Below are 119019 nucleotides of genomic sequence, written 5' to 3'. Positions count from 1 at the left end.
GTTGTGAAAGAAAACTTTACAAATTTCAACAAGCATCCAACCTGTGGGTGTGCATCGACTTGAGATGACACAGTTTCGCAGCCCTGTCCGAACACAGCAAGGCACTTTCAGGATGATTCAGAACACAACACACACTTAGCATTCGCACAACTCCTAAATAAATCTGCTGTTAACACACAGTTATGCCACTAAAAGGACTAATTAACAGGTGCGCAACTTCAAAAAATCCCATTTAAAGTGTGTCTACATGTATGCGTGCGCCAGCAACAATCCCCTGGCAGAAGTGAAGGTGATCACTTACCTGCTTTGGCAAACCACATCCAGCCCGGACGCCCGACAGCACATTTTCTCCTCCGTGACTCGTCCTGATTTTCTTCTTCTTCTTCTTCTTTTTTTCCCCCGTCCCCCCCTCCTTCTTTCTCTCTCGTGGCTCTTGTTTGATTCTATTTCAGTGTAGACAGAACAGCCCACTGTGACAGTGGCATGGTCTCTCGCAGTTTTGGCAGAAGGTCACATCATCTTCCGCGAGGGGAGGGTGGGACGGATGGAGAGAGAGGGGGGGGGAGAGGAAAAGAGGAGGTGGCGTGGAGAGATGGAGGGAGAGCGGATGCCAGAGGAGAAATGAGAGGCAGGAGACGGCTGTCCACAAGTGTCCTGGTGCAGATGCGCATAGAGCTCCTCGTCCAGGACAGTCACTGGTTAGGTGGACACATGTGTCTCAGCTTTCATTGGACAGGTCCAAGTCTGTCAGCATCTCATCTGCATCCAAATGAAATGGAAAGAACATAAGGTTTACAGATCAGTCAAATCACAGATCAAGTGTTTTTTTTCTTTTAGAACTTCAAATAGAATTTTGAATTTCCTGTTGTTCCATGTGAACATGAACAAAAGGGGAAAGGAATATTCCATGTATTCAGGGTCTCCTTTCAATCCAAAAGAATAAATTGTAACCTTTCGTTTACCTTGTTAACTTGTTTCCGCCTCGTTTTTCCAGTGCAGTCCTCATTCCAGTATAAAGACAGCATGGATTACTCCAAAAACTGGCAGTTGGAGGAGCACACAGGTGGCACGGGCCGACAGGTGGAGCTTCTTGTTTTAGCAGGCTGTTGATTGCTCGCCAACAGATATTTTAGCTTCTTATTCCCTTGGGTTTGTATTTATTTTCTCGCCTCCTGTAGTTGAAGGTGCCTCATTTCCCCTGACCCCTGATGTTTTGTTGGAGTTGATGTGCTCGTCCGTGGCTGTAGAGAGCAGTTGCGGTTCTCAGATTACTGTAGTTGTAATCCCGGCTCCTTCTGCACTCCATTTCAGAGGCAGGACTTGTGAGCCGTAATCATTATGTGGTAAGGATTTATTCTAACTCTCTCTCTCTCTCTCTCTCTTTATAACCCTCCTCCCTCCGTTCTCCCTTCCTCTAAACCATCTTCTCTCTCTCTCTTTTTAAATAACTCTTAAACAGATGGCTTCCATGATTTTGAGCCATTTCTACTCTTATTCTTTGAAGTCCAGACATAATATTGGTTGCAATTTCATACTCTGAGAATGCAATACTTTCAGTAATCGCAACAAATTTTACTTCATAATCTTGTTTATAACCGTATACTTCAGTGTACAGCATCTAGTTTGGGTTTTACGACCAATAGCTGCTGGTTTTAATGGTTTCTCTCTCTGTGCTGAAGCTCAGGAGGTGGATTTATCTCACTGGACTCACTTTTTAATATGGTGAAAAGCAGAATTAAGCAGTTTGAGAGGCATTCGAGAAATTCTGTTTGAATTATGCAAATACATATTCACACACATGCAAGCAAACATCATGCTGTACATTCGGTTCAAAAGTTTGGGGTAAGTAAAAAAAGAAAATAATACTTTCATTCAGAAAGCACACATTGATTAAAAGTGACAGTAAAGACTGAAATAAATGCTGTTTTCTATTAAAAATTTATCATCAGGGTTTTTGCCCATATTATGAAAGTCAACAGGGTCTAAGCTCCAAAAAAAATAAAGCATGAAATTAATCCACTGAAATAAGTCTCCTTAAGTGACACAATAATTTTGTATGATCAGATCGAAACAGTCTTTATCGAATCAAAAACATTGATCAATGTTCGCATATGCAGACTACATAAAATATGGTGACAAACCACAAATGTGAATTAACATCAAACCTAACTTTTCTTGCACGTCACATGAGGTTTGGTCTAAACGGTTTGAACATGTGCAAAGGACGCTGTGACATATAAACATCTGCTGTAAGTACAGTTTGAGCCAATGATAAAACTTGGGATGTGGGAGTTGAAACTTGTTATTGTTGGTTGTTGTGGAAAGAAATGTGAATATAGTGATGGCTAAAAGGCCAATGCACATTGTGCATTAACATGTCTATCAAGACCCTGTGACTTTTTTTCACTATAAGTATAAAAAAACAGTGCTTTATTAGGCTACTTCTTCAGAAATAACATCTACTGGACAGTAGCTACAAAATTAGACAAATAAAAAATGTACATGGTGATCCAAGTCCGAGGCCTGGGTAATGATCTCGCTGAATTTTTTGTTGGGTTGTTGAAAGAAATCCTTACTTTCATTCAGCAAGGATGCATTAAATTTATCAAAAGTGACTTTCATTATTTGTGCAAAAATGCTAAGCAGCTACACTGTTTTTAACACTGATAATAATAATAAACGTTTTCATATTAGAATGATTTCTAAAGGATCATGTGACACTGAAGACTGGAGTAATGATGCTGAAAATTCAACTTTGTCATTACATTTTAAAGTATACATTTTAAAATAAGAAAAAGAAAACGGTTATTTTAAATTGTGACAATACTTCGCAATATTACTGTTTTTACTGATCAACCAAATGCAGACTTGGTAAGCATAAGAGACTTCTTTCAAAAACATAAAAAATCTTACCAACCCCAAACTTTGAATGGCAGTGTAGGTTTGCATTTGCATTTCAAACGTCTTACTCATAATGATTTGCTTTTGTTTCAGCCTGAAATTAGCTAGTTTTGCCTGTGGATAACAATAAAAGAGTGAATAGCCTCTCAGTAAAGCCCTAACAAGTCATAGAACATCTTAGATACTAAGCAACGCCTTAGAAACCAACAAGCGCTTTTTTAACGGCCACAACTTTTACATTTTCTTCAGAAAAAGAAGAAAAGTTTTCTAAGTATAATTATTTATATATAAAAATAACATAATTCGCCTTTGGCTAAGCCACGCCCTAGAATGTAGATTGACCAATCACAGCGCAGCCAAGAACGAGCTCCCACAGAGGCTCCGACACTTTTTCACGGCGCTCCATTGACTTCAACGCAGGAGGCTCATATTTTTGGTCTCGGCAGGCTATTACGTCGTCGTTTTATAAAAAATATGGTTAAACGTTGTGCCTGGGGCATTTGTAACACAGATACGCGTTTCCCAGAGAGGTTTGAGGGGGGTGACCGTTTTTTCCCCTTCCCAAAACCGAAGTTAAATACTGACAAGTGTCGTCTTTGGATTAAACTGTGTGGACGTCCTCACAGTCAGCGAAACCCCTCAAGATCAACAACACACTTTTGCTCTAAGATACATTTAGCTTTTAACCTTACTGTGAAGATATACTAGTTAGACAGTTTTATGCTGTTTAGGTTATGATTTCGGTTCTCTGCCCTAATTGTTGATACGCTAGCACACGCTGCTAATAAATACAACTTTATACTCGCGTAGTCCGTTTGCTTTGTCAATAATAACGATTATAGAAGTGAATAGAGACCTACCCAGCTTTGCATGAACAGTGTTTCTCCTGATATTGTTAGTCCCAGGCTCCCAGCCTCCGTCTCGATTAGGATATGCTGTGTTCATTGTTTGACTGTGACCGTAATGCTTTAATTTGCCTCTATTTGGATGCCTTGTTGTTGCTTGCGTTTCACCGTTGGTCTTGAATAAAGCCTTCAAACGCACACTGCAGACACTTTTGCCTACTTCTATCGGACACTTTATTTGCTGCTTTATAAAAGTTTGATAAAATTTCAGCAGGAAGAGCTGTCACAGCATAAGCCATGTTGATACCAAACCAGAGCCCAGATGAAGTTGTCGGAGGTAGCAACAGTAACTAAGGGGGGCGGGGCTTAGCCAAAGGTGAATTGCCTGGAGCAATCCTTAAAGTCCCTGTAAAGTCAAAATTAAGTATGTGTTCTGAGTTTGTCATATCACAGAAAAATGTGTTATTAGCCACCCAGCCAAATTTGAATGATAAAAAAAGCCGGCAAGAACATAAAATAAGCTATCAAAATCTTGAAAAAATGAGCAGTGGTCTCTGCTCTCAAACGCTGGGGGCGTGTCCGCTGGCTGCGCTGAAACCACGCCCACTCGCGGGGAAGCTGCCGTCGCCACACTCAACTGTCACAGCTACAGCCGGAATGGATGCTCCTAGCAGCTTATTAGGTTTATAATTATAACATAAGCACACAAGGCAGCTTACCCTCATTGGTGGGCACGCACTGCCGAGGATGGCACCAGGTGTCGGCGCGACGGGAGGATGAAGGCCGAGGCGGGAGATAGTCGGTTCGGCCACATTCACCAGTAACAGCGGATTATCAGAGCATCCCAGTTGTCTCCGACGAAAGTTTATAAAACTATCCCGTGTAAAATTATTACTACAGAGGCTGGTTTTGGTGGTGATCCTCATCTCTCCATCAAGGTGGCTCTTCACAAAATTAATCCACCTCTTCTTGATGTGATCGTTTATAGGACATTTTAATAAGGACACCGATCTGTTTCGTACATGATCGCATCCAGGTAGTACGCATTTCTGTGACGAAGGCATAGCTAACTAGCAAACTGTGTAGGCTGTAGTAACTAATAATAGTACTGACTGACAGTAACTCGCGATTGAGCGGCAAACTGATGCGAATGTGCTATATTTATATTGTTATGGAGCGCCGCGGCCAGCATCAGGGGCTCCAGTGCGTCATCAAGTAGGGGCGTGTCCAGTAGCTCAGGGGCTCCAGTGCGTCATCGAGCCCCCGTTTTAGCCCCGCCCAAAAAATCCGGAAAATAGCAATGGTGAAAAACTGTTTAACGGTCTAACTCCACAATTCAGTACTTCGCAGTTCACAGTCTTTGTAATATGTTTTAGCAATACATTTCTAACATGTATAATGTGTTTAGAATTTTTTTTTAGAATTACCTTTACAGGGACTTTAAGCAGTAGCTGCGGTCGGACGTCGGCGCTGATTGTGGCCGTTAGCACGTCGGCATTAGCCGTTGGCAAGGAGTTCAATATTAGCTCAAAAACGTTTGCGGAGCAACGGCAGAAGGGACACAGGAAGACTCACAGGTGGCCGCAGGGCGGAGGAGGACACACATGTCAGGATGAGAGAGAGTGAGAGAGGCATAGATGGGCATATGCTCTCTCTCCAAGACTTGGCTGCAACGTTTCACACTCTACGCCGTGCGAGCAACAGGAACAACAGGAGAGAGATATAAAAGAGGTAGACGAGTAGAACGGCAGCGCTGGCACGTGTGTTCCAAATCCTGACACGAAAAGAACGCGTTCTTCCTCGTCATGTGGAATAGTTGGTATAGTCATGGTCGTGACGGAAAACGGTAAAAAGGAGGAGAAAGGGGCAACTTGGCACGGGCCAGATCTCAGGGGAGACGTCCAAATATAGCCAGACGTCTCAGAGTATTGAACAGCAGCTCAGCTTACGTCCTCTCAAACCTGCTCCAAATGCCCTCTCGCTCTCTATTCTGAAATTTGTCGTTTTCTCTCGCCATATAGAGGAAAGCTCAAGATAAAAGTGACATTTATGAAAACAGCTGTGGTTTGCCAGAACTTTACCAAAATAAATAGCCTGCATGCAGCAAACAACTTTGGTTTAGTAAAACAAAACAAAAACATATTTCGTTAACTTGTGCCTGTGCCAACCTACTGAAGTTCTTAAATATGTTTTGTTCCTTTATAGCCTAGGCTACTAATATGCTGACAAGTTCAACCACCAAAACACACAGGGGGTAATAAGTAAAATGTCTAAGTTCATCACAAATAGCTTTTCCACAAGCTGAGGTAAATACGGATAAATAAAAAGTGCAAACAGTGTACAAAATGCACATAAATACAAAGCACTATCATGGTAACACACAACACTAAAATAACTTGTAATTCTGACTTTATTTCTTGCAATTCTGAGGGGAAAAAAGTTATAAACTCGAAATTGCGAGAATTAAAGTCAGAATTATTGCGAGTTATAAACTCGGAATTGCGAGAAAAGTCATAATTCAGAGTTTATACCTCGTAATTCTGACTTTCTCGCAATTTAGGCAAGGCAAGTTTATTTATATGGCACATTTCATACACAGTGGTAATTCAAAGTGCTTTACATAAAAAGGGTTTAAAAAAAAGAGTCCTAAAATAATCACCAACAACAAGTGCATATAGGAAATAAGAAAACCATAAAATAAGACATTGATTTCAAATGTATTAAATCCGTTATAAAAAGAATGAGAAGAGGAAACCTATAAAGTGCAATCAGTCGGACGTGGCACAGTGCTCATTCAGTAAATGCACAGCTAAACAGATGTGTTTTGAGTCTTGAATGTGGAGCTGTTGGAGCACATCTGATCTCTTCTATAATAGCTAAAAGCGGACTTGCCTTGCTTTGAGTGAACCCATGGTACTTCTGACTTGATCCGAGTGATCTGTTGTATCTGCGATGTACCAAGGTCCTAGACCATTGAATGATTTATAAACAAGTAATATACTTTAAAGTCTATTCTAAATGCACCTGGAAGCCAGTGTAAAGACCCGGGGACTGGTTTGATGGGTTCAGATTTTCTGGATCTGCTCAGGGTCCTGGGCTGCAGCTGCAGCTGTCTTATGGTCTTTTTGTGAAGGCCAGTGAGGATATGTCCAATAGTCCACCCTGCTGGTGATGAAAGCATGAACAAGTTTATCTAAGTCTTGACTTGAAACAAAACATCTAATTCTTGCAATATTTTTTAGATAAGATGCTGATTTAGTTGTTGCTTTTACATGACTACTGAAACTAAGGTCCGACTCCAAAATCACACCAAGATTCCTGACTTTATTTTTATTTTTTGGACCCCTAGAGTATTCACCTTGAGAATTTCATCTTTGTTTCCATATGCAATGACTTCAGTTTTGTCTTTGTTTAACTGAAGAAAGTTTTGGCACATCTAACTGTTAACTTAATTTATGCATTGGCACAGAATGGGGCTGTCGTCGTTAGGCGATAGGGCTAAGGAGATTGCATCGCTGTGGTGAGCAATTTGGTTCTTTTTCATTATTTGGGTCAGTGGGACCATATACAAGTTAAACAGGAGTGTAGCAAGAATTGAGCCTTGTGGGATGTCCAGGATGTCAAGGATGTCCACTTAGACTTATGGTCACCTATGTTCACAGTAACTCCTCCCTTATTATAAGAATAAGAATGACCTGCTGAGTAGAATGAAATTATTATGACCTGAACCATTTGAGGGCTATCCCAGAAAAACCTAGTTTATAACTCGCAGTTCTGACTTTATTTCTCATAACTCGCAGTTCTGACTTTATTTCTCGCTATTTGGTTTATATCTTGCAATTCTGACTTTATTTCTCGCTATTTGGTTTATATCTCGCAATTCTGACTTTATTTCTCGCTATTTGGTTTATATCTTGCAATTCTGACTTTATTTCTCACCATTCAGTTTATAACTCGCAATTCTGACTTAATTTCTCGCTATTCGGTATATATCTCGCAATTCTGACTTTATTTCTCGCTATTTGGTATATATCTCGCAATTCTTACTTTATTTCTCGCTATTCAGTTTATAACTCGCAATTCTGACTTAATTTCTTGCTATTCTGTATATATCTTGCAATTCTGACTTTATTTCTCGCTATTTGGTTTATATCTCAAAATTCTGACTTAATTTCTCGCTATTCTGTATATATCTCACAATTCTGACTTTATTTCTCGCTATTCAGTTTATAACTCGCAATTCTGACTTTATTTCTCGCTATTCAGTTTATAACTCGCAATTCTGACTTAATTTCTTGCTATTCTGTATATATCTTGCAATTCTGACTTTATTTCTCGCTATTCGGTATATATCTCGCAATTCTGACTTTATTTCTCGCTATTTGGTTTATATCTCAAAATTCTGACTTAATTTCTCACCATTCTGTTTATATTTTGCAATTCTGACTTTATTTCTCACTATTCCGTTTATAACTTGCAATTCTGACTTTATTTCTCACTATTCCGTTTATAACTTGCAATTCTGACTTTATTTCTCGCTATTCGGTATTTTGCAGTTCTGACTTTATTTCTCGCTATTTGGTTTATATCTCGCAATTCTGACCTTATTTCTCACCATTCTGTTTATATTTTGCAATTCTGACTTTATTTCTCGCTATTTGGTTTATATCTCGCAATTCTGACCTTATTTCTCACCATTCTGTTTATATTTTGCAATTCTGACTTTATTTCTCGCTATTTGGTTTATATCTCGCAATTCTGACTTTATTTCTCACCATTCAGTTTATAACTCGCAATTCTGACTTTATTTCTCGCTATTCTGTATATTCTGACTTAATTTCTCGCTATTCTGTATATTCTGACTTAATTTCTCGCTATTCTGTATATATCTCACAATTCTGACTTTATTTCTCGCTATTCAGTTTATATTTTGCAATTCTGACTTTATTTCTCACTATTCCGTTTATAACTTGCAATTCTGACTTTATTTCTCGCTATTCGGTATTTTGCAGTTCTGACTTTATTTCTCGCTATTTGGTTTATATCTCAAAATTCTGACTTAATTTCTCACCATTCTGTTTATATTTTGCAATTCTGACTTTATTTCTCACTATTCCGTTTATAACTTGCAATTCTGACTTTATTTCTCGCTATTCGGTATTTTGCAGTTCTGACTTTATTTCTCGCTATTTGGTTTATATCTCGCAATTCTGACTTTATTTCTCACTATTCCGTTTATAACTTGCAATTCTGACTTTATTTCTCGCTATTCGGTATTTTGCAGTTCTGACTTTATTTCTCGCTATTTGGTTTATATCTCGCAATTCTGACCTTATTTCTCACCATTCTGTTTATATTTTGCAGTTCTGACTTTATTTCTCGCTATTTGGTTTATATCTCGCAATTCTGACCTTATTTCTCACCATTCTGTTTATATTTTGCAATTCTGACTTTATTTCTCGCTATTTGGTTTATATCTCGCAATTCTGACTTTATTTCTCACCATTCAGTTTATAACTCGCAATTCTGACTTTATTTCTCGCTATTCTGTATATTCTGACTTAATTTCTCGCTATTCTGTATATTCTGACTTAATTTCTCGCTATTCTGTATATATCTCACAATTCTGACTTTATTTCTCGCTATTCAGTTTATATTTTGCAATTCTGACTTTATTTCTCACTATTCCGTTTATAACTTGCAATTCTGACTTTATTTCTCGCTATTCGGTATTTTGCAGTTCTGACTTTATTTCTCGCTATTTGGTTTATATCTCAAAATTCTGACTTAATTTCTCACCATTCTGTTTATATTTTGCAATTCTGACTTTATTTCTCACTATTCCGTTTATAACTTGCAATTCTGACTTTATTTCTCGCTATTCGGTATTTTGCAGTTCTGACTTTATTTCTCGCTATTTGGTTTATATCTCGCAATTCTGACTTTATTTCTCACTATTCCGTTTATAACTTGCAATTCTGACTTTATTTCTCGCTATTCGGTATTTTGCAGTTCTGACTTTATTTCTCGCTATTTGGTGTATATCTCGCAATTCTGACCTTATTTCTCACCATTCTGTTTATATTTTGCAATTCTGACTTTATTTCTCGCTATTCTGTATATCTCGCAATTCTGACTTTATTTCTCACTATTCGGTATATATCTTGCAATTCTGACTTTATTTCTCGCTATTTGGTTTATAACTCGCAATTCTGACTTTATTTCTCACCATTCAGTTTATAACTCGCAATTCTGACTTAATTTCTCGCTATTCTGTATATTCTGACTTAATTTCTCGCTATTTGGTTTATATCTCGCAATTCTGACTTTATTTCTCGCTATTCTGTATATCTCGCAATTCTGACTTTATTTCTCACTATTCGGTATATATCTCGCAATTCTGACTTTTTTTCTTGCTATTCTGTATATCTCGCAATTCTGACTTTATTTCTCACTATTCGGTATATATCTCGCAATTCTGACTTTATTTCTCGCTATTTGGTTTATATCTCGCAATTCTGACTTTATTTCTCACCATTCAGTTTATAACTCGCAATTCTGACTTAATTTCTCGCTATTCTGTATATTCTGACTTAATTTCTCGCTATTCTGTATATATCTCACAATTCTGACTTTATTTCTCGCTATTTGGTTTATATCTCGCAATTCTGACTTTATTTCTTGCTATTCTGTTTATAACTCATTCTGGCTTTATTTTTCACTATTCCGTTTATAACTCTCAATTATGACTTTATTTCTCTCTATTCGGTATCTTGCAATTCTGACTATATTTCTCGCTATTCCGTTTATAACTCTCAATTCTGACTTTATTTCTTGCTATTCTGTTTATAACTCATTCTGACTTATCGCAATTCAGAGTTCATATCTCACAATTCTGACTTTTTTCACGCAATTCCGAGTTTATAAGAATTGTAACATATAAACACGGAATTGCAAGAAAGATGTTGTAAACCCAGAAGAAACAGAATCCTGAGCTTTCTTGCTTCACGTTTCACACAGCTGATTTACACGGGTTAACAATTAGTCCATTGATTGACGAACACAGCCCTCGACCCGTTTATACAAAGACTCTAACGTGGATTCTCATTTTATATAATTGTAAATCGACTGTACTATTACGTTTTTTTTATTTTCCTGAATGGACTTTTTGCACAAAAACTAAGAATGCTTGCAAATTACAAGGGTGAAACGTTCCTCTACCTGGGGTTAAAATGAGGTTTAGAACGATGATAAGGGCAGTGTGAAAAGCCCCAAGTGTGTTTAGTCACATCAGTTCAGTTTCAAAACATCCCCTCTGCATCTGCAATAACACTTTTGTCGGTTAAACAGACATGTAGCACATGGCACCAAAAGACTGAATAAAAAAGTGTTCATTAAGGAACATTTAGAAAGAAAAGCATTTACTCTCTAACTTCAAAAGCACAGTGATAATTAAAGACACTATGGTCAAGAAGCTGTCATGCTGTACTGATGCTTAGCATCTACTAACTGCAGCTGTTGTGAGAAGGCCTGTTGGTCAGTGACATTTCTCCAGTCCAAAAAACTCATCCAGTCCTGAGCAATCGAAAACAGTTTTGTCATTAAGCATCTGTTCACACAGCTGCAGCCAAGTTCTGGAGTTGTTTGATATTGCCAAAACAAATACAATTCAATTGGGCTCTTCTTTACACTAGATGAACACAAAAATTAAAGCCTTTTTTTTTTTTTTTCAGCAATGCCATAGATTAACCATTTGGGGGTTATAAAGGAACCTTTAAGAGTTAAATTTTTTCTTAGTTTGAAGAACATAATCCAAGGAAATATTTTCCACTATAAAACAAAATTGCAGTTTTAGGGATGTTAAAAGGTCTTCATTAAACCATGAATACTAATAAATAAATGTTATTTTTGAAGAGTGTAAACGTAAAGTGAATACACCAGGTTTGATTATCTACCAGCTTTCTGCATTGTCTAATGTCTAATTATAATGTCTCTCTTGTCCTGTGATGTGTGTGCCAGCATTAATGAAAAAAAAAAAAAAATCTTTCTTCCAACACATTTTGTCTTACTTCAACCACAAGCAATGTTATACTGCCCCCTATTGATGGTCCAACATGGAACCTCCCCTAAATAGTTGCCTGTGCTATGCCTGTGTATGGATATGGAAAAATAATTGACTGCATTTGTACCACACTGTAGTTCTTTGGGAAAGAAACTCAAAATGACACAAGTGGACCGGTCTGGGAAATCTATAGGTGAGCGGACAGCAAAGGAAAGCACTAATTCCAGTCAGAATATTTGAAAGACTGAAAGACAGCTCTGGGGTCTGACTGAAAATTTCCACCTGACCTTCTGAACGTCTGTCTAATGTGAACACTCCCATAGTGCTAACCACAAAGGTGTGTGTGTGTGTGTGTAATGTTTTTGAAAGTAGTCTCTTAATCTTACCAAGGCTGCATTTATTTGATCTAAAAACAGTAATAGTGTGAAATATTACATTTTAAATTAACTGGTTTCTGTTGTAATATATTTTAAAATGTAATTTATTCCTGTTATGGCAACGCTGAATTTTCAGCATCATTACTCCAGTCTTCAGTGTCACATGATCCGCATTCAGAAATCATTCTGAATTCATATGGATTCAGAAATCCGGATTCAGAAATCACATGCTCAAGAATCTTTTCTTCTTATTATAATTATAATTTCTTATTATTATCATTTATATTTTTGTGGAAACTGATTTTTTTCAGGATTCTTTGATGAATAGAAAATTCAAAAGAACCGCTTTCATAAAAATATTTTTTTGTAATATTTATTATTTTTCACAAATGTCTTTACTGTCTTTTTTTGATCAATTTAATGTGCCTTTGCTAAATAAAATTATTATTATTATTATTATTATTTTTTAAATCTTACTTACTCCAAGATTTTGAATGGCAGGGTATTATAATTTCCCCAAAAAAGTAATAAATAATAATAAAAATTATTTAAAAGAAAACATTCATAATAATACGAAATTCTGAATGATTTCTGAAGAATCATGTGACACTGGTAAAAATTCAGTTGCTTCTTTGTACCACCCAGAGTTTCTGGCTTTGCCTTTTTTTTTTTCTCGATATTGATTAGTTGCTTTTCTCAGAAATGTCAGACACACATAACGTGACAGTCTGATAGGAAAGTACCTTGGCAAGTAAATGCATGAACCCGCTCTCATTACCACATGTGATGTTTCTTTGTCACGTTTGCTTTTTTTTTGGACAGGATATCACACTTAGAAACTGCAGTTCGGTTGTTAGCAAGACACCTACAACAACGTAGATGTGAAACTGCATGTTTTAAGAGTACTTGAGAGAAAAAAACCTTGATATAACTACATATTTGAAACAATTCACAATTTTAGAAATGATTAATTTATTCATATCTTAAATTAAAAACATCTGGATTCAATTTGATAACGGCAAAGGCACATCCATTCTCATGGTTCAGATTACTCAAAACACTGCCACACTTTTTTGTGTTTTTTTTTTTTTTTTAAGCAAGAAATGGAAACAACTTGAAATTCTTTTGGAAATTCATTTTGTTATGGCTGTCATACAGAGAAGATCTACAGAGCTTGTGATATGTTTCCTGTGGTTCTATCAAGAAGAATCAGAGAGAAAGAAAAGCATTATATGCTGGTTTGAGATCAGTCAGCGTCTTGTGCGCTGCTCAATACTCCCATCAGATATACAGCAGCAATAATCATTGTTTACATATGTTGAATGATATGGGATATAGTTTTAATGTACTTTAGGTCTCTCAAATTGATCAATAAATAATCATTAACGCCACAACACAAGAAAAGGATTAAATTAATGAGTCTTGAGAAGGACAGGGCAGAAAGATCTTTTCGCTCTCTACTTTTTACATTTCCTAGCTATATGGGCAGTGGTGTCAAGTTAGTTTGAAGGGTTTCTAGTAAAATATCTTGACCCGAATCTCAAATACACAGCAAACCATCAAATATGCACTAAACAGTGTTAGACAATGCTGTACACATCAAGATTGTCACCATGTGACCATATTTAAAAAAAGAAAAAGGACAGAAACATCTAATGTCTTGTACCAAGCTCAAGAGGAAAAAGTGCAACAAAAAAGGCCCAAAAATGTTACATAAATAAATAAACAAACAAGGGGAGGAAAAAAGAAGAGAGGAAAGGCATACTGGGAACAAATCTTCCTCTCGTTTCTGGCAAACTGCTGTCATTTGCAGAGGTATGTATACTAGCCCTAGATTTTTTTTTATTTTTTTTTCTGAATCACGTACACCTAGTAGACTCATGGGAAATCGAGCTTTTAAAGAGCTGGGCTATAATATGCTTTAAACATTTAAATGACATGGCAGTCACTGAAGGCATCAAGAACTAAAAAAAATGGTACCACTGACCAAAACAACTATCAACACTTCTTGAAATCCACGAACGGTCATTCGCACATGCACAAAAACACACGCATTCGCGCTAGCCATAAGCCAATAAAACGATAAGGTCCCGGGTCACTCACCATCACACAAACAACACACGGATAGGCAGAAAGTATACATCAACACACAACACGCACACTTACAGTCCATCTTTTCTCCCTACACAACACTTATAGGTTCAAAAAGCTTGACTGACAGTTTCATTCAAGGTCTCAGTAGCCAATCAGAGTTCAGTCCGTCACGAACGACTCTTAGGATCCAGTTGCAGCAGTTTTCATTTGTGTCTTGACAGCTATAGACACCGAATCAGGTTTAGATTCGAGGGCTATTCTTAGTGAGCGATACACCCGGTCTAAGATCTCGATATGATACGTTTATCGACGATCGCGTTCATGTTATGTATGAGCGTGTGCGTCTCTGTGTTTCAGTGAATGCTTGTGTATATGTGCATTTGAGACATCGACAGGCATGGAAATGTACATACGAACATCTGAAATGTTGTGTAAATATGTAAGCTGCAGCATTTTTTTTTTTAGATGCATGTGTTGGTTTAAGTGCACAAATGAGGGGTGATTATCATGTGTGTGTTTAAGTTCTCAGTTATCCATGCTTCCTGTGGTGAACAGCACCCTCTGGTCGGTTCGAGCCAGCTTGGCAGGCGGTTCCAGAGATTCGTCCCCGATAGCGCCCATATCAGACTGCAGAGACAACTCCTGACACTCATCCTCACTGTCTTCCTCCTCCTCCTCTTCCTCTTCTGAGGCACACAGACATACAGAGAAAGTCAATTACAAAAATACATGTATTTTATTCAGTACTAAAAATCATTCATAATCCATGTCATTTTTTTAATAATTTTAAAAGTACAATACAACTTTATTATAAATTAAGAATGACTTATTATTAATGCCTATTATTATAAATACCTATAAATTTTTATTATTACATATTTTTCTTTTTTTATATATATTTTCAAAACTAAAAAAAAAAAAAAAAAAAAAAATCTGATTCATAAAACAAGGCATTGTAAAGTTTGTAAGTACATCAGCAGTTTATTGAAATAACAATTGCCTGATGGCGTATGCTACCGCTAAACCGGACGTCGAGGTCACTTACGTGATTTAGGAAAAGCCCGTAAAAGGTTGCGCGATCAAAAAGTTGCTGAAAACGTTTTTGTGTATATCCCGACATTTTTATACTTTTTCCAGAAGTGTTGACAGCTTAGGCCGTGTGTCCACCAAAGCGTTTTTAGCCAGCTGAAAACGCTAGGCGCTCTGCTGAAAACGGTATTAGTCCCGCCCCTCCTCCACTGTGATTGGACGGCTGGGTAAAAAGTGACAGTGATGAGCGCTGCGTTTTACCCGAAGTTGAACATTCTTCAACTCTCGGTGAGCTGTAAAAAACTCAGAAAGCTCAGCGCCTCAGCGTGAAAAACACGCTCAGCGCCTCGTTACGCTCATGGCGTTTTAAAAACGCGGCGCTCCCATTGAAAACAATTGAAAAAACATGCCAGCCGCGTGAAAAAAAACGCTTTTGGTGGACACACGACCTTAAGGCCATTGCACATATGTCCGAAATTCGCATCCGAAATTTTCGCACGTTAAAAAATAAATACGACCTCACGTTATGTCAATCACGCTTGCACACTGCCTCCGAAACTTTCGTCCGTCATAAAAAAAAATCGAAACGGGTTCGATTTTCTGCGTTTTTCGCATCCGTAACAAGCAGTTTGAATGGTGCTTTGACAATTCAGAGCCACCGAATCACGAATACAAAAAAAACGCATACGAAAATTTCGGACTCAGTGTGCAATGGCCTTTAGTGTTAACTAATAATTGTTGCAAACTGGTACTATCAACAAAATATTAGTGCATTCCTAGAATTGTGCATCGTTACACTACATCCTTATGCATCGCTTTCTGCCAGGACTTTTACGGGCTTTTCCCAAAGCCTTTATCCAAGCCTGCCTGAGTCCCATCGGATTGCTTTCCATCGGCTGTGGAGGTGAACAACTCCCGACAACTCCCATGATTCCACGCCGTCAAGCTACGCCTTTGTTATTGTTTTGAATAAGAGGCCTTTAGTTGGTGAAACTTACATACTGTGCCTTTAAAAATACACTAAATGGTGAGTGGTGCAGACTTCCTCAAGCCACTGCCATGATGCAAGGGTGTTTTGGTTGGTTGCTAGGGTGTTGCAATTTGGCTGCTAAGGTGTTCTGGGAAGCTGATGCGATTTTTTCACAAAACCCGAATTTTGTAAATGAAGGAGAAACAATTACTTTTTTTTAAAGATTAGTAAGTGTTTGGTTTTTGTGCGTAAAACTACTAACCTTTATCAGGATCGAGTGGGTTCAGACTTCGACCAAGACTTGCAAACTTAAAGAGCAAAAGAGAGAATTAGGACATTTAAACCACTCTTTTCAATTAAGAATCAGTCATTCACAGTTCCTCAGTCTTATATCCTGTTATGAGTAGCATGACGCAATTTTGTTTTGTATTACTCACATTGAAATGAGAAGTGTGTCTGAGATTAATATTAGTTTCTGAGTGCGTGTGTTTGTACCTCTCCCATGACCGCGATGGGAGTTTCACCCTTGGCCTGGGCAACTCTGTGCTCGATCAGATAGTACATGTACTCATCATAGAGCAGACGGATTAGGTGAAATGAGCCAAAGCTTGCAGCACTGCGGAGAGTCAGGTCTCTGATTACCATCGAGCTAAAGAGAGAACAAAGAAAGAATACAGGAAGTGTGAGAAAGAAGAGAGTTGTTGGGTGGGGAAGACGCATAAGATGAGTAAGAGGGAAACTTGACGTTACTGTTAGTGGCTTCATCAGCTCTGTTCTAAAACCTACCACGCAATATGAGAACTGCTCCAAACAGCAAAATTGTGTTGCCTTTAAGGATTTATTGTTTTAGAAAAATCTAAGGGAGCGTTGCATACATCTGTCATAGATACAGTAGTCCCACAATGAATTGGAAAAAAAACTCTAAGAACTTTTTCAAGAAGACTAACAGAGTTGAAGGAAATTAGATATAGGTATATTTATATTGGCATGTTTTATTAAAAATGAAAAAATATTGCTTAAGAAATAGTGATAAGGAAAAATAGACAATCTTTCTCAATAATTCATTTATTTTTAATATATATATATATAAATATATATATAATAATAATAATAATATACATGTATACTGTATTTTTCTTTTTAATTATAAATGTATAACTAATTTTAAAAATAACTTTATATTAGTAACTTAAATTTATGTTTTATTATAAATTTTAATGTATTTTTTATATTTGTGTTTTAATTTTCGTTAGTTATTTCATTATATACTTACGGAGCCCCGCACATGACATGCGGACAAAAATATTAATATTGTGGCCACAAAATAAGAATTTGTTCCCACTTGTTCCCATTTGTTCATAGCCACACTTTCCCTCAATTTGATTTAACTAAAACAAGGTAATGAATTACAATGTAGCGACGGTTTAGTAAAGCGAGGGAACAAATGATCATATTGTGCGCAGACTGCAACAAATGCTGTTGTTCTGAGCTTTCTATTCATCAAAGAATCCTGAAATAAATGTATCACAGTTTCCACAACAGTGACAATAATAAGAAAGCGAATCATAATATTAGAATGGTTTCTGAAGGATCATGTGACATTGAAGACTGGAGTAATGATGCTGAAAATTCAGCTTTAAAAATTCAGTTGTGATTCACATTCAAATTCTTTTGTAATTTTCATTACACATAGAGGAAAAAAAATTTACCTTGCCATCACAGGAATCCATTTCATTTTAAAATATATTCAAATGGAAAACAGTTCTCAGTAGGTTTTTGAACAGGTTAATCAATGTGTCACTTCATGTTCTTGTCCACCCCAGAGAACAAATCCCTTGTGATGAGCACAAGCCTAATGTTAGTACGACCTTCTGGAGCTCACCTGTAAAAACTCCACTTCAGCAGGAAGAGTTTAGCTGCTTTTGGAAAGGCAGAGCTGGACTGGTACGGCTTTAAGACCTGCGAGACCACACCATCCAGCCAGGCTGCCCACTGCTCCAGAGAGTTCTGCTGCTGAAGGGTCAGTTTAAAGTCCTGCTCCAGCCGCTGCACCACCCGGTCCTCACACCGGCACACCCAAGAGGCCTGTTCCTACAGGAGGAAGCACATGGGGAGTCAAAAACCCAGACTAAACGAAATATCTATTAATGATCCTTCAGAAATCATTCTGATATGCTGATTCACTGCTCAAGAAGCATTTATTATTATTATCAATGTTGAAAACAGTCGTGCTGCTTCATATTTTTGAGGAAACCATGAAGTATAAAAATAAAATAAATAAATAATTCTATTCAGCAAGGGAACATTAAATTGATTAGAAGTGACAGTAAAGACATATATAATGTTACAAAAAAAATAATTTCAAATAAATGCTGTTATTTTAGCTTCTTATTTTTCAAAGAATCCAGGGGAAAATGTATCAGGGTTTCCACAAAAAATTGTTTTTTGTTTTTTTACTGTCTGTCTGTCTGTCTCTCTGTCTGTCTATCAACCTGTCTGTCTCTCTTTCTGTCTGTCTGTCTGTCTGTCTGTCTGTCTATCTATCTATCAACCTGTCTGTCTGTCTATCTATCTATCTATCGGTCTGTCTGTCTGTCTGTCTGTCTATCTATCTATTGGTCTGTCTGTCTGTCTGTCTGTCTGTCTGTCTGTCTGTCTATCTATCTATCTATCTATCAACCTGTCTGTCTCTCTGTCTGTCTGTCTGTCTATCTATCTATCTATCAACCTGTCTGTATGTCTGTCTGTCTGTCTGTCTGTCTGTCTATCTATCTATCTATCTATCTATCTATCTATCTATCTATCTATCTATCTATCTATCTATCTATCTATCTATCTATCAACCTGTCTGTATGTCTGTCTGTCTGTCTGTCTGTCTGTCTGTCTATCTATCTATCTATCTATCTATCTATCTATCTATCTATCTATCTATCTATCTATCTATCTATCTATCTATCTATCTATCTATCAACCTGTCTGTATGTCTGTCTGTCTGTCTATCTATCTATCTATCTATCTATCTATCTATCAACCTGTCTGTATGTCTGTCTGTCTGTCTGTCTGTCTGTCTGTCTATCTATCTATCTATCTATCTATCTATCTATCTATCTATCTATCTATCAACCTGTCTGTATGTCTGTCTGTCTGTCTGTCTGTCTGTCTGTCTGTCTATCTATCTATCTATCTATCTATCTATCTATCTATCTATCTATCTATCTATCTATCTATCTATCGGTCTGTCTGTCTGTCTGTCTGTCTATCTATCTATTGGTCTGTCTGTCTGTCTGTCTGTCTGTCTGTCTGTCTGTCTGTCTGTCTGTCTATCTATCTATCTATCTATCAACCTGTCTGTCTGTCTGTCTGTCTGTCTGTCTGTCTGTCTGTCTGTCTGTCTATCTATCTATCTATCTATCAACCTGTCTGTATGTCTGTCTGTCTGTCTGTCTGTATGTCTGTCTGTCTGTCTGTCTGTCTGTCTGTCTATCTATCTATCTATCTATCTATCTATCTATCTATCTATCTATCTATCTATCTATCAACCTGTCTGTATGTCTGTCTGTCTGTCTATCTATCTATCTATCTATCTATCTATCGGTCTGTCTGTCTGTCTGTCTGTCTGTCTATCTATCTATTGGTCTGTCTGTCTGTCTGTCTGTCTGTCTGTCTGTCTATCTATCTATCTATCTATCTATCAACCTGTCTGTCTGTCTATCTATCTATCTATCTATCTATCTATCTATCTATCTATCTATCTATCTGTCTGTCTGTCTGTCTATCTATCTATCTGACTGTCTGTCTGTCTGTCTGTCTGTCTGTCTGTCTGTCTATCTATCAACCTGTCTGTCTGTCTGTCTGTCTGTCTGTCTGTCTGTCTGTCTGTCTATCTATCTATCTATCGGTATGTCTGTCTGTCTGTCTGTCTGTCTGTCTGTCTGTCTGTCTGTCTGTCTGTCTATCTATCTATCTATCTATCTATCTATCTGTATGTCAATCTGTCTGTCTGTCTGTCTGTCTGTCTGTCTGTCTGTCTGTCTGTCTGTCTGTCTGTCTATCTATCTATCTATCTATCTATCTGTCTGTCTGTCTGTAAAATGAACTATATATTTACATTCATTTCCATATATTAGTCAGCATTTCCCTTTTTGGAATGGTCTAGCAGTTAAAGCTATGACCAAAATGTTACCAAAAATGTTTTTCATTCCACAAGGGTTGATCCACAAACGATCACCATTGTGCTCTTAAGTAAGACACCTTATTAATATGTGTAGTGCAAGTCATTTTGGATAAAATAATCAGCTAAATGATGGCTGACACTCAGCAAAACCACTATTTAAAATCACTTTCAAGGAAACAAACTGTATGTTATGCTAAACACTCAGTTGAGTTTCCGTTTCCCTGATAGCTAGACAGACCACAAGCACCCACATGCATACAAAAAGCGAGTTCATCTCAGATGGTGACAGATGAAAGCTCTAGTTCAGTCCTCAGAAATACAGTGTCCAGTTTTAAATCTAACTGGGACGTGAGGGGGATTGTTTTGTCACACACACCTGCACATTGGCAAAGTCCACTCTGTTGAGGTCGCTGAGCATCTGGTTGATCTGCGCTGTGTTTTGCAGGACGGCACGAGCTGCCTGGGCCAGGTGATTGAGAGAGGTGTATCTGCGCAGAGTCTGAGCGAAAGCGCTTGCAGACGTCACCTAAACAAAGGCCAATTCACAGAGGAAAGATGCATTAAGTAACAGTTTTAATATCTAATGTTTAAGTATTTATTTGTTGGGTATGTATCATTTAAATAGCTAAAATACCACGGTTGTATGTATTTACTAGGGATTTTGTTTTGCTATTAAAGATCATTTAAAACTAAAACAATATAAAGAGATTTCTTAATGCAGATTAAGTGATATTTACATTTTTCCAAATGAAATTCATTAGGGAAAGTTTTACACTTTCAATTTTAGTAGACCCCCCTAGTTTCAAATTGCATGCGTGACTACTATGTGTCACAAGCACACTGTTTTAGGTTCCTGTTAGAACAAGCACACTAACTATTATTAGTCATTCATAAAAACAGATGTTATGTTATTGACAGTAGTGGTTGGCCAATGCAGACACGCTGAATGAAAATGCAAATTCAATCTCTGACAGTAGATAGCGCTTATGGAACATTATAAATATATCATTTTTTTCAGTTATATGTGTAAACAAAGCAGCGCTGCGCCTATAAACACTATTTTATTAGGCGTTATTTGTTGCAACTTTGATTAACCAATTCACTGAAATAGTTAAATAGCTCCATGCTTCTCGATCACGATCATGATCCATAAGCTTTTCAGGTTTTTCCTGCTTTCCCTTCAATCAGTAGCGCTGTTTCATTTTGGCTTTGGCAGTGCATCAAGGCCAATGTTTGTGATATCACCATGCTACTCTAATAAAATGTAGTTCAAGTTTAATTCAAGCACTATCAAGGATAATCTATGTTTGTTTTCACATACTTTCAAGAAGCGTGGGTACCCTTTCAATAAGATGTAAAGTACCGTTCAAATATTTTGGGTCTTTAGATGTTCTCTTTATTTATTTCACTGACCTTGACACGAACCATCTCTTCGGGAATGTTCATCATGGCGTTAGTCAACCAGCTCTCAAGACTCTTGGCAAAGTTTCGGATGGCTTGTGTTAAGGCACCTGGAGAAAGAATTTAGAATTAACTTCAGCAAAATATACGATGTTGTCTGGCAGTGGACGCCCATAATTGGTACCCAGCATCCCTGATGTTGACCCACAAGTTGGCAAGATGAAGGTGAATGTGAGTGAAAAGAGGCCCCTGTTGGCAAAATGTGACTCACTTGATGGATCACCACCGGCTCTTGCACATACTGCTGCATATTAAAATGCAAATCTGTAGTGAGAGTACATTGGTCAACTCACTGGGAATAGGTCTCAGAACGTCTGGGATGAGCATCTCCACCAGGCCCTGGTACAGTGTGTTGTCGCAGTCACGACTCCAGCGAAGCACTGGATCATATTTACAGAGCTGCACCAAACATGCCTTGGGCAGCCTCTTCTCCGACTCATCATGTCTAATAAAACATCCAGAGAAAAACGGATAATGTTTAGTGTCTAATTATTCATTAACTCTATTAAGCCTACTTTACCATATTTGATTCAAGAATTTCTAAGTCTAAACCAGACGCAAGTGGCGCAACGCAACACGACAACAGAAAATAGAACCCATTAGGCCCGGTGTTCACCAAAGCGTTTTAAGCTAGTTGAAAAAAAGCTGGACGGTCTGCTGAAAATGCCTAGCTGTGGGCGCTTGAGAACGTTTTGGCAGCGCAACGCTTTCAGCTTTTCAGCTGAGACGCTTTGCTTGCTATGATACAGAATATCCGCGCAAATGTTAATAGTTTCTCATTTCACAGATAAGTTTGTTTCTGTGTTGTTTCTATATAAAAATGTTGATACATTGTAAAGTATTTGCTCTGGCTTTTGTTTTAAATTATTTTGTTCCGTTATTATAATTTTTGTCATCTGTTGACGTTGTACATGCAGAATGTGACGGTTGGTCGGTGTGGTATTGTCCCGCCGCTCCTGGGTAAAAAGTGACAGTGATGAGCGCTGCTTTTTACCCAAAGTTGAACGTTTTTCAACTCTCTGCGACCTGTAAAAAAACACAGTGTTCAGTGCTTCAGCATGAAAAAGACGCTCAGCTATGGAAGCTTGTTTACGCCACAGAATAAAATAAATATTATTATTTAAAATATGACTTTTTCTCTCACAATTATGTTGAGTTTACACCTTGAAAATCTGACTCTATTTCTGTTTTATTCTGTGGCGGTAACAAGCTCCGCGAGTTATAAAGTCCAATTCTAAGGAAAAAAAGACAGACTTTTTCCTCAGAATTTCCAGTTTATATCTCACAATTCTGACTTTATATCTCGCAATTCTGACTTTATATCTCACAATTGCGTGTTATAAAGTCAGAAAGTCAATTGCTAATTACGACTTTATACGCAATTCTCAGATAAAAAGTTAGATGTAAACTCGCAATTGTGAGAAAAAAAGTCAGAATTGTGAGAAAAAAAGTTGCAATTACCTTTTTAAAAAAAAATATATATCCTATGGCAGAAACAAGCTTCCTTAGCACATCGTTACGCTCCTGGCGTTTTAAAAACACGGCGCTCCACTTGAAATCAATCGGAAAAATACGCCAGCCGCGTGAAAAAACGCTTTGATGGACACAGGGCCTTAAAATCAGAGATGCTGTCTACACTAGATGCGGCGTTACGCAAAGCGACACGATAAATTCCCAACAGTAAACAACTGATACCCCGTTCTATTTTTGACGTGCTTCAAGCGTTCACGCAACTTCTGACATAAAGGACAAAGGGATTTGCACCGGTCGTTTTGTCGCATCCTGTGTAGAGCTGTTGCGAAAATTGTCGTGTCCGGTGTAGACACGGAGTAAGGCATCAACCACCCAAGAATCACCTTAATAAATTCCTCCTGAACGTATGTAACAGTGAAAACCTTGACATGTAGCGTTGGTCTAAAAGAGTTTGTTGTAATGAGAAGTAAACTTACACAGCTAGTGTTGCTGAGTCTCCTGCCTGACTTTCACTGAACCTCCAAAATGTTTTCCAAAGAGTCTCCACCAAAGGGAACTGAAGGTTGACCATTACATCAAGAATGGCCTAAAGAAACACACAGCATCAGATAAAAAGATATTGACAGATATTCATTGCAATGCTGACAGAAAACCAATGGATTCAAACAGAGAAGAAGAGACAAGACTCACTTCGCAGTGTTCTCTGTAGAGCAGCTGAAAGCTCTTGAGATGTTCCAGCTCAATGCCCTCTGGTAAAGCTTTACCCTGCAGGTCAACATCAGGGAATTCGGGGAGAGCTCTGGACGCATCTAAATATCAAGGATTACAGAAACCATATAATGACTTGTTATTAATATCCACTTGACTGATAGTGTTCAATTTATTTGAGTGAATCAGAAAGCTCAAAAGAGCATTTATTTGAAATAGAAATCATTTGGAACATTATACACTGTTGCTTTACTGAGTCCTTACTGAATAAAAGTATTAATAAAAAATAAAAAAAATCTTACAGGCCCCAAACTTTTGACCAGTAGTGTACAGTATGTACGTCTCCCTGTGTGCCACCATTTTCATGTGATGCCATACAATTACATCTCAGTTTTTAAAATTTCCTAGTTTAAAGTCCAACTTCAAATTATGCTTTCACACCTAGGAATTTTCGCATTAGTGTTTCCTTAAGAGCATGCATTCTGGGTTACGCTTCTATCTTTTAAGGCTCACATTGATGTCATGGCTCACCTAGAAACTGCTGGTACTGCTGGACCTGGGTGCTGATGTCCGACAGACCCGAGTTCTGCTGCTGCTGCTGTTGCTGTCCAGAACCTGAAGACATCCCGTTAGTGATTCCCTCCACCTTCTGTACCGGCTTCAACCTGCAGGGATACCGAATCAGACGTGCCGAGAAACACAGGAACCAGAGAGACTGAGAGCAAGAAATGACAGAGAGCATGTGTGCCCACCTCTGTTTCTGAGAAAAGGGCTGCTGCCTCATGGCCAGGTGCTGCTGGTCCTCCATCAGTCGGAGCAGAGAGGAGTTCGCTTTGATCCGCAGTCCATAGTAGTGATATTTGGAATTCCCTCTGGAACAAACACACCAAAGCTTCAGTGCACCTGCACGACCTGAACCAAACACCACATACGTGTGTATATGCATGACTCACAAAAACATACACTACCGTTTAATTGATACTTTCAAAACTTTGAATATATAATATATACACTATTGTTCAAAAGTTTGGGGTCAGGTTAGATTTTTTGATGTTTTTGAAAGAAGTGTTTATTTGATAAAAAATACAGTGGAAAAACAGTAATATTGTGAAATATTATTACAATTTAAAATAAATGTTCTTTATTTTAATATACTTTAAAAATATAATGCTAATTCCAGCGATGTTAATTCAGCATCATTACTCCAGTCTTCAGTGTCACATGATCCTTCAGAAATCATTCTAATATGCTGATTTGCTGCTCAAGAAACATTTCTTATTATTAATGTTGAAAACAGTTTTGCTGCTTACAATCTTTGTGGAAAAAGTGACACATTCTTTTTTTTCTTTGATGAATAGAAAGTTCAAAAGATCAGCATTTATTTGAAATAGAATTTATTGGTAACATTACTGTTACTTTTGATTTAATGTGTCCTTGCTGAATACAAGTATCAATTTCTTTCAAGAAAATGGTAGCGTATGCCAGATTAAGTTACTGTGAGTTGATGTTTGTGAGCCAATCATTCTTATAAACTGATTCTGATTTGAATATATAGACAATGAAACAATCTAACTTAGACAAAAACTTACGTTTCACTTGAATCTGAACAAATTGATTCACTAAAATAAACTGGGCGCTAACGGGCAGAGGTCACGTGACTTTTCTCTCACCGCGTGCCGAGGCGTCTGGTTCTCAACCCCATGAACACCGAGCGGATGAGTTTTCCAAAGGACGCTGCATTGACAGGTTCCAGCTTTTGCTCCTGACAGTGCAGCAGGTAGTGGCAGTAGAGAGTGGACCGGGGCAAACTCACCCCTTCTGCGGTCTCATAATTATCCAACAACCACTGCACCTGAGGGCCAGAGGACAGCTGCCGGGATAAGACACACACACAGCCATACACACACTCAGACAGAGAGCCCAGGCTAAAGGATGACCTAAGATACACGACAAACGCCTAAATGCAAATATGTGCATGCAGACACCGCTCATGCATATGCACTGTAATTATGCATTCATGCATAGTTAATGTTATATCATTTAAAGTCAACAAAAACAGCATTCACTAACCCATTTTAGTTCACTTTAAAGCAAAAGGTGGAAAACAACGTAGGACAGAACTTGGTTTTATTTCTCATGAATTGATTGGATGTTGCAGTTGTTCTGGATCGGAATGTGAGTTTGCAGTGGATTTTAATTTCATGTTGACTTTAAATAAACAACAATATACAATCTATATAAATATTCTTATTCTGACAGCTTCATGAAAACATACAGTGCTGTGAATGTCTTAGTCTGAATTTCCGAGTTTGTGCACATTTCTTATAGATTGTGGTAATGTATCGCCTGGTGTTAAACTGAAAACAAAGTTTTGGTGTGTCTTCATTTATCTGGTGTTCAAGGTTTCAGAATGCAATAATTCAAGTTTGAGGAAGTATGCTGACAGATGAATCAAAAGCAGAACTGTTTAGTAGAGTTGGGTGATAAGTAGCAAAACATTTTGGTTTGGGTGAAAAAATCCTGTACCGACAGTTAAAGACCCCCAGTGGTGAAAATCAAGTTTTAATGTTGTTTATATGTCAATGTGGTGTTTTTAATATGTTTTAAGACAAACCATGTGGAAATTTACAAGTCAACACCACTGCTGAGTATTTTACTTTATACATATCATTAACTGCTCTCTGAAGCAGGGGAGTCTCAAAAGAAGCCAGGTTATCCCGGTACATTTTTCTGTTGATATGAAAAATCGGGTACATTTAGCAATATAGTGGATGAATTATGTATGTGACGGACATTACAATGTTATGATGAACTATATGCCTTTCTCCACTGAGCCACTATGTTGTTCAAAGCGTTTCTAAGGATACTGATTTTTAGAAAGCAGCTGTCTGACTGAGACGGTGAACGGGAACATCGTTTGTGTAACATTAGCAAAACACTATTAGCTGTTTGATAACATAGTCAAAAAAAAGGCTAATCATATCAATTACTTTTATGTGTTGGACGTTGTAAAGAGCGATACCCTTGTGCAGCGTTTACTATAGTAAAGTTGACCAAGTGGATCTCTGAGCTGGTGTGATTGAGTGGAGGCGGGGCTAATTAGCATATTCATGGATACGCGTAGATTAAATGAAGCAAGGGTGTAGAGTTACATTCAAGACATTTTAAGGTTTTTAAGTTTAAAGATGAGTTTTAAGAGTTAAAATGAATGACTACACGGGGACTTTAAGTGTTTTGGGGTTGGACAAATATTTCAATGTTTTTGAAAGAAGTCTCATGCTCATCAAGGCTGCATTTATTTGATCAAAAATACAGTAAAAACAGTAATATTGTGAATTATTATTGCAATTTGAAATAACTGTTGTCTATCTTAATATATTTTAAGATGTAATTTATTCCTGTGATGTTAAATCAGAATTTTCAGCATCATTACTCCAGTCTTCGGTGTCACATGATCCTTCAGAAATCATGCTGATTTGCTGCTCAAGAAACATTTATTATCAACTATGAAAACAGTTGCGCTGCTAAATACATTAGTAAATCTGATGACATTCACGATACAAATATGCAAAAATACAGAAAATCAGACAGGGGGCAAACACTTTTTCCCCGCACTGTATGCCTCTCGACAACTGTTTCTGCGTGCCGTGGCATACAAGACGAGTATGCAATGAAACGTTAAATCAATGGAATGCCTCAATCATTAACTGAAAGAATTTTGCAATAGTGTGCAGCAAATTTGGAAGGCTTCTGTATATATGAACATGTTGAACAGGACCACACAAGGCCCTCTGTCCCTCATGGATAATATGAATATGGTCATGACTGAAATTTTATGTTTTCTGCGATGAATACGACAGCACAGTGAAAGCCTTAGCAAGCATCAATGATGAGCTACAAGTCAACTGGACATGTGTCGTCATAGAAATAGCATGCTGACAAAAGTCAGTCTGATGGCTTTATTTAAATAAAAATGAATTTGGAAGTCTCACTGTGCTCTCTGACACGTGGAACTGAGCAATGAGATCGCCATGCGTTTAAATTCGTTTGGGTGGCAGGAAGAGGAGGGAATCTGTGAGTGGCGATGAGTGACGATTAAGCCCCGCCCCTGCTGTCGTCATACCTTTTTGTCTGCCGACGGCACGCTATTGTCCTCGCCTTCGTTTATACTCACGGTGGACGGAGAGGCACGGGTGGGGTGCGGATAACCGTGACCGTTTCCGCTGCTGCCGGTGCCGGCCAGCATATAGCCGCCCTGAATCACGTAGCTCCCGCTGCTACCGTTAGCCTCGCCCCCGGAATCTCCAGAACCGTTCGCTGATGTCCCCGTGGCTGCCACTACAGCTGTGACTCCACCTACAGCCGCCGTCGTGGGATTGGCCACGATCTGCCCTGTCCCCGCCACAAACATGGACACCCCAGGGGATCCTGTTGTCACGGAGACGGTGAGAGGGGTGCCGGGGGACGTGGCCTCAGAACCGGAGGCAGGGGTGCTCTCGTAGTACTGTCCAGCAGTGGTCTGGGTATACAGAGGGGTCTCTGTGTAAGGGAAACTGCTGGAACGACTGTGAGAAAATGACAAGGGTCAGGAATCAGAATTTTAATCAAACATAACTTGGGCTTTTCACACTTTGTGAGCATAATTAGGGGCAGTTGCGGCCTAAAGGTTAGAGAGTTGTAACCCCAAGGTCGGGGGTTCGAATCTCAGAATCAACAGAAAATGTAGGTTGGGGCGCCTAACCACCAATCGATCCCCGGGCACCACAGCAAAAATGGCTCCCCATTGCTCCAGGTGTTTTGGGTGAGCTATCCCTTTAAGCCCTGTCCCTGTAAAGTCACATTCATCTTTCTCCACTTTTGAATAAAACGGCCAAAATCCAACAACAGTGACTTTAACAAAGAGTTAACTGAGGAAGCATGATTAGTGTGAAAATCCCTGAAGCTGATTCAGCACAGATGCACACTGCTGGGGAATACTCACATGGTGCTGGTGGTGTAGTTAGCATCTCCTCCTTCCACATACTGCACCTGGTTAGTATACACATGCTGGACTGGCACCTGTTGGAGCTGCTGCTGTACCTGTGGCGCACATACAACAATACACAAATTGAGAAGGCACAATTGACACCATTACAGTTCTGCAATAAACTTTTTTATATATATGTGTGTGTGTAAAAAACAATGTCTGCAGCCACATTCAGTGCACTAATTCAGTGTTTCCCAACCTTTTAGTCTTATGTACCTCTCAGAAAACATCACATCCTCAACAGCAAACTAAAAGCTTTTTTTTATTGTGTTAAAAAATGTTAAAACATTTATTTATTTAAATATACTTAAATATTTTGTATATCTACACTACACTTCAAACATTTGGGGTCAGTAACATTTTTATCAAAAAATTTTTAGCATTAAAAAGAATACTAATTAAATTGATCAAAAGTGACATTAAAGACATAAATAATGTTACAAAAATTTATATTACAAATAAACTTTCTACTCATCAAAGAATCCTAAAAATATATATAATTGTTTCTCATTGATAATAATAAGAAATATTTCTTGAGCATCAAATCAGCATATTAGAATGATTTCTAAATGTGCCAAAATGTGACACTGAAGAGTGATAATGCTGAAAGGAATAAGAAAAATATGTTTTTCTTTAAAAAGAAAACAAATTTTAAATTGTAATAATATTTCACAATATTGATATTTTTACTGTATTTTTTAGCATACAAATGCAGCCTTGGTGAGCAAAGGATACTTTAAAAAACTTTTTTTTTTTAAATCCCAGACCCCAAAGTTTTGAACAATATTGTATATTTAAAATATACGTTTTTTTCTTTAAATTAATTAAAATAATAGAAGTTATGTTCTATAATTTTTACTAATAAAAAAAATACCCAATGTATCCTGTGAAGTACATGGAACCCTGGTTGGAAATCACTGCGCTAACTGATCTAACACAATCTCTCGCTGATTGACCACAGCTTGACCTACACACTGTTTTAACTAAAGTCACCTACGCTATGGGCTGAGGGCATCTCATAGAGGAAAGACTGCACATCTGGCACAGCAGCCGAGGTGTAGGAGACCCCGTCTGTCTCCCAGCCCACCGACATGACAGGTAGAGAGAAGGTGACGGGCGAATAAGCGACAGGTAGAGATGGGGGGAAACAAGATGAGTAATCCAGCAAACCTCCATTAACAGATGCGTAAGATAAACTGTCTCCAAACGGGTTAGTGAGTTTCTCTAGTAGCACTACAGCTGGCCTACGCTCCAACCAGTCTTCTATCTGTCTCTTTCTCTTCAATTCACTCTCTCTCTGTGCATCACTTCCTCTCTGTCTGAGAAAAGGGCTCTGAAAGCAACCATTAGAGGGTTAGACGACTGCGCTTTTTTTAAGATAAACTATTCCTTCAATGTAAGATGGCATGATTATGAACATTAGATGAAATGCACATGAAATGTATTTTATACTGGTCACGGGTTAAACTAGTCTTGACATCATAAGCCATGTTTCCATACACTTATTTTTTGTGAATTTTGGAATATCCTGCATAAAACAGCCGGATGAAAACGCCAATTCTAAAAATGCACATAAAAAAAACGTATGCTCTCAACTGAGGCGGATATTTTTTTTATCTGATAAGAAGATGCGCATAAACTACAATTGAAAGACATTTATCAACTAAATCCTCGACGAGCAACAAAAAACTGACTTTCTTTTGACTTTGCCTCAACAGTGGATGTGATTGGATAACTGGACTTAACCAGCAGACCAATTTTATTGCACAGCATCTCAATTGTTGGTTTGGTCGTTCGGAAAATCCCGAGCCAAACGGTTGGGTATAATGACCTTTCAGAAGCGTCTCGATTAAACGCAAGATACAATTTTATTGAGTTTTGTCTGCGTGCTCTGAGACGCAAAAAAACAGCCACATTGAAGTAACTTCCATATTTATTACAGACCTTTTGTGCCAATTGACCCTTTGCAGGGAGTTTGATTGACAGGCGATCTTGACCAATCATAATCCGCCATCCGCCGAATCCGCCATTTTTGTCCGACAAAGCAGTCAGGGATTTGAACTTGAAAACGGAGTGTAAGTTACTGATGTCTTTCCGCGGTTAAAACAACATTCCTTCTTATGTTCATTCATGTTTATTTGATGCTATAAATGAACTAGAAGGAAGAGATGATCGATCGGTTCACGAGCAGCTTTAACTGAGGCTCTACAGCGATCTGTCACACACATTGAAGAGCCACAAAACGGTATTTATTGTTTAAATTTCTTTTAAAAAGTACCAAATTTGAAAGTTGAGACTTTGTTTCATATCCAAAACAAGCTGGTCTGTCCTGTCTGTCAGCGCGTTAATTGTCAGTGTCCTCTCTGCTCCGCGATGTATTTTTCACTGCGTGAGAACATGGTGTGGCGTAAGAGCGGCGTAGCTTGTCGGACATAGCGACAGTAACTAAAGGGGGCGGGTCTTTGCGAACGGTCAATTTCCCAGGAAGTGATGATTTGGTTCTCTTGAACACATGAGATCCAAACGGTTCTTTATTTGCAGATGTTTTAATTTTTGCGCTTTAAATTCAAATTTGAAGTTAAATTCACTACTTTGGATGGAAACATAGCTAGTGGCATCAATTTGACAGCAAAGCCAGTCTTTACTGACATAATAACACATTTATATAAGAGAGACAGCTTACCTCCTGTGTCAGGTGCACGGATTGTAGGCTGGTGACATTCAGCTGGGGGCTCGGCTCGGCTTTCGTTGTCTGAGATGTGGCTTGAACTACTGACCTCTGTTAATCGATTGCAGGGGGAAATGAAAAGCATTAGCTCGCTGAACAAGCAACTGTAAGAATGATAAACCACAGTCAAATTGTTCAAAACTGGGCCACGGTTTACAGCTCTAATGCTAGTTCTAATTAAAAAGCTTTGCTTCTGAAAAAAAAAGAAACAATAGTGCTGTGTTTTAAACTTGTGTTTAAAATGAGATAAAGACTCCAGTCATATCAGTGGCCTAATTCAAGCCGATTTATTTGGGGCAGAGATGTCGAGATCACATGTTAACCTGAATACTACTCACATTACCCCTGTTATTAGAATCTTCTCTCTAGGGGATAAATCACTGCTAACTGTGAAAAGGGAATTTCTATATTGATATTGGTAAACATAAATGTACTATAATGTTTCAGCTTCATCCACGATGCTAGGTGTCAAAGACCACTGTTGTGCAATATAGCAGTACACAAATACAATATGTAAGGGATAATGTATAGCGAGGCGGTTGCTATAGCGAATACAACACCGACAGGCTGATTGTGATTTTTCTGCACAAAAAAAGTATTCTCGTCGCATCATAACATTTAGGTTGAACCACTGTAGTCACATGGACTATTTTAAAGGGTGGTTGATTATGATTTCACTTTTTATGATTTATTTGCTTTTAAAGAAATCGTTTTTTAAGGACTACAACAAACGGCTGGTAGGGACTACACGTCATTCTTCACAGATTAGGGACATCACCAGCCCTAAAATGTACATAAACCCCACCCACGGGTACATGTTGCCAGCAGTCCATGTTCAGAAGAGGAAGAGTTGTTGTAGTAAAGCACATTTGTGAGTCTGCTCAAGCTGTAGAATCCGTCTTTTCACATGCAATACAGTACATAACACAAATGCAAAAGCATGCCACTCTGTAGGCATCTTACAACAGTTCCCACACAAGCGATTTTATAGATTATCATGACAGAATGTGCTAATCAAAGACTTAAAGATAGTTAACTCCACATCAGCAACATAAATTCATCAACTAACCATTCAGAAACGTCCTGTTGCATTCTACATGTCACTTCTTCTTGAGTTTCTCCATTATTGTCCGACTCCAGTTTAAACAAAAAAGGCAGAACAGTTTCTGACATTTTAGTGCATGTCTGTGTGAGGTAATTGGACCTGCTATGAGCTCTTGAAGCTCCGCCCTCTGTGTCGGGAGCAGCAGTTTATTTGCATTTAAAGGAACACACACAAAACAATGCGTTTTGCTCAGCTTTAAAAAGGCGAATTTGTTGGGTATTTTGAGCTAAAATTTCACATACACTCTGGGGACATCAGAGACTTATTTTACATCTTGTAAAAAGGGGCATTATACCACCCCTGTAGTCAATTGTACCCCATAAAACTCATCTTTGATCACAAAAATGACATATTAAACGTATTTTCCTGTGAATTTTTTTTCCATGCCTTAAAATAGCTTGAATGTAAGTCTACACCCTTGCTTCATTCCGTATGTATGCGGATCTAGGATATGCAAATTAGCCCCACCTCCATTTCACTCATGCCAGCTAGTTCGCGGTTAATGATATGCTAAAGCCCGCCAGCATGTTGAAGCGATTGGTTAAAAGGTAGTTTGTGACGTCAGAAACACCCGCGATTTCACCCGCGTCTTCGGTTCACTGCAGTTTTAAAGACAAAATACTCAGCAATGGTGTTGACTTTGCACATGGTTTGTCTTAAAGCACATTAAAAACACCACATAGACATTAAACAACATTAAAAACTTGATTTTCTCAACGAAGGGCTTACGGGTTTGGAACGGCATGAGGGTGAGTAAGTAATGACAGATATTTAATTTTTGGGTGAACTAATCCTTTAAATACATGACCTTGATCACTTTAATAATTTTATTTGTGTACAGATATGGGTAAAAAAATTAAGAGGACTGCATTGAAATTTTTGTTGTCATCATAACCATCATAACCATCGTCTTCTGGTGCCATCTCAAAGAGGCAAAAAATTTCTCTCTCGGACCTTCACCATGACTGTTCCCTGCTGGTGGAATGATCTGCCTAACTCAGCCAGAGCTGCTGAGTCTGTAACCATTTTTAAGAAACTGCTGAAGACGTATCTTTTTCTGCAGCACTTGATCCAGTAATACTAACACTTTCTTCTCTATTCTAACTAACAAAAAAAAAAAAAAAAATTGTGTTGGATTGCACTTACATACTGTTGTCCTACTGCTAGTTTAATTGCTTCTATTGTTTCTCATTTGTAAGTCGCTTTGGATAAAAGCGTCTGCTAAATGAATAAATGTAAATGTAAATCATGTTTTCAAGCCAGATAATTCCAATGGGTTTCTATACACTTTTGTCAGTCGGTATATTAATCTACACTACCATTCAAAAGTTTGGAGTCATTAAGATTTTTTTGCAACGTTTCTGAAAGAAGCAGCACTCAGACTTAGCCGTCACTTTTAATCAATTAAATGCATCCTTGCTGAATAAAAGTATTAACCTTTTGAACAGTAGTGTATATATTTAATCATTTCTTGATTTAAGACTTGAAGCCATTGCAGTGCATTCCAAAGTTGTGCTTGTTTTGGTGAGTGGCGGTGCGGGTGGCTTTACTGTGTATTTGGGTGCACAGGTTTGGTGTTTAGGGTTTGTGTTACCTGTTGTGCGGCCTGAACCTGCTGCACCACCTGCGTAGGAACTCCAGTCTGGACTACAGCAGCAGGAGGACTAGAATCTGACACAGAGTCACTGGAATGAAGAGAACCCTCTACAGCAGAAAAAGAAAAGAGAAAACTTTAACTTTTTTTTTTTTTTTTTAAACAAGTATATTAATTTTAAAATAAAATGTTACATTTATGCATTTGACAGATGCTTTTACACAAAGCAACTTGATACACATTTTATTAAGTTCATGCTTTCTCTTCTGGGAATTGAACTCATGACCTTCAGTTGCTAGTGCTATGCTTCTGTTTGAGCTACAGGAATAAACAAAAAATATACATGGTAAAATAAACCATTTATAGAGATGATTATTAAAGAAAAATAATTAAAAAAAATACAGATTTTTACATTTTCAAAAGAAAATTTATTTCAAATCTCCTTGCGCTTGAACAGACACATACACACTGTCTCTGCAAGAATTCTCGTAAACACAGTTGAGAAAGAAATCAGATGTGTATCATTATATTGGATCCGTACATAAGAGTCATTAATGTCAATCAAACAACAAAACACAGCTTTAAAGTGAACAGTGAACACTATAGTGTTATTTTACATTTAGGTTAAAGGGATAGTTCACTTTAAAATGAAAATTATGTCATCATATACTCACCCTCAAGTTGTTTCAAACCTGTATGAATTTCTTTCTTCTGCTGAACACAAAGGAAGATATTTTGAAGAATGTCAGTAACCAAACAGTTAACTGGTCCCATTGACTGCCATAGTAGGGGGAACAAAAATACTATGGCAGTCAATGGGACCAGTTAACTGTCTGGTTACTGACGTTCTTCAAAATATCTTCCTTTGTGTTCAGCAGAAGAAAGAAATTCATACAGGTTTGAAACAACTTGAGGGTGAGTATATGATGACATAATTTTCATTTTAAAGTGAACTATCCCTTTAATTATTAAATTTCTGTACCTGAATACAACAATTAGACCTTACTTTATTTGTAACTTTGTTATACTGTATTTATCTATGTTTGTAATTACTGTATTCATTCTTATTTTTTTACTGACCCCCCTTCCCGCAATTTATCTTTTTAGTTGAACCACTAGTTACTAGGGTGCTTTATCTGGTTGCTAAGGCTTGGCTATGTGTTTGCTTGGATGTTCTGAGTGGCTGTTTACTGGACAAAATCAAATGACTCCAACATCAAGTGTGTATGTTATTCTGTTCTCTACATACGTCCCTCTTTCAGTCAACGAGCCAAGTACCCACATTTGTGGTCTTTGCACTTGACCCCTTGTCTACTTACATGACTTATTTCCTGTATTTGGCCCAAGTGTTCAAGTAGGCGGGTGAAGACTGCAAGTGTGTGCAGAACTTTTGATTACCCGATGGGTCACACTTACAGTGTTATAAAAATGCCGATGTTTACAGAGCTCCATTTTGATTTTCAATACTTTGCATTTTAAAATAAACATCAAAATGTATGTTCAGAAGTCCCTATGTAACAGAGGACATAATTTAGTGATTGTGGGTTCTTCTAATTAAGTGATAAAAAAGCAGTTGCAAAAAGTTGTGCAAAATACAATCATATCTGATGGAAGAAGACATCGATTACCAAAATGATTATGTATAAAATCAAGGTCTTTTGTTCCCACGTATTTTGTTTGTCTTATATATCATGTCATTCATTCTTAGATAGTTGATCTTACCTGTAACTGTGACAACAATGTACTGGGGTGTATTCTGAGCATTGCTGGACTGCGTAGGTGAGCTCTGAATCTCAGCGGTGACATATTGAGTCTGAGTGGGCGGGGCTTGTGCGGGTGGTGCCTGGATGATTGCCTGGCTCTTCTGTGCTTGTGAGGGAGGGGGCGTGGTCTGGCCGGTGGACGGGGCCGCTGAAGGTGTGGCCCCTGTAGTCTGAAGTTCAGCCAGGAACTGTTGGGGAGCTGCTGTCACGGTGGCAGCCTGCCCTGATGTGGGAGTCACACCGCCTCCCTGAGGCTGGGAGGTCTGCTGCAGATCTCTCACATAAACTGGAGTTGCCATTGGGTTCCCCTGGACTGAGTGCAATAAATCACATGGAATCACATGATCATTTGTAAGGTATAATGTACATCATGTGTAATACGAGACGTGTAATACGAGACGTGTAATACGAGACGTGTAATACGTGCCAGCCTCAAATACCAGGATGAGCGGTCGGTCATTATACATAGTTGCTATTGACGGCGGTCATTATCGGGGGATTAACAGAGTGCATTAGCGCCCACTTTTTCAGAAGTTTTTTTCCATTAGTTTTTTCCATATGGGATTTTTAAAATTCTTTGATAAAGTGTTTTAATCCATGAACCAAACCAATCAGGTACAAGGTTAATTACATTACAACCTTTTTATTTGAAGCAAAAAAGTATTTGAAAGTCAGAAAAAAAGTACAAGACTGTACTTTAACTACAAAGAACTACAATCCCATGCAGCATTGTGAACAATAATCAATGAGATGGAGACAACGAATCAAAAATCGGGAAATATACTCCATAAAGATGGAGAAAAACTATTAATTTAAAGTTGATTATAGCTATAGAAACAATATATTTTAAGTTTATTGCATATATATATATGAATATTTCTGCAATAAACTTAAAATATATTGCTTCTATAGATACACACACAAATATAGGGAGACCAACCTGATTATGTCATTCACAGTGCTACATGGGAGTGGGCGGAGCTAAAGAGTTTTTTAGGAAAAATTTGCTTGTCATGATTCTCAGATTTGTGGAATTTTCTATACAGCATCATGGGTAATGCAGTTTTTCACAACAAATGCAGCTGTTAAGACAGCATTATTTTAAAAAATAAGTTGAAATAATGCAAACTGATGGCTTCAACAGAAGCACATTCCATCGAAAAATGGTTTAAATGGTTTATAAGTTGTAAAATTAAAATGTTAAAATTAGTTTTTACTTCCTGAACCCGACTGTTCCACTCTATAGAGTGAAGCAGTCGGGTTCCAGAAGTAAAGATTCCCTTCATTTTCTCCATAAGGAAATTGATTTTCAAAGATGAATTATAAACTGTGAGACTGTATTTTATTAGAATGTTCCTTTTTTATATATATATTTTTTATAATCGTGTTTAATTAACATTGGAATTCCTGGTGGAAAACTACATTACCCATGGTGAAAATTACACCAATCAGAGAGTCGAAAAAAGCAACACACACCAAAACGGGAACTAATGTTATTTATTGACCTTGGAACGTTGTAACTGACCAATCAGAATCAAGCATTTCAGAGAGCTGTGTAATAAACAAATTTTCTATTAATATATTAGAAAACTACATTTAAATGCAGTTGTGTGAAATGTCATCCATTCGCTAGGTAAAAAACTGTCAATAGTGCAGGATGAATTATGCACTGATGTAAAAACTCTTAAAGGAGAACTCCGGTCAATTTTAACATTGAGCTCAATTTTTAGTAAATTTGGAGTGCTGTCAATACAGAGAACAACGACAAAAATCGGTGTTGCCTACACTGTGTTATCCTATTTTTAAAATTTACACCCTATTGACTTGAATGGGGCAAGTTTTAAACTTAACCAGTTCTTAGTCTTATCATCCTTGATGTGTCATACAAGTGCCCAGCCATGTTGAGTGATTCCTTCAGAGTGAACATGAGTGAATCTGACTGCACTAGATGTGAAAGATATGAATAAAAATGATGTTATATCAGCCAGCGCACATACCTGTATTTAGATCCTGTTTTCGGTCGAAGTCCAAAGTAGTCGATTGTCGAGTTCACGCGCATAGGTTTAGTTACTATGATCACGCGCGTGAACTCGACAATCGACTACTTTGGACTTCCACCGAAAACAGGAACTAAATACAGGTATTTGCGCTGGCTGAAATAACATCATTTTTATTAATATCTTTCACATCTACTGTAGTCAGATTCACTCGTGTTCACTCTGAAGGAATCACTCACATGGCTGGGCACTTGTATGACACATCAAAGATGTTAAGAGGATAAAAGCAGGTTTAAAACTTGCCCCATTCAAGTCAATAGGGTGCAAATTTTAAAAAGAGGATAACACGGTGTAGGCAACACCGATTTTTGTAGTTGTTCTCTGTATTGACAGCACTCCAAATTTACTAAAAATTGAGCTCAATGTTAAAATTGACCGGAGTTCTCCTTTAAGTATGACCAATATTAAAAGTAGCCTAATGCTTGCCTTAGCTAACAACAGTATCAACGTTAGTTGGGTTTTTATCATTATCACTAATCACTTTTACTAAGTACCACCTTGGCACAACCACACGGTTACAGGAAAGCCCTAAAGACTACAACCATTGTTGGGCCAGCAAAAAGAAGATGAGGGAAGGTTCGGGCAGAGAGTTTGGTGTCCTATTACCAGTAACCTGATCACCGCTTGCAAATGAATGAGGGCACACAGAACAAGAACACAAAGTGGGACTCGGAAACTACAAAATGAAAATTAAATTTAAATTAAGGTGCATTTCTCTAATAAAAAACAACCACATGTGGTCTTAGATGTTTAAAACTCCAGTCTCGCAGTTAGTAAAACCATTAATTGTTGCTTGTCTTCTACTGTTACCAGCATTTGTAACCTACCCAATAATGTCAAGTGTCAGTAACGTTATAGCAATTCACTTCATTGCTGTTAATCTCTCAAATACACAATTAAATTACGCAACAATCCTCGAATCAAGCCTGTATTATACATCTAGTTTATTTTGTTTTCTTATGAATGTTGTTGCACTTGTTTTTTTCTGCATCACTTGGTTCGTAAAAGGCCCTACATAAATAAAAGTATAATATTATAATAAGTAGGCCTATATTAATGATCCACAATAATAATGTATTGTAATAAAATACAAATATTATTTACATAAATTACCAAGTATTGATGATATCACCAATAGGATCAATTCAGTCTATTCTTCTATCACATGCACCCCACATTCATAATTAAACCAAAAGAAGTCTTACTATAATCATGAAGCAAACACAAAATAAAATGCAGAAAGATTAAATATATACTGCAGAACATAATTACATTTTCTTGACGTGCAAAAAGGATCTGCGCACTCAAATTCCCTGGTTTTGCATGAGGGCATTTGTATATTAATAACAATGAACGGAATGTTATTTCAGCACATTATTACATATGGTTTCATATTCAATATTCAGTGAGGTTAAGGACAACAGGGTCTCTGGTTTATCCAGCATTAACCGCGGGTTTGTCCGCGTGCTCGTCGGTGTAACTATGCCAACAGCGTTTATAACACCTGGCTCCATAGCAACGCTAGCCGAATGCTATGGATGGGTGTCTATCCAGCAATGTGTGGTATGGAGACTCGCGTATTATTGCAAACAACACCCGCCATTTTGTACAACCTATCTAGTATATCGTCATAACAACAACGATCAGCTTTTGCTGAGGCTGTTGGTCATGTCTATCGTTTATGAGACGCATCTGGCTACAGCGCGCGACTCGATCGCTTAGCAATCCCTGCCACCAATAATGATTACTGGACATCGATAGACGCCAAGAATATCATCATCCTCGCACCTGCTTCGGTTTTCAACATAGTGTGACTTCATATGAAATATAAAAAACGAAATCACCTCTTATTCCGAGTGACTTTTCCAGCGGTACTTTTGATTTAATGCTTTTTTCAATGAATCGGGTTGTTGTTGTTGATTCTCGTTGCTGGGTTCTTGTCACCACGACTACCGTGGCTATGGCGCTTCGTCCTCACCCAGGCAACTGTTGCTACCCACTCGCTATGTTCCCGCCCCATTTCTTCGCTCTGATTGGTCCAGGTAAGATAACTATAACGCCGCGTCTTCCTATTTGTAGAACTGGGGAGCCGATGCGACATTCAGCCGCTGGTTTGTCTGAAGCGTGTCAATCACACGCGCCTCGCGCTCAGATTGTGCTGATCTGGAATCAGTCGTGTTGTTTCGTTAAAGTATTACTATTACAGCACAACTGACAGAAAGCTGATCTGAATCTACGAGCTGTTAACAGGATCTAGCATAAATACGAAATATAAAAAATGTTTAAACTTTGATATGTACTTCTTTATTTAATTAAACACCTTTACTCCATTTGACATGATCAAAGCCTGCCTTAAAATATGTGAAAATATAAAAATACATCACCTATACATTTAACGTTTTTAAATGTAATTAATTCATTATATTTAAATATGATTTATTTCGTTTTTGACTGGCCTACCTTTACTTAAGTTATATTTTGTATAAATTGCATATAAAACATTTTGTGTGTCACTCATGAACAACATGGATCTGCGATTGCTTCTAAAAGATTTAAAATAGGGTAATATTTGCTATATATTTAAATATCTTTATAAACTAAAAAGAGAGGTCTTTGGCCACCATCCTTGCTTTTTTAATTAATCACGGTTTTATTTTATTATTATTATTTTATTATATTTAAATATTATTTAATTAGTAATTAATTACTTTTTTATTATTTTTGTATATAAATTGCATATATTTTGAATAACTTAATAGATCTGGGAAATTTTAACATTTTGTGTCACTCATGAACATGATGGACCTGCAATTTTATGCTTGTATATATTTGTATAAACCAAACACAGACGTGTTGGACCCATGGCCACCATCCTTGCAGGCGAAGTTGTAAACGTCAAACATTATGGTTAATGTCTCTCGAAATGTCATGCTGTTGTCATTGTTATCATCGCATTCATTAAAAATTCATTATTCTGTTGTCATTTTGGAAATTGGCGACCTTTGTCCATGTGGTTACAAAGATTGCCATGTGCAATGGACTGTGTTATCACACTTTGAAAATGCCATGCTCTCTACATCTCTTTGTCTCTTAACCTTTAACCTCACAGTCATCACATCTTCTGGGAAAAAAGGGGAAAAAATTATGCATAGAAGTGCAAAGAAGGTAAAACAAGCATTTGGGTGAACTCAGGACACAGATTTATGAGAGGTGTGTTGTTATACTTTCATACGTGATCAGACTTACAATTTTCACCTAAAGTGGATGATAAAACGAGTGAAATTTACCAGTCATAACCAACTAACCCTGTGGCAATTGCATAGCCTGGCATTCCAATATCCTGACAACCAGTCCCTCCTGAAACATATTAACAGTACTATTGTACTATTTCTACACGATTTTAAAAATAATAATAATAAAGCATCCCTATGCTTTCCACAGATGATATCTATAAAAATACACTTAGACCACTGAACATATGATTGCTAGGATATGAGGAGACTTTCCTCAACAACAAAATGTTTCTGTAGAGAATCATCTATTGAACCTTTAATTTTAAAAAGTCAAATTCATAATCAGAATAAAATGACCTTTGTTATGGATTGCGTGATTAAATAGACACATAATTTAGGGAATTCCCCTATTTTACATTTCTCTTTATATTGACATGCAGGTAAACAAATGAAATTCTTAAGTGTGTTATAAAATTTTTACATTTTTATGATTTAAGTATTTATTTAAGCTTTTCGTCATGAACCCCTAATGCACTTCATGTTGTAGAATGTACTATATTTTCTTTCTCTTTGTATTTTGTTATACTATTATTCAGTTTGTGATAGGTTAAAAGTAATGGAAAAGTAGTCAGATTATATGTGATATACTAACTACAATTTCTAAAGATTACTAACTACAATTTCTGTCATGAATTGTGTAATCAGTAACAGACTACAAATTGTAAGTCAATTTTGCACACAGCAGTGACTTGAAATGAGCCGTATTGCAAATATGATTCATTAATTTAAATGGAGAAAGAGTATTTCATGTCACAGTACGCCATTGCATCTTTTATAATTACACAATCACCTTTCCTGCTGTTGCTTTTGTTTCCAGAAAGGTCTCTGACTTTATCTTGCAGGGTTATCTGTGACTCCTGCCGGCCTGCCTGCCTGCGGGGGTGAGGGGGGGTGTATGAGCATGTGTGCCTCTCATCTCTTTATAAGCGGGAATAGGAACCCAGGAAATATCATCAAACAGGCATCTGGTTCAGAACCAAAGGGATCCCAGCAGGAAAGCAGCTTCTGAACATCAGTGAATATCTGCTCTCAGCATGATGTGGAAAACCACAGCGCTCGCAGTGTGTCTGCTGCTGGCCGGAGTAAAGGCGCTGGACGGCCCCTCATATGGGGTCAAATTATGCGGCCGGGAGTTCATCCGCGCTGTCATCTTCACCTGCGGAGGCTCTCGATGGAAGCGCTCCTTAACAAACACAGGTTAGTATTGAACACTTATCAGAGCAGGAGTCTTATTTTAACTTTTTACTGGTCTTTTTTTTTTAACTTATAAAATGCTTATTTAAACGACAATGCACATTTAAAAAATGTTGGATTTTAATATACTTTGATCCCAAAAATATTACAAACACATGATCGGTCAAAAGTTTGGATAAGCTTCACACTCATTCATTATTTTCACTGGGTTTTACTATAGCAGAGTTATAAAAATGATAAACTAGCAAAAAATGGAACTATGGGAATTATGTACAGTAATATTCAAAGGTTTGGGGTCAGTATAATTTATTTAGAAATAAATTAACAATTGTATTCAGCAATGATCAATAAAGAAAAATGGACAGTAAAGACATTTATGTTACAAAACATTTAAAATAAATGCTGTTTTGAACTTTCTATTAATCAAAAATGGTCAGCACATATGTTTTCAACATTGATAATATGTCTTAATGTTTCTTGAGCATCAAATCATCATATTAGAATGATTTCTGAAGGATCATGTGACACCGAAGACTGAAGTAATCACTGTAAAATAAAATAAAAGAGTTGCTGCCTTAAATTTTTCAGTACTATCTTGGATGTTTACATAATTTAAACTTAAATCACATTAAACTGACTTCAAAAAATGAGTTGAATCTTGTATAACTTATAAAAAAAAGTTAAAAATTGCCTAACTTATTTTGATGAGTTAAAGCAATGTAAAAACATATGTTGTTGTTGTCATAACTCATTGATCGTGTAACTTTTTACAATGATGATGCTGAAAACTCAGCTTTGACATCACAGGAATACATTATTTTAAAATATAATACAATGGAAAACTGTTATTTAAAATGGTACTAATACGTCACAATATTTTTTGAATCAATAAATGCAACCTTGGTGAGCATATTCTTTCAAAATAAAATAAAAATCACACCAACTTTTGAACAGTAGCATATGATTTTAAAAATTAAGCTCAAAACTCTTATATATTTGAGATTCTGACTTGTACATACTATCACTTATACTTATCCATCTTTTGTTTTACAACTATTACATAAATCAACATCTCTTATGTTGCACAGATGAAATACTGGACCTCTTGAACTATGACAATAATGCTGCAGATACCTCGGTGCTGTACGGCGCTGCAACGTCCTCCCAGCATGCATCTGACTCGAGCCTTCCGTCACTGGCACAAGGTGAACAGGAAGGTGACGTGTTCAGCAGGCCTGCGCGCTCTCTCATATCAGAGGAGGTGCTTGAAGCCTTGCGCACCGTTGACAGAAAGGGACGCGATGTAGTGGTGGGACTGTCCAACGCCTGCTGCAAGTGGGGCTGCAGCAAAGGAGAAATCAGCTCACTTTGCTAAGATTAACCTTCTCTGTGGCAAGAGTGAAGAGACGAGAGTGTGTGTGTGTGTGTGTGTGTTTGTGCTTCTACACCCCTTCCTCTGTTGAATGTTTCTGTCTCTGTTGTACTTGAGAAACCTAAATTGTTTGTTTGCATTGAGATGTCACAGTTCATTTAAACAGTGATTTTAGATGTTGTAATGTAATGTTACTTTTTTTGTATTCAATATGTTTCATTTCAATATTTCGATCTTGAATAAAGATGATTATTTGCATTGATCGTTAATGAATCAGTCTGTGCTGAAATGTGAACAAGTGCAGTGTGTTCACATTAGAAGCTTTAGAAACAAGTTTAAGGATTTAAATAAATGTACAATGAAGAACAGACATTGGTAACACTTTACAATAAGGGTTCATTAGTTAACTAGATAATATAAGAATTAACAATACTTAGCTTTTACTAATCATAGTTAATGTTAATTTCAAATGTTCAGTTACATTTGTTAACATTATGCACTAGTCTTTGAACTAACATGAACAAACAATGAACAGCTGGATTTTTAGCAACTAACATTAATAAATATCAATAAATACTGTATGTATTGCTCATTGTTAGTTCATGTTAGAATACATTAATGTTTACAAATGAGACCTTATTGTAACCAACTAAGTGTAACCCAGATATTTAATGATAAATTAATTGAAACACAAGATGGCCTTTGGAAAATTCTGAAATCATGTTGGAAATTAGAGTTGAAATGGGAGTCAAATGCTAAAAAAAAAAAAAAAAAACTCCTGCCCTTTTTCAAATAACATAATTTGTAATAAAAATGTCTGAAATATGGAAATAAATAAGTGCTTTCATTAGTTTTTGGACCCCATTGTTTAGCATTAGTGTCTACTCCGTTCAAAAGCAAAGCAAAGCCGACCTAAAAGAGCTATTGACTCGGTGGAGTCTGGCCCAGTGTAATCAGTGGATCCATTCTTTACTAAATAATATTTTGGACTTGAATTTAAAAAACAGTTCATTTAGAAGTTACCATGTAAAGCACATTTTTAGTTCACCAGTTATGTACAGTGTGAGTTTAGTTGGCGCATAGTCTCACAGAAACAGCCTAGTCAAGCAGTTTCCCCTTTTGCTAAAGTTAATTTTACTGAAGGAATCCAGTAGCTCCTCGCTGCGGCACACGAGATGATCCATCCAAGTTCAAGAAGGAACCCAAGGAACGTCACGTGCAGAGTATTTTTTTACAGTCTATGATTTTTCCCCTCGATTGATTGGTCAACGGGCTTTGCGTCGTGCGGCGTGTGGGCGGAGTCAGTCTCGTGCGTAGAGGCGTGGACTGATCCGTTTACATGTGATATTGTGAAGCGAGTTCGAGCTTGTCTGAAGATTGAACAAGGAAGCACAGTGACTGCTACTAAAGAAACGGAAAACTTTAGCTATAACGAACTTTCATGTGCTGCTTGCTGCTCAGCGATGTCACTTTGCAGCGAAGCAAACAAATGTATGGACTTTCCGTAATCGTGCAGTTACTCGGTTAACGGGACGTTGCGTAATACTGGACTTTTTGCGTGCGCGAATGCCGTGAGCGATGGCATGGCAGAATGTAAAATTACATTTTCTTATACTACTTTACATGTGGATGTGCTCTCAAGGTGAGCAAAACAGTTTTTTTGTGTGTGTGGAATATTTAATTCTATTATAAACTCTGATAGCCTACTATTATGCTTTTTCGGGGAATGTATATATAAAATATTAATTTTATTTCTTAATATATAATAAAAGATAGCACAAGCACACATTTCACAAAAGTACGTTTTTAGGTTTTAAATGATGAAACATCACAGTTTCACACTTAACAGTCCTAATAGCAAAATAACTTGCAGTGAAACTCTAGCAGCATTAGTTGGCAGATGCCCACTTAGTTGGGATCTATTCCAGTAACATTTATACATTAACTGTCCAAATACTTTTTAGGCAACTTTATACAAATTAGTGGGTTTTTTTTTAAATGTAACAATACATTAAATATTCAAATCATGTCAAAAATATGCAAAAACATTAAATGATAGATTATTGAATTCATGTTAAACTTCGTTTGCATATTTTTGTGGAACTAAGTGCAGCTATGCACCTTTGCCCCGGCTTGCCATTCATTGTCTTCTTTATTTATTCAGCCTCTTTGGAAGTGGATGTAAACTGCTGGTGGAATCGAGCTCATCCTGTGGGCCACAATGTGTCCGTTGTGTGCCACACAAGTGCCCTGGGAGGAGCAAAAAGTTATGATCTCTTCCAGCTTTGTGTTATCACGCCGGGGCACAGACATCTGTTACCCAGCGCATGTGTCAGGACCAAAGAAACCTTCAACTTCTCTATCGCAATAAAACATACAGGGCATATTCGCTGCATGTGCAATGGAAAAACAGCCGATACCTGCAATGTGACAGTAAGAGGAGGCTGTGAGTATAACAGAATTGATCATTTATCAACAATGACTTCATTACTCAATCTGGGGATGCTCTGGGTTTCATAAGTTTGATGTACAAGTGTTTATGTTCACATGACACACACAAGGATCCCTGAAGGGAATTGTTTACGAAGAAAAACTATATATATACAGGATTTTGTTACTCATAACAATAACATGTAAAGCAGAACTTTACAGCCAAAATAACACACATTAATGAACCGAAGTTGGGATGCACGATATATCGGCCACCAGAATTGCTTGAAATATGACTGGTATCACTTCAAAAAAGGAAAATACAGTGCAGCACAAGTCTGTCATATAGGCTACATAAAATTATAATGAGAAAATTGGTGAAAATGAAAATAGTGAGACTTTTGTTTTTGTAATCAGGCTCTCAAAAATTATATAAAAATTTAGATTTATCGGCCAAGATTTCAGTTATCGGCTTTCAGATATAAAGAATTATCGGTTAACGCTATCGGGCAAAATCAGTGCGTCCCTAAATCGAAGTGGTTTAACAAAAATACAAGATGCATATTTTTGGTTTCTAAGCTCTCTAGGATGCCTTGCCCCATAGGCGCTTCCATTGTAAGTGCATTACTGAAAGTTGTGGTGCTGTAGCTAACCAGTAGAGCATGGGTTCAAATCCAAGGGAATGCATGAACTGATAAAATGTATACCTTCAATGCAATTTAAGGTAGTTTTGGATTTTAGAAGGTAGCATTAGCCGAATGAGTAACTGTAAATAATTTTATTTGGTAACCGAGCTTAATCTGAATTGATTCTGGAACATTCTTTGAGAAATGCATGTGAAATGTTGTCAAAAATTAGACAAGGAGGGGAAGTGTGCGAAACACTGGCGGCTTACTTTTGCAGATTTACCCTTGTGACTTCCTGTTTCCTTAGTCTTGAAAGTGTTGTCATTTCTCCGCGTCTGGCTATTGTGGCTTTGTTTCGTTTTTTTCCCCTAACTTTATCTTTATTTATTTTTGGGCTTTCCTCAAGAATAGTTTTCCATCTTTTACAGATCCACCTTCTTCCCCATCCCGCCCTGATTGTGCTATTGAAGACTTGTATGAAGACATTTACTGCTCCTGGACGAAATCCAATGAGCCAATGATTCCAACCGTTTACACTCTTCACTGGAAAGATTGTGATGGGTGTGGTAGTGTTTACTTACTAATAAGTAGCCAAAACATTTGCATTTTTAAGTAGAACCTAAGTACAATCGCAAATGACTAATAATTCAAATTAAAAATCAGATTTAAACTTCAGATATAAAAGATTAACTTGAACCTTTTTTGTGTTTATATTCAGGATCATTAACTCAAGGGAGAGTGATGAAGAGAATGTGGTCATAACCCGGGCGGAGTATATGAAAGGCCCTGACATCACAGCATGGGTCACTGCCAAAAATGTTTTGGGTTCTGCACAATCTGAAGAGTCTGTCTTCAACACAGGCCATATCAGTAAGTCACGTTTTACTCTATTGTAAACCATTTCCCTGAACCATGTGCGTGCAATTTATTGGAAGCACTGTAAAGTAGTCAGTATAATTCTGATGAGTATTATAAATAAATGTTGTTTTTTTTTTAAAAAGAGCCCATCACCTCCAAGTATCTTTCTTCTCCCTCGATATACAGTACTAATCAAAGGTTTTGGGTCAGATATATATATATATATATATATATATATATATATATATATATATACAGGGTGCGATTTGCCGGGGGGGATGCGTGGGATTTCCCCCTTTCTGGTCAAAGTATCCCTACCTCTGCTAAATTATTTTTATCCCCGGTGGGGATAAATTTATCCCCCCCTCAAAGTGATCAGTGCTACTACACTAGTGGCGAGACGGATCACAAAACTTATCACGGATCCGTGGTTTGATTAAAGTCATTTTTATTTTAAAATGCGCTACTGTGGCTGGCTCTGATATAGCTGCCGCAGCCTCTCTGTGATCGCCACTCTGCAGACTTGCTCAATGTCACGCCCATGGCGCTATCTGATTGGTTACACCTCACGAGTAATAGCCTATCAACACTTGCGAGACGGTTGCAGGTCCGCTGGGCAGTGGAGCTGTGTCGAAAGGAAGGCAGCATATCAGCATATTACTGAAGTGGGAATAAACATATCAATCTGATTATCTGTTTCTATGATGACAAGCAGAGTTATTGTCCCAGTCACACCACTGAAAATTAGCCTCATTCGTGCGTCCAGTTCGCGCGAATGAGGCGAATTGCTAACACAGAGATAATGCATCTGTCTTTTCTATCATTTCACTGTAGCTCAGCATCGCGATGTAAAGTTAACGTTATTACTTTAACAGCAGCAGTAAAACTGTTTCTACTGTGTCTGTGATGGTTTAACTTTACAATCAATCCGTGGTTCAGCAGAGGCTGATAGAAGTAGTGTAATGTGAACTGTCAGTGCGATAGAACAATAAAGTCCGAAATGGACCACCCACTGTCAGCACTAGCCTTCTGAGACAATAGATGACATTGCGGCTAATTTATTTGATCCTGTCCATTAGCTTTGATCCATGTACGGCTTTTCAGAATGTCGCCAAGTACAAATATTTAAGTAATATTTCAGCGCGAAAACTCTAACGTTAGCTAGCTAGCTGGGAACAATGAAAAGGGTCCAGAGCAGCATATCATCATATTTTACAGGACCGTCGCAAAAAAATCCTAAAACTGCAAATGAGAATGTTACTACAGGTAGGATGGACGGCAACTCTCAGCGTCAGCAGAACTCACTGTCACAGGTTGACTCAAATGAACAAGGACCATACAACCCAGACTTACAAGTAAATGATTCGGTTTCTGAGGCTATTGTTGGAGGTTGCATTGAGCCGGGACGCTTTGCTAAATGGAGAGAGGGTCGAGAGTGGCTTGCTGTCACCACAGACGGATCAGTTCAGTGTACAGCTTGCTCTGACATTAGAGATTTAGGACCATATACACAAGAGAGGCTTCACATCGACTCTGCATTTATTAATGGCATAAAAGCAAAGTCTGCAAAAAAATTAAATGACAAAATAAGCAGACATGGAAAGTGTCAGTCCCACATCAAATGCATAGAAATTTTGCAGAGAAGACGCGAGACAGCATTTGAAAAGGCAGTAGATAACAGTGCAGCTCTGTGGAGAAAACACAATGAGAAGACTTTAAAAGTAACTGAGAATTGCATACGTACAGCCTATATGATCTGCCAAAACAACCTCTCATTCAAAATCCAGCCACAGCTGGTGGAACTGCAACAACTGAATGGCGTAAACCTGGGATGTATGCTGCATTCTGACAAGGCTTGTCGTAATATGCTCATGTTTATCGGAGAAAAAATGAGAACTCAGCTTGTGGACTTTATCAAAAACTCATCTGATAAGTTCAGTATTCTCATTGATGAGAGCACAACGGTGTCAAACAAAACATGCCTAATTATCTACATTAGGATTCCCTATGAAGGTGAGGTCTGCAACTTCTTCCTTCAACTTGTTGAGCTGCAGTCGTGCACTGGATCGGCCATCTGTGACATCCTGCTCCAAAGCCTTTATACACAGGGCATCTCTGAAGTTATGTTGCGCACCCGGCTTATTGGCTTTGCAACAGATGGGGCCGCTGCTATGATGGGCCGATACAAGGGAGCAGCCACACTCCTACGTGAGAAGATCAACCCTAACCTGACCGTCATTCACTGTATGAGCCACAAGTTAGAACTTGCGGTCCATGATGCTGTGAAACACATTACAGAGGCGAGCCATTTTCAGATGTTCATTGACTCTCTTTATTCATTTTTCTCTCAAAGCCCAAAACATATGAGAGAGTTTGAGTCTGCAGCTTCCGATCTGGGCATGCACGCTCGCAGGATAGGAAGAGTATTTGATGTGCGCTGGCTGTCCTCGTCCTGCACGTCTGTGACGGCTCTCTGGCAAAGCTATCCAGCCTTGGTCAAACTCTTTGGAGTGTTGATGGAAGACAATTTCCAGATCTTCCGTGGAAAGAGCCAAATGTCGGGGCATTCATGGTAAAATGACACAGTGGCTTTTTTTGGTGGAGATGGCGTTGATAAAAGATGCGCTGGAAACCCTGCAAGCCTTGTCCCTGTTTCTGCAGAGGAGAGATGCCACAGCTGTCAGTGCCAGTGCTGAGGTGGATGTTGCACTGAGAACACTGAGGTCTATGCGGCAAGCAGATGGTGTGAACGCAAGAGGCCTGAAGGAGGAATTAGAAAGTTTTCACTCTTTCAAGGGAGTGAATGTTTCTCAGCCAAGTGACAGTAATCATCGGAAGGCAGAGGTCTTTCGTGAAAGACTGTTCGTTTCCCTGGCCGACAACATTGAGCGCAGACTGGATGACAACGGAATTATTTCTGATGCAGCCGCTCTAAATCCGTCAAATTGGCCATCTGATGAAGACGAGCGCATCCTATATGGAGACAACAAACTTCTCACCATTCAGAAGACTCTCGCTGTTGAGGCTGCAACCAGTACCATACTCCTCAAGGAATTCCACCAATTCAAGTGTCAAGGCATCACAGGCGACAATCTGCGCAAAGTGCTCATCACTGTCTCCACACTCCCAGTGTCAACAGCTGAGTGTGAAAGGGGATTCAGCGCCATGAACCGTATTCTCACAGATGACAGAAACCGGTTAAACGTCTCCACACTGAACAACCTATGTTCATCTCCTTAAATGGGCCAGGGGTTGCCTACTTCCCTGCCCAGAGATTCGCAGAAATGTGGGTAAAAGAGGGACGACATGCCGCAGATGACGCTCCCACAGGAAAGCAGAAAAAGACGACGGAAGTCCGTCATCAAGGCAGTCTGTTTTCCTAGTATGATGCATAGGCGCACTATAGCCTATTTATGTTCAAGTTCACACTACGTTGTGCCATTTAATTTTGCCATTCATAAATAAGTGTTTTGTGTTAAATAAGATTTAATTCTTGCATGTTTTTTCGTTATGCATGATCACAGTTCATATGTGGGGAAAGATAAGCTATTAGAATAAAAATTTTCAAAACATCCCCCCCTCTGTTTTTTTCACAAATCGCACCCTGTATATACTGTATATATATTTATACATACATTATGATGTTTTATGTAACAAAGTTCGGGAGGAGCAGGTTCAGATAATTAACCCATTTAGCACAAGTGGAGATCAATCAGTAATCAACTCAATGACAAGGTATAAATACACAGCAGACCTACCTCTGTTCATTGACAGTTTATCAGCATCCCTCCGCCACCCCATCTGCTCACTTCTAGTTCCATCTACTCTTACCACAACCGGGGGGAGTACTCTGGGTTCGGCCGAACTCCGAGCTCGGAGCCCTCCCCCCGGACAGCACGCCAAATACGCATAACCTTTATTGTATTCATTTTATGTAGATGTGAACTCGTGAAATATTATATATAAATATACATATTTTATATATATATATAACACATTTTTCTTAAATGTATTCATGCATGTCTGTGTATTTATATATACATAATTATACACAGTACACACACATATATAATGTAAACACAAACTTTTATTTTGGTCGCGATTAATCTTTGCCCAGCACTAATATATATATATATATTTTTCCTTAAGAAATCTGCACAACCATTTTCAACATTAATAATAAATGTTTCTTGAGCATCAAATCAGCATATCCGGATGATTTCTGATGGATCATGTGACACTGAAGACTGGAGTAGCCTAATGCTGAAAATCACAGCTTTGATCACACAAATAAAAAAACAGGAACATAATTTGAAGATTGAACAAAGTAACATTTATTTTTAATACACTATGCAAAAACAAGATTAAAGCATGCACATCAACGGCAAAATTATGCTCCGGGTTGGGTGTTCGACAAAATAAATAATCGGGAAAAAAATGGAAAAAAAGTCAGCACACCAAAGCACCAAAATTTGCAAAAAATCGAATAGTCGACTCACTCCGTGTGCTGTTGAATTGAATTTTTTGCATATTTTGGAGCTTTGGTGTGCTGACTTTTTTTTTTATTCTTTTTTTTTTAAACACTGTAAATGAATAGCAGGAACACACAGATGCCAGTACATACAGATAACTATCAATATAATATGTGTGACATTACTAAACATGTCATCGTTTTCAAATACATCCTTTTCACAGTTCACTCTACAATGAAAAAATGGTGTTTTCAAATGTATCCACTTGAGATAGTGTCTTCAAAAACAGTCTCAGTGTGAAAAATATTTGTTTTCAAATGTGTTTCGTGTAGACATAGTCATAAATGCAGCCTTTATTGATAATAAGAGACTTAAGAGCCCAAACTCTTGAATTGTAGTGTAGCTCAAGTTAATGATGAAAACTGTAAATTTCATCAGAAAAATAATTAATTGAAATGCTTAGTTCTAGCTTTAAATCTTTTCCCTGTTTTTTAAAAATTATTTTTTAGTTCGTCCAGACCCCCCCAGCAATATTACCCACACCTTCACGCCGCTGGTGATCTACTGGAACATGGACTGTGACAGTGTGGGCCCCTTAGACAAGAAGTGTGAAGTGCAATACAACGCACACGATCACATGCTGGACTGGATTCAGGTGAGAGGAGAAGGGGAAAATCCCATTTCACAAAATCCTTATTCGATTCTGATTCAGACTATTTCCACATTTTCCTCTAAGATTGGTGTCACTGGCTTTATGGGTGCAGCTCTGGCATTTTCACTCATGTGTTCAAAAGAGCTTTAGTAAACTGAGTTTCTGCAGTGAATTAGTTCAGAAGAAAATCCATCCATCTGCAGGATCAGAGGTGTGTGTAAAGTAAAGTGTAATTAAGTATAATCATGTAGATTAAAAGATGGATCTTTGGGTTTTAAGAATCAGTATTGGATTATTAAAATACAAATCTTAGTAAAACAGAAAGTGTAGATTTCAAACCAGGCCTAGGACAAACACTAATACTTTTTGTTTTGTCAACATTTTTCACTTTTGTTTGCTTTTTTATTGTAAATAAATGTTTGTTGACTGTAAGGATGAAATCAAAGATAGCTCGGTTTCACTTTATTTTACCGAGATACCGTGACGAGATCCTGAGGCCCGTTGTTGTGCCATTCATCCACGACCATCACCTCGTGTTGCAGCATGATAATGCACGGCCCCATGTTGCAAAGATCTGTACACAATTCCTGGAAGCTGAAAACATCCCAGTTCTTGCATGGCCAGCATACTCACTTTATTTTGACAGTCCATTTTAGACATTCTACTAACTATAAGTTAGGGCTGCACGATTTGGGGAAAATGTCATATTGCGATTATTGAGGTCAATATTGCGATATGCGATTGCGATATAAAAAACAAATGGTTTCATGAGTCAACTTGCTTGGTTCTCAAGGAAAATGCACACACAGGTTAGTGATAATGCTGAAATGTGTATTTCTTAACTCAAACTAGCAACAACAACTAAATGCACAGTGTTTTCAAATTAAAATATTTTTTGTACAAAATTAAATAATGACGTCTTTGCATTTACTGCAAACTTGTTATTGTCTCAATAGTACACTAGTATAAAATAAATTGAACAATAAATAAGAACATTTGTATGCTGATGAAAATAAGATATTTTGAACATTCTGTCCAGACAAGCAGGGACATTTAAAAAGGATGTAACACTGGACCACAAAACCAGTCACATGGTTTTGTGTCACATACAATGTTATGTATTTCATACTGTATGTATATATCTCAATTTAAAAAAATTGAGATGTATACATACAGTATGAAATGCCCACTCCGATCATATTTTGAGCTATTTTTAAACATTCCCAGAGGTCTTTAAATTATGATTATGCCATTTTTAGCCAAAATCTCAAAACCTGTGCCGTTTTCTGGGACTTCGCTTCAGCAGAGTGGCAGTAGCTCATTAGCAATTCGCCTCTGTGTTGTGGGCGGAGCCGTTGGCACGGAGAAGCATTACAGTATTATATATATATACACGTTAATTATTATTATCCGAAGTTAATCAAAGTTATCACCGAACACCGATCATTATTTCACTCCGAGACGTTGCGGTAAAAAACAGCTCGACTTCGCCTCAATATTTCATCCCTCCCACAGTGATCAATCAGGACATATTTAGTATCAGTGGATTGCTCGGAATTTCGGGATTATTATGATGCTAATGTCACCGCTCTATCTGAAAAACTGACTGACTCTCTCACGAGTGATGGGCTTGACACACGAGGGGACAAACGACTGCGACTGGCGAAACTCGTCGCCACCCGGCGTGTGCAAGTCTACGTGAACGAGCGCGGAATTTCACATGCACGAATGTCGCCTGTTGGTTGGCTGGAGGAGGCTGGCTGCCCTCTCTCTTTATGTAATGATGTAATTACTGACGGGATCAGTCTGTGCTCTCCAAACTTTAGTTTTGACGATTGATAGACGGTAAAAAATGTGACTTATTTGTTACAGTATGTGTTCCAATTTGAGTATGAGCTTGTGGCCCCGCCCAGTGGAGTTACTACGTCACAACTCCAGTCTATTTTAGCCGGCATTTTAGCGTCTGCTACTGATTCACAGCAATTTGAATGTAGAAATACTCACATACTAACATCAGAAAAATGCCACAAGAACATGTTACAGTTTTTCTCAAATGCTAAAACACAAAAGCCAATCCTCTAAACCAAATGACCAGTTGTCTAAACACTTTTACTAAATCTAGCCATCATTTTCCAATATCATAAACACATTTCACATGAAGACACAATTCACAAAACACAATCCTCCGTTCTCATAAATCTTAACACATTTTTCCTTGCTAAAACACAAGTTGCAAAAGAACTCTGCTCATATTCTCAAATGAAAGCCCATGTGATGCAAAATGCTTGCCACAGTCAGCAATATTTGAACACAATAAACACATCTGGCGTCATTCATTACACACAACGACTCAAAATTGAAGACACTTGTTGGTAATGCTGTGACCACATGTATAAAAGCAAGTTCAGAGTGCACAGTTTGCTGAAGATTCCAAACAAACACAATGGATGAAGGCAGAGTCAGGGGAAGAGGAATTCGAGTCAGAGGAGGGAGAAGAGCTGGCCATGGAAGAAGAGGAGAAGGCCAACAAGGGAGAGGAGAAGGTCCTGGAGGGAGAGCAAGACAACCTCGCACCATCATTACGGACGAGATGCGAGCAACAGTCATTGACCATGTCATTGTATTTTTTTTTTTAATTGAATTTGAATTTATTGTTAAGAGGAAAACCCCTTGAGATGTAACATCTCGTTTTCGAGGGGACCTAAAAAAAATTGTCTTCCTGGATGAGGCTGGCTTCAACCTACAGAAACGAAGGCAAAGAGGCCGTAACATCATTGGCCAAAGAGCCATCACTGAGGTTCCTGGTACTCTTTGTGCGGCCATGGGTTTGGAGGTCTTGTCCACCGGCGTGCTGTCCTTGGGTCTTACAACACCCAACGTCTCCTCACTGTCCTAGAGGAGCTAAGAGACATCCTCCTGGATAGCCAACAACACCATCCTGGGCCCGCACATCACATTTATGTGATCATTTGGGACAATGTACGGTTCCACAGAACAAACCAAATCAGAGAGTGGTTCACCACCAACAGTAACCACTTTTTAAACGTCTGTCTGCCACCCTACTCCCCGTTCCTGAACCCTAGAGGAGTTCTTCTCATCGTGGAGATGGAAGGTTTATGACAGACAACCATACACTAGAGAGAACCTCCTAAGGGCAATGGAGCTGGCCTGTGTTGACATCCTAGTGGAGGCCATTACAGGGTGTTTTTCCCGCGGTGCCTGGCAAGAGACAATATAGCCTGCGATGTGGATGAGGTGATGTGGCCCGATGCAGCTCAGCGACATGATGTCGCACAGTGATTGTGGTGTGTGTGTGGTGTGAATAAAGTAAATAAAAAAACTTCACACCCTGATCATGTTTTCAAGAGTACTGTTGTGTGCAATAGATTCTGTTTTTGCATTGAGTTGTGTTACAGTAGTGTACATGCAGAATTTACTATAGATTTATACTCTTCATATGAAACTCACAAATCTAAATGCCTAATCCTCTGCAGAGATCTAAGAAGATCCATTACTGTAAAGTTTCTAAAAATATGCATTGGCAGTTATGAAACAAAGAACCTTCTCACAAATTGAGCATTGTGTTTTCAATTGTTTTGCTGTAGTGTGTAATGATGTGTATAGTGTTTACATTTTTGAAAGCTTCGAGCTTCTCTTTTGGTGTGAAAGTTTGAGTTTTGAAGTGAGAAGGTGTGGTTGTGTTTATGTAGCTTTAGAAAAGGGTGTTGTGTTTAGACATTGGGGAACATGGAGGAAACGTTTGTGAAATGTGTTGTAGCATTTGAGAAAAACTGTAACACCTAGAAAAACATGATTTTCATCGGAGTGGGTCTTTAACCTTTATTTAACCAGGTAAGCACATAGAAGACTCATTCTCATTAAAAACGGCGACCTGGCCAAGATAAAGCGTCATGGTGCAAACAAGAAGTTACACATAAAAGATAAGACAGTGTAATACAGGTTACAAACTGTTGTTCAGTCAAAGCATCATACAAAATAAATCAAAAATACAAACTAAAACAGTTTTCCCAATAGAGTAGAATAGTAAGTGTTACTATTTAGAGTAGAATGTTACTAAATAGAGTAGAATAGTAAGTGTTAATGTTAATGAGTGTTCAACTATTAAATTGTTCAAGTCAACTCTCATTAGAGTATTAGTAGACTTATGTTTAGGGTTAGTTTGTAGAATAAGTTGACATTTAGGTAGTTGCGAAGTTACTTATAGTCAATAGAATGTCTATTGGGGAGCATCAAAATAATCTTACAGATACTAAGGGTGTATTCACACCTGCAGTTTTGGTCCGATTGAATCGAACTCAAGTTCGTTTCCCCCCTTGCTGCGGATCTTTTGGGCAAGTGTGAATACAGCAATCACACTCGGGTGCGGACCAAACAACCGAGCCGAGACCCAGCTGAAGAGCTGGTCTCGGTACGGTTCCAAACGAACTCTGGTACGGTTCCTTTACGGTGTGAACAATTGTAGAAAGCACTGCACCTTTTTTGACAGGGTCAGATTTTTACTATGTAATTTGTGGTGATGTAATGCCTATACATTACTGTTGCAACGGATCGCAGTTCGGCACGCATATACTGTGTACCGCACAGAGAGAGAGAGAGAGAGAGAGAGAGAGAGATCATAGCACTCGGACACCAAATTAATTCATCTTTTGCGTTTCCTTAAGACGAACCCGTCTTAAATTCTCTGCAAGTATTCTCTCGGTTATGTTGAAAAAGAAACCAGATGTTTGTAATTTTTTCTCGGTCTGAGCAGAAACCCAATTCCTACTGTTGTCTGTGTCATTAATGTTAATACAAAATACAGCTTTAACAAAGATTAAACTATATATTTAATTTCTACAGTGAACAAATAGTGTTATTTTACATTTAGGCTCAATTATTCATTTCTGTACTGGAATTAGACTTTGTTACTTGATATTTCATATTCATCTCTGCTTGCAATAATATAATACTCTAATAATAATAATACTCTAATGACTGGTAGTTGAAATGTAGTTGCAAAGTTGCTTATAGTTAGTAGAATGTCTAAAGTACATCAACATCATAATAGTGTTACCGATAATTTAATAGTTTTCATAGTGTACGAGATTTGCCAATACTAGTTGTAAGATTTAGTTCACCCAAAATCATTAAGAAAACCATTGAGGGTGTGTAAATGGTGACAGAATTAAACATTTTAGGTGGAACTGAACCTAGTTAAACCAATTGTTGAATTTTAATTGTGCAGGAGGATGATTTCCAGTCCACGTTTCCGTTGGAGGATTCCCAGCCATTCACAGAGTACCATTTTCGTGTTCGCTGCCACTGTGGATATGAAGAGAAAGTCATGAGTGACTGGAGTTCAGTGTTTTCAGTCAGAACGCCCCCTGCAGGTGAGAGAAAGACACACATTATCCATTCATTTAGGACATTAATGCACTCATTTACTGTTTTTGAGGATGATTCAAATTCACACAGCAGCAGAATACAGGTGTCAGTGCTACATACACACGCAATTCAGTTTTAAACAAGAGTGAACACCATGTTCAGAATCCACACTGACTCTTCCCTACGGGTCAGAAGTGTGTGGTCGCTAATTTAATTTTTTTTTTTTTTTAAATAAGCCTCTTATGTTCACCAAACTACATTTATTTGATCAAAAACGCAGTAAAACAGAGTTATATTGTGAAATATTATTACAATTTAAAGTTTCTGTTTTCTATTGTAATATTATTTAAAAATGTAATTTATTCCTGTCAGGACAAAGCTGAAAATCATTCTAATATGCTGATTTGGTGCTCAAAAAACAGTTTTTATTTATTTATTTATTTGAAACAGATTTTTTTTTTAAACATTATAAATGCTTTTACTGTTCTTTTACCCAACTTATATATTTGTATATGTATGTATGAATCTTTGAATTGTTTTTAATGGTATGGTATACAGTACATACTACTGCACAGTATGCTTTATTCAGTATGCTCGCATTCCATTTTAAATCTATTATGTAAGATAATCAATGACAATAACTGTCTGTAATATTCTGTCTTTTCAGCACCGGTTGGACAGCTCGATGTTTGGAGTGATTGTGCCTCTTATTCTGACAACTCCTCCTGTAACATCTATTGGAAAGTAGGCTATACTCCCAAATACATCATTCTAACCTGTTCTTGTTCAGTGGGTCAGTCACGATTCATTACATCATGAATGAGCTGTAGAAATGTGACTGTCTGACGTTATTTCCTGTCTCTCAGGAAATGCCCCTGTCTCAGGCTAGAGGGGAAATTATCAACTATATTGTGACACTGAAGCTTAAAAATGGGACTGAGATCAAGCATGTTACCAGGCAGCGGAGAGACACAGGAAGTCAGCATCGCATCGAGCAGAACTGCCCGCAGCTCAGACGTTTCCCTCTCAAGATGGGTGTTTTAGGAGTTTTTGTATCAGCCAACACCTCAATGGGCACGTCCGTCCCCACATTCATGCCGTTTCCTGTGACGGGTATGTCAATGCAAAATTCTGATTAAAGTTATGTTAAATTTATAATTGATATTTACTTTGAATTATTAGTCATTTGCCATTGTCTCTCATTTTGTTCAAGTTCTACTTAAAAATGCAAAAGTTTTGTCAACTATATATATATATACACACAGTGGCAATCAAAATTATTCAACCCCCATTGCAAATCAAGTTTATTGGCAAAATGTACAGACTTTCCGCGGTTTGCAATGAACAAATCAAACAAAAGTAATTGAAATAGCTCAACACTACAAATGTTTCAAGTGGTTTCCCCAAATTTAACTGAAAAAGCAACTTTTAATGACTTCTGCAGTTTCAAAATTATTCAACCCCCTGAATAAAATCTCTCACAACTGCACAAATCTGCAAAAAAGGTGTCTCAAGTAGGGCTTCACAATTAATCGAATTTTAATCACAATCACGATTATGGGTTTCCACGATCAAATTCGTGTGATCGTGCGATATTTAAAATGTGTCATTCCGCTCATAGAACGCTCCATTTTTCTTTTTTTTTGCAAAGCCAATCTAGCGCTCCGTAAACCACTGTCTGATCACTTGACTCCATGAGCCAATAATCAGAGTTGTTCCCTGCACCGCGCAACTTAGTTTCTAGATGTAGAAACAAGAATGTTTTGCCGGACAGGACAAAAGCGAAGCGAACTGGGCGAGAGAGTGTGTCTGCGCGCGAGCGATAGTGCGTGAAAGAGACCGATGTGTCTGCTCGTGAGCGATATAGTGCGCAAGAGAGACCGAGTGTGTCTGCGCGTGAGCAATATAGTGCGCAAGAGAGACCGAGTGTGTCTGCGCGCGAGCGATAGTGCACGAGAGACTTCAAATAACAATGACTGAATTTTATTCACCGACATCGGGATCCCGCTTACATGGCTACCTACCAAATAAATCAATAATTTGACACAATATATTGATTGTATTGCTTCCGTTGAAGAACACCGTGTCCATGGCAACGTGTGTTATACTTGACAGCGGTGTGTTTGGTGTTATCAAGAAATAACAGACCGCATTCTACATTAGAATTTAACCAAGCCATGTAATAATAGGTAATAATAATTATAACAAGATAATATATCTAGTCTATCCTAATATTAATTATAAATACAATGTATATAAATACAATATAAAATAATAATACATTATTTATTTTTATTTATTCTTTAAGGAGATGCACTGAATAGAGGACCCAAATACTTTGAGGATAACTCATCCTACATTCCTGGCAATCTTCTTTTTACTTTATCATTAAATTAACCTCATTCCTGATAATACCTCTCTAGTTATATCTAACTTTAGAAGCTCTTCTTTATCTAAATCATACTTTTATTGTTAAATTTCATTTGGCACCTTGTTTTTTATAGCAAGGATCAAATTCCTTTTAAATCATTAAAGGAAATGTTCTAGTAATTCCAAGTTTCTTAGTCAACTATCCACACTTTTATTATTATTTTTACATCTGTAAATGGTTAATCTCCATGTAAGCTTATTCAGACATTTCTTACAGTCACTTTGTATGCAGCACTTGTTGATTTTCAGTTTGTTAAATAGTTGTAAAATGAAAAATATTAATTTCATTTATCACATCTTGCATGCAACTTTTATTAGTAAGCTATTAACAGCTGTTCTTGCATTTCGATCACTCTGCTGCATATCTTAATACTTTATATTAAAACTAATTTCAGTTAATCAATATTCAAACCTTTTCTTTGTTGTCCTAAATATCCTAAAACTACTTTGTGGTCAGTCTAAAGCAGTCACTATCTCTTCTACTGTAGTAATAATTATACATTTACTTTTGTTATGTACATTATTATTATTATTTTATTTTTTATTCATTCCGACGATCCATCCACTCTCTCTCTATGTTTCTTCCGGCTTCTCCCGTTAGTGGTCACCACAGTGGATCATCCACATATCTATTTGGCATAGGTTTTTAGAACAAATTCCTTTCCTTGTGAGACCCAGCATTGAGAGTGCACTCATGCAACGCCAGTCGCTGGGACTTCCTAAAAATCCATGAACTACTATAATATGTAACCCACTTAATTATTTAAATATCTTATTTCTTGTTCACTATATTTTACCTCCATAATTGACTTTTAAATAACTCATTATTGTTGCATACTCACTTTTTATAGTTGAATTATATCTTTAACATATACAATAGCATTATATCTTTAACATGTACAATAGTAATCGTATAATGTCCGTCCCCATTTAGGAATATGTATCTTGTTATCACTCAAAACTTCAACCATTAAATTCTCACTTAGGTTGAATTTGGTCCAATATATTATACATTCTGTTTCCGTTTCTCTACTTTTCTTTGAGTCAAGCTAGCTTATCAGCTGTATTAATATCACTAGATATCACTGTGTTTTCTTTCAAATTGTCTGGTTGGGTTAAAATGTTAAGAAAGAGGTTAAGTCTATAAAAGAGGTTAAGTCCTCCCAACATTTCTTGAATCTTTTTAGCTAAATTAGTAAGTCCAGTTTGTTTACCTGGGAATTTGGCAAAGCAGTCTATTTTCCCCTTTTTAAAACCGTTTAAATCAAACCCTGTTTCCTCATGTATTGTCTGTTGCTGGGATGTCTGGTAAAACTCCTGTTCCTCCTGTTTCTGAGTGCCCTTGAGATCCTCCCGTGAGCTCTGCGTACTGGGCTGTGCCTGGAGGATCTGACTCCCTGATCTCTATCCTGCTTCTTTCTCTGACTTCAAACTGAAATCTCAATGAGTCTGTCTTCAGCGCTCATAGTTTTACAAACAATTGTACTTTTTTAATAAACCTTTTTCCTTTTTTATGACTTTATTTGTTTATTAATAGTTGTTACAACATAAGATATCAATTGTCCTTTTATTATAATTTATTTATTTATTTATTTTCTTCCTCATTGCGATTTTTCCACATTTGAGGCTCTCTAACTGTAATTGTTTGTCAGATGAGGCACTTACAGCTGCATCTATCTTTTGACCTCGGTCCAAAAAATGCACAGAACTGCTGAAACTTTTTTTTCTCAGAAGCAAGGTATGTTTTTTTAGGTTATTAATTGATATCATATTGTATCAATATTTAATGTCCTAATGTTTTGTCTCATTAGTTTTATAACTGCACTAGATACTTAGGGTAAAGTTATACTGACAATACTTAGGGTAAAGTTATACTGACAATACTTGGGTAAAGTTGGTTTTATATTCACACATTCGGACTACCGCATTCAATAACTTTGTTTATCTGCATTAAAAACGCTAATTAAGGCTAACGGTAAATTATCATTACCGACTATTATGAGCACAAATTACAACACATTTTTTTTTTTAACTCAACGTCTTTCACATGGCTTTAATTGCACTAACATTTCAGCTTATTCCTGTTTAGTTTAATCAAAACCATTGAATTTGGGGAAACCACTAGAAACGTTTGTTGTGTTGAGCTTTTCCAATTACTTTTGTTTGATTTGTTGAACAGGTGAAAGTCTGTAAATGTTACCAATGAACCTGATTTGCAATGGGGGTTGGAATAATTTTGATTGCAACTGTGTGTGTGTGTATATATATATATATATATATATATATATATACATATAAATTCTATATTTGTATAATAATATGCAATATACACTACCGTTAAAAAAGATAGTAAGATGTTTTTGAAAGAAATAACCCTTTTATTCAGCAAGGACACATTTAATTGATTCAGCATTGAAATTACAGGAATAAGTTATAATTGAAAATATATTAAAATGGAAAACAGTTATTTTAAATTTCAATAATATTTCACAATAATACTGTTTTTACTGTATTTTTTATCAAATAAATGCAGCCTTGCTGAGCATAAGAAACAAATCTAAACTAAACTTAAAATGTCAAAAAATCTTGCCAATTCCAAACTTTTGAATGGTAGTGTAAAATGATATCATATTTATGCCCTGCAGGACAGACAACACCTGAGGTGAATCTGAGTATAATGGGTGAGACACAGATGCTGCGGGTCTCATGGTCTGTACAGCCACAGTTCTCTGACAGCGTCCTGGAGTATGTGGTCCAGCACGTGTCTGTAGTACCTCACTGTCCGTGTCTGAGCTGGGTCAGAGTAAACAGAACCCAGACATCTGTCACAATCACAGGTGTGTGTGTGTGTGTGTGTGTGTGTGTGTGTGTGTGTGTGTGTGTGTGTGTGTGTGTGTGTGTGTGTGTGTGTGTGTGTGTGTGTGTGTGTGTGTGTGTGTGTGTGTGTGTGTGTGTGTGTGTGTGTGTGTGTGTGTGTGTTTTTTATTATGTTTGTGTAATTGGGTAGGTTTAGGGGTAGGGGTTGATTTAGGCATAGAAAATACCATTAACCTAACGTAAAATCAATGCAGGTCTATGCAGTGTCCTCACTAATATAGTGAAACAAGCACATGTGTGTGTGGATGTGTGAAAGCTGTAATTTGTTCCTACCCTGACAGTGATTTCGCGTTTGTCTCCATCCACAGGTGACTTCAGGAACTACACAGCATATAATGTGTCACTGTATGCTGTCTTCAACAACCACAGCACTTTCCTCAAGTCAGCGATTGCATACACACTTCAAGGAGGTATGAGTCTGACATCCCTTAAATTGCCGTTTAATTAACAACAGACCAAAGTCCACAAGACATCAAATAAAATAATCGATTAAATCTAAAATCAATTAATTGCAAATTGTCCAATACGACAGAGAGCCAAAAATAATACGGATAGTGCAATTAAGTAGTAGTGTGTATTTACAAACATACACCCCTAATTAACAGTTTTAATATTAAGCTTATTTGTCAAAAGACACATCCACTGCAGAAGTATATTGCATTGTCAATAATTCGCTTGTATAGTACAACATTTCCATTCACTTCCATTCAAAAAGTGTAATGCGTTCCATTCATAAAACATTTTCTCACTTTGAGTTAGTTGTGGTAGTTTTAGGGCACAAAGTATCCTGTAATCAGATTTGCTAGTCTTCAAGCCTTCACATTGGTATCGTTTCTTTATCTCCCTGCCCAGTTCCTCCTGAAGTCCCACAATTCCATGTGAAGATCGACTCTCAGTCTTCTGTCACTCTGACGTGGAGCCCCATCCCTCTGCATGAGAGCAAAGGTGTCATCCTGCATTACTCGGTGGGCATCAATGAGACAGGTAATCCATTATCTCTCCTTTAATGTAAATCTTAAGCTCGGGACAATCTGAACTAATGTAAGGCCGTTTTTGAGCGTCGAGGGCTTCGTTTTTTTCAGTGTTCTGCACTCTAACCAGTCGCCGTCTATCTTTGGCCGATTCGGCTTGTTGAATCTGCGTCGGGCCGTCTGTGAGAGAGAACTCTGATTGGCCGTTCAGCTTATCGAATGAGAAAAGTGATAAAAGCGAGCAAAGAAGTCAAGACGGTACAGATAGAAGGCTGTTGTAATTGTTATAATATCATCTTACCTGAGCATTCGAATGCAGTATTTTCATAACATTCGTATTTTCTTTGTATATCTGCAGTCCTTGTCTCGGTTTCATTTACATTACATTTACATTTATTCATTTAGCAGACGCTTTTATCCAAAGCGACTTACAAATGAGAAACAATAGAAGCAATTAAACTAGCAGTAGACCAATAGTATGTAAGTGCTATGACCCTTCACAGTACAATCCAACGTACAGTATATATTTTTTTTTTTTTTTTTTTTTTTTTAGAATAGAGAAGAGTGTGTTAGTATTACTGGATTAAATGCTGCCGAAAAAGATATGTCTTCAGCAATTTCTTAAAAATGGGTACGGACTCAGCGGCTCTGGCTGAGTTAGGCAGATCATTCCACCAGTAGGGAACAGTCATGGTAAAGGTCCGAGAAAGAGATTTTCTGCCTCTTTGAGATGGCACCACAAGACGGCACTCACTTGCAGAGCGCAAGTTTCTGGATGGCACATAAGTCTGAAGTAATGAGTTCAGGTATGAGGGAGCAGTGCCAGTGGTTGTTCTGTAGGCAAACGTCAGTGACTTGAATTTGATGCGAGCGGCAATCGGCAACCAGTGCAATTTTGTTAGGAGAGGAGTGACGTGTGCTCTCTTCGGCTCGTTGAAGACCACTCTAGCTGCAGCATTCTGGATCAGTTGCAGAGGTTTGACAGTGCAAGCTGGGAGACCAGCCAGGAGAGCATTACAATAGTCCAGTCTGGATAGAACAAGCGCCTGAACAAGCAGTTGTGTAGCATGCTCTGATAGGAAGGGCCTGATCCTTCTGATGTTGTACAAGGCAAATCTGCATGACCGGGCAGTGCTAGCAATGTGATCTGTGAAATTCAATTGGTCGTCAATTACAACTCCAAGGTTCCTGGCTGATCTTGATGGAGTTATGGATGACGAGCCTAGCTGGATGGTGAAGTTGTGATTAAGTGCTGGGTTAGCCGGGATTACAAGTAGCTCTGTCTTCGCAAGGTTTAGTTGAAGGTGGTGGTCCTTCATCCAGCCAGAAATGTCTGTCAGGCAGGCTGAGATGCGAGCGGCTACCGTCGGATCATCAGGCTGGAATGAGAGGTAGAGTTGTGTGTCATCAGCGTAGCAGTGGTAGGAAAAGCCATGTTTCTGAATCACAGATCCTAGTGATGTCATGTAGATGGAGAAGAGAAGTGGTCCAAGCACTGAGCCCTGAGGCACACCAGTAGCTAGATGTTGGGTCTTAGACACCTCACCCCTCCACGACACCCTAAAGGACCTACCCGAGAGATAAGACTTGAACCACTGGAGTGCAGTTCCCGAGATTCCCTTCATCTTTAGGATTGACAGGAGGATCTGGTGGTTAACTGTGTCAAAGGCAGCAGACAGATCCAGCAGGATGAGAACTGAGGACTTGGAAGCAGCTCTTGCCAATCTCAGAGCTTCAATAACTGAGAGCAGAGCAGTCTCAGTCGAGTGTCCGCTTTTGAAGCCAGACTGATTGCTGTCCAAGAGGTTGTTCTGCGTAAGAAAGGAGGAGATCTGGTTGAAAACAACTCGTTCAAGTGTTTTTGCGACGAAAGGAAGAAGAGATACCGGTCTGTAATTCTCTAGATGTGCTGGATTTAGAGTGGGTTTCTTAAGCAGTGGGGTTACCCGAGCCTGCTTGAATGCTGTGGGAAATGTACCAGTGTGAAGAGATGTGTTTATGATGTGTGTGAGTGTGGGTATAACCGAGGAAGAAATAGCTTGAAGTAGGTTAGTGGGAATGGGATCAAGCGGACAGGTAGTAGGGCGATTGGAAAGAAGGAGTTTGGAGACTTCTGTCTCTGAAAGCAAGGAGAAGGAAGGTAGAATGTGTGTGTTAGCTGGTAAAATGTGTGTGTTAGTTTGTGGATTGGTAAATTGGCCGCTGATGGTGGTAGTTTTGTTTATGAAGAATGAGGCAAAATCATCAGCTGTTTGGGTAGATGAAGGAGGAGGAGGGTTAAGAAGGGAGGAGAAGGTTTTGAAAAGCATGCGAGAGTCAGAAGAATTGTTAATTTTGTTTTGATAGTAAGTGATTTTAGCAGTAGATATGTTAGCTGAGAAGGAAGAGAGGAGGGATTGATAAAGATCAAGGTCAGAATGATCTTTGGATTTGCGCCACTTCCTCTCTGCACCCCTGAGTTTAGCACGATGTTCACGGAGAACATCAGATAACCAGGGGGCAGAGGGAGTGGCGCGGGCTGGCCTGGAGGAAAGGGGGCAGAAGTTGTCCAAGCAGGATGTTAGAGTGGAGAAAAGAGTATCAGTTGCACTGTTAATATCTAGTGCTGAGAGCTGGTCTGGTGGAGGAAGTGTGGATGAGACCAAAGAGGATAGGCGAGAGGGTGAGAGTGAGCGTAGGTTCCGCCGAAAGGTGACCTGTGGAGGAGTGCATGTTGTATTCTGGGGCAGGTTGAGGTTTCCCTTTTTGAATGAAGAAAATAGACTATTGATACCTGCTGATATCGTCAGGTATTTCCTTACACGCAGGAGGAGAACTCACGTGTGTTGAGAGGCGACATGAGAGGCGACAACACAGTCAGCTTTTATCGCTACTAGTTCTTTGACGTCGGCTTAGTGTGTCCCCGGGCTTAAAAAAGTAATGCTTAGTACTTTCATTATATTGTTGACCCTGAGATTCTATTATTTGACCAATATTGCAACATGAAATATTAATACTTAGACAACTAAGTTTGGGGTCAGTAAGATTTTTTTTTTTGAGAGTTACAAATTATAATGTTACATAAATAATAATTTTTCGATTAAATGCTGTTCTTTTAAACTTTCTATTCATCACAGAATCCTGGAATTAAATGTTTCACGGTTTCTACAAAAATATTAAGCGGCACAATTGTCTTTACAACTGTCAACATTGATATTAATACATATTACAATGATTTCTGAAGGATCATGGTACATTGAAGACTGGAGTAATAATGCTGAAATTCAGCTTTACCATTATAGGATTAAATCATTATTTATTATTTTAAATTGTAATAATACTTAACAACATTACTGTTTTACTGTATTTTTTATCAAATAAATCAGGGGTATTTAATTAGAGTTAAAGAGGTTCAGTCTCTATATTTCTTTCCAAGCGGAGGTCCGGACAATACCGTAGTAATACCGCAGCCATAGTAAAAGAACAAATAAATCATAAACACTCAAAATTTGCATAAAAGATGGGAATCTTGGGCCATGACAGCCAAAGCATATATGTATAAGAATGAAATAAGAAACCAATATTTACCAATTTTTTATATTTCTCCCAACTGGATATGGATATACAAAAGGTCAGATGTTTTATCCGGCTATTATTTATTTATTTATTTATTTTACATTTACACCATGTATGGCACATAGAAGGCCTTGGGACTAAGAAAGCAGGGGGTGCAGGGTTTATCTCTTAAGAAAAGCATTGACTATTTTGATATTTTTCTCAAGTAGGTAATAAACTACTAAAACAAACAATCTAATAATGGACACAATGGACTCTAACACAAAACTGGACACAAAACAAGTCAAAGGACACAAAACAAAGTTAACTAGTAATTTCAAAGTTTTTTGTCTTCCCTTGCCATTTCTAAATATTGGTTCAATTTATAACATTGTTTATTATGAAATTAATATAAAAATAATTGTAATTACTGTGTTCTCAAAAGTATCTATTTTGCTGCTCACCGTCTTTCTGCTACTGTTGTTAAAATAGCCGCGTCACCTGCAGCTTTAACATCTTTATCTGGAGAGAGAAGCAACGCGCGCGGAACGGAAAGGGCTTGAATGAAGCGAGTTTGGCTCCAGATAAAGATATTAGTGGATGTAGTGCTGAAATAAACGACCCTGGGCGCTTTTGGTGTGAACCGCTCCGTTGTTTTGACACACTGCTCACTTTAAACTGTTGAAATGGAAATGGTAAAATGGCCCGGTACAAATATGTACTTGGTTCCATCTGGACCGTGGGACATGATCTTACTGGGCAATTTTACCGTTTCTACAGAATACCACTAAAATAAATGTAGCCTTGGTGAGCAAAAGAGACTTCTTTAAAAAAAAAAAAAAAAAAAAAAAAAAATCTTGCTGACCCCAAACTTTTTAACAGTGGAGTATATCTGTGTCCTCTGGCCTCTTTAACAGCGTATAACGTGAGCAGTGACAGGACCAGCGTGCATCTGTCAGACCTGCAGCCGTCCCGACAGTACCAGGCCTGGGTGAGGGCTGTGAGCGCCGCTGGTGAAGGCATGAGGAGCATCACCACTTTCTCCACCGCTGAGGAAAACAGTAAGACGAGCACCTCCTTCCTTCCTTCCTTCCTTCCTTCCTTCCTTCCTTCCTTCCTTCCTTCCTTCCTTCCTTCCTTCCTTCCTTCCTTCCTTCATTCCTTCATTCCTTCCTTCCTTCCTTTGGGGTTTACATTGCATGCATTATCCAAAACACTAAGAGGTCTTTGTTTGCATACAGTATGTAGTTAAAAAATTCAGCTTCAGGTAGTTAACCAGTCATTTCTTTCCATCTCATCTCCTAGGTTTTTTCACTTCAATACTGATGGCTGTATTCATATCATTGTCTCTCCTGATATTAGCTATTGCTTTAAAATGTGTATTGTGAGTATTACCTTTCATTATAATTCCATCATACATTATATGGTCAAAAGTATATGGATACCCCCTTCGAAATAGTGAGCTTGACTAGTCTAGTCCTTGACCTTAATCTTAATCTTCTGCACTTAATGAGCGGGTTGGGGAATCCACATAATTTTGGCCCCTTTTGTGGATTGCATTCCGTCCAATTATCAGATAAAAAAGATAACATGCATTCCAACTACAGTAGTCAACTTTTGCAGTGGATCGAAACCTTTCATCAAAGTTATACATGAATTTTGAACAATACCCGTTCTTGTCTTAGGACAAGTTTGATGAACTTTTTTGATCCACTTCCGATGTTGACTACTGTATATCACTCTATTATTTACCATTGCCATGCCAAGCTATCTATTGTATGAAGCGCTATATAAATAAACGTGCCGTGACTTTACTGGAGTGCCGAATTGCAGAGCTCATGCAAACATACCCACATCGCTATGATCAGATGCTTTCTTAACGGATGTTTTCTCACCGCTGGAATTTTTGTTGTTTATTTTGATATTGAGAGGAAAGCACGCAACACAGATTTACATATTGATCTAAACACCGCTCTCAGCAGCGTGAGTCATGTCGGGATGTTTGCTAACAGTATACCGGTGCAAAAACAGTACATCTTTTTTTTTCAACCCTAAGCGAAGAAAACAAAAAGAACTATATTAGGTCCTCAACTGGTAAATTAGACGCACTGTGGTAAATTAATACCTGCTGTCTTTGTACAGGTTACGTTACTGTTCCCAGAAGATCCCAGATCCATTAAACAGTAAATCATTTAAACATATGAACTTTCAGGTAAGAATCTAAAGTTTCACAAAGCTGTATGAAAGAGATGGTCACCCATATAAAAATGGTAGAATATTTGTTCTTGTAAACAGTGAGCTTGGCTTTTTCTTCCAGCACACGTGGCCATGGCTCTGTTCTCCGTCGGAAACGCCTCTGAAGATCTCTGAGCTGGAGATCGTGGAGAACCTGCATCCCAACACACCTTCCTCTCCCTCAGAGACTGAACTGGAGAAGCGTTTAATCGATGTGGAACCACAACATTTCCAGGGGCCAGATGGACTGGGCAGAACAAATGTAGGCGGGGAGAAGTGGTTAGAAGACTCTGAGGAATCAAACAGACGAAACATTTCAAAGCAGGACAGCTGGAAAAAAGAGTACAGTGAGATGGTTGATACTGATGAAGAGGAGGGCGCTGGTGGTGAAGAGTGGTGGGACCAGCAAGGTTTTTCAGACTACGAAAGACATTTTATGCCGTCTGTTGAGGCGAATTAACTCATTTCATACTTCACGATGTTTGATCTGTACGGTAGTGCCTTAAATGGAACAATCAGAAATGTTGATTGTTTGACTGAAGAACAACATGTACTACTCTTTATACATGCACTGAGAAGAGTATTAAGACATGTTATTCATGAAATTACAAATGTGTCTGTGGGAGAGATCTTGCAGAGCTATGCACAGATTTTTTCCAGATTAGCTGCGCTGTTTACAGTTGAAGTATTAGTTGTGCGGCCTTATCATCGTCATCAAATGGCATAAGGACTGTTTTCAAACGGGTTTCCAGTTCCTGCCACAAACTCACGCCGTTGGTTGAGCCAATGTTGGGCTGTTCGGAACAGAGCTCAGGTCCACAGTCCCATGTGGCTTACACTTTTCAGGGAATTCAGGCTACAAATGTCTGCTCATTAAACCTGGAAAAAGGTATTTCAACATTGAAAACATTGCATATATGATACAAATGAGACTATTACTGGTAGATATCTTCAATTGAATGTAGATAAGTGAATGTTTTTGTACATAATAAATATTTTTTTGTATGGATTAGAAGCATTTCTACTCAGAAATGTTGTTGTGTGAATTTCTCATGCGTTTTGCAATCATTTGTTTGACATGTTAGGTTTGCATGTAAACATAGGAGTAGTCACAATTATTAGTCTGAGTCTTACCTATATTTTGGAAGACTTTTTATGCCTGAGAGTATAAAATAAAAAGACAAATAACTTTATATGTCACAAATTATAATGTTTATTTAAAAAAAAAAAAACTTAAATAAAAAATAAATAAATGAAAATGTACTCTTGAGACAAACAGGCTCTTTTGAAAGATAAAAAGCCTTCCAAAATATAGGTAGCTATATACCATATAGCTTTTTGAGGTTGTCTCAGTCAAAAATCAGGAATATCAGCCCATGCTTATATGCATAAATAGTTTAAGACACATCAACTCAGACTTCTAGCCCACTAACCCCTAAAATAAAATGACTATACAATCGTGCCAGTACTGTAAACACTTGTTTGTCTATATTTGACGATCAAATGGTGGAAAGGTTGAGGATTAGGATTATAAAGTATGTATAAAATAAGTATTATCTTATGTTCACCAAGGTAGCATTTTTTATTTTAAAAAAATACAGTAAAACATTAATATTGTGAAATATTATTACAATTTAAAATAACTATTTTCTATTTGACTATATTGTAAAATGTAATTTATTCTTGTGATCGAAGCTGAATTTTCAGCATTGTTACTCCAGTCTTCTCAGTGGATCCTTCAGGTTCTCAAAAAAAAATCTGATCATTATCAATGTTAAAAACAGTTGTAGTGCTGTAGACACTGATGTTTTTGTAACATTGTAAATGTCTTTACGGACACCTTTGAACAATTTAATGAATCCGTGTTGGATAAAAAATTATTTCTCTCTCAAAAAAAAAAATCCTACTGACCCCACAACTTTTGAATGCTGTGTATCCATGTTATACAAAAGTGGTATTTTAGATCAGGTACTAAGTTAAAAAAGGAAAGAATTAGTCAGATATTTTTTATTTATTTATTTAACCAGCTTTGTTTGTTCATTTATTCGCATAAATATTGAAAAAGGAAAATCGAGATAATTGAACTCCTCTTCAACATTTGGTGCCATATTACAGAAACATTCTAATTCAGAATCCTATGTGCCAATTTAAGGCAAGCTTTCATTTTTACAACATTCATTTTCAGAACCTGATTTACTATGCTACAAAACAAAAATGTACTATGTTACAAAACCTACAAATATATACAGATATAAAAAGCAGGTATTCAGTAAGCAGCAACAACACCCATCCCCCATTCCGCCATGCAGTCTACATTCCATCCTACATGATGAGGCTCAACCTTCGGCTTCCGGTCGTTGATGTTAGGGGGCGCTCGCGAGCCGCTGACTGATGCATTCACAGGCCGCTCTAGATGCAATCAGACCAGATGGGAGGGGGAAGTGAGAAGGAAAAAGGAACTAGCTGAGCTGCCCTTTGTTTCTAGATTTGCCGAAGAGTACGGGGAAGAGACCGGCGCGAATCTACACTGTAAGTCACGCTCTAAACACGGCACAATGTTTATAGAACACATGACGTCATGGCGGACTTTTAAACTGATACATTTTGGAACAGCGATAGAACGCGAGCGAGTTCTTTTTATCGCCGGGTTGCTTGTGCTCCTCCGATCAGTCCGACATTACAGTGCCAGAGCAGCGGCAGAATGAATGAATAAGTTTTGGGAATGTAACTCGAGCGGGGTACCGGGGTCAAGCGTACGGAAGGCGGGTGGGATCAATCATTTTTTAAAAAGATGCTCGCGGTATTTATCTCTGTGCTCGAGTTGGATATCTCAAATTATTTCTTTTTTTTTAAAGCACACACAGACAAGGAGAAGCACAGCATGGCCGACTGTAATCACACATACACACAAACCGGCCTTTTGCCCTTCTTTGTCTTTCCAGTTTTCGCTCTTGTTTATTATTTTCAAACCATTTAAAATGGTCTATATACAACGTTTAAACTCTGCTCCAACCCATACCGTCTTGTGAAAACATATCGGGAATGTTTTAACCAGTTAAAAGTCGTTTTGTTTTATGTCTTTGGTTTTTGATGGAGCTCTAATCTTTCGCTTGTTCCCTAACGTTAGTTGTTTCACGTCCTCAAAAATCACTAAACTAGTTATCGCTTCACCACAATTCCCGGTACATTTGTGAAATTTCCTGCAGCATTGTATCGTGATTGATTATAACGTTGAAAACAAACATTCGTGAAGTTAATGGGATATTGTTGGCTAATGTTTAGCTATTCGGTGTTAGCAGGCTGCTATTTCTCGTTAGCCTTTGGAGGGGGGAAATTTGACGTTTATTCTTTTATCACTGTTTATTAAAACTGTTCATGATGTTTGTTTTGCACCAATATTAGTAAGAAGTGTTTGTGAATATTTTTATACAATAAACTCGATGAAAGCTTGTTAACCGGCATATGCATTTTAAGCTAGTAATTAATTGCCTTAAAGTGAATTGTTTTGCATTATTTAGACCTCAGAATGTATTTTCAGCTGTTTCCATTAAAATAAATCCTATTATGAGAACCTACTTTTTATTATTATTATATAGTTAACCCCGGGGCTAGTTGTCAATTTTGGCTGCAGTAAATATTTCTCAGGGTGGGTTTGTTTGTGTCAGTGTTATACTGTTTCTTTGCTACAAAACACTACTGAACTTTCCCGTTGTTATTGCCTGGTAATGATACATTTCCCGCATGGCATTAAATAGGTGTCTGTTGTCAGTCACTGTATGCCGGTGTATTTTTACGGCGTTCACAAACAACGCAAACAAAATTTAACAATTGTAATATTAGTGTTGAGGAAATGTTGTTAAATATTTTTTATATTTTAAAATAAAAACTAACTAATATTTTGCCTCTTTTAAAGTGACACAAATGTTGATACAATAGGTAAAATGAAATACAATCTGATTATTAAAAAAAGGCCTCCTTTGGGGTCTTCACTAAAATGTATTCATTGACATACATTAAGAGGCACAGATTAATTAACCCATTTTCTTTTCTTATTTCAAGTACAGTCCTTTTGTGGCCATAACTGGATTAATCTGAAGTGCTTGTGATTTATACAGTGTACCACGTTTTTACAGTTGTACAGAAAATTAGTTTTTTATTAGTTGAGGGTGGTGGTTGGTATACATGAGTATGAGCTTGTGGAAATATTTTTATTTCTCCTTTCATTCCCATAATTATCATTAGCTAAAATTGTTTTAAACCATATATATTAAACATATGCTGTTTTTAAGCTAGTTTTGGCATGTTTAATGTGTTGTTGTTGTTTATCAAGCTGCTGGAATTCCTTTTATTTTATTTCCCAGGCCTTCTGAAAACAGATACAGAACACTGTTTTTCCGCCTCTTACTACTTCTGGCTCTGCTGAGCGATGTCCACCCCTGACCCACCCATGGGCGGGACCCCTCGGCCGGGCCCTTCCCCGGGCCCTGGGCCGTCTCCAGGGGCCATGTTAGGGCCTAGTCCTGGACCCTCACCTGGCTCTGCCCATGGCATGATGGGCCCCAGCCCTGGGCCCCCAACCTCAGGACACCCACTACCTCCACAGGGCCCCTCAGGTTACCCCCAGGACAACATGCACCAGATGCACAAGGTACTGACAGGTTTTTTCAATATGCATCTGATATTTTTTTTTTTTTTTAAGTTTTGTTCCATGTAATGTTTTTCCAGTCCAAAATTGTCATGCCCTTCACTCGCTAACTTCCCTCCGTGTCGTTCACTCGGATGTACGTCATTGCCTACGTTGCACGAGTGCCACTACTGGCGGAAACTGCAATGGACTGAATTGGAACGTCCTAAGCCCTTGATCACTTGGAATCAGCTATGGAGTTGATTTATTATTTAAAAAATGTTTCCCTTTAAGAATTTGTTTAATGCAGCATCCAAATGTATATAGGTGTGTTTGGGCTGTTTTCAATTTTTTTTAAAATAATTAATATATCATAGAGGAGTTTGTGGTGGTGGTGATTAGACGAGATCTGCGGTGACGTCACAATCGTGTTGCATTGTGGTATATGGAGCTGTCTGAAGTCTACATATGAAGTAGACTCGCTCCCTCGGTCAAAATCGAGGGAACGAGGGTCTGTCCATTATAAACTTCGCGAAGTGGAACGCACTTCAAAATGGCGGCAGGGATTCCCCGAGGGGAAGTGCTTAGGGAAGTTCGCAAGTGCGTGTCTAAAAGTGGACTGGAACGCAGCCCATGTTTCATTTATGCTGTTTGGTCCATATCATTGAGTCATTCTTTATTTTTTTATTGTTCAAAGCCCATGGAAGGCATGCACGAGAAAGGCATTCCCGAAGATCAACGCTACGGTCAAATGAAGGGTATGGGCATGAGACAGGGTGGGCACAGTGGCATGGGACCGCCACCCAGTCCCATGGACCAACACTCTCAAGGTATCTATCTATCTATTGTTCTGTAGGTTGTTCTTTTTATCTATCTGTCATTCTATTAATCTTTCTAACTCATTCTATCTATGATATATTATGTAATATACACATGCACATGTGTGAAATGTAGGATATGCAGATGTTTGGTGCGCTCTGTGTTATATGGCAAACAGATGGTGTGCTCACGTCTAAACTGTTTAGACTGGGTATAAAAAAGCCATCCAACCTGTTTGCTCACATTTCCCTTTGATGTGCACTGTTTTGTTCCTCCGCTGGGGCCGCTCGCACGCTTGTTTTCCAGACAGAGAAATGTAGAGTGAATGGGGTTTACCCTTTTGAAACCGAAAGACAGACAGTTGTTGGAAACCACAAAGTCATGACAGAAAAAGAAACAAATATTACAAGCAAGCAACAGACATGAGTGTTTTGTGCAGCTCTGTAGCGGTTGTCTACATGCCTACATTTTACATCTAATGGCTTAACATTTTTGTCCAGAAAATGTGACTTTTTATTTAAAGTTTGCACTTATATTTTGTATAACTTTGTTATAATCTACTAATATAATCTAATATCTTTGTATTTATCTTAAAGCAAACATCACTGTTGTAATTGATCATACTTTTACCCCATCCCCAAGTATTAAACTGGTGCGTAACAGACATGAATGACACCTCAAATTGGGATTTATGCACTATAATGCAATTCAGAATGCATTTACAGTTACATTAGCAATGCATTGAAAAACATCCATGACTCAGCAGCGAATTATGTGAGGGGTAATATTTTTTGGGGGGGAAACGTAAAAAAATTATTCTTTAATTTCTTCCAGGTTATCCCTCTCCTCTGGGCGGTTCTGATCATGCCCCAAGCCCGGTACCTTCTAACGGCCCTCCATCTGGCCCCATGATGCCTTCTGGTCCTGGTGGTGTCCCCATGGAGGGCGGTGATCCGCAGAACCGGAGCGTAGGTGCAGGTGGTGTTGCAGGTCCGGGACCCAGCGGAGGACCTCCAAATGCAGGTGGGCCTGGTGGACCCGGCGGACCCGCTCCTTTCAACCAAAACCAGCTTCACCAGCTTCGGGCACAGATCATGGCCTATAAGATGCTGGCACGTGGGCAGCCTCTACCTGACCACCTGCAGATGGCGGTGCAGGGAAAGCGGCCCATGCCAGGCATGCAGCAGGGGATGCCCAACATGCCCCCTGCTTCAGGACAAGGAGCAGGACCTCTTGGACCAGGTGGCCCTGTTCCTGGGGGACCCAACTACAATCGACCTCCTGGTAAGGTGACACTTCATGAAAAACATTGCCTACCGTACCTTTAAGATTCTGTTATTTACAAATACTTGGAAGTATTTTATTATTTTTAAATAAGCTTTCAGTCTTTCAAAATGCAAACAAATCTTCTAAACGGTCTAATTGCAAATTAAAGTTGAACAACTTTTTCTTTGGTTTTAAAATGTTTTGGACATGTTCTTGACAGATTTCTACAATTAATATATTTTAATCTTATTCCATTACAATTGTTTGGATGTTTCAGGAATGGTCGGTCCAAACATGCCTCCTCCAGGACCCTCTGGTGTTCCTCCAGGCCTGCAGGGACAACCCACCAATGGACCACCCAAATCTTGGCCTGAAGGTCAGTAAATTGGGAAAATTGTCCACAGTAACTACCAATAAGCAATTTAAATTTAGACTATTGTATGCGGGAAACCTCAACAGCTATCAGGGTTGTATTAAATGAAAGTAATTTCGTGGTCGCATATTTACAAAGCATTTCTAATCCCAGGGCCCATGGTGAACGCCGCCGCCCCTGCAAGTGCCCCACAGAAGCTGATACCTCCTCAGCCCACGGGCCGGCCTTCTCCAGCGCCACCTTCAGTTCCTCCCGCTGCCTCTCCCGTCATGCCCCCTCAGACCCAGTCTCCAGGACAACCGGCCCAGCCGCCCATGGTCCTGCATCAGAAGCAGAACCGCATCACACCCATTCAGAAACCTCGAGGTCTGGACCCAGTGGAGATCCTCCAGGAGAGAGAGTACAGGTGAGATGAGGGTATCCTGATGTGTTTAGGCAAGAAATGGCAAATATTGATGTTTTAGCGTGAAACGCACTTATTAAATTAAATTCTGGGAACACCACCTTGTTAACTGGTTTCACCAACATTTGATGTTGTTTCCATCGGTCAGGTTGCAAGCTCGTATTGCTCATCGTATTCAGGACCTGGAGAACCTTCCAGGCTCTCTAGCTGGAGACTTGAGGACCAAAGCCAACATTGAGCTCAAGGCACTTAGGCTCCTGAACTTTCAGAGACAGGTACGACTTGCATCATATTATTTAGGGATGTGCCCGAAATAAAACAAATACCTTATTCGGAAAGGCACGGATAATGAGTAACGCATTCTAAGGATTGGATGAAAAAATATATTTGAATGCTTTTGCGTTCTCTCGCAATTATATAGTCGTGTTTTAGCTCTTAGCATAAAGTTCCTTTCAAGCTCTGGCATAAAGTATAGGCAAAAAAATTATTCATTTCCATGCCTTTCCGAATAAGGTATTCGGCTTCGGACACATCATTATTATTATTCAATTACTGTTTTATTAAAAAAAAATTATGCATTTATTTATCCATTATAATTCATAATTTATTTATATTTTATGTATGTGTTAATACTATTATGTATTTTTATACCATTATTATATGCATTTATTTATTTAAAAAAAAATGTTTTCAAAAAAAATTGTAACAAAAAATTATTTAAACATGATTTCCCACGAAATATTTCACATCTCAATAATGCTCTGGAAGGTGGTTGTAATTGGGTTCAGCCAAGTCCTGCCTGATTTGAATGGTTTTTGACCCATGTTGTCCATGCCAACACAGCTCCGGCAGGAAGTCGTAGTGTGCATGCGGCGCGATACGGCCCTGGAGACCGCGCTGAACGGCAAGGCCTACAAGCGCAGCAAGAGACAGTCCCTGCGTGAAGCTCGCATCACTGAGAAACTGGAGAAACAGCAGAAGATCGAGCAGGAACGCAAGCGGCGACAGAAACATCAGGTACTGGACCGTTCTGGCTTGGTCTTTTAGAGTTCAGTCATGAAAAGATATGTACAAAGTAATGTTTTAAATGTGACCTGATTCACAAATTACAAAAGACACTGTGACAGAACCGCCTGTTCTTTTATTGCATTTGTAGGAATATCTCAACAGCATCCTGCAGCATGCTAAAGACTTCAAGGAATTCCATCGCTCCATCACCGCGAAGATGCAGAAAGTGACCAAAGCCGTAGCCACGTACCATGCCAACACTGAGAGAGAGCAGAAGAAGGAGAACGAGCGTATCGAGAAGGAGAGAATGAGAAGGCTCATGGTGAGGAGATGCACAGACTTCCCATATTTTCTTGAAATAAGAAAAAATTTTTTTTTTTTTACTTGACAACAACTAAACTTTAAACACAAAATGAAAGCGTTTTTGTCTGAACGAATGTCTAAGAAAAGTCATGTTTTGTGTGCGTTTTCTCCCAGGCTGAAGATGAAGAGGGTTACAGGAAGCTGATCGATCAGAAGAAAGACAAACGTCTGGCTTACTTGCTGCAGCAGACGGACGAGTATGTGGCCAACCTCACCGAGCTCGTCAGAGCTCACAAAGCTGTCCAGGCCCTCAAAGACATGAAGAAAAAGAAGAAGAAGAAGAAGAAGAAGGTGAGTGGATTTAATGGAATGGAAAGGGTTCCGTAATGGAATCTAAATGGAGTTGTCCTTGTTTTTCCAGTAGTGTGTGAGATCTTTGTCTGCTTTTCTCCTCACAGAAGCCAGAGAACGCAGAGGGTGTTCCTGCTCTCGGCCCAGATGGAGAGGTGAGATCTTAAAATTGGCAGATATTTGGCTTTTTACAATTAGCTTGGCTGATCATTTGTGCTAATGTGTTTTGATTGTTTTTTTGTCTTCCATTGTAGCCTCTGGATGAGACCAGTCAAATGAGTGATTTACCGGTGAAGGTGATTCACGTGGACAGTGGGAAGATTCTCACCGGCATGGACGCTCCTAAAGCTGGACAGCTGGAGACTTGGCTGGAGGTGAATCCAGGGTGAGCGAGACATACTTTGGGCATCTCATTCTTTCAAAATATGAGTCTCTGCTAATGAAAAGGGTTGGAGTAGCTCATCACAACATTTTTGTCCCTAATATAGTGTATTTATATTTATCTGACTAAAGCAGGAGGTGTGTTTGAATGTTATTTTGTTTATTTTCTGTAGGTACGAGGTTGCCCCGCGGTCAGATAGCGAAGATAGTGGCTCAGAGGATGATGAGGTATGGCTGTTCTTCAGTTCTCATATCTGGATGTTCAGCATGTCTTGAGCAACACACTGTGCTTTCTTAAAGGGCTTTAAATGCATTTGAAGAGAAAACTCTAGTGTGTGTGTGTGTGTGTGTTCACAGCCTTGAGCTGTCAGCAAGTAGGCCATCATCAGAATAAGAGATACTGCTGCCATGACCTGATATAGATAGCAAATGTTTGTCTTTATGCACATACACTTCTGATACTGGTGTCAATACAGTAGGCTGGTATTTAAAAGCCATTTTAACAATACATTCCATAACCTCAGTTTAATTTGATTTATGATCACAAATTAATTATATAATTGCAAAATTTGAAAACCTATTTTATGTGGTTGTCAAGTAGTTTTACATTTGTATACATTTTTATAATCTATTAACTTAATTATGTTTATAAACACAAATTATATAGAACCGCACCGGTATGTATAATTATTAATTAATTACAAGTCAAATTAATTAAATGGATTATGAAATGTCTAAAATATAGAACTACTGGACAACCATATACATTTTTTTTCAAAGTGTATCATTAGTTTATAAATAATTTTATATATATATATATATATATATATATTTTTTTTTTTTGTGGGTTAGTAGTTTTACATTTATACATTTCATAACCATTATTTATAGTTATTTAAAAAGATTTCTTGCATGTAAAATGAATGATTACAAAAAGCATCTAGTTATATGAGCATCTATGTTTAACTTATTAGAGTTGAATACATATCTTTATATTTTATTGTATTAATGCACCATTGTATTTTCTTCTTAAAGGATGACGATGAGGAGCATCCGCCCTCTCAGGCCCCAACAGAGGAGAAGAAGATCATTCCAGATCCAGACTGTGAGGATGTGTCAGAGGTGGACGCCCTGCACATCATTGAGTACGTTACTGGCTTGAAGCTGTACTTTTTACTTCATACAAATGGGCTCATGTCTTGACCCGTCCCATGGTCCTTTTGTAATTCTACTTTCATAATGGTGTATATAAATAATAAGATCCCTCTCTCTCGCAGGCATGCCAAGCAGGATGTTGACGATGAATACGGTAGTGCAGCGTTCGCTCGCGGCCTGCAGTCTTACTACGCCGTGGCTCACGCCGTCACGGAGAGGGTGGATAGACAGTCGAGCCTGCTAATCAACGGACAGCTCAAACAGTACCAGGTACACGCATACAGACCAAACAAACTGCAAATACACCTAGATGACCTAAGTGAACTGCTGAGATTTGATGAATGGCATATGCTGAAGTTCTTGCATCTGTCCTGTCTGCAGATCAAAGGTCTAGAGTGGCTGGTGTCTCTGTATAACAATAACTTGAATGGCATTTTGGCTGATGAAATGGGTTTGGGAAAAACCATCCAGACCATCGCACTCATCACCTACCTCATGGAGTACAAACGCCTCAACGGACCCTTCCTCATTATCGTCCCCCTCTCGTGAGTCACTTTTCACACACTACACAGGGCTCCAAACAAAAAAATCAAGTAAGGAGCCATTGGCTCCTATAGGGGGAAAAAACAGGCGCCAAATAATTTTTTTAAGAGCCACATAACAATGCATTTACTTTTAGTCACCCTGTTGTGTGCATGTCTCTCCTCTTCTTACAGTTTCAGCATTTTCATCTTGTGAATGTTCTGGGAACTGAAGCTTATTTGGGAACTGAATGTCACTTCCGACTTATGAACTATAATAATCCAAAATAGTCCAAAAATGTTACTTTGCTTAGTTACTGTCCCCGTGTTTTCTCACAGTCTCTTTTTTGAAATGGTTAGTTCCTGTAATTAACTCCGTTTTCCCCGCTATTTCTTTGCCCGCTCTTGAACAAAAGTCACAAAAAAAAATTTGTGTCTCGTGATCATACCTCAGTAGGGCTGCACGATTTTGGCCAAAATTATTTGTTGATTTGTCACATAGGCTAATTATAACTGCTTTTTTACATTCATATTGTGCTACATCTCCTGCTAATGTGTATCAAAATAAAATGGGTCCTCTTATTCACCAAAATTCAGTGCTTCTCCAGAATAAATAAAAATAAATAATTTATTAATATTTTAAATTGTATTTATATTTTATATACATTGTATTTATAATAATTATTAGGATAGACTAGAGATATTATCTTCTGTTATTATTATTATTACCTATTATTACATGGCTTGGTTAAATTCTGATGTAGAATGCAGTATGTTATTTCTTGATAAGACACAGTTGCCATGAAAAACAGAGCGTTGTCATGGACACGGAAGCAATACAATCGTTTTTAAATCAATATTTTCTGTCAAATTATTGATTTATTTGGAAGGTAGCCATGTAAGAGGGATCCCGATGTCAGTTAATAAAATTCTGTAGTTGTTATTTGAAAGGTCTCTTGTTATTTGAAGTCTCTCGCGCGCAGACACCCTTATCGGTCTCTCTCGCGCACTATTGCTCGCGCACAGACATCGGTCTCTCTCGCGCACTATTGCTCGCGCACAGACATCGGTCTCTCTCGCGCACTATTGCTCGCGCACAGACATCGGTCTCTCTCGCGCACTATTGCTCGCGCACAGACACACGCTGTCTCATCTCGCCCAGTTCGCTTCGCTTTTGTCCAGTCCGGCAAAACATTCTAGTTTCTACATCTAGAAACTAAGCTGTGCGGTGCAGGGAACAACTCTGATTATTGGCTCGTCATGGAGTCAGCGCTAGATTGGCATTGCAAAAAAAAAAAAACTTTCATATGGAGCGTTCTATGAACAGAATGACGCATTTAAAATATCGCATATTTTTTGTTAGCAGAGGTGTGTCATGCGTGCTGGTGATTGACAGAGATGAGGATTGCTTGAAGAAGTCCAATATTTTTCGCTTTGACATTTTTTTTTCTGACGCGAAAGGTGACATTCGCTTTACCCGTTCATATTTTGGCGCTTTCACTCAGTTCACACAAAGCGTCTCATTTCATGACGTTAACAAAACAAATGAAGCGATAGGCTACTGGCTATAAAACATGCATGTATGATGCAGATTTTACAATCAAAGGGAGTAAATTTGTATTGTCGCCAATGGCGACCTTGGCAGAAATTTCACTCGCAAATAAATATATTTGGTCGCAAATGCGACCATTTTAGTCGCAGTTTGGAGCCCTGCTACACCAGGGCTATTCAATTAGCTAAATTCGAGGGCCGGATTATCAAATCACCAAGTTGAGGTGGGTTGGTTTGGGGGGTTAGCTTATTTATTGAAACATAAGTTTTAAGAAAGTATTGTATTTACTTGGTGCATCTGCATAAAAATAAAAAATTATGGAATTTTTTTATTTTTTATTATTAATCATCCTTTTGGGCTGGAAAATGTTGGGTTTTTACACGTTTAATATACTCTTTGCAAGAACAAACATAAACCTTCTTTTTGCCATTTTTGCGTTATTGGTCTATTATATTTGGAAACATTGCAACCGAGATCATTACAGTAATATTTATTTGTTTTCTCTTACAGGACTCTGTCGAACTGGGTGTACGAGTTTGATAAGTGGGCTCCATCTGTGGTGAAAATTTCTTACAAGGTAGTTATTTGTTACATTTATGTAGTATTTTAAATGTCAAAAAACTATTTTGGCAAATTTAACCGGCTTTCCAAAAATGAATGCAAAGGAATACAAAATAAAACCTGTAACTGGAGAACCATGAAGAATATTATTAACTCATTTTCTTTGCTTGTTTTCGTCTTAGGGCTCTCCTGCTGCTCGCCGCGCGTTCCTTCCCATTTTGCGCAGCGGCAAGTTCAACGTGCTAGTCACCACTTACGAGTACATCATCAAAGACAAGCAAGTGCTGGCCAAGGTACAGACCTGCCGACTGTCAAGTTCTCATTGTCACCCGTTTAAAAAAATTTTGCAAAGCTTTTTGACTGCGAGCTACTTGTTGAGTTCGTAATGATTCTCTCCGTCTCTCTCAGCTCCGCTGGAAGTACATGATAGTGGACGAAGGTCACCGTATGAAGAACCACCACTGTAAACTGACTCAGGTGTTGAACACACACTACCTGGCGCCCAGGCGTGTGCTGCTCACCGGCACGCCGCTGCAGAACAAGCTGCCCGAGCTGTGGGCGCTGCTCAACTTCCTGCTGCCCACCATCTTCAAGAGCTGCAGCACCTTCGAGCAGTGGTTCAACGCTCCCTTCGCCATGACTGGAGAGAAGGTAAGCTGATTCAAAATCCAGACGCGTGAGACGGTTTAGTAGGTGTACTAGCACATTTGGACTGGATACAACAAATTGAACTTCTGTTTTTGTGTCATCTTGCTCTGTAAACGTAGTTGTACAATGTCATGTTTTAAAGGTGGATCTGAATGAAGAAGAGACCATTCTGATCATCCGTCGTCTGCACAAAGTGCTCCGCCCCTTCCTGCTCAGGAGACTCAAGAAGGAGGTGGAGGCCCAACTGCCGGAGAAGGTTTGTTTTTGTGCTCGCAAACTATTCAGATAAAACAAATATATTTTTCATTCTTTAAACTCTCAATTTGTTTGTTCTGAAATTTCATATTTAATAAAAAATATATATATTTTCCACACTGTTTTCTTTACTAAATGAACACAGAATATTTAACTCTTTCTTTTGTATATACGTGACCCTGGACCACAAAACCAGTCACATGGGTCAATTTTTTTAAATTGTGATTTATACATATGAAAGCTGAATAAATACTAGCCGAGATACAACTATTTGAAAATCTGGAATCTGAGGGTGCCAAAAAAATCTAAACATTGAGAAAATCGCCTTTAAAATGTTCCATTTATGTTCGATTGTGCTGCATCCACTCACAAAAATAATTGTTTTATACATTTTCGGTAGGAAATTTACAAAATGATCTTTACTCAATATTCTAACGAATTTTGGCATAAAAGAAAAATCGATAATTTTGCCCCATGTATTGTTGGCTATTGCCACAAATATACCCGTGTGACTTATGACTGGTTTTGTGATCCAGGGTCACATATGCACCAATATGAAAATGCGTGGTAATGGACAGAAATATTTATCTACATACACTACTGTTTAAAAGTTTCTTTCAAAATGATTTTACCTTGGCTGTATTTGCAAAAAATACAGTAAATGAAATGACTTTCTATTGAATTATAGAATGTAATTTATTCCTGTGATCAAAGCTGACTTTCAGCATCATTACTGCAGTCTTCAGTGTCACATGACCCTTCAGAAATCATTCGAATATGATGATTAATGCTCAAGAAAATTTTTATTTCATGATTCTTTGAATAGAATGTTTAAAAAAACTTTCACTTTTGATCAATTTATTGCATCCCTGCTGAATAAAAGTATCAATTTCTTTACAAAAAAGAAACATTAACCCCAAACTTTTAAAAGGTAGTGAATATTTTTATTAAAAACATTTTAATACACACGAAATGCCACAGAGACTTGCCCGGTTTTTAATCGATTCACTGAAAATAACTAAATGGCATGTTTGCTACAGAAGCTTCTTTTTTATGTTGAAATTTGAACTTGTCTGTCTCTGTTTCCTTGCGTTCAGGTGGAATATGTGATCAAGTGCGACATGTCGGCTCTACAGAGAGTGCTGTACAGACACATGCAGGCTAAAGGAGTGCTGCTCACCGACGGCTCTGAGAAAGACAAGAAGGTGAGCAGAAGGGATTCACGCCGAGAATGTGCGAGGAATGTGTGTGTGTCTTTCTGAATTGGTCTAATATTCATGTACCTGTTACAGGGTAAAGGAGGCACCAAGACTCTGATGAACACTATTATGCAGTTGAGGAAGATTTGTAACCACCCGTACATGTTCCAGCACATTGAGGTGATCATTTGTTTCACATATTCATAGGTCTTTTTCATCCTGTATGCTTATCTTCTGGATTTGTGGCACCTTGTTTGACATTTTTTTGTTGTTGTCTGTTTTGCAGGAATCTTTCTCTGAGCACTTGGGCTTCACTGGAGGCATTGTTCAGGGGTATGTAGAGCACTTCCTGGTAATGGAAAAGTTTATAACTTTGCGTTCTCGTTGGTTTTATCTGTGATTTTACCATATTCTGTATCACCTCTCTTTAGACTTGATTTGTACCGTGCCTCTGGTAAGTTTGAGCTGCTAGACCGTATCCTGCCAAAGCTCCGCGCCACCAACCACAAAGTGCTGCTCTTCTGTCAGATGACCTCGCTCATGACCATCATGGAGGACTACTTCGCCTACCGCAACTTCAAATACCTGCGCCTGGACGGTGAGTCGACTTCGACCAGGTTCACATGGAATGAAGAATTTTAGGAAGAAATGTTTTTGTTTTGTGAAAGGTCTTCGATTTGACAGTTCATTAAAGGTTATCAGGCACGTTACAGACAGTTTAATCGTGCTGACATCTTTCTTTTGTCCTTGTAGGAACCACTAAGGCTGAGGACCGTGGCACGTTGCTGAAGAACTTTAATGATGCGTCCTTTAATTACTTCATCTTCCTGCTGAGCACCAGGGCAGGAGGTCTGGGGCTGAACCTGCAGTCTGCCGACACTGTTATCATCTTTGACAGCGACTGGAACCCTCACCAGGTACAATACTGTCCCTCGAAATATTTATTACGAGGGGAAGCTTTTAATGTCCACTGAAAAAAGTAATTGTGTTTTTCACAAATCCTACTCACTTTATTATAGACAGAATAGTTCTAACATAACATAATGTATGAAATTGAATCTATTCTAAAGATTTGTTTCTAAAGATTCTTTGTCGATTAGAATACTTTGTACAGAATTGTATCATTTGAATCTTTAGAATCATTGTAGAATAAAATGTATAATTGAATTTTAATTTGTAAAAAAAAATTCTTTGCAGAATCTAATCTTTAGTATAAAATAATTGTGGAACAGAATCTTTGGAATCAGTAGTAAAGAGTCTTTAGAATAATGAATTGTTTAATAGAATCTTCAGTATAGAATCATTGTATAATTTAATATTAATTTGTTATATATATACATAATTTAGATTCATTGCCGAATTTAATATTTAGTATAAAATCATTGTGGAATAGAATCTTTAGCATCACTGTAAAATAGAATCTTCAGAATCAGTAGGAAAGGATCTTTCGAATAGATTCATTGTTGAATAGAATCTTCTGTCTAGAATTATTGTACAATATAATCTTAAGAATTATTGGAATAGTAGAATCATTGTAGAATAGAATGTAATGTAGAATGTTAATTTATATATATTTTTTTTACAATATTCATTGTGGAATATAATCATTTGAATAGCATCACTGTAAAATAGAATATCTAATTAATTGTATAATAAAATGTATAAGAGAATGTTAATTTATGAACATACTAATGTTCAATTGCTAATTCGTGTTTATTCATAATACGTTGTTCATTTTTTTTCATCTTGAAATGTTAAAAATGTATTAGTTTATGGAGAAATGAACATCACCCTCAATTATAATATTGTAATGCTTAAAATATTTTACATTGCTTATTGTAAGTTACCATTTAAGTTTTAGTATAATCTTGTGTAAAAGATTCCATGCATTTATCTACAAAGTTGTTTAACAGAATCTTTGGAGTCTCTGTATTGCTATAATATCTCTTGTTTTTATGACTGAATTGCGCAATATTTTATGTCTCTGATCGCCTTTGTTTCCTCATAGGATCTGCAAGCCCAGGATCGCGCCCATCGTATCGGGCAGCAGAATGAGGTGCGTGTGCTGCGTCTGTGTACCGTGAACAGCGTGGAGGAGAAGATCCTGGCCGCTGCCAAATACAAACTGAACGTGGACCAGAAGGTCATCCAGGCCGGTATGTTCGACCAGAAATCTTCCAGCCATGAGCGCAGGGCTTTCCTGCAGGCCATCCTGGAGCACGAAGAGCAGGATGAGGTACAGACACTCATTTATCATGGACCATTTCAGTGTCCTGTCGACGGGCTCCGTTTTCTCTAGCTGACGTTTACTCTCCTTTGTTTTCTCTCGCATCTCAGGAGGAAGATGAAGTACCCGATGATGAGACCGTTAATCAGATGATCGCTAGAAGCGAGGAAGAGTTCGATCACTTTATGGTCAGGAGTGCTACTTGTTTTCGTTTAACTTTTGTGAACTTGACGCTCTGTTTTGTGCGACTTTGTTATTCCAATTCTTCCTGATTTTATTTCGACCAGCGCATGGATCTGGACCGCCGTCGCGAAGAGGCTCGTAACCCGAAGCGCAAACCCCGGCTGATGGAGGAGGATGAGCTGCCCACCTGGATCATGAAGGATGATGCAGAGGTGGAGAGGCTCACCTGCGAAGAGGAAGAGGAGAAGATTTTCGGCCGCGGCTCCCGTCAGAGGAAGGAGGTGGACTACAGCGACTCCCTCACGGAGAAACAGTGGCTGAAGGTGAATGAGGAATCACAACACATCACATTGTGTTGATTCTTTTGTTGTAAAATGACACGCGTATTGACCCATTTTACTGCTTCTCAGGCCATCGAGGAAGGCACCCTTGATGAGATCGAGGAGGAGGTGCGCCACAAGAAAACGACCCGCAAGAGGAAGCGTGACCGTGACCTCGACCTTCCAGGCCCAGCCACGCCCAGCTCCAGTGGGCGGAGCCGAGATAAAGACGACGACAGTAAGAAGCAGAAGAAACGCGGCCGTCCTCCTGCCGAAAAACTCTCTCCCAACCCTGCCACACTCACCAAGAAGATGAAGAAGACTGTGGATGCCGTTATCAAATACAAGGATGGGTTAGTCAGTCATATTCATGTTCTTGTCTCAGTTAGAATCATGAACATGCGGGACAATTTGAGCTGCATATTCCATGGTTAAAGGCAGCTACACAGAATTTAAAAGAAATTATGTAATTTATGTCTCTCAACTACCCTCTAAGGTTATTTTCATATGAATTTTGGTAGATGGTTTAATCTGAAGAAATTGACACTGCTTTGTAAATGTACTTTTTTTTTTATCAGTTCCTGCATTTTAACTTTGCTGGGAATCAAACCCATGATCTTGGCTTTGTGAGCGCTATTCTCTACTGTTAGGATTTAAGAAATATTTAAGAAAGCACACAGGGGGAAACAATGGGGTTACAATACAAAATAAAAATGTACATTTTGTGAAAGTGTTTAAAAGGTTATGGTTGTGTGTGAACCTAATTTTAAGGGTTTATTTTTATTATATTGAACCCCATTATATTATTATCCATAATGATTATATCCTGGTTTTTGACATAATACAAGGTCTAGACAGTCTTACCAAAGTGGTTCCAGACCAGATACATGCTCATAGAGATATTTTATGCTTTAATTGATGTCGATTAGAAAACATTTGTCACTGTATTTCTCAACAGCAATGGGAGGCAACTGAGTGAGGTGTTTATTCAACTGCCGTCTCGTAAAGAGCTGCCGGAATATTACGAACTCATTCGCAAACCTGTGGACTTCAGGAAGATTAAGGTTTGTCAACAATTCATTTAATTGATTAATTTAAAGTTTGTTTTTGTTTGTTTACTTAAATTTGTTTTGTCCTTCTGAATGCTTTGGCTGGTTCACAAACACACTAACTAAATCTCAATAGGTAATTCATAATAATATTTTAGTAAGTAAAGATTCAAGTGTTGAATCCTGTTCTCTGTTCTGCTCAGGAGCGCATCAGGAGCCACAAGTACCGCAGTCTGAACGACCTGGAGAAAGACGTCATGCTGCTTTGCCAGAACGCTCAGACCTTCAACCTGGAGGGATCACTGGTAATATTCATCATCCATGTTGTTAAATTAATTACACCAATCAAAAAGCACTAATGGATGAGCTTGTTAAGTTTTTAGGGCATTTTTTTTATCTTTAAATTACTTTAGGACCATTTAGATGTTTTTGCATCATGACATTGACAATTAGGTTCACTTTCTCCCTTCACTTTATGCTAAATATACCCAAGATGTTTTATTATCATTAATATACTATTATTACTTTTATTACTATTTTTTATATCATTTCTTATTTTAAATTTGTATTAATTTTGTTTGTAATTAAAAAAAAAAAAGTTTTTGTAAATGTCTATATAGTTTGTTAATTTCAGTTTGTTTTAACTTGTTGAATATAACCCTAGTAGCTTGTTAGTCATGCTTCAATTATCTAATTCAGATATGCTATATTATATTTCAGATCTACGAGGACTCTATCGTGCTGCAGTCTGTGTTCACCAGTGTGCGGCAGAAGTTCGAGAAAGAAGTAGAGAGCGAGGGAGAAGAGAGTGAGGAGGAAGAGGACGAGGTAGATGAAGGATCGGAGTCTGAATGTAAGTATGGATGATGATACTGCCACTGTAATTAAAAATTGTGTAATTCAACTATTTTCTAACTAGAGTATCATGCATGTACAACTTAAATTGAATTGAAGTGAGTCCATGATTAACACACACGTGTATGTGTTTTAGCTCGTTCCGTGAAGGTGAAGATAAAGCTGAGTCGAAAGGACAAGGTGGAGAGAGGGAAAGGAAGACGCCGAACTGGACGCAGCTCGCGCCCTAAACCTGTCGTTAGCGACGATGACAGTGAGGAGGACCAGGAAGAGGTACTTATGAATCGTGAATATTGAACTTAAAGAGAGAGTTCATTCAGTGAAAAGCCTCTTGTCTTTTTCTCATCCTCATGCCATCCCCACCCAATGTGTATGACAATCTTTCTTCAGATAAACGCAAACAAAGATTTTTATAAAAATAACACATGTCTGTGAGTCTAAATAATGGAATTGAATCAGTGCCGCTTGTTTGACACTAATCCATCAATGGTTTACACTTGGTATTAAAGGGTTAGTTCACACAAAAATGAAAATTGTGTCAGTAATTACTCACCCTCATGTTGATCCAACCCTGTAAGACTTTCGTTCATCTTCGGAGCACAAATTAAGATATTTTTTATTAAATCTGAGAGCTGGATCACTCCTCCATAGGCTTCTTTGTAATTTAAACTTGCCGGCCCAGAAAGTTAGTTAAGACAATAGTGACTTCATTGACTCATCCATAAATTTATCAAGCGACGAGAATACTTTTTGTGCGCAAAAAACACACAGAAATAACGACTTTATTCAACTATTAATTTTCTTCTGTGTGGGCCTCTGAGTGAGTTCACGTAGTGTAACAGCGCAGCGCTTCTGGGTTGTACGTCTCAGAACGTAGGGTCACTATTGGCCAGCATCACACACATGACCAGCGTCGGTCAATAGTGAGCCTACATTCTGAGACGTACAACCCAGAAGCACTGCGCTGTTACACTACGAGCGTTCTTGAGAAGGACTTTCAAGTACGGAAGAGTTCTTGTGGTGCGTTGTGAAGCTTGTGTGAAGAAGTAATGTTGAAGCACATGGAACCCCCACAAGTGGACACTGGTGTAGTATGGATTACCCTCACGATCGCTGTTTTTTTTGTTTTTTTTTTAAGTGTCAAATGAGCTGCACAGATTCACTAGCATTATATGGACTATATTTTCACACTTGAAATAGTTAACCCTATGTCATTGTAAAACCTGGGTAAATGGAATCCTGCATGGGATATCTTGCTTCACGTTTAACACTGATCATAATCTACGTGGGGTTAACGTTAATCCTGGGTATTCGTAAACTGCTGTTTCATACTGTACATTCCTAAACCATGGGTTAACGTTCTTATTTGCATATTTGTAGTGTTGGTGTCATTAAATTGGATGAACGCTGTGATAGGTTTATATAAATGCACAAGAATTGCACCGCATCATATTATATATGCTGACTTTACTATCAAGTTTACCCTGGATGAATGCCGTGATATGTTAAATAGCACATTTCGCATCCTTATATTATGGTCCTACCATAATAGCGCTAACAAGCCTGCTAAAGTCCACAGCCTCTAGTGTCAGTTGCTAGTGTACCTCTTGAGGTTTACTCACACAGCTCTTACTAGCGGGCCTCCGTTACACTCACCCCCTTAACTCACTACCACCCGGGTCACGGCACCAACGTGACTGGTTCAAATCCAGCTCGCAGTGGTATGAGTAAGACCAGTGTCAACAGCATGGGAGTCGAGAGCAAAAGACCGCAAAAATGGTGTTAACACTGCTCTGGAGCAGGGTTTCATAAATTACAAGTGTGAAACGTTCCTTTACCCAGGGTTAAAAGTTGTGTTTAGAATGAGATTAATTATTTTCCTAAAAATCTTTGTTTATCTGAAAAAAGAAGGTAGTATATATCGAGAATGGTATGAGGATGTGAGTTTCAGGTATTAGTGAACTATCCCTTTAAAGAAAAAGTACAGATATTAAGATATTTACCCTCTTGTTGTTCACTTATGCTAATTGTTTTTCAATTGTTTTGTACAGGAGCATTCGCTGAGTGGCAGTGATGATGATTAAACCTCCTTCAGGACCAATTTATGTCTCTCGCTCACTTCTTCAACAGATGCCCTCTCTTGAAGGGCCTAGTTTTACCCTTTTTTAGAGAGAGGACACTGATTAAATGAGAAAATGACACTATAAAATGCAGAAAAAACGAATGCCCCTCCATTTGCATATTTAAGCAGACGATATCAATTTATGTATAGCAAGACAGTTTACGTATTGAGCTTTTTTCTTTTCTTTCCATATTTGTTTTTATGATTTTTCACAAGGACGTGACATATAAGATGGACAGATATTTGACAGACTGACTCAGTGGACCAGTAAGAGTGGATCATGTTTCAATGTCTTCTTGATTTTAGCCGCGTGGACGTCACCCTTTCATCCCCCACCCCAGACCCAAGAACGCATGTTGTTTGTGGAAAACGCAGCCAGTTCTCTTTCCGTTTTTCTCTTGATGTCTGTTTAAATTAAGATTGCAAACAGGATAAAGGTACTTCCTCCTTGTCAGGAGAAATGGGGGAGAATAGGGTGTAGGATTCTGTACTGTCAGTGTCACTGGATTTCCAAAATGCACAATAAAAGCGTCTCAGAAATACTCAATGCTTCAGAGTTGTTTTGCACACAAGTCAAGACTTCAAAACTGGTGAACTGCATATAGTTCAGATGAAAACTATGAATTAGTCAATCTCAACTCAGATGTCACACCCTTTGTGGGAATCCACTCCATTGCCTGCCAGTTATTTGTACAAAGCACTAATATAGTAAGGCCGTGATATTAAAAGACCAAATTCAATACACCTCATTGACGATGCATACAGGTAGACCGAAGAACCCTGTAACGAGGATAGATGTTATGGGAAGGAGGTGACGGGAACTGGCGAACATTAACAGATTTTAATAAATAAACACATAAAAAAATGAAAGTATAAGCCAGCAGCCCCTCGCGGACGACTGCTGAAACAAAACACAAGTTCAGGCCTGTTCCTCTCTCAATCTCCACGGTCGTCGCTCCTCCTTTTATGCTTCCGCTCCTCCGTGAGAGATACGAGACCGGTGCGTCGCGCAGGTGTCACTCATCAGTAATCACGCCACCGGCCTTGCGCCATCCTCTCGCGCCCATCGACCTCGTCCTGCTCGCCACAAACCCATAACTGTAACTTTAACTAAATTTGATGGGACCTCCACTCCTGGAAAGTTTGGCAACTGTCTTGAATGTTTTCCACTTGTGAATGATCTTGTGACTTCAATTGTTTGGAAATGGCCGTATAACCCTTCCCAGATTGATGGGCAGCAACAATTGCTTCTCTAAGATCATTGCTGATGTCTTTCCTTCTTGGCATTGTGTTTTCTTTGTATGATCTCATCCCAAGGCGGCATATACTGACGCTTTTGACATTTCGTCTACATCCAACGCACATGGCACCCTTTAGCGTCAATATGAGACGCAGATAGATATTGGCCAGAAGGCGCCTCCTAGCGGTCTAACCCTAACCCAGCCCAGACCTAAACCTAACCATAACCGAACAAAGCTCTGTGCATGGCACCCTTGACGCTAAAGGGTGCCATGTGCGTTGGATGTAGACGAAATGTCAAAAGTGTCAGTATATGACGCCCTAGGATGAGAATGCGTTGGTTTTAACACACTTGAATGCTCCAGACCAGCAAACTGCCAAAACTTCTGCTTTTATAGCGGCGATCACACTTTCTGATGATCAGTTAATCAAAGGCGTTTGATTAGCAGCGCTGACTGTTACTTATGGCGCTTTTCCACTGCATGGTACGGTTCGGTACGGCACGGCACGCTTTGGCGCTTTTCCACTGCATGGTACGGTACGGCTCGGTTCGGTACGGCTCACTTATGGCGCATTTCCACTGCATGGTACGGTACGGTACGGTACGGCTCGCTTCGGCTCGCTTTAAATGGTACCACCTCTGTTGAGGTTCCAAGCGTACCGTACCGATACTAAATGTGACGTGAAAACACTGCAGATCACTGATTGGTCAGACAGAATCGTCACTTCAGCGTCATTGTATTTGCTACACGAGACACTAAACCCGCTATATTTAAATAGCCAGACAACAGCAAACGCGGTAGCACCTGTTTTTAGAGTTTTTACTTGACAAAAAAAGTTAAAAAAAATCAAACAAGAAATGGCTGAATCGTGGTCAGTGGACGAGGTGCAGACGTTCCTCTCGTTGGTTGCCGAGGAGCGGAAGTAGCACAGCTCTTAGCCGCACACGGCTACCACCGGACCTACAATAACGATCAGTCCCACCCACTTTAAAGCGGTACTAACTGCAGTGGAAAAGCAACCGAGCTAAAGCGAACCGTGCCGTACCGAGTCGAGTCGTACCACGCAGTGGAAAAGCGAAGCGAGCCGAACCGTTCCGCGCCGAGTCGAACCGTACCGAGCCGAACCGAGCCGTACCATGCAGTGGAAAAGCGCCATTATACTCTTAATTATAAGTGTACTTGGATACTATACACATGGCTTCTCCATTTTGGCCTAGTTTTTGTAAAAACATTGTTCATCTGAGGGGGCTTTCACACTGGGCATGTTTGCTGCGGCCCGAGCTCGATTTTTCCCAGCGACGTTGGTCTGGTTTCACACTCAACTTGATTCTATCCAAGGGGGTAATCCAGCACCCGGAAAGCGTACCTTCCATAGGGGCAGCCATTGGCTTAGCAAGCCATCACCTGCTGTTAGCATTCCATTGACTTCCTTTGACATTCATTTTGGCGTCACTTTGACAGCGAATAACTTTACATCTGAGGCGTTTAAAGACTCCCATTTGTCCATTATTTATTTCTAAAGAAAATGACAATGTATAAAAGGTTCCATTACCTTGTATCTTATGTTATGGCCCCGTAGAAGCAGTTTTTGTAACAATAGGCTAACGATTGCATCATAACCACTCGACTCTCTGTCGCAGTCAAAAAATTACCGTATAGACAGGCGGAGAAGCTCGCAGGTAATCGGGGGGACGTGGAGGCATAAAGTCAAGGGAGAAGCCCATAGAGACTGATAAAGTTGCTCCTGCTGCTAGCTCATGGACAGCTAATACTCACGCTCTGTCTCTGCGAGATTCGGAAGGGAATGATTCAGATTTCTCTCGGTACAGCTACTAGAAGACCTACAGCTGTCAGATAGGTTGCTCACATCTCATCTATATGTCGTCCAGCTCAGTTTGAGCCTGCGCAGTACGCTCAGCCATCAGGAAGTGAGATTTCTCCGTTGAAATCTTAAGGGGTCGCTGTGTCCATTTCTTTTACTGCCTATGATTCTATCGAACCCTGTTGCGTTTGCGTGCATATTACGTCATCGCAAACCCGCACGGCGCATGATAGAAACAGAACGCAAGTCAATATTGTGTTTTTTATTAATTTGGTGCTATTATGCGCAGTTGAGTTAACAACACATGTTTACTGTGCGTGTGTCGCATAAGGTTGCCTTTAGCTGCTTGCAAACGGATTCTTTTGAGGAGACAGTGGATTTTCAAATTTGTTGCCCTGATTCCAGGCGCAATGCGCAAATACACTGCAGGCTCACTCTCGCTCATATCCAAGGTAAATCATCAACACTTTCAACGTCATCGTTCTCAGCCACTCCCTCTGTTCGCTGGTTGGACCGGTAAAAAATTGACTGGAGAAAACCCAAGAATATACCACAATCCCAGACGTAGTTCTGAAGGAAAATGAAAATTGAGCGGAAGTACGTAGGAGGGCGGAACCAGGCTAACATATTAAGGTATACCCCTTCCCCTTAGCCCTACCCCTAGATCAAAATGAGAATTGGGATAGCCCTTACTCTCACCTGAACGTGCAAAGGTAAGGGGAAGGGGTAAGACAGAGAATTGGTATTCAGCCTAAGTGTGAAAGCCCCCTAATGTTGTATTTACCTGATTTTAAGACCTGCTAGGACCAGATGATTTGTATGTCCTGATGCATAAAACCATAGAATTCAATAGGTTGTCCTTTCTTTTTCACATGACTATGTTCAAGGCTGAAACCGATGGACGATTCACAGGCCTGTGATCATGTGCTGCAGTTCTATGGATGTTTTGCCCTCCAGGTCTCTGCGACAGTGACATGACCGAAAACTGAGTACTAATCCATTGGGTAATAAATAATAGGCGGAACTGGTTTTCCAACTTGATCTCACAGCAATTTTTACGTATTTAACGCCCCTAAACCTACCATCACTGGGATTTAGACATCGGGCGAGGGACGTCGTATGAATTTGTATGCCACCTCGTAAAATACATAAGATTTGGTCATTATGAGATAGCTTTGGATTTTCAATTGTTTTATTTCTGCTTGTAGACTCAATAAATTCTTCATCACTATTCAAGGTGAAAGGCGTACTTCATGATTCAAAGAATTAGAATTAGTTTTATTGGTGATATACAGGCTGCTAGTGCTCTTAACGTTATATAAGTCTTTGGATTACAAGACTTTACACACCATGTGATCACACCATGTGATTCGTGTTGATTCGTCTCTGTGTTGCTACATTATTTTTTGACCCCACTGGCCGCAACCGTTTTTCTGTATTTTTTTTTTTTTTTGTCCATTTACTTATGAAGGATCATAGGGCATTTCTCCAGAAAGTCAAACACTGAACTGTTGGTTTAGTGACGTTTGTAAATATCCTAACATTGCCTAACTTTGGAGCACTGGAAATTCCTAAAAAGCTAAATTTATAGTTTTTTTTTCTTATTCTTGAGTTAAAAGACTATAATATGCATGCAGTCAAAGTATTTTTACCTCTTATTTGGTTTAGTTAATTAAAATGAGCTAAAGTAACCTGATTTTTTTAAACATTTTGTGTCAGCTTGATTTCATTGTGTTCAATCCACATAATATATATAAAACGTAAAGAGAGAGTTCACCCAAAAATGAAGATTCTGTCATTAATTACTCACCCTTATGTCGTTCCAAACCCGTAAAACTTTCGTTCATCTTCGGAGCACAAATAAAGATCTTTTTTTTATTAAATCTGAGCGATTTCTGTCCCTCAAGCTACGCAACGCCCACTTTTACGCTTCAAAAAGTTTATAAAGAGATACATTTTCAGAAGAGACTTGATTTCTTTATGATGAACAAATTTAATTTAGGATTTTATTCACATATAGCATTGATCAGAGAACATAAACAGAAGCTCAACCAAACCTGCTTGACACGTGCTGCGTAACAAACCACTTAAGCGTGCTGCGTAACACAAGAATGAACCTATTCTTTACGAGAAGTGCCATGGGACTTTTAATGAACACCGAGAGTCAGGACCTCGGTTTAACATCTCAACCAGTCTAAGGTTACAGGGTGATATGGCTGTGGCTGCTTCCATTTTTCAGGAAAGGGAAAGGACAAATGGATTATATGTTAAATGGTTATGTTTGTTCGGAGCATTTTGTTTTGTAAAAGAGGCAGTGGAGACATTTTCGCGCAAGAATGCTTGTTTTTCAGCGTGAATCCAATTCATTTGCTCAAAACAACACCAATTTGGCCAATTGCATTAAGGCTACACTTCGACCAGGACAGTTATTGTAATACAGGCTGCACACAAATGAATGTTAATGTTAATTAAAGACAGGCTAGTAAACGTCTCCTATAAACTGCATGTTTATAAATCAGACTAGCAATTAACCATGGACACAAAAGCCACACCACACAATTGGCTTTTAATTGGTAAACATGTAACTATAATTGAGTTATTTTCATCGATCAATTTCTTACTTTCACATTTAAAAGATTTCAGGATTTCAACTTAAGGAATTTAATTAAATCTCTGTAAATTAATAAACAAAGTTATGTTGGTACAACATAAGATTTTCACTGAAGTGTAAATAGCATATACCGGTAACTAAGAAAATGCTTTTTTCACTTCACAAATTAATTTGACCTAAAGCAACTGAATTGTGTTGACCCAACTAAACTAAATTATTTTGAATGAACTAAATTAAATGGTGTGGTTTTTTTGTTTGTTTTTACAGTGTTAGACCTGATGCACAGATTAAGATTGAACTCTTAAATGAATGTGAAATTTGTTTATCTCGCTTTCGATTATACTTATCATATTAGCACATTATAGACTAATCAGTGCTGTTTTTTTCCATCTCCTCTCTCCTATTGCGCAATATTGCACTTTTTTTTTAGGTGGGCGGGTGGAGCCTTAAATTAGACAAATTGATAGCGTTCGTGTATTTACCAGCAGTGTCAGACTCGTGAGTAGAAGTCCTCCTGCTTAATCAGAATATGGGGATCTCATTCATGTTCATACTGGCAGTTACTTTGTTCTGTCCTGTTCAAACAAGTGAGTAAACAACAGCTTTTGTTTTCCTTAGTCTTTAATCATCATAAATTATCTTTAATACGTTTATTTATCTTATTCATAGACGCATTTAGACGTGTTCCTTACTTGTGGGCAATACCTAGAGATTGGTATGGGGTACTTTCCATAAGATCATCTCTCAATGCAAATCAAACCAGCTATTAGGCGAACTGAAATAAAATCATGCCATCTCTAGGTTTGGTGAAGGGTATGTGATGTGGGCCTATTTTAATTCCAAAGGCCAAGGGAACTTTATCAGGATGCATAGTATCCTGGATCCATGAAATAGCTGGCCTTTGAAAATAAAAATCTGCCTGCCTCTGGGAATTTAACATAGGGGTGTCCTGACTTCTGCACCCTGTATTTTAAGGAAGAACATTTAATTTATTTACGATATATTATTCATTCACAAAGAAAATTCCTTAAAGGTTGGATTTTTCCTCATTTTTTTAGTTAAGGCATTAACTCTTTTTTTTATTCATCTTTTTAGGCAACTTTAGCATGGGTGTCTAAACTTATGCATAGCACTGTATGTACATTGTAGATAGGCCTACAGATTGTGTGGATCTTGCATCCAATGGTTAATAAGGGCAAACTTGGTTATAACTTGAAGATGTTATTACATGATAATAAACGGGAAAAAATATGCATTTACAAGGATTAAATTGTCATATTGTCGCTCCGAGTCGTGCCTAACAACGCCCCTAGCTGTCCTAAATCCACTGTAAAACATGGCTTCATGCTTTAATATATAGATATACTCATTTATAAAATAAAAAATAAAAAATAATTTCAAGCCCCTTTTGATGTCGTGTGTGCATGTGCCTGGCTGACATAGACTCAAGAGCAGAAGAAAACTAACAGATAAGAAAACTAACAAGATACAACAGGTGCCAACCTAACTTTGGACATTAAAATGTTGTTGTCATTCCAAATGCAAAATTCTGTGAACTGATAAAAAGGTATGCCTTCAATGTAGCATACTTTTCATTGAATAAAAGTGTCTGCCAAATACAAATACCCTGAGAGGGTTGTTGAGAATCTGACAATTAAATATATATATATATATATTACATGTTTGGTCTGTGCACCTGCCTTTAACCTGTGCATCAGATAATCAAATCTGTCATAAATAGATGTATATGATATTTTGGAATCAATGTAAAAAATACTTAAAACACTTAAGATTTATACTTGGTTTCAATAAATACATTGTGAATGTAAACATACAAAATAGTATTGTATTAGATGCTATTGAAAGTTTATGAAATGTTTATTAATTATTTAACTTGTCACGAATCTCAGTATGTTTTTGCTTTGATCAGGGGTCAGGACCTGCAAACCCACTGAGTTCGGCTGTGGTGATAAACACAAAATATGTATGCCTATGACATGGAGGTGTGATGGTACCACGGACTGTCCGAACGGTGCGGATGAGGAAGGCTGTGGTGAGTCTTTTTCTGTTGCCACACTATGTATGCAAACAAACCCAGACAGATCTAAAGTGTTCTTTGTAAGCTGGTCCTGCAGTGCGCTATCAGAGCTGAAATTCAGTTAAGTGAACCATCTTTCATTATTTTAAGTGTTTGCTGAAAGCATTTGTATATTCGAGGAGTCCAGTGCAGCCAAATCAGTTTTAATGAATAAATATAATAATTACAATGCAAATAATTAAACATTCAAGGCTTGGACCACGATAACAGAGTTGCTGTAACGTCTCTCTCTCTCTCTCTCTCTCTCTCTCTCTCTCTCTCTCTCTCTCTCTCTCTCTCTCTCTCTCTCTCTCTCTCTCTCTCTCTCTCTCGATGATATTAGTTTCTCAAGATGAAGTTGTGCCAGTCACAAGCAAGAACCAAACAGTGCAAAATGAAGGTAAGGCTCATGCTTACAATCTTACAACCATGAGGTAACTAACATGGAGTAGAAAGAGCATTCTGCCTGAGAATCTTTTACAACTAACAGTGTTTGTGTCACACCCTAATGTTGCTAATGTTTTTATTTTCTAATTAAGATGATTTGGGAAGCACCCAGGTGACACCTGCGGCAAATGGCACGGACACTGAGAAACACAAAGTCCCTCCAAACAGCATTACCATAAATCATGTAATGGAAAAACAATATGAAGTACTGACACTGGAAAAGACTAAGCTAATTTTGGAAATACAAAATCTGAAATTAAAGAAAACGAAGCTAAAGTGGGAGCTACAAAACCTTGGACATGGAGTGTAGATCTCGTTGACAGTTTACCAAGAATGAATTCTTCAATTAATTGTATTTGACAATTTCTGACATTCCTATAGACCTAACACACTAAGAATGATAACTATAAGGATAACTAATAAAGATAACTATACTAGACGTAAGCTCCACCAATTTGCTCTGCAGTGAGCAGACTCTCGGCTACTTTGCAGGGGGACAAGCAGACGTATATGTGTGTGAGGAAATATCATATATTGTTTAAAAAAATAAATAAATAACAGCGCATGAGAACAGTTCCAGTCTCTGTTTTTATTTGAGCACCGTCAGATACACCTAAGAACATTGTTCAACAAGGTGCCCTTATAATGTTAGTATGATTTTCACATCAAAAATGGTCAATTTAGTAATAAAAGGCATTTTTCCTTTTTAAGGGGACTTCAGTGTAAACGCACACTGCTGTGATTGGCTGACATGTTTGCATATAAAATAGCTAGCATTACATGTGGAACTCTCTCTAAAACTTGTACTAAGTTTTTACTATTGCAGCTATCGAGATAAACAAATTGTGAAAAGTATTGTTTAAAGCATTATATTTAAATCTATCCATCACATGAAAGGTTGCAGTGATGAGCACTGAGCAGATGACAGACAGTCTGACTGTTGATCGCGTGAATTAAGTGATCTCATCGTTGCAAACGCAATTTCTGCACTCTCACAAATGCTTTCATCAAATAACAATACAAACACGATGTAAATACAGTAAGAGCTTCGTTGTGCAGTGTAACAGCATCATTGATTTCATAATGAGTTTTGGCAAGTGTCCAGATAAACTCGCGCTGTGTGATTGACAGCTTGGGCGATTTGGAAAAGGAGCGTTCTTTGGTCTCAATTTAATCACAATTTAAATAAGATTATTTTCATCCTACTAAGAGAAACGATGTGAAGTTGATCGTTTTGTCACTGATGCATAAACAGTATTAAACGATTTTGAGAGAAAGATAATCTATCTGAACTTGAATAATTACACATCAGAAATCACTGATCACTAGATCAGGCATTAGTTACTTACATGTTTGTGGCGTTTCCGGCAGATCGGTGTCGTAAAAATGTCTGTTTGCAAAGCCTGTGTCGGAAATTGTGACTGATTTAATAAAGTTTAACCACGCATTCCTATTGGAATCCGAAGGAAGCTCGACTGTCTTCTTCCACAACCAGGCACTGCACAATTTTTCATAAACGGCATGTGTATTAATGTATTTCTCAGCCTCCCCGGGAAAGTCTATAGTAGAATAGTAGATAGTAGAACCTCGGATTCAGGAGGAACAGTGCGGTTTTCGTCCCGGCCGTGGAACACTGGACCAGCTCTATACCCTCTCTAGGGTGCTGGAGGGTTCATGGGAGTTTCCCCAACCAATCCACATGTGTTTGTGGATTTGGAGAAGGCATTCGACTGTGTCCCTCGAGGCGGCCTGTGGAGGGTGCTCCGGGAGTATAGGGTCCGGGGTCGTTTGCTAAGGGCTGTCCGGTCCCTATACGACCGGAGCAGGAGCTTGGTCCGCATTGCCGGCAGTAAGTCAGACTTGTTCCCGGTGCATGTTGGACTTCGGCAGGGCTGCCCTTTGTCGCCGGTTCTGTTCATAATATTTATGGACAGAATTTCTAGGCGCAGCCAGGGGCCGGAGGGTGTCAGGTTCGGGGACCACACGATTTCGTCTCTGCTCTTTGCGGATGATGTTGTCGTGTTGGCCCCTTCAGACCAGGACCTTCAGCATGCACTGGGACGGTTTGCAGCCGAGTGTGAAGCGGCTGGGATGAGAATCAGCACCTCCAAATCCGAGGCCATGGTCCTCAGTCGGAAAAGGGTGGCTTGCTCACTTCAGGTTGGTGGAGAGTTCCTGCCTCAAGTGGAGGAGTTCAAGTATCTTGGGGTCTTGTTCACGAGTGAGGGAAGGATGGAACGGGAGATTGACAGACGGATCGGTGCAGCTGCTGCAGTAATGCGGTCGTTGTACCGGTCTGTCGTGGTGAAGAAAGAGCTGAGCCGCAAGGCGAAGCTCTCGATTTACCGGTCAATCTACGTTCCTACTCTCACCTATGGTCATGAGCTTTGGGTCATGACCGAAAGAACAAGATCCAGATACAGGCGGCCGAAATGAGCTTTCTCCGCAGAGTGGCTGGGCGATCCCTTAGAGATCGGGTGAGGAGCTCGGTCACTCGGGAGGAGCTCAGAGTAGAGCCGCTGCTCCTCCACATCGAGAGGGGTCAGCTGAGGTGGCTCGGGCATCTGTTCCGGATGCCTCCTGAACGCCTTCTTGGGAAGGTGTTCCGGGCGCGTCCCACCGGGAGGAGACCCCGAGGAAGACCTAGGACACGTTGGAGAGACTATGTCTCCCGGCTGGCCTGGGAACGCCTCGGTGTCCCCCCGGAAGAGCTGGAGGAAGTGTCTAGGGAGAGGGAAGTCTGGGTGTCTCTGCTTAGACTGCTGCCCCCGCGACCCGGCCCCGGATAAGCGGAAGAAGATGGATGGATGGATGGCATGTGTATTGCTTGGTTGCTCGATCCGGTTTAGCATTTATCACCTCGTAGGTCTGTTATTTAGCTATGGCATGTAATGCGTGAATAGGTGGGCGGGGCTAAACAGGCGGTGTTGAAGTAGGCGTCAATCTTCTTCTGCGGAGGCGGTGTTTGATACCCTTTGATGTCATAGATCCCCACTTTGAAAAACCTGACGTTCGCTGTGCCTGGTGTCAATAAAAGCTTTTATTGGACTAACAAGGAAGTTTTCAGCTCTGAAACTTATAGGATATTTTTATAGTATGATGACCTCTTTATATGTCAAAAGCTCAAGGAAAATTTTATTTCTCAGTTCATCATCCCTTTAATGGTAAAAAAACACTCATTATTTTTCGAAGAATTTACATTGTTGCAGCACCTGTTTTCACCCTCCGACTGAATGCTCCGTTTTAGTTTCGATTCCTTTAAAACCCGCCTTCTGACAAGTGCAGTCTGCTCTGATTGGTCAGCCAGCCCCAGTCTGTTTTGATTGGTCTACAGAGCGTGACAGAAATATAACACCCTGGTTCTTACCATAACCTGCAAGTATCTGCTCCAGAGATTTCCTGAGGCACTGTAAACATGATTACTGTAACTGGTATTTGATCATTTCATATCTTTTTAAAAGTAGGGTTATTGTGATGTGTGCGTTCCCAGAAGAAAACTCAAGACTACTCAAGACTTGGAACTTTATATCTCGCATCTGTGATTTTCTCACATCTTCGACTATTTCTTGTAACTGTGACTATTTCTCGTGATTGCGACTTTATCTAACAAATGTGTTTTCAGATAGATAGATAGATATGTAACATTCTCCTCTCTCTCTCTCTCTCTCTCTCTCTCTCTCTCTCTCTCTCTCTCTCTCTCTCTCTCTCTCTCTCTCTCTCTCTCTCTCTCTCTCTCGATAACATTAGTTTCTCAAGATGAAGTTGTGCCAGTCACAAGCAAGAACCAAACAATGCAAAATGAAGGTAAAGCTCATGCTTACAATCTTACAACCACGAGTTCCCTTTCAAACGTTCACTTCGTATTGCGTAGCTATACGCAGTGGGGAAACTCCTTTTCCTCGATTTACTGAAGCTAAAAATGTAAAACGCAACTGCACAGTGAGTGTCTGGCTCATTCATTGGCTGTGCTGTGGCAACTGCACATCCAATGGCGCGGGCGCCTCTGACATGTGCGCAAATGAGCTATCATCACGCCATTTCACGTCAGCATCGCCAAGGGGGCGTGGCCTAAGCCTATATTAGTCCCTGAAAAACGCCGTTTTGTAACCATTTTAACGTCAATTTCACGTCTCTGAAACCTTGAAGCATTCGCTGTCGAACAAGCCCCTTTCAGCCTGAGCGAGCAGCACTCTACGGTTGCGCCTTCTCTCCAGAAGTCGTCTTTCCGGCCGCCGTTCACCTGTGGCTATCCGCCGTCAATGCATATCCTTTCAATTCTCTGCATTTTCTGTTTAAAAGTGTGTGGCGTTGTTTCAAATGCCTCGCTCCTCTTGTGTCACGTGCGGATGCAATCTGCACGAGGCTGATGGACACAAGGCACGGGAGTCGACCACGCAGATAATGCACTCTCTGCCGGCGGCTGCTCTGTCTGTCAGAGTATGCCCATCTCTGTGCTGCGGACACGGCTATCTCTCTCACGGCACTGTTTCCCCCGCTCCGCCTTTCCCGGCTCTACTTCGGCCGAGGAAGAAGCAGCGCTGCAGCCAACGGCGTCCTCCTGAGAGCATGGAGATTAGTGAGCGCACGCCGGCCACATCCCCGCGTGCCTCACTTTCTCCTGCTCAAACACCCTCTCCGGTTTTGTTCGGGGGAGATCAGCGCCTAGCTGGCGAACTAGAGCCGTTCATCCATCCAAGCCATGCCGAAACACATCAGACCTCGCCGGACGCGCTTACTCCGCCTTCGGCCCTGCACACGATGACCGTGCTGCAGGTTTTCCAGGCCAAACTCCTCCAGTCGATGGACGAGGCTGGCCCGGACCCCGAGGTCTTCCGAGACCTCCGAAGCGCGATGGACCTAGCCTGGCGTGCTACCAAGGCTACAGCGCAGGCTATTGGGAGGAATATGTCCAGCTTGGTCCTGCTCGAGCGCCACCTTTGGCTAAACCTCACCGACATCAAGGACGCGGACAGAACGATGTTCCTCGATGCCCCTGTATCCAGCTCCGGCCTCTACGGCCCGCGGTGAAGGGCTTCTCCGAGAGGTACACCGAAGCGCAGAAGTCGTCCCAAGCTATGCGGCACTTCCTGCCGAACCGCTCCAGCTCTGCTTCAAGCAGACCCAAGTCCGTCCCGCCCTCACCTCACCCAGCGAAGCAGGTCTCTCAGCCCAGCCCTGCGGCTGATACCCGCCACCAGTCGCGACCAGCGAAGCACTACCCGCCGCCCCGGCTCCAGGGCCCGCGACACAGCTTCGCTCCAGACGCTGGGCCACCGAAGTTAAAGAGAGAGGGCTCGTGTCTCGCGCTAGCCGGACCACCCTCAAAAAGACCCACAACACTTCTCACAGCTCCCTGTTCAGCTCAGGCGGCTGGAGATTTTACTGTAAACAGGGCCGCTGCACTGCGCAACAAACAGGGGACAAACACTCTCTCTACAAACAAACGCCGTTTTCACGGCGACCCCAATAAAGCACAAAGAGTATGTTTCACAGTCACAACACACGGGTTTAAGGTCCCCCTCCACTAGGTGGCCCCAGTTGTATCACTGACTTTTCCCCAGGCAAAAGCCTGTTAAATCTTAAACACTTAAGATTTATACTTGGTTTTAATAAACACATTGTGAATGTAAACATACAAAATAGTATTGTATTAGATGCTATTGAAAGTGTATGAAATGTTTATTAATTATGTATTTAACTTCGAAAATGTGCCAATATAAGGTGAAACTTGAACATGACCTTTCAGAACTCTGTCAATAAAGTAGGCCTAATCTCAGTATGTTTTTGCTTTGATCAGGGGTCAGGACCTGCAGACCCACTGAGTTCAGCTGTGGTGATAAACGCAAAATATGTTTGCCTATGACATGGAGGTGTGATGGTGACAAGGACTGTCCGAATGATGCGGATGAGGAAGGCTGTGGTGAGTCTCAATACTACGCAATACTCGTTCCCTACTCTCAGGGGACTGAGGTTACGATAGTAACCGAGTAGTTAGTAACAACATGCAGTAGCAACAGCATTCTGCCAGATAATATTTTACAACTAACAGTGTTTGTGTCACACCCTAATGTTCCTAATGTTTTTATTTTCTAATTAAGATGATTTGGGAAGCACCCAGGTGACACCTGCGGCAAATGGCTCGGACACTGAGAAACACAAAGTCCCTCCAAACAGCATTACCATAAATCATGTAATGGAAAAACAATATGAAGTACTGACACTGGAAAAGACTAAGCTAATTTTACTAATACAAAATCTGAAATTAGAGAAAACTAAACTAAAGTTGGAGCTACAAAACCTTGGACATGGAGTGTAGATCTCGTTGACAGTTTACCAAGAATGAATTAAATTAATTGTATTTGACAATTTCTGTGATTTTACTATAGACTTAACGTCTGTTTCCACTAAGAATGATAAGGATAACTATAAAGATAACTATACTAGACGTAAGCTCCACCCATTTGCTCTGCAGTGAGCAGACTCTCGGCTACTTTGCTGGGAGACAAGCAGACGTAGCATGTGTGTGAGGAAATATCATGTATTGTTTTAAAAAATAAATAAATAACAGCGCATGAAGCGGTTCCAGTCTCTGTTTTAATTTGAGCACCGTCAGATGCACATAAGAACATTCTTTTGCCATTCACTGTCACTGTCAGGGACTGTTTTTCTTGCGGAAAAATGGCATGTAATGATTTTACTTTAAATTAAATATGTTATGTATTCTGTGGTAACAGCAGTTCACACATTCATAACCTAATTCAGATTCACAGCATAAGATTAGCAAAACACTGTCATAAATGCACAAGTTTGTTTGTACATGTGCATTGGACTCGGGATCAGGGAACATCAGGTCTAGTTTTACCCTACATGAGTTTCAGACAGAGAAAATTTATTCAAATCCCTTTTATTTTTTACCTGTAGTGAACATGTAACATGTAGTTTATTACTGGCAAAAAAATATCTTCTGTTCACAAAAATATCCTACATTCACAGGTTTAAAATACAGGTCTTTCAGATTTATTGATGGTTTTCATTAGAAATATCTAACATATATTTGAAGTGTCTAAAATAGTAGCCACAAGTCACTCGAATTAGCGTAATCAATTCTTCAAAATATTGTAATAAATAAACTACAGAGTAATTATATCAATTTTGTTAAAGTCCCAACTGTGGTGAAAATCAAGTTTTTAATGTTGTTTATATGTCTGTGTGGTGTTTTTAATATGCTTTAACGCTACACTGTGTAACTTTTTTAGTTTATTCTTAGCTAAAAACACTTAGTTATTTCAAAAATATATGTGCTCATTAATGTATATTTACTTCGTTCAAGTAATAAAGTATTCTCGTGCCATTGAAAATACACACGGGTGAGGGGTTCGAACATAGACATGTATAAAGGCTAGATGGCTTACCGGCGCTGAGAGCCAATGGGACCCGACGACGTCACACGGCGGCCATCTTAGGACAGGACCGCTCGTCCAGTTATAACATTAAAGTCTATTGTGCATGTAGTGCTGAAATAACTATATTTTGCTCAATTTTCAACCGATTTTCAAACGGCTTGGTGTGTTATAAACGTCAGGGATGCCATGAAACACACAGCTATGCTGCAATGTTAAGCGTTTCTCAAAACGTGAAGCTACAATTTAAACATCGGCATCAGCACAAATCATAGCCACGTTAATAAGGTTTGTAATAAACCAAACCGTTTGTAAATCCGTCAAGAATTCAGCAAGTTACGAGCATTTGTCACTCACCTTCCGTCCACAGCAGATTAGCAGCGCAGTCTCCTGACCTAAGATGGCCGCCAAAGTGACGACACAGCTGACTCCGCCTTGAGCCATCTAGCCTTTATACATGTCTATGGGTTCGAATGCCGGTCGCCATGTTGCCCCTCCATCTTGAAAGTACATTAGCCAAAGAGGGACATACCCGTTAATTCAAGCTTCGCCTTTCGCGTCTCTGTTTTTATTTTTTCCTTTCCCTCTACCTCTCCCTCTCCCTCGCACCTCCGTCACATCAACTGATCTCTGCTCACGGAGAAAATGATATATAGCCTACAATGTAAACTTTGCCTTACGCTAGTGATGTCGTACAATATACAGAATAACGATAGCACTGATAAAAGTTACTTTACTAAGATTAGCTTGCATTCGTCTGGGAACCTGATAGCTGATGTTAGCAATGAAATGGTAAAAAAATAACGAAAACATAAAACTATTACATAGATGTCATAACCTATATGTTAACTGACAAATTAAATTACTGCAAATTATAATAGTTTTCTAAAGTAACCTCATCACTTGAAGGAATACTCATGGACGAGGTCGAACTGGAAGCCATGTTAATCTTGGACTTTATTGGCCACCGTAGGAGTTAAAACGAAATCGGAATTGAGCGAGAGGAACAGAAACTAATATTCCCTGGATGGTCATATACATTTTCACCACTAGATGGGGGTAAAAATCACACAGTGTAGCTTTAAAGATAAATTAATCCAATTTAGGCCATCATAGTTCCAGATCATAACAGGCATCCTTATAATCTAAGAAGGTCACAGGGATGCAATCTTATTCTTATCAAAACGTTAAACAAGTCACAATGCTTGGCTATTGTTGAGGTGGCTGCCAAAGCATTGCTACGATGTTTTGGGAGGTCGAGAAGGGAGCCAACAGGTGTGTTCCATTTATTTATCGTGCATGCTTTCTTTTTGAACACAAGGTGGTGCTGTTAGGCAGAACTAAAAAAGTCTGACCTCATCAGGAACACACAATACCTAAATGTTTATAGACTTTTGTGGAGGCTCATCTTTTAACAAGGTGAAATGACAGCATTTCCTTCCCTGATTAAATGTGTAGGGCTGCCAACTTTTGAGTGTAGCTTGGAGTGAGAATTTTTGTTTCAAGGTTTGTTTAAAAAAAGCAAATAATAGTAATCAAAATGTGTATTGTGATTGTCAAAACATTTGGTAACTAAACAGAATTTGAGTTTAGTGACAACATGGTACAATAACTGGTAGGCTAACCATATTGTTTTTAGTGCTTGACTCAAATTTCAAGATTTCAATTCTGGTCATAAGCTTGTAATTTGATTCCAATCTTGATTTAGTATTGATTCCTTTAGATAAATATCAGGTACAGTAGCTGCATATCATTTTCTTGAAGGAAAAAATCTCTCAACTAATGCTGTAAACATACAAACTCAAATATAATGTTATTATAATAATAACAACGTTATCATATTTATTAGTAATATAAGAATAATAAAAAAACATGTAATATACTACATATATTTAGCAAAAAACTCCTATCTATAGTTACATTTTTCTTGCTTACTAAGGTAAATGTAACATGACATTGTTTACAGCTGTTTCGAGCCATTGGATGAGACATCATTCATTTCAGTAAGTTGTTCTGTATCTTTTAACATTCCTTCTAATGTTCATTCCTGATTATTTACAATTTTAACTAGCAGTAAAGAGGAAGAGATGGTTGGTTCAGGAGGCGTGTCACATTAAAGAGTGCCAAAACTTTATTTATTGTTTGAATTTCTTAATAGAATTGATGTAATTGAAAGCTGAGACTTCATAAGACGTTTCAGAGACGTTTCATATCAAAGTAACCTGCTCTGTGAGTTTCCAGCCCGGTTTATTACCACAGATGTGTCCTGTGGCTGAAACAAAGTCTTTTATCAGGTTAATATTGTATTATTGACAGATCTGTTTCCCATATTTTTTAAGAACCAATCTAGCAAGTCTTGCATGTCTTTATGCTTTGACAGACACACCTGCGTAATAACAAACTCTCTTTAAGTCAAATCATTACTTGATTGGCCTGTTCCTGTGTTTTATAACGACATTACCTACATTGTGAACCTATTGGAACATCTCCAATAAAACATAGTGTACACTTTGAAGACAGAGAAACATTCCACGCAAAATATCAGTTGGACTTGAGCAAAGCAAAATATACAATTGAGTGAAATATATCTTGGAGCGAAGTGAAGACCAATTTTCACAGAATGAGAATAAAAAAAATAAAGAAAAGGAACTACCCAAAACTGGCTGAACTCCAAAAATAAGTAGCTAGACAGGAAGATCCATAATGGAAACAGTTAAGAGGCCAACGGAAACCCTGAAGAAGTTACAGTAGCTTCTTAATAATAAAAAAATAATTGCGTAACATTTATATAGCGCTTTTCTGAATGTCTATCTGAATGTCTATCTGAATGTCTAAGCTTCTGTCTGTCTGTCTAATCATCCATCCACCCGTCCATCCATCCATTCGTCTGACGACTTCAGTCATTTAGGAATTGACGGTGGGAAGGATTAGCTGGGCGTTTTGGGGAAACACAACAAAAGGCACATTATGTGTTCAGCTATACACTCGTTTTTAATTGTTATTGTTATCTTAATGGGCGTTTTGGTACAACTGACAACAAAAGGCACATTATGTGTTCAGTTACACACTCATTTTTAATTGTTATGGATTTTGAAATAACTGTATTTTATTCTGTCATTATATAGCCTATGCCTTAATGTTCAGGAATGTCCATGAACGGTTCTCGCTCAAATACTTGTAACATAATAGAATGTGCTAAAGCCAAAGGAGGTGAATAATTTTTATTTGTACTGTTTGCAACTGATCAAGGTCTAAGTGTGTGTTTGCACATGCTAACTAAATAACCTGATTTGCTCAAAGACCATCTGTCGCTCGCAGCGCACGGTCAGGTGATAAACGAAGGTGTAGCAAATGAGCTTATCGGTTATCAACACCGGTGACACAAAAACATGCCCAAGTCACATTTCATCCATAAATCAAAAGAAACAAAGAAACTATTCTGAATTAAGAAAACAGCCTGTTTTGAGAATTGTGGGAGAAAAAAGTGCTTATTTGTCAGTGGTTCATAAAAGCCTATGTATCTTTATGCAAAAGTATAACTGTTTCTTTATTGAATTTGAGTTTGCATATGACCCACGTGTGTTCATGACAGTTTTTGAGAGATTCACCCTTAAATTTGTTCTGTCTCTGCTATAAATCTTTTGGGTTTTTGCTTTGCCTGTCTGTGCCGAGAACAGTATTCCTCATGACTGCATGGTTCAGATGTCCTGTATCCTATCAGGTGCCGGGGGAGGTCTTTTACTAGGCCACTGGGACACTGAGAACACGGAGACCTTATTGTTAACATCCCACCCCCTTTGAAGGGATGTCATAATCAGCAGTCGGGGCAAGAGATTTCGACCGGGGTACTGTGGGAGTTTGCTTATAAAACATGTTTGTTCGGTTATCAAAGACTTGTCAGACCTGCTCAGTTTGTAACAAGAAAGTCTAAATTTGGGCAGGAGTAAAAAAGCTTTGTTGAGTCATTTTAAAAGATTTTATCATATGGTAAGATCAAGTCTGACTGTTTTTGCTCAACTAATGCTTTTTTATTAAGTTATTCCAGCCAAATACATTTTTGAGGGTTAGTAGGTGCTCCGCATCCTTTTCATATTTTAAAAATGACTTTTTTGATGGGATATTAGGTTGCATAGGCTATTCAGTTCTTTTAATCACTTCATATTCATTGAGTTAGCATGTTAAACAGAGAATAAAGCTCTCGACATCTAGACAATGCTGTTACAAACAAACTAATATAAACTATTCAGGATGTGTATAGTGAAAAAAGCATGAAGGACACATTAAACTCCCAAACAAGCGTGAAAACGCAACTTATGTGCTCTTACTTTCTATTTGCAGAGTTTAATTGTTGATATAAGATATTGCTTCTGATGCTGAGTTGTTTTCCCCTCATTTTTCTTGCTTTCACATTGATTTTTTTTTTTTTTTTTTGCATTTGGAACCTATAGTGCTTACATAAAGCATCAGAAACGTACTTATTACACTCAAGTATAAAATGGCTTGTTTTGCTCAAAAACTTAGCTGGATTGTCGTTTTTATCCTTCTGTTTTGACAAGCTGGGAATGTGATTGGTGGCAGAGTGACGGATCCGGTTTCCGATTGGGGCGAGATGCAGTTTTTCTGTTGAAAAGGAGATCAGATAAGCTGTGTTACACACAAACATAGACTTTTTATTTGCGCACACACTTGTTGTTTCCTAGTAGGTGTTTTGCTCACCACAAACTGTTCTGTTTTTTACGGCAATTTTTGCAATATCTTTTCATAGTCTTGTAGTTTATTTCTTCTGTTTATTTCTTCTAAGATGTTATACTTACCCAAAGTTACCCAAATGTAAACTAAAATTATACTAACATTAAAAAAGATGCATTAAATTGATCAAAAGTGTTCTTTTGATTCATCAAACAATCCTGAAACTTTTTTTCCCCCAACAATGATACTAATAAATGATTATTGAGCAACAAATCATCATATTAAAAGTGATTTCTGAAGGATCATGTGACACTGAAGACTGGAGTAATGATACTGAAAATTCAGCTTTGCCATCACAGGAAAAACTACATTTGAAACATTTTAAAATATATTCAGTTAGAAAACAGTTATTATAAATGACAATAATATTTCACAATATTACTGTTTTATAGTATTTTAGATTATATAAATGCATCTTTGATGAAAATTAGACCACAAACTTTTGAACGCATCAGCTGTTACTTTTTTTGACTACTCACACGCATTATGACTTTATACTACATAAAAACTAAATGTTTATGGCCACAACGGTTTAATTTGTAGACCCGGATGCGAAGCCACTACTTTGTTTGTATTCCGTTGATCTGAAAGATCACTGTGCGATTCCCATGGATGTCAAACACCGAATTTAGCAGAACTGGTTCTAGGGGCCTCCAGCTCCAACTTGCAAATATTTTTCCTCCTACAGCAAGGTTAAGGAAAGTCTGTTTATACTCAGTAACTTAACATGTTACTTAAATTTCAGTAACTTAAATTTTTTTTCTGGCATGCCAGGACCAAACATGCCTGCTGTAGAGAAAATCTTGACCTCAATTTCTATCTAAATATTAAGCGATAACATCATGAAATTCCCAAAAATCTACTCAAGACCGGACAGGAAAAATGACAGGATAACATTGCATTGTTTTGGTAAATGTCCCAGTGCTAGTTTAACTAGACTCTGTGTTCTGATGACGTCCGGGCCACAAGTTCAAGGCTATTGAGTACTTTTTACACAGTGTTTTTACCCTGCTGCTAATTTGTCTAGTTAAACATTCGATAATGTGCCCCCACAATATATATAGTCTAACCCATAAGAAAAAAATCTTACATCATTCAATTAATTTTTAATAAAACAAATGTTGATCACTTTTATAGACAATACATATCCTGTGCACCCATATGGTTTCGAAATGGATTAAAATGCATCTAAGTGTTATTTGTTGTTTTCTATCTTACATAATCTACATTTGTATAATAGCCTAATCATAAACACCTTATAGGTTTTTAACACTCTACCAAAGATAACTGAGATACCGAAAAGCAAACAGCCCATTATTATTGAGCCCATAATGTGTTTATGACTGCGGTTTCCGTTGATATAACCAATAATGTAGGATAGTAGGCTAGACTATATTAAATACAGGTGAATTATAGCCTACATTGTTATAATTTTGATGATTATGGCTTACAGCTTTAAACCCCAAATTCAAAATTAGAATATTGTGAAAAGGTGCCATAATCATCAAAATTATAACAAATAAAGATATAACAAATTACACTTTGCACGTAATGAGTCTATTAGTTATTAATATAGGCTATTAGCCTACTGAATTACCTACTGAAATAAATAAATGAACTTTTGCACGATATTCTATTTTTTCGAGTTTCACCTGTATGTCAAGGTAACAAAAATACGGATGTGATTTAGATTTATGATATATTATTTAGTTTTACGACATGTGTCAGCCTTGAGAGGTTTCACAGGATAGAACAGATGTAGCCTAACGTTACATGTTTACAATGGTTTACAGCTCAAGTCTCGTCCAGATATTAGCGTAATGCTTATCACCATCATCGTCACGTTTTCCGCCTTAAGCGATAAGCAGGTGAGGTAATTGATGAAGATTTCTCATCACTCTAGAACTTCTACCAGGAAAGTGGAATTGTTTTTGATGGACGTGGACTTTGACCACGCCCTCTATTGTGAAACTTTTAAATCACACCACCAAATTCTGATTCCCCGTCACTAAGCCCCGCCCACTCTGTGCACCCCCGTTCAAATTCGAATGGTTCAAGTTCATCCACCACAACACAGTTTGCCATTGCCATAAGTAACCATTTTCCCGCAGCGGCAGACAAACAGGATTTCTTCTGCTTTAACAAAGCCATTTATTTATTGCAAACGTCCACTAGCCTATACAAACCACGTCAATAAACTGAGAAACGAGGGGCTACAGCTCATTGAGAGACTATGGGGATCTCATTAATGTTTTTACTGGCAGTTACATTCTTCTGTCCTGTTCATACAGGTGAGTAAACAGGTTTTCTTTCTCTTTAGGGGGTCTTTAATGATCATAAATTACGTTTTCTTATTTATTATTACTACTTATAGCTATTATAAGCTATAGCCTACTCTTATCAGTAGCCTATATAGGCTAAATGTATTTTAACCTAGAAATAGTTTTCAGTATTCTACATATATTCAGTTACACTGAAGTGGCCAATCTGGTCTGTAAGGTTGGATTAACCAAAAATATATATATATTTTTTTTAAATTGGGTTATTTATGAGTAACTATGCATTAATAAATACAATAATACTTCCCTTTCTGCTTTGATGATGTTTATATAATTATTTCCTACTTATAGCTAATAATATATATAAATATATTCTGATTATATTATTATGTGTTAGAATCTGATGTTTAATGATGCTAAATGTTGTATTGAGTACTTTTCAGAGGTGTTATTGCTTTCTATTGAATGCAAACTAACCTTTGCATTTTGCTGAGCATGAATGAATTCTCCAGCCTCACAAAGCAGGGCAAAACATAGTATAGCCTTACTGTAACCAAGTGTGTATATACTGTGCATGTGTCTGCTATAGGGGCCTCATTCCATAGTGATTTCGCACTCATGCTTTCCCAGAAGTTCTGAATCATTTGCAGTGTATGATGTCTCAAGGACAGTAGTAGCATAGATCCATGGAATGAACCAGAAACTTGTAGGAAATGCAGTTTTCAAACAGGCTTCAAACTTACATTCTACTAAAAAGATGCATTACTCATTTTGTCAGATTAGAAAAATAAAGTTTTAAAGGAGACACAATGGCTGTGCTTATGTTGTATGGTCTCTCAGTGTTGGTTTGGCAGGTCTTTCTGGATCGGTGTATGAATCGAATAAGCTGAGTAGGGAGGGATACTTGAATAGCTGCTATTGTTTAAATGTTTTTGTTGAGATGTCACTTTTGGCATTCTGTATTCTAGAAAAACATACATAAAAACCTGCAAACATACATACAGTTTTCATTAGCTTCAGCTGTAGATACATACGTTCGGGTGTAATTGTAAATGTAGGCATAGACATGCTTCAAACGTCATATTATTGACAGGTCTCGTGAGATTCACCCATGTACACTACATTTATGTTGACCTAACTGTTATGGTCTGACAGATCGTTTTATAGCTTGACAACAGCACTGATGGTTTTATTAACACTGTTAACCTCATGGGAGAAAGTTGAAAGATATATTAGAGAAAGATATGCTTCTTTACTCTCTTCATGTTGATGCCATGCAGACTCTAGCAAAGCAAGGACAATAGACCACAAATACTCCATTAAATGAAAAGATAGCCTTCTCATAGGCCAGAAGGTTTCCTGAAGATATCAGTTATGCATTATAGTTTCCGATGCAATATGATAAAGCAGATACATAACTCCGTTGGATTGGCTTCCATGTGTTATCCACCGTGTAGATAGTAGACTGTTTAGATAATTAGACACAGTGTCGAGAATGCCAACTTCAACCGTGCCTGTAAACAATGAACAATGCATTATGCTTTGGAGAGATGATGTGTGATGTCAAACCAAGGTCATAAACAGAGTTTTATATAAATGGAAGGTTTGTCTTTCAAGACAGATAAGAGCCGTCTACATGTAAAAATGTCTGTAATCATTAATCAGTTTATGTTCACATTTGAATGATACCCTGAATCCTTATTGGATGATCCGTTTGATGCTGTTGTAAAATGGTCGATAAAGTTAATATTTTTCTATATTGTGAATATAGTGTAAAGTTGCTGCATTGCATGCTTAGGAATCACTCACAGCCGTACAGTAAGACTAATGAACTATACTACTTGATGTAAGAGCCGTTTTTTTGTTGTTGTGATTATTAATTTTAAAATTACATATGTTTATCTAATAATATCAATTGTGTATTGTTCATTGAAAATTACCAAATTATTATAATAATTTTTTAAGTGATAAAGCCACTTAATAAGGTTGTGTGTGTACAGCAATTTTGCTACTTTTGAAGCAAAAAAGAAAATCCTGTTAAAGAATATCCTGACGGCGTTGAATAGACTCTAATAAACGTCACATGACTCTTCATCGTATGCAGAATATCTTCTTTAGGTACTTTTGTTTGATTGTATCATCAATTAAAAGGGTCACTACTTTCACTAAAAGTCAGCCATTTTACATGCAGCTAGTGTTAAGTGCGTGTTTCTTTTTGTTTGTGTATGCACAATTGTCTTTAAGATTGTTAGCTTCATGTTTTAGTAGACCAGACACCCATTTTTGGGTAACAAAGCAGGAAGAACTCGTTTCAATTCTTGTTGAAATCAGTTCCCAGTCTTAGCACTAGACTGTGTATTGTGATATGCTTAGAAAGCAGGACTAAGGAAGATGTCTCAGCCAATGATAAGGTGCAAAAGTCAAAGAGCTGGTATTTTAGCTCTTTAATGTGACCACAAATGACTAAAATAGCTGGCTTAAGGTGTCATTTATGTCATTTATGTGAAGCATCACTTATGTCTCGATCTGTCAGGTGTCTTGACTTGTGATCCACGGCAGTACAAGTGTGGCAATGGAAAGTGCATCACATCCAGATGGGTTTGTGATGAAACTGATGACTGTGGAGACGGCACTGATGAACTTCCTGCTGCCTGCTGTAAGTCTTCCTACACCTAAGATTAGTCAAATGTCCTGAAGAAGAAGTATGTTGGTGTAACATTAACGACAGTATCGGCGCAAATGGAGTCTGCAAGCTTTCAGTAAATTCAGCTTGCACTGATTGTGAGGGGGGAAATTGTAAAAAGTATTTCAATGTGAAATCTGTGTTTATCTATTGTTGAAACTTCTACACTCTTATTGGTAGCTGAAAGAAATGTATTACCGGTACTTCAAAACTACATTTTTGTGGGCACAGGTACAGAAAATGAATTTGAAAGGGCTATCTATGATTCTGGCCCATACATAAGCTGATAATTAGTTTGATGTTATGTTTGATACTTAAAATTCTGTATTATTTTGTGAAAACAAGCAAAAGGAGTATTTTTAAATGCAAAAAGTGAATTTTCATTCATTTTGAGATTATCCATTTTACGTTTCATAGTGTTATTACATTTTTAGTTGTTAAAAAAAATAAGTGAGAGTTAGTTGTTGAGGTGTAAAAAGGTAATTTAAATTTAAAAATAAGCTGGAAAGAGCATGAATTAAATATCCAATATCGACTGGCATCTAAAAAAAATGCTGCTACCTGATATGGATATATTGTACATCCCTAGCTTGTAGCAACAACACTCACATTTTTACAAAATCTTGTTTTTTCACTCTCTTTCAGCAATGAGGACCTGCAGACCCAGTGAATTCAGTTGTGGTGGGCGACTAAACCAGTGCGTGCCTAAGACCTGGAAGTGTGACGGCAAAGCGGACTGTGAGAATAGTGCGGATGAGGAAGGCTGTGGTGAGTAACATCTTGAAATGTATATCCTTTTGATGCTGCCAGTGTGCATGTGTGTTGAAAATCTCCATCAC

General features: G+C 38.5%; 6 protein-coding genes and 1 long non-coding RNA gene across 16 annotated transcripts in view; 5 read left to right on the top strand and 2 right to left on the bottom strand.

Annotated features, from left to right (window-relative positions):
* Window positions 1-1892, bottom strand: part of grin2ca (glutamate receptor, ionotropic, N-methyl D-aspartate 2Ca) — a 78634-nt gene extending 76742 nt beyond the window's left edge. Inside the window, exons 1-2 of the mRNA XM_079609551.1 lie at window positions 963-1892; window positions 302-759 (exon numbers count right to left, since the gene is read on the bottom strand). The gene's annotated coding sequence lies outside the window, so the exon portion shown is untranslated. The remainder of the gene's footprint in view (window positions 1-301; window positions 760-962) is intronic.
* Window positions 1893-14416: 12524 nt separating this feature from the next.
* rfx1a (regulatory factor X, 1a (influences HLA class II expression)) lies at window positions 14417-40335 on the bottom strand. 8 transcript variants are annotated; one of them, XM_079615943.1, is made up of 19 exons: window positions 40212-40335; window positions 36270-36623; window positions 34548-34657; window positions 31804-31899; window positions 30118-30453; window positions 29076-29173; window positions 28218-28659; window positions 25765-25964; window positions 24847-24966; window positions 24626-24759; window positions 24077-24195; window positions 23863-23972; window positions 22207-22358; window positions 21866-21963; window positions 20829-20978; window positions 18161-18369; window positions 16774-16927; window positions 16541-16586; window positions 14417-14965 (listed from the first exon to the last, which is right to left on the bottom strand). In XM_079615943.1, the coding sequence occupies exons 2-19, from the start codon at window positions 36607-36609 to the stop codon at window positions 14805-14807; spliced, it is 3075 nt and encodes a 1024-aa protein (XP_079472069.1). In that variant the 5' UTR covers window positions 36610-36623; window positions 40212-40335; the 3' UTR covers window positions 14417-14804. The 8 variants fall into 8 exon arrangements, with proteins under 8 accessions (XP_079472069.1, XP_079472070.1, XP_079472071.1 ...); XM_079615944.1 differs by having other exon boundaries at window positions 25765-25946; XM_079615945.1 differs by having other exon boundaries at window positions 28269-28659.
* Window positions 40279-44569, top strand: rln3a (relaxin 3a). 2 transcript variants are annotated; one of them, XM_079616637.1, is made up of 3 exons: window positions 40279-40409; window positions 42503-42857; window positions 43943-44569. In XM_079616637.1, the coding sequence occupies exons 2-3, from the start codon at window positions 42695-42697 to the stop codon at window positions 44227-44229; spliced, it is 450 nt and encodes a 149-aa protein (XP_079472763.1). In that variant the 5' UTR covers window positions 40279-40409; window positions 42503-42694; the 3' UTR covers window positions 44230-44569. The 2 variants fall into 2 exon arrangements, with proteins under 2 accessions (XP_079472763.1, XP_079472764.1); XM_079616638.1 differs by having other exon boundaries at window positions 40285-40409; window positions 42478-42857.
* A 916-nt stretch (window positions 44570-45485) lies between these two features.
* il12rb2l (interleukin 12 receptor, beta 2a, like) lies at window positions 45486-71915 on the top strand. The gene is made up of 15 exons (XM_079610946.1): window positions 45486-45868; window positions 46391-46672; window positions 47711-47843; window positions 48001-48152; window positions 53122-53267; window positions 58510-58654; window positions 59317-59393; window positions 59516-59762; window positions 63725-63916; window positions 64265-64366; window positions 64809-64940; window positions 69379-69522; window positions 69767-69845; window positions 70604-70673; window positions 70779-71915. Exons 1-15 carry the CDS (start codon window positions 45805-45807, stop codon window positions 71154-71156), a joined length of 2343 nt encoding a protein of 780 aa, XP_079467072.1. The 5' UTR covers window positions 45486-45804; the 3' UTR covers window positions 71157-71915.
* Window positions 71916-73048: 1133 nt separating this feature from the next.
* On the top strand, window positions 73049-93408 carry smarca4a (SWI/SNF related BAF chromatin remodeling complex subunit ATPase 4a). 2 transcript variants are annotated; one of them, XM_079609370.1, is made up of 34 exons: window positions 73049-73225; window positions 75058-75344; window positions 76018-76150; window positions 76974-77423; window positions 77683-77781; window positions 77932-78184; window positions 78330-78456; window positions 79025-79198; window positions 79338-79511; window positions 79667-79843; window positions 79954-79998; window positions 80098-80228; window positions 80398-80452; window positions 81260-81369; window positions 81502-81649; window positions 81761-81924; window positions 83963-84029; window positions 84196-84306; window positions 84422-84664; window positions 84804-84917; window positions 86014-86121; window positions 86209-86295; window positions 86402-86448; window positions 86547-86713; window positions 86869-87032; window positions 88124-88351; window positions 88453-88530; window positions 88630-88848; window positions 88936-89198; window positions 89804-89909; window positions 90098-90199; window positions 90615-90747; window positions 90886-91022; window positions 92801-93408. In XM_079609370.1, the coding sequence occupies exons 2-34, from the start codon at window positions 75123-75125 to the stop codon at window positions 92831-92833; spliced, it is 4869 nt and encodes a 1622-aa protein (XP_079465496.1). In that variant the 5' UTR covers window positions 73049-73225; window positions 75058-75122; the 3' UTR covers window positions 92834-93408. The 2 variants fall into 2 exon arrangements, with proteins under 2 accessions (XP_079465496.1, XP_079465495.1); XM_079609369.1 differs by having other exon boundaries at window positions 79951-79998.
* Window positions 93409-104769: 11361 nt separating this feature from the next.
* LOC306993220 lies at window positions 104770-107181 on the top strand. Its single transcript, XR_013796418.1, has 3 exons — window positions 104770-104873; window positions 106867-106989; window positions 107168-107181. It is a non-coding gene; the product is annotated as an uncharacterized lncRNA (long non-coding RNA).
* An 8104-nt stretch (window positions 107182-115285) lies between these two features.
* Window positions 115286-119019, top strand: part of ldlra (low density lipoprotein receptor a) — a 10189-nt gene continuing 6455 nt past the window's right edge. Inside the window, exons 1-3 of the mRNA XM_079602741.1 lie at window positions 115286-115509; window positions 118031-118153; window positions 118826-118948. Of these exons, the coding sequence (XP_079458867.1) occupies window positions 115452-115509; window positions 118031-118153; window positions 118826-118948 (304 nt within the window). The 5' untranslated portion in view covers window positions 115286-115451. The remainder of the gene's footprint in view (window positions 115510-118030; window positions 118154-118825; window positions 118949-119019) is intronic.

Source organism: Phoxinus phoxinus (genome assembly GCF_949152265.1).
Source record: "Phoxinus phoxinus genome assembly, chromosome: 1".
In the NCBI taxonomy this organism is placed as follows: Eukaryota; Metazoa; Chordata; class Actinopteri; order Cypriniformes; family Leuciscidae; genus Phoxinus; species Phoxinus phoxinus.
This window is presented reverse-complemented; position numbering and strand designations above follow the sequence as displayed.

Excerpts from the sequence above, each read along its gene's own strand:
- rfx1a (XM_079615943.1), bottom strand. The coding sequence starts at position 36,609 with ATGGCAACTCCAGTTTATGTGAGAGATCTGCAGCAGACCTCCCAGCCT. Across the intron at positions 29,174-30,117 it reads AGATGCCCTCAGCCCATAGC|GTACAGCAGCAGCTCCAACA; the intron begins GTAGGTGACTTT and ends TGTGCGCCACAG. Across the intron at positions 25,965-28,217 it reads TGCCGTCGGCAGACAAAAAG|CTGTCCTCTGGCCCTCAGGT; the intron begins GTATGACGACAG and ends TTATCCCGGCAG.
- rln3a (XM_079616637.1), top strand. The coding sequence starts at position 42,695 with ATGATGTGGAAAACCACAGCGCTCGCAGTGTGTCTGCTGCTGGCCGGA. Across the intron at positions 42,858-43,942 it reads GCGCTCCTTAACAAACACAG|ATGAAATACTGGACCTCTTG; the intron begins GTTAGTATTGAA and ends TATGTTGCACAG.
- il12rb2l (XM_079610946.1), top strand. The coding sequence starts at position 45,805 with ATGGCATGGCAGAATGTAAAATTACATTTTCTTATACTACTTTACATG. Across the intron at positions 46,673-47,710 it reads TGTGACAGTAAGAGGAGGCT|ATCCACCTTCTTCCCCATCC; the intron begins GTGAGTATAACA and ends CATCTTTTACAG. Across the intron at positions 53,268-58,509 it reads ACATGCTGGACTGGATTCAG|GAGGATGATTTCCAGTCCAC; the intron begins GTGAGAGGAGAA and ends TTAATTGTGCAG.
- smarca4a (XM_079609369.1), top strand. The coding sequence starts at position 75,123 with ATGTCCACCCCTGACCCACCCATGGGCGGGACCCCTCGGCCGGGCCCT. Across the intron at positions 84,665-84,803 it reads TCGCCATGACTGGAGAGAAG|GTGGATCTGAATGAAGAAGA; the intron begins GTAAGCTGATTC and ends CATGTTTTAAAG. Across the intron at positions 86,296-86,401 it reads ACATGTTCCAGCACATTGAG|GAATCTTTCTCTGAGCACTT; the intron begins GTGATCATTTGT and ends TCTGTTTTGCAG.